Source organism: Ostrea edulis, chromosome 8, assembly GCF_947568905.1.
Source record: "Ostrea edulis chromosome 8, xbOstEdul1.1, whole genome shotgun sequence".
Lineage (NCBI taxonomy): Eukaryota > Metazoa > Mollusca > Bivalvia > Ostreida > Ostreidae > Ostrea > Ostrea edulis.
This window is the reverse complement of record NC_079171.1, coordinates 55,457,017-55,578,912: the sequence shown is the minus strand read 5'-3', so window position 1 is coordinate 55,578,912 and position 121,896 is coordinate 55,457,017. Positions and strand designations below refer to the sequence as shown.

The 121,896-nt window shown below is 35.4% G+C and overlaps 1 protein-coding gene, 1 long non-coding RNA gene and 1 pseudogene across 2 annotated transcripts; 1 reads left to right on the top strand and 2 right to left on the bottom strand.

Annotated features, from left to right (window-relative positions):
- Positions 1–8,232: 8,232 nt before the first annotated feature.
- Positions 8,233–48,903, top strand: LOC130049753 (beta-hexosaminidase-like; annotated as a pseudogene).
- On the bottom strand, positions 13,510–17,423 carry LOC125665204 (uncharacterized). The gene is made up of 3 exons (XR_008797712.1): positions 14,968–17,423; positions 14,488–14,668; positions 13,510–14,195 (listed from the first exon to the last, which is right to left on the bottom strand). It is a non-coding gene; the product is annotated as an uncharacterized LOC125665204 (long non-coding RNA).
- Positions 48,904–49,956: 1,053 nt separating the features above from the next.
- Positions 49,957–82,615, bottom strand: LOC130049215 (uncharacterized). Its single transcript, XM_056146502.1, has 4 exons — positions 82,325–82,615; positions 81,021–81,903; positions 55,479–56,345; positions 49,957–53,301 (listed from the first exon to the last, which is right to left on the bottom strand). The coding sequence occupies exons 1-4, from the start codon at positions 82,592–82,594 to the stop codon at positions 52,886–52,888; spliced, it is 2,436 nt and encodes an 811-aa protein (XP_056002477.1). The 5' UTR covers positions 82,595–82,615; the 3' UTR covers positions 49,957–52,885.
- Between the last annotated feature and the right edge of the window lie 39,281 nt (positions 82,616–121,896).

The following is a 121,896-nucleotide window of genomic DNA, read 5'->3' as shown; positions in this document are numbered from 1 at the left end:
TGGTACGACAATCTTTATTTGTACATTAGGGTAACATACTATATTTTGTATACGGGAGAGGCTTTCTAAGTTGCTAGACCTTGTAACCAATCCTTTTTTTTTTTTATATTTATGCAATAAAATATGTTCAAATCAAATCTACAGTGAAAAATGCGGGTTATGTACTAGTAAAATGTAACCACGCTACCAAGTTTCATCTCTATCAGGCAAAGAGTTCTAAAGATAATCAACAATAATTTTTATGCCCAAAGTGAGTTGACTAATGACCTTGTTAAAGTCGAAATGAAAATGAGCCACACTATCATAAGACATGTTGAAGAGTCACCAAAATATGTATTGCTTTATAAATGTGTATCATATTAGAACAAAATGACCGTCTCTAAAGATTCTATGTCCTTGCTTTACATAGTTTTACTATACACACATACCTATATGTACTGGTTATTGGCTTTGTAATCTAATATGACCATCGCTATGGTCCGAGCAGCATGTAGGATATGAGGATATGACAAATAATCAATGAAAGAAATGCTGCGGGTAACCAATCACTTGAATTATGAGCTTTGACCTAATGACTTGAAAAAACCAATAGGGGTAATCTACTCTTTATGGGTGACCTTTCAACTTTGGACCTCAAAATCAATAGGGACAATGAAAGGAGAAAATAACGAACAGTGATCAATCTCATAACTCCTATAAGCAATACAAAATAGAGAGTTGAGCAATCACGAACCCCCGGACACACCATCTGTCCTAAAATTGCACCAGTGTACCAAGGCTGATGTCAGTTTTCAAGACATTACGTGAACAATATCTTCCTATGTCCAGATAGTGTGTTCCTTGACCTTTCACCATGGTACCTCAAAATTAACAGGGTTCATCTACTCCTGAGGTGAAAATAGTATAACGAGCTTGATGTCTATCAAACAAAGGTGTTGTAGATATTGCGCAGACAATATCTTACTGTACTTAGTTTGACGTTTGACCACGTGACCCCAAAATCAATGGAGGAAAACTACGTATTAGGAGGGATCAGGATAATAACAAGTCTGATTTCTGTCAATCAAAGGGGTCTTAAAAAATCGACTGACTGACCGACATGTTGACCGACCGACAGGTCCAAACCAGACTAGAAAATGCTGTCATTTCAATTTGAAATTTTTTCATCAGCTTTGAGGGAAAACTCGAAAATTTCTGGTATAGTTGCGGGTACCTGTAAAGTGCGAAACGAAATCGAAACGAAACGAAATCTACAGAAAAGAAAGGAAACCCACAGAAACGAAACGAAACCTACCGAAGCGAAACGAAACGAAATCTACCGAAACAAAACGAAACAGATTTTATAACCGAACAGCTACCCTATCGTTACAGGGTTAAGGGGGTGTATCCCCCCGAATTGTGATTGCATGTACAGTGTATATCATTTATAATGTCTAAGATATTTCTATATAGCAAAGATCTTTGAATTCATTGGTGTTTTATTTCGTTTGCTCTTTTTGGCTAAACACCGATTGCGAAGGATCGATTTTGTTTACCTCAAGTTAAATCTTGTCACCAGTTTCCCAAAGTAATGTTTGTTACACTAGAAATACCTTACCACAATGAAGAGTTGTAAAATATTTCTTCAAAATGTAGAAAATCCCAATTAAGACATCGTTAGGTTGTTTTTAATCGATAAATCTCAAAATATTGAACATGTGCTTATATTCATCTAGTCGTAATCACTATGGGGCGAGATCAAAAGTTTAAAGTCTGATAAAAAATAAATTCACAGTTTTCAGTAAGACCCCCCCCCCCCCCCCCCCAACACACACTAAAACTAAATTGATTGAATTAAACTATATTGAGTGGTGATTAATACAGGTTTTTTTTCCACTTTCAACCATTGATATCGATAAGTCACATGAGGATGGAGTTACCTTAAATATCTTCATAATCTTGAAAAAAAAATGTTGAATTCTGTAAGGCTTGTTACAATGTAAAACTTATACGGCACCAATAGGGACCTATTTTAAGAGATCCATCAATGTATTTTATCCTCGAATTCGTTTACATGGTGGGTTTCTTTTTGACGCTGTGTAAATAGATAAAATTACGGGGGAAATTTAGCATTAGTCTTTGTCTGTTAAATATTACATGTTTTTTTTTAGGAGTATACTCGTATCAGTTGAATTTTGAAACGTGTCGTGAGCATATGCTTGGATTGTTTATTTCAACTGTCAGTAGAAAATAAATAATCTGAAATATCGATAATAGTCGTAACATGTACTCTGAAGTATCGACAACAGTCGTAATATGTACTCTGGGTGCAGTCAATTCATATAACTCACTTACAAAATAGATTATATTTAAGCACATACTACATCTGTAACTATGAGTCTTTATAGTGTTTGTAAGTCACGGGCAGATTGGTAATGGAGTTAGTCACAGGAAAATGGTCAATGTTTAAAATGAGCTCATAAAAAACGCTTTCTTTGATGCTAAAGAAAAAATTAAGAACAACAAACCTCACATATTAATCTTAAAAAAATAATCTTTAAACGAAAGACAGAAAATATTCCACACGCCATGACACTGTTTCAATTTTCTTTCCCTTTTCCATTTTATTTGCACCCAATTACTAAGTTTGGGTCACGGGGGCTAAGCCCGTTTTGGGACGAACTCAGTGATGCCATAAATAGTTATGGTATCGCTGAGTTCGGGCCTAAACCGGGCTTAGTCCCTGTGGTTTGAATGATAACATACTTTTTGATATTTCGAGCATCTTGAATACAAGTAGTTCACTTGCATTTTTTAATTGACTGAATACTCCACTGCTTTTTCGCCGGAGTGTAGCGACTGTTAAAGTATATCATCATCTTACAAAAAAATCTCTTTTCGCAGAACTACTTAGTATACATGTCTCCCGAGGCGCCGTCAATTGATTTTTAATCCTTTATATGGAAATCATTTTGATCGACTGTCATTGGAGATTTATGGAACATATAATATCATGTATATTCATAAGTTATCTAGAATGTATAAAAATACGACCATAAATCGTTACTCGCATATTTTAGCAAAACTATCTATACATGTAATTTCAAAAAAATTCAAAGCACCGGCGCTCGGAATTCATCGAGGGTTTTCTTTGTAACTGTACATGTTTATATTGTTGATTGTCTTTTACATTTGCTGGGAATTGGACCACGGGGAAGCGAATGATGAGTCTCGGTCTCGTAATCCTGATGGTGACCACAGGTCAGTCTCTTTCACCTCTTGTCTCGTAATGCTTCACTGTGTTTGTAAAACGTGGACATTTACACGCTGTCAAATATCAAAACAATGTCAAAATCAAATTATTTCTAATTTTTCCTCTCGTAAAGCATTCAGAAAGGTCAAATATATAGGATGTGCCTAGGTAAACGCATCATTTAATATAGTATAGATTTATAATATTATGTTAATGTCACGTTGCTTGGAATAAGAGCGTCTCTTCTGATTCAAACAGTATTTTATTATGATAATTCATGATAGTATTGGACAGCAGGCACTGCCTATATAAGTCCTCTCCGTAGACATCAGGCACTGCCTATATAAATCCTCTCCGTAGACAACAGGCACTGCCTATATAAGGCCTCTCCGTAGACAGCAGGCACTGTCTATATAAGTCCTTTCCGTAGATAACAGACACTGTCTATATAAGTCCTCTCCGTAGACAACAGGCACTGCCTATATAAGTCCTCTCCGTAGACAACAGGCACTGCCTATATAAGTCCTCTCCGTAGACAGCAGGCGATGCCTATATAAGTCCTCTCCGTAGATAACAGACACTGCCTATATAAGTCCTCTCCATAGACAGCAGGCACTGCCTATATAAGTCCTCTCCGTAGACAACAGGCACTGCCTATATAAGTCATTTTCGTAGACAACAGGCACTGTCTATATAAGTCCTCTCCGTAGACAGCAGGCATTGTCTATATAAATCCTCTCCATGGACAGCAGGCACTGTCTATATAAGTCCTCTCCGTACAAGGTCATATAAACATTAGAATATATAATAATATAAATAATATATAAATACAGTATTACACAAAGGATATGATGGTTTGAACATTACAAAAATATAGGTAATTCATAACAGGGCGGCTTGTAATCAATTCTAATATAATATCGTATGGAATTAATAAATAGTCAACACTTTAATTGTAGGTATAAATATTATAAACAGAAGATACAGAATAGGAAAAACAAACAGGAAACGCGAAAAGAAAGAAAATTGCGTCTTTGTATTTAGTATTTTAGACATTGCCAGGTTTAACAGGTGTTGATACAATTATTTACAAAATAAAAATTAATTCATGCTATTTCCCTTCCGCTGTTATGATGCAGCTTCCGGTATCATAAACACGTGATTAAAATGTACGATATGACGACATCTATCACCGTGCTACATGTAGTGTTGATTATTCAACTAACATTACATTCTAGAGATATAGATGTCCTGATTAATGTAAGCATTATGAATAAAGTATTAAATGCTTTGTCCCGAGATATAAAAAAAAGTTCGGAAATCATGACGCGCCCTTTCCGGGTGATTGCTTTATTCAGTTAAGTCAGTTTGTCACCAAAAATGAAAAAAAAAAAAAAAATGAAAATTGCTCTATATTATATATTTCAGTAATAACACCAGTATTGAATTATTTCACACACTTAATACCCAACGTAGTTTTATTAGGTTTCTCTTGTTTTTGGTACAAAATGAATGTTTATATTTGTCATTGATATAGATTTTTATGCAATTGATAGATTTTGAAATAAACTGGTTGCCGTAACTTTCACAGTTACTGCTTCTTTAAGGTCCTTGTTTGCCCAACTCTTAATTTTGTATTTTTTTATAGGTGTTAGGAAATTGATCACGGTTCGTTAGCAAAACACCTTTTCAAGGTCGAATGATCCCATCTTTCCGATAAAGTGCGAAGTCCTGGTTTATATGCTAATTTGTGACAAGAAAAAAAATAAATAGAATTACATTCTGTAAAAATTGGTGTATAAAGGTAAAGGAGCATTTTCCCCCTAATATTTCTAACGATAGTTCACGAAGAAAACAATAAAAGTACATTCTGTAACATAATGATCCCTGTGTATATCAATTATGGGATGTGCTTCCTTCGTCTTTTGTGACAATAATTTGTGTAATCAATAAATTAGTATTGATTGATTTAGGTATATTTTTGCAATTGAAGTCGAAATCATATTTTATTTGAGCATTTTTACCGTTTTACAAGATCTTGAAAAAACCCTCGTTGACAGGTATATGCGACTGTAAGGAACGATAACTCTATGTAGAGATTCATTCTCTCACCAGAGGGCACGATACGCACATTTCACATGCGAGTAGCACACGGAACTCTGGATAGAGAATGGCATTCTCTACCCAGAGTTTCGTGCATTACTCGCACTATAAGTAAGTGAAGTTTGCGGAACTCTGAGAGAATGAGAGAATGGGTAGAGATTGTGAGTGTAAGGAACGATAACTCTGGGTAGAAATTGTAAGTGAACGGCTCACGGACGAAAATTGAATCATTTAGTGTACAGATGTCAATCAATAATCTAAAAACTCTGCGTATATATGAGACTGATGTAACCTCAAGTTCACGTTATATGCAGATTTAACTCGGTGTTCCGTTCAGCAGTTTTCCCTGCTAATCTAAAGAGAATCTGTCAGTACTATACACGATGTCGGCGGTGATCCTATCTTTGTTTCGGTCAATGATTTTCCTGCTAATCTAAGATTGCACGTTGCCGGCGGTGATGGTATCTTTGATAATTTTGGGACTGCACGTTGTCGGCGGTGATGGTATCTTTGATAATTTTGGGACTGCACGTTGTCGGCGGTGATGGTATCTTTGATAATTTTGGGACTGCACGTTGTCGGCGGTGATGGTATCTTTGATAATTTTGGGACTGCACGATGTCGGCGGTGATGGTGTCTTTGATAATTTTGGGACTGCACGATGTCGGCGGTGATGGTGTCTTTGATAATTTTGGGACTGCACGATGTCGGCGGTGATGGTATCTTTGATAATTTTGGGACTGCACGATGTCGGCGGTGATGATATCTTTGATAATTTTGGGACTGCACGATGCCGGCGGTGATGGTGTCTTTGATAATTTTGGGACTGCACGATGTCGGCGGTGATGGTGTCTTTGATAATTTTGGGACTGCACGATGTCGGCGGTGATGGTGTCTTTGATAATTTTGGGACTGCACGTTGTCGGCGGTGATGGTATCTTTGATAATTTTGGGACTGCACGTTGTCGGCGGTGATGGTATCTTTGATAATTTTGGGACTGCACGATGTCGGCGGTGATGGTGTCTTTGATAATTTTGGGACTGCACGATGTCGGCGGTGATGGTGTCTTTGATAATTTTGGGACTGCACGATGTCGGCGGTGATGGTATCTTTGATAATTTTGGGACTGCACGATGTCGGCGGTGATGGTATCTTTGATAATTTTGGGACTGCACGATGTCGGCGGTGATGGTGTTTTTGATAATTTTGGGACTGCACGATGTCGGCGGTGATGGTATCTTTGATAATTTTGGGACTGCACGATGCCGGCGGTGATGGTGTCTTTGATAATTTTGGGAGTGCACGATGCAGGCGGTGATGGTGTCTTTGATAATTTTGGGACTGCACGATGTCGGCGGTGATGGTGTCTTTGATAATTTTGGGACTGCACGATGTCGGCGGTGATGGTATCTTTGATAATTTTGGGACTGCACGATGTCGGCGGTGATGATATCTTTGATAATTTTGGGACTGCACGATGCCGGCGGTGATGGTATCTTTGATAATTTTGGGACTGCACGATGTCGGCGGTGATGGTGTCTTTGATAATTTTGGGACTGCACGATGTCGGCGGTGATGGTATCTTTGATAATTTTGGGACTGCACGTTGTCGGCGGTGATGGTATCTTTGATAATTTTGGGACTGCACGATGTCGGCGGTGATGGTGTCTTTGATAATTTTGGGACTGCACGATGTCGGCGGTGATGGTGTCTTTGATAATTTTGGGACTGCACGATGTCGGCGGTGATGGTGTCTTTGATAATTTTGGGACTGCACGATGTCGGCGGTGATGGTATCTTTGATAATTTTGGGACTGCACGATGTCGGCGGTGATGGTATCTTTGATAATTTTGGGACTGCACGATGTCGGCGGTGATGGTGTTTTTGATAATTTTGGGACTGCACGATGTCGGCGGTGATGGTATCTTTGATAATTTTGGGACTGCACGATGCCGGCGGTGATGGTGTCTTTGATAATTTTGGGAGTGCACGATGCAGGCGGTGATGGTGTCTTTGATAATTTTGGGACTGCACGATGTCGGCGGTGATGGTGTCTTTGATAATTTTGGGACTGCACGATGTCGGCGGTGATGGTATCTTTGATAATTTTGGGACTGCACGATGTCGGCGGTGATGATATCTTTGATAATTTTGGGACTGCACGATGCCGGCGGTGATGGTATCTTTGATAATTTTGGGACTGCACGATGTCGGCGGTGATGGTGTCTTTGATAATTTTGGGACTGCACGATGTCGGCGGTGATGGTATCTTTGATAATTTTGGGACTGCACGTTGTCGGCGGTGATGGTATCTTTGATAATTTTGGGACTGCACGATGTCGGCGGTGATGGTGTCTTTGATAATTTTGGGACTGCACGATGTCGGCGGTGATGGTGTCTTTGATAATTTTGGGACTGCACGATGTCGGCGGTGATGGTATCTTTGATAATTTTGGGACTGCACGATGCCGGCGGTGATGGTGTCTTTGATAATTTTGGGACTGCACGATGCCGGCGGTGATGGTGTCTTTGATAATTTTGGGACTGCACGATGTCGGCGGTGATGGTGTCTTTGATAATTTTGGGACTGCACGATGTCGGCGGTGATGGTGTCTTTGATAATTTTGGGACTGCACGATGCCGGCGGTGATGGTGTCTTTGATAATTTTGGGACTGCACGATGTCGGCGGTGATGGTGTCTTTGATAATTTTGGGACTGCACGATGTCGGCGGTGATGGTATCTTTGATAATTTTGGGAATGCACGTTGTCGGCGGTGATGGTATCTTTGATAATTTTGGGACTGCACGATGTCGGCGGTGATGGTGTCTTTGATAATTTTGGGACTGCACGATGTCGGCGGTGATGGTATCTTTGATAATTTTGGGACTGCACGATGTCGGCGGTGATGGTGTCTTTGATAATTTTGGGACTGCACGATGTCGGCGGTGATGGTATCTTTGATAATTTTGGGACTGTTTTGCACCGTGTCCCAGATGTTACAGCTGTCTATTTAATGCCCGGGAGCTGTGACTGTCCTACAGGGAGGGGTACCAGTTTATAGAATCAATGCTGGACCAATGTTCGATATTTAAAGAAATGTGAGCATTGTACAGAATATACTGGTGAATTTAAGTCTCCGCCCACCACTACAAAAAAAAAAAGACCAAAGACGGAAGAACGACTTAAAAAAGCAATTGATAGGAAATCCCGTAAAGGGGGGGGGGTATTTTAGTGTGTGTGTGTGTGGGGTATTTGTAGTGACACCTTGTTGTTGTACTCGTATCGCTTTTCTATGTTTCAATTAGTCTCGCTATCACACATAAGTCGTACATAAATTAGTCTCGCTATCACACATAAATCGTACATAAATTAATTTCGCTATCACACATAAGTCGTACATAAATTAGTCTCGCTATCACTCATAAGTCGGGGTGGTTTAACGTTTTTAACAATGCTTCCCCCCAGTTTCCAAGTTTTTGCAATATGATAGTATCATGATATACTGGAAAATATTCATTTTTATATCATAAATATAGAAAACAAAGTCAACTGGTTCTGCTTCAATGTTTTATCTGATAATCAAATCCAAACAATGCCCAAATTCTCCAGAAAATTAATATCTTTTTTAATTATGCAGTGAGACACATACGGTGGCTGATTTAGAACAGGTGGGAGAGTGGTTTAGGACAGGTAGGAGATTGATTTAGGACAGGTGGGATACTGATTTAGGACAGGTGGGAGGTTGATTTAGGACAGGTAAGAGATTGATTTAGGACAGGTGGGAGGTTGATTTAGGACAGGTGGGAGACTGATTTAGGACAGGTGGGAGGTTGATTTAGGACAGGCAGGAGACTGATTTACGACAGGTGAAAAAATCGTTCCCGCGTAATAAAAATCGTTCTTACAAAATAAGATTTGCCCCACACAAAATAAAATTCGTACTCACAAAATAGAATCCGTTCCCTCAAAATAAAATTCGTTCTCTCGAAACAAAATTCATTCCCTCGAAATAAAATTCGTTCGACACAGACACTATGTTAAAACTCTTCTTCATACGTCAATGGATGTCAACCTTTTATTCATGGTGTGGATATGTGTTATAAGTAATAGAAGGGCCTATTCTAAACTATTTTAGCGTAGACAAACAGGGGATGCTTACTCCTGCTAGGCAACTGATCCCACCTCTAGTGTGTCCAGGAGTCCACGTATGCCCTACTCTCAATTTTGTATTCTTCATAGGATTTATGAAATTGATCACTGTTCGTTAACTTCTCCTTTTCATTCACTTTTTCAATGTTTTTACCTTTGACGCCTTAATACAACTATTGCTCATAATCATAATTGCCCCGCAGGTGCGCGTATGAATCTTGATAAGTATATTAACATTTGTACGTCTACTTAAATGGCTGGGGATTCCGACAAAAAAATAAGCGGAATGTAAGTACAAACAAAATGTGTTTGTGAAATACAAATGCCCCCGATATTGGCCAATTCCAAAGATGGTCAAGGTCACAAGGACAATTATCTTGGCACCAGAAGAAAGATCTTATCACAAGAAATGCTCATGTGCAATATGAAAGTTCTAATATTTTACCATTTAGAAGTTATGACCAATGTCTTTTTTTAAAAAGTAGGTCAAATGTCAAGGTCAGAAGGTTTAGTACCAACAGAAAGGTCTTGTCACAAGGAATACACGTGAAATATCAAAGCTCTAGCACTTACGGTTCCAAAGTTGATATTAAGGTTAATGTTTTTTTTAAAAAAGTAGGTCAAACTCAAAGGTCAAGGTCACAGGGTAAAAAATGTTGGTACACACGGGAAGGTCTTGTCCCAAGAAATACTTATGTGAAATATCAAAGCTCTAGCACTTAATGTTCAAAAGTTTTTAGCAAGGTTAAAGTTTCACACAGAATGACAGAATTTCAGAATGAGAGACATGACAAAAACCATGCTTCCCTCGCGATCTTTGATGTCGGGGGCATAAAAAGAAATTTCAGTTGTGAAAATACATGGGCGTATAAACTGGAACTCTTCACGCCGGTATACTACATATAAAGCTCTAAAAATTAAATTTATATGGCTTAGGTATACCATTTGATGTATGTCCTAGTTAAGTAGTTGGATTTCATTTACAACATAAGCATGTATGTACATGTGTATCAGGGCTCCATGAAAAACACTTTATTGAAATCAACTGTTGGTTTTTATCAGAAGATATGCTTGTTAACTCATTTTGATTTTTAATACCCTTTCAGCGGCGATCTATGCCTTGCAACAAACGGACTTGAATTATATCGGTCAAAATCTGGAAATAAAAATCAAAGTGAATGACAACACCAAGTATGATGGCAAGAAACACAGGTTTAGCCTCAATATGACGAACACCGGAAGTAAAACAATCAGACGAGACGATTGGTCAATTTACTTTTACAGCTTCTGGATGATAGAACCTGGCAATCTTCCATCAGCGGATGGATACATTTTACCCAATTACAAGGTAAAATTTACTCACATCAATGGAGGATTGTTTAGCATGACGCCGACAGCAGACTTTCCAGATATTTTGCCGAATGGTATTCATTTTATCGAATTTTATGGACAATGGTGGGCTGTGTCGAGATCCGACGTGCCCCCTAACTGGTATGTGACGGGGCAGAATCTGAATCCAGTGAACATTGAATCGACGGCGATGGGGAAGCGATTTGTGGTAGATTTTTCTTCCATTCCTCAGTGGAAGCGATACCGCGTGGACCAGTAAAACCCTTTCACAGCTCAGGATCGCTACAGGAGATATAACGTCAGAAACTTTAACACTCACAGCAACCGAATCATTCCTACACCAAAGAAAATGGAAATCCGGAGTTCTAAATACCTTAGCATCAGCGATAAAACTGCTATATGTACTTCCGATGTCTCCGAGAGCTGTTCACTTCTCAAAGGTAAGGATTATATTCTTAACCTAGATTTCTTCTACTGGTATTTCATTTGTACTTTCATTTTAATGGCCACATCCGGTGAAATAAAAACCGTATTTTATGAACCAACATATTTCATGCAGTGTCAGACATACACAGAGTTGACGATACTTCCACTATATCACTTTGTTTGAATTTAAAATCATACTTTTTTGCATTTTTTTTTTATATCCACCCCCTTCCGCGTTTGTGGTAGAAAAGGTAGACACTTGGAACACAGCCTATAACATTTTCTGGATCTGCCACCGATTGGAGCTCATTTGGTAAAGTAACCAATCGTCATGGGCGGGAGATCGGGGGTCAATTTCGTGACGCGATACACGTCATCAAGATTGACAGAGATGGGTCACTCGCCGAACGACCTATGTTAGAAATTGAAGTCGTGGGTTATTAATGGATGGACCATTAGTGTCCCATATCCCCTGCCGCAGTAGGTGATAATACAGCAAAGAAATACCACTTAATACACTTGACCTCACTCAGTTCTTGGGGCGCTTTCTCAAAGTTGGCAACGTCTCTCATTAAAAAGCGTAAGTTTTTCAAACGTACGTGTCATCCCAATCAATTAATCAGGCAATCAATCAATTGATTCAGATAACAATAAAAAAGAACATAGCTCATTATCATGAATTGGACATCTTTCCAGTTGGATAAGTAATTCAATTCGAGACCCATATCTTTATCGGTAAGACCTTTTAACCACTAAGCCCCTCGGTCTACTGAACAACTCTTGAAGAGTCATTGCATACAGGAGTGAATCGAAGTCTTTTTTTAATAATAAGGGCTGCGACCGAAGGTGATATATCCTCCGCCCTAGACAGACATTATAGACCTCAATATTGCATGCATTGACCATCTGCATAAAATGGTCAATCAAAGTGGGAGGGGTGGAGTAGTCACCCCCGTAACTCACCATCCAGTCCGCCACTGGAATACCAACTTTCCCGATTCCGATGCAATATATATATTTTTTCGAACTGACAATAAATTTTCCAACATGCCACGATATGTCACTGTCTTGGAATCAAGTTGTGTCTCATGATCTGGTAGATTATTGTTGTACGAACGAACAACACCGTTACATAGAATTGTATTAGACAACATACCCGATCACCCACAGGGAGTGGTGTAAACGACTTATGATGAAATGTTAATTTCAGTTTGTATATTATTAAGATTTTTACCATTTTAGAAAAACTAGGGATAGCAGTAAGTGTGAATGAAAATGCAGAAACTAACAAACAAAAGAAGAAGATTCGACTATGGACAAACTCCGCCTTAGGAAAAAATCTTAGTCTTTACCACCTCTACACCAATTTGGATGAAGAAACAATCACGTTGATCGGTCGTTCACCTGCCGCTGTGCATTACGCCGTCCAATATCTCCTCAGTTTAGTGGCTGGTTCTCCTGATCATAAAAGTATACCAGATGTCACAATGGAAGACGAGCCTCGTTTTGAACATCGAGGTATGCATGTGGATGTGTCAAGGAATTTTCGGACAAAAACGAATATAATAAGATTGATGGATGGAATGTCGATGTACAAACTGAACAAGTTACACATACATCTGACGGACGACGAAGGGTGGAGGTTGGAGATCCCCGGTATTCCGGAATTAACAGAGGTAAAATCTAGAACCAAACGTTTCCCTTCCTAAGCTAATTTTATGAATAACAAATTTTATCACTTTCTATCGCACAATAGTACTATTTCTGGGTTCATAACGCGGGTTCGGAAAAACGATACGAACTCGTAGCACAGGTTAATATGTAATATTACAAATCGCATTTTCCTCTATGAACCAACGAATTTCAGCACGAGGCACAATCCGTTCGATTTGATTATGAACTAGTTTAACCCTTTCTCTACCAGCACATTTTAGAGGTTTTTAGAGACTAAATGACAGTATTTTAAAATCGATTTAAATCTGCATGGATCACGATTTGGGGTAGGCATATGACATGTAATTTTGTTAGGAATTGGACAGGGAACAATTTCTTATAAAATTTGTCAATGTATCCCATGACCTCATATAGGTCTACGGGATCAAAGGTCATATAAGTGCACATTTTTGCAATCTTTTTTCTCTGAAATATATATATTACGACCCCTCTCACTAGATTAGAGTCAAAAATAGGAAATTCTAAATGTATGAGCTAATGTGCCTTTTAATATACTACAAAAAGAACAAAATCAAACTAATCAATTTTATTGACAAACAAATATTTTTGGTTGCTAAGTAACAACACTCATAGTACAATTTTGACCATAATTTGCCTTTCTGCATCCATTCGACACAATTTAAACGTAATTACAATCCATGATGATTAGTAAATGTCACTTTATTTTAAAAATATAATCTTTAAATAGATCTTAATCATTTTAAAAGGTTTTTAAAAAAAAATGTAATGAAGAGAATTAAGGTCAAAGGTCATCAAATGGAAACTTCGTACTTTATATACTTGTCCATCATTTTCTAATAATATGACGTTTTGCCATTATGTTCCATTAAATAGAATAAGTATTGCAACATTAAAACAAAAATCTTTCAATTATTGTTAATCTAAAATAATCTATTTTTTATTCAGTTATATTTGGTTGCTAAGCAACAACACCTTATCAAATGTTATCAAAAAGTACTAACCATTTTTCCTCTCCAAGTTCAACATAAGCGAATGTTCAAGTACTTACTTTCAATCACTAGATTTAAATGTACTTGCATCATATTTAACAAAAATGTTCTTATATTCAACCTCTTGAAACCTATTTCTAGACATAATTCTTGATAACGAGTTGTTCCGACAGGGGCATGCCTTGACCAATATCTGTCTATCGACTGGAACTTCACAGCAGGCGTGTATAAGATAATGCACAAAAATCTGGAAAAAAAAGTATTTCTTAATACTTAGTCCTAAATACTAATGTATTGTCAAAGCTTTTGAATACTCAAATTGGCTCTGTAAATGTTTTCGATAATCAAGGCCCTCTGAAAAGTATGCCTCTAATTACTTATGAAATTTTATCTGAGGTAATTGTAGTACACATTTAATAAATGAGTTACATTCACAGCCAGATTAATTTTGGTAAAGGTAATCTTTTTACTATGCATCTTATTATTCTTTTGAAACTGGAAATCACTGCCACAATATCGGTTTTTAAAACTAGTAATACCTGTACAGTTCCTCTTCAGTGAGAGGGTGCAAACTTCCTTGGGAAGTATATGGCAACCCTTCCCCCTAGATATGACCATCTCAGCATAATGGTTGGTGGCAACACAGATGGAGAAAACCAAATCTTCTGTCAAAGACAGCTTCATAAAATTTGCAGTTCTCCGAATAATAGGGTCCCATATCTGAAAGAAAATTGCAAATAAAATCAGTATTGGCCACCATACCTTAAAACGTGTCATATCTTATAATTAGAAACTAATTAGAAATTGTTTTGTCTCATTTTGTATGTATACGATCCCTAGTTATGCAGCAAAAAAAAAAAAAAAAAAAACACACACAAAAAACCCCCAGTAAAATGGTACACACATATCAGTGTACCATAATGCCATGATTCCAGTTGTGAATGTATTATCTGGATTTATTTGAATGTTAATCAAATTTACACTGATTTAACCCTATATTCAACCTCAAAGAGTCATACCAACTGAAAGCCAGGTTGTCACCCCGAATGAAATGCCACAGTTCTGGGATCAGGTGTTCCTGTGTCCTCCATATCAGCATCCTTCCAATGCATGTCTGGATTTGTCAGTAGACTGTCGCTAGCGGATGATACCTGGGAACTTCCCACTAAATATTGGGATGTCAATACCCTTTTTAAAGAAGAAAAGAAATCACAATTAAGAATTGTTGGTTTATGTTTAAAAAGCAAAATCTAAGTTTCACGGTAGCATGGAACAGTTTCGCACTTAAATTTATTTACTCAAATTTATTTAAAGATATGGTAAGGGATTGCATACATGTGTTAGAAATGAATCGAATATTTTATTATACATTGCGAGAGTAGCAGAGTGGGTAATGAAAAAAAATGTATCATGTAGGTATCTGCATTATGCCTAGCATATATTATACACGAGGGCAAATACTGAAGAAATTCAGGTTAAAACCTACAGGGTCCAGCGAAAATACTGAAACTCTGAGGGAAAGTGAATGACCCCAGATATAAAAGTTGAATTGAATTGCTTCTTAATGGTACCCAGTGTCTAAATCCCCTTGTATGGTACTCTGATGGGCTGTGGATTTAGTCGAAATTAGAGAAAATCTAGGCAAGAAGGGGATTGATTGATTGATGTTTTCTGCCAAACTCAGCAATTTTTCAGTTATCTGGTGGCACCCAGTTTTTTTTTATTGGTGGAAGAGAGAACCCAGATACCTGGGGAGAGACCACTGATCTTTCGAAAGTAAATTGGGAAAACTTTCTCACTTACCGGCGCGAATGGGATTCGAACTCGCGCCGACAGAGATGAGAGGCCGTGTGATTTTGAGCGCAATGCTCTAACCACTCGGTCACGGAGGAGACCGCCAAGAACACAGGGGCTCGGTTGTCAGTTATTGAAGTTTTGTATTATTTGTTCCCGAATAATAAATTGAAGTTTTGCATGATTTGTGTCCGAATAATAAATTATATAAATAAAATCCACCACCAAAATCCGCTTTTTTAGAGGTTTTCAAAAAGGTGTATCATGTGTACATTAAAGTACTTGGCACACTGATTTGACTGCGGATAACTCCGTTTACCTGATCATGATATGGGGCTCACGGCGGGTGTGACCGGTCAACAGGAGATGCTTACTCCTCCTAGGCACCTGATCCCACCTCTGGTGTGTCCAGGGGTCCGTGTTTGCCCAACTATCTATTTTGTATTGCTTGTAGGAGTTATGAGATTGATCACTGTTCGTTATCTTCACCTTGCATTTATATAATTTATCATTCGGACACAAATCATGCAAAACTTCAATCTATTATTTGGGAACAAATAATACAAAACTTCAATATCTGACAACCGAGCCCCTGTGGGCAAGAAGGGAACACATGCTCATCAGCTCATAGCATACAAGTACCAGCATGTATGGATCACATTTAATTTATGGTCATAAGCTACTAAGTGTATATAAAATACATGCATTTGGATAAAAGAGAAATCACTATTATTTTTCATTAGCCTGTCATAATCAGACTTTGATTGATGTTAACCCACCCCCATTTTGGCCCAAACACACATTTTGTTTTTATTTCTGTTACAGAATAAAGAAAATAATTCAAATTATGATAATAAATTCTATCATAAGTGTGTTTTCCTAACAGATTGTGTTTTCTTTTCATAGAAAGATAATTTCTTTTATAAACATGGAAAAAACTTGGAAAATAGCCTTCTCACCAGCGGTCGTGAATGCCCAGTCTTATTAAAACCACCCCATCCCATTATACACTAAATACACCCCCTTCTTACACTCGCGCGTCACGTAAGGAGATAATTCTGGGAAAAAGGGGGGGGGGTGTTAATCAAACTGCCGGACCCGGACAGGGTGTTATTCACTTGTTTTAGATATCATAAAATATAAATATTTGCTTTCATGAAACGACAAACCATGGCATCAAATTGCGGTTAATTAATCGTGAATTTTTCATAACATGACAAAACCACATTTTTGTTTTCTTTTTAGTCGGCCTATGTGGCTACATCAACTTACATGTACGTATTTATACTGTATGCATGATCGTTTGGGTCATCCTGCAACAGGCGATCCAGGGCATCTTCTTCTGACATCAGGTCGTTTTAAAGATGTAAAATACAAGCGTTGGTTGTGACAGTCACGGTGAAGCTGATGTTGTTTTCGTTGAAACGGAAACACGTGTGTTCTCCGTGCACACTTTCAGAAAAGCCCGCGAGGCCCGCGATCCGGATCACGGAAAAATAAAAGTATACAGGCTATATATAGGCGAACTTCTTTTTTGTTTTCTTTCTTTGGCAGAGAAAAAAATTTATTACTATTCCGAACAAATATAACGTTTATATCTGAATTTGAAGTACTTTATTTATCTTTTTTTAAATTCAATCTGCCGAAGTAATATTCTCAATAGGTGTTTTATGAAGTTACATGTAGGTTGTGTAACTGTTGTAAACCAATATTGGTTTTATGCTTTAAAAAAAAAAGCAGAGATACCTGGCTGATTATTTCATGCATGTATGCATGTTGTTTTAGTGTATCAACAGGTACTGAATTTACTAAAAGAGGACAATACAAATAGTTTTCACCACTTTATTGTGCGACGCGCGTCGATTGCTTTTAGCGACGTCGATTTGTTGCTAATTTTTAAGACAACCGCGCAGCATGTCCCAATTTCATTTTATCGTAATATAAAAACTACCGAGAATTATAATATGAATAAGGGTCCATCAAAAAGAACATTTCTTCTACTTTTACAAGATGTATTTACTTTTCCCTATTTCCATATATAAATATAGATAAAACGCCGATCTGTTTAAACATTGCGAAATAAAATCGTAAAACAACGTATATGTGCAAAAAATTGCTATATTCTTATAACTTTGCCAGCCATTAAAAATAATTTTTATATGTACTGAAAGCAGGGAATATATGCTTCTCAAATATATAAAAAATATTGCAGTCATAGGGAAAATAAAAAAAATCATAGCGAGGGGGGAAATGGCCTTCCGACAAAGCGTTGCGTCATATTTAGACGAAGTCATCCTTCATTGTAAATGCTTTTTTTAATTTAATGGCTTTATTTATTCAATTGATTTTTGCATAGTTAAAAAATATAGAAAATTTCCAAAAATATGATATATAAAACATATGTATTACGTCCGTAGTTTCAAAGATTTATAGACACTCCTTTTGCGTAGCCCTGTTTTTACGCGCTATCGGTCATATTGACCGATACGGTAGAGAAAGGGTTAAAGCACGCGACTGAGAAAGCGTAATGATTTGAAAAAGTACATGGGTTCCAAAGATCACGCAAAGTCACATCTCGGGTTAAGATTGTGAACTTACGTGGATTATCACCCCAATTTTTCGATATACTAGCTCCAAAATGCAGTGCACCGTGCAATGATGACAAAGGGCAGGGTAAGACGAAGTGTATCGTCATGGTTATCTTTTGACGTACGTCACAATACGACTGTGACATAAGTGGATCTTAGGAGTTCATTTTATGCAACAAAATATTTCCTAACTTATACAAGCAATGTAAACAAACGGTGATTTAATAAATGAATACAAATATAAGAAATGAACAGCACTTTTGAGCTGTTCATGGTCAATATGAAGGATTTTTTAAATTTGATGCAAATTCTCCGTGAATCACAGATTTACCTCAAATCCAAATCCGTTCATATTGATCATGAACAGCTCAAAAGTGCTGTTCATTTCTTAAATAACTGTGCAAATCATGTAGGACAATCACATGTATTCATGCACCACATAAACAAAACAACATGACATCCGTTGAAGTTGGCGATTATGTTAAAATTTACGGTAAAGGGCATGAGATTGTAGCCAAAGCTGTTCCAAGAGGAGTTTGTCTTTTATGAAGTGAAAATAAGCGGCCTTGACTTTGAAACAGGATTTTCAAGCGACAGTCTAATTCTAATTCCCCAACCCGTGACGGATTAGATGGCGTCAAACAATAACAACGTGAAAAACGCAAAATTGCGCGTGCTGACATAAATACAAAAATTTCAAGTTTCTACGTTTACTACAAACGTTCTTCAAGTCTATCATAAGTATTCCTGTTTTATTTGTTGTTGTAGCATAATGACATCACTTCATATTAAGATTAAAATTCTAGCGTACCTATCTGAGAGAATCAGGTTGCCCTTTTGATCTTTAGATCTTTGTTCTTGCACTCAAGGACATATTTCTCAGACGAAGCATAGAGGCCAGGATAACCTCGAAATGACAACAGTCACATGAAATGGAAAGTAATTAAGATATGCGTTTATTAATAGTTGTGTGATGAATAAAATCTTACACTCATCAAGGTTCGGAAAATATTAAACCGTTTCATAAATTTCATCAGCCATAATCACTCGTTCAAGATCATCTAATTCATGTATTAATAAGAATGACATGATAAATTCATTATGATGTCAGCTTTCGATTTCGTAGATAAATAGTTTTATGACTGCATATCATCTTTTTTATATATTGTATAAAGATCGGAGGTAAGAGATGTCATGACATTGACGAGAAAACTTGCATCATACCACAACTTGGATCAGGGGGAGATTCCTCAACTTCCGGTTCCGGGTTTTTCACAGTAGCGGGTTTCCAGGACATATTAAGGGAAGCCACTAAACGTCACATCGACGTCATTCTGGAAATAGACATGCCTGCACATTCTCACGCTGCGATCAAAGCAATGGAGGAGAGGTATTCTCAATACAAGATTTCCAACCCAACACTGGCAAATCAATATAGACTACTGGACCCGACGGATACAATCGAGTATGTATCTGTTCAGATGTTCAAAAACAATGCAATTAACCCTTGTATTGATTCCACGTACGCATTTATCAAGAAAGTCGTGTCAGAAATCAAACAGATGTACCAAGGAATCCAACCACTGAGGTATTTTCACTATGGAGGAGACGAAACTCCCGCCGACGCCTGGGTGGAATCTTCAACATGCAAACAATTGATAAAGAGCAATCCCGAATGCAAGACACCCAGGCAGCTAAAGGAATATTTTGTCCGACAAGTTACCGACATCACCAACCAGCTGGGACTCAACTTAGCTGGCTGGGAGGATGGACTGTTGAGGGCTGATGGAGTGCCTTTTCCAAGAGAGTCTCTACCCAATTTCGAAGTATACGGAAACGCTTGGCAGAATATTTGGGAATGGGGAGTAGGGCGTAGAGCATATGACCTCGCTAATAGTGGATATAAGGTATGCGCTGTATTTGTAAAACTGATGATTAGTACCTGTTTGTAATATATAGCTGGAATAGGAGATATGTCAATCCGTTTTGTGTAATGTACATGAAGAGAGAGAGAGAGAGAGAGAGAGAGAGAGAGAGAGAGAGATAGATAGAGAGACAGAGAGACACAAAATTAAAAAACCCTGCGATTAAAGGACAGATGCACAATGAGGACAAGTTTTCTGTCCTTGGGGATTATGACAGTAGAATGTGAAACGTCTAGATACAATGTATCAGATCAGTATGGACAAGGGATGTCTTCCTAAGGATAGTCTCTCTCATACATATTTATTTTAAAATTCGAAAGAGATTATTGGATGAATTTTATAGATGTCCCTAAAATTACTAAAGAAAGTTTGCTCTTTGTCTATACAATAACATATGTGTTCGTCATCTCCTAAACATTGTGAGGGCGTCCTCGCATATTTCGTCGGAGAGAGCATTCAAAATGTTGCAATTCGTTCAAGGTGGTATTGTCCCATGCAACACATCTCTTCTTTGACCAACCCCAAGAACCAGACCCCGAGGAAACTGGGTTGTACTGGGAACGCGGTTCACAGACGCTAAGAAGACTTTCTACTTCAGGCCAGACAGACTTTACGACAACATTGCCGTCAAACGTTCTGGTGAGAGCATCACTAAAACGAAAGTGTGTGGAAAGAAGAACGAAAACTGCCCTCCATTGCAAAACAAAGATAACATTATTGGTAAGATACATTCGTTCAATGAGAACATTGAATTAAAATAGAAACGAGAGAAATTACATTCCAGCAGGCAAGTGAAGTAACTTTCACACCAGAACCTTGCGTTGAAATACCTTTCCAAGATAGTTCCAAATGTTTGTTTTTTAATATCGTCTTAAACCATGCCAATTATTGTACTTGTTTACCACTAACAGGCTTGCAAGGCCAATCTTGGGGCGAAACGTTCATGACACCAGAAATATTTGACTACATGGTCTTCCCAAGGCTTCTCTCATTGGCCGAACGATCTTGGCACAAAGCATCCTGGGAAGACAGGGATAGCCCAGAACGAGATAGTACCGCAGTATAAGACTGGGAGTCATTCGCTAACACAGTTGGTCACAAAGAGTTGGAGAGACTTGGAAAGCTTGGGATTGATTACCGAATAGCGCCACCTGGTGTCATGTAATTAATAGTTCACGTTTCTAATGCAAAACTTTGATTTCAATGAATAACGAGTTTTAACTCAAAATCTTCATACACGAATTACGTATGTCTTTTGAATAAAGCTGGGTGTTGGATTTGCTCTTTACAATAGTTTCATTTAATGTAGATCTATACCGTGCATTTCTTGTTAAATGGGGAGGGTTGTTAATTCGTTGGTTTGATCGAATCCTAAAAAGAACGATAGTAGCTATTTCATCGAATATGCTAATCAATATCTCTTCTACCAAAAAGGTTTTTAGCAATAAATCATCTTTTGCAGAGTAGAAAATGGTTATTTGAAGGTGGAGTCGGAATTTCCTGTGTCTTCGGTACAGTACAGCAGGGATAACGAGGTTTCGTGGCACGATGTCCCCACCGAGTGGTTCCTGAAGGAAAAACATACATTACATTTGAGATCAAGGTCTCTCTCTCTCTCTCTCTCTCTCTCTCTCTCCATTCATTTATCGTTGATTTTTTAAGAAGTTACAGATTATTGAACAATTTGTACTCTACATTACACAGAGAGCTCTTGGTTTGTCTATTTACCTCCTATAAAGTTCTCAAGCTGCGGCCTTTTAATCATTCGATGCAAAAGACAGTATATCGCAGCTTGATGATGGCTTATAAAAATTCTACAACTCATGACATTAGAAAAAACACTCTATAAGCTTGTGACGGGTTGTATCATGTACTGTGTCCCTTACTCGAGCGTTATCAAGGAAGAACGGTGATTCTACAAAGTGGAGCACATAGACTGACCCCCCACAACAACAACAATATTTAAGGGAAAGCACTTAACAATAAATGATACGAATCACGTGAGTGGGATGTAATGACTGCCAGAACTGTAAGAGGCATTACAAAATTAAACAACCTATAAAAACTCAATTACCAAAAATATATACAAACTCCCTCCAGATCCACACAAGTATTACAAGTATTACATAAAGTGTATACAAAATTGTTTTGCAATTTTACACTAAGAAAAGAGTTCAACCACTAATCAACATTTGACTTACACAAAATAACAAACGTCAATTTCATATTGTTCGATTGATGCACTTACCCGTCACCAGAGGAAACCTTTTCTGAAATCACTGATAAGAAAGAAAAAAATAAGAGAAGGAGGGAATTTTGAGTATGAAAGGTAAAGATAAGAAACAGTGATGAATCTCATAACTCCTATAAGCAACACGAAATGGATAGTTGAGCAAACACAGACCCTTGGACACACCAGAGGTGGGTTCAGGTGCCTAGGAGGAGTAAGTATCCCCTGTCGACCGGTCACACCCACCGTGAGCCCTATATCCTGATCAAAATCAGTGTCCCAAGAACAGCCTCACAATCAAGATGAAACACGTCAGACAGCATTTGACCCAATGATAGGTTGTATTGACGAACTAGATCGTTATAACGTTATAAGAATTGATGAAGTTGTAAGAATTTGTGAAATGCTGACTTCAATCGAGATTGTTGAAACCCCTGTACCATCAACTTGTTTGTCAGCAACTTGCTTCGATTTAGAAACTGACTATACGCAGAACAAGCTCCTGCGTATCGAATAAATTGAGAGATATAAACACCATATGCAGGTGATAATGGAATATTACTACATAAATAATGATTTTGTGACGTCATGTGTATAAACTATATGCATTTTAGAGAAATATTTATTTAATACGCATTTCGTAGTCCTTGTGCTTTTAAGGATTTATTTGTTCTTGGACCAAATATAGTCAGTGATTTTTTGAACTGCCGAAAAATAACTTCTGGCTCTAAATCTTTTTCTATGCTGATTATAATATTATGGAATACACATTATAGCTAATGATAGAATGCATGATTTTTTTTCAAACTCTAGAGCAAAGGACAGAACAAGGTTTAGCAGAACGGTGCTGTTTTATCCAGGTACGTGCTACTTTTGCATACCACTATATGTTCTTGGCTGCAAAGACAGATAATCGTTTCATTTTGGCCATTCTCCTGTAGAGGAACCATTACCAACAGCCAACCAACTCTTGGTGGACTACATAGCTGAGAGCCTCGATGTCAAATATGACACCATCAGCAATATCGTGAACGACTGGTAGGATTTTACCGCCAACATTACGTTTAGAAATACTGGTACTGGGGACCTGATTTCAGGAAACTGGGAGCTATATTTTTACTCCATAAGACTAATTCAACCAAAGGATTTTCCGTATGCAAATGGTTTCCTTATAAATGATTGTAACATGAAGGTATATCACGTGGGCATAAGTCTATTCAAATTTACCCCCCACGCCAGTTTTCGTAAAGAGACCGGAACAGTACCGCCGGTACCCAGAAGACGCTTGGAGTCCATACACCCCGCACGAGAGATTTGGCATCAATGCTCGTATGACAGTTTCCGGTGTAAAGATAAAACCGATAATACCCTCTCCTGTTGAAATGACTTTACAGAACAATCAGGTGGCCATCGATTCTTCTTAGGTTGTTTTGCGTTCTTCAACATATACCAAGGAGATCCAATTATTAGCAGGTGATACTGGTTATTATAACGATATGTTTGACTTGTATTTGAAATACAGTCAATGATGTCGGACAAAGCACGCTACCTTCACCAAATATTTAAAAAGATTCGGGAAAAAATCACCGTGTTTTTTTTTCATTTTTGATAGAACTTTTTCATCGATTGTTTTGTAGATTTATTTGGCATCGTTACACAAAACAACAAGACATCATCAAATTACATAGAAATCACCAATGCCGTCGACATCAATGTTTTGAACAATGACGTCACATATGATGAGGCCTATTGGATCGATGTTGCTAAATTTTCCATCAGTATTTCTGTTAAAAGCACATCCGGGGCATTCCATGCCTATCAGTCCCTGCGGAGCTTGAGTAATGGAAGGAAAATGCTTCCGGTCGGTATGATCAAAGATCAGCCTAGGTTCCAATATCGGGGGATGCACGTGGACGTAAGTCGTAACTTTCACACTAAGGAAGAAATAAGGAAAATTATCGACGCCATGGCTATGTACAAACTAAACAAACTGCATTTCCTCTTGACCGAGGATGAAGGTTGGCGGTTAGAAATCCCGGCCTCCCAGAGCTGACAGAGGTATTCAGTTAATGTTGGGTGTATATCATTTAATGTCGCTCTCGAATTTTTTTTCACTCATGGAGACGTCACTTTTGCCGGAGAAGGACTGCATAAGTTAGGCCTATCTTCGGCGCTTATGGCCTTTGAACAGGGAGGGATCTTTATCGTGGCACACCTGCAGTGACACGGGTCCTCCGGTTTTTTTTGTGGTCTCATCCGAGGGACCGTCCTATAGCGGTATCCAGTTAAGGTAGTACTCTACATCGTCATAATGGGTGACTTCCTTTAAAAAGATGGATGAAAATATCGATATCAGCAATATTTGACTTTTCCTTTTCCATTTAAATACCTAGCCGAGTAGCTCAGTAGGTTAGAATACCGACTGCTGAACTGTAGGTCGCAGGTTGGAGTCCAGCAGGGGTTTTAATTTTTTTTCAGATTACCTTCTACTAAAACTTTATTTTTTGACAAAAGAAAGTAAATTTGAAAATTTTAAGCCATGCATAAAGATATACAACCGCTCCAGACATATCATTTCGGAGGTAAGGTCAACATGTTTCACAAGGTTAAACAACGAAAATTCTCTGACATAAATATTCCTCCGCGTCTCAATTATTAAGAACTGTTTTTCTGCACGAATTATGGTCGATAAATCGGCTGTACTGTATGATTATGTGCATCTTTACAACAGATGTAATTTTTCATAACCAAATGGTATTTGCATACATGTAAGGTTGATTCTACCGAACTTTAAGAAAATATCATAAACCTTACCAAATTACACGACAGATCTTGCAGAGAAAGGTTGAAGTAATTATTTCACTGATAGAGAATCTACAGGAAAATACTTTATAGCCCCCTCTCCAATCACTATCACCACCCAAAGGGAGGTTGGAGACCCCCAAAACGACAAATGACTATCTTAAAAGCGTGGCTTTAAAATATACAACCAAAAAGAAAGGGGTGGTGGTGGTGTTGTAACCGCCGTACCCCCTTTAGATCCGCCACGTGACATGATCATTATTACCGCTTGGTTTAATTAACGGGGCATGATCTAATTAATAGCAGAAACTTATCTTGAGAAAAAGAATTAAACAAAACTAAGAATACAACTACATTTTAATCCAATCATCTTGATTGAAAATATGAAGGAACTGACTTTGAATGCTGCAGGGGCGTGTAACACAGAAGCGAAGTGTTTGTCGTCCCAAATTCTAATAACATGCAGTCGTCAGAAAAGGTGAGTAATCGGATCAATAAAATGACCTTCTTCACATATCTAGGAGACGAAACGGCAGGAGCATGGAAGGACTCTACCGATGCCGGAAGTTCTTAGCAAGTTTCGGACTCAAGGACGTGGGCGAACTAAAGAAATACTTTGCTCACCTTATGTCTAGGATCACTGACGAGGAAGGTCTTCACCTGAAGGAGGGGCCCACGCCCTATGACATTTCTAAATTTCCCGGGGAAAAGTAAGTTCTCGTTACGGGGTCAGTATTATTCTTAATTTATTCACAATGAAAGCGATATCGTGAAACCAAGTATTCCTAGTATCGAAACTATTCATATCGTGTTGAGTATTTCTCAATCTACAAATACTATCTTTGAATTAAAATAAAAACCCCTTTCCTTTTGTTCTTCAGAACTCAAGAGCATTAAACGTTTAAAAGAAATTGATTCAGTTTATCAGATATCGGAAAATACAATTTTATTAGCATCAGATAACTATAATATCAATACCGTTGATTATCCATATTAGCACAGATTCAATATAACCATACTTAAAGGAATATCGTCATTTTTGGTTGTGCAAAACTGGAACCCAGGGAGTAGTCTTAACCGTGCTGTCTTTTATAGTGACACATGATATTGACTTTTAAAGTCCTGTCTAAAAGACCCGCGACTCTCATTTCCGTTTAGCAAAGGGCCAGTCACTAAGTATGCTTACGTCTTATGTTTGACGCGAGAAGAGGACGTGTAGGATTGGAACCCACCATCTTATATCATGCAACTAATGCTCTTAAGACGCGACCGGAAAAAAGTAAAATAAAATAACGACAGTATTTTACTGTGTGTTGCTTAAATAATTAGATTGCTTTCTTTATTTTTTCATCGGGTGTTGAATGTAGCTAGCATTGCAGAAAATATTCATAACCAGCGTAAGCGGGTTACATGTATGCATTTTTTCTGCAATGACTGCTACCTTCATCACCCGATGAAACAACAACAACAAACAACAACAACAAAAGACATCTTATTGTTTATATTTATAGTTTTGCGTATTGTTTTAAAATATAAACTAGATTTAAGTACTAAAATATCGTGATTGACTCATTCGTTACGTTAAACGGAACAGCCAATGCAGACTTTGACCTTGATGACGCTCCATATTTGGTGTTACAGGGACATAACTCTGACTTATTATTATAGGGACATAACTCTGACTTTTTATTACAGGGACATAACTCTGACTTATTATTACAGGGACGTAACTCTGACTTATTATTACAGGGACATAACTCTGACCTGTTATTACACGGACATAACTCTGACTTATTATTACACGGACATAACTGCATATAACTGTGAGAACGTCTGGGAATGGGGTCAAGGTGACAAAGCTTACAAACTCGCCAACGCTGGATACAAGGTATGTAACAGTGTATATTTGTATTTATCACCTGTGTTATACGTACAGTTCATCATACTGTTTATCTTACCTGTGATTTTACGTACAGTTCATCATACTATTTCACTTACCTGTGATTGTGCGTACAGTTCATCATACTATTTCACTTACCTGTGATTGTATGTACAGTTCATCATACTATTTCACTTACCTGTGGTTGTACGTACAGTTCATCATACTGTTTAGCTTACCTGTGATTGTACGTGCAGTTCATCATACTGTTTCACTTACCTGTTATTGTACGTACAGTTCATCATACTGTTTCACTTACCTGTGATTGTACGTACAGTTCATCATACTATTTCACTTACCTGTGGTTGTACGTACAGTTTATCATACTGTTTCACTTACCTGTGATTGTACGTACAGTTCATCAAAATATTTCACTTACCTGTGATTTTACGTACAGTTCATCATACTGTTTATCTTACCTGTGATTGTACGTACAGTTCATCAAAATATTTCACTTACCTGTGATTTTTCGTACAGTTCATTATACTGTTTAGCTTACAGTGTACCTGTGATAGAGGTATGTTTGCTGTTTGTTATTTTTTTCTTCTTATCAAAAATCTTGGAAACAATTTCATTCAGTCGTAGCATCTTGTTATGTACTCAGCTACTGAAAGCCAAACTTGAATAATCATTTTTTACGTAATGTCATTCTGTAGTACTCAGCCCTGAAGTCACGTGAGTAGGGAAGTGCTATAATTGGGGTAATACGTATTGTATATAGATATAGTTGATAATTTTCTTAGTATTCTTCCCCCATCATAATGATTTGTCTGATTAGATTATTAGATCGCAAAGATCGTCATATGTTGCGATTGTTTGCTTATTTGATTAACGAACATAAAATATTTAATCACTTATATGGAGACACCATCAGCTTAGGTGAATTGCTTTAATTCTAGACCCATGCATGGCGCCCAAGAAGGTCTAGATTTGGTCAAATAAATGACCTAGAGTTCAGAGCGGTGCCACAAGAAATATTTCCAAATCTTATGTTTGTTCCTTCTTAATTATCGAACTGGGTATACTTGTATTTGGGAGTATTCTAATGCGATTTAACGTGTAAAAAAAAAATGGGATTCCTTTCCATATGTTGAATATTCTCTAAACCCCTGTTTGGATCTGTTGAAGAGAAGCCTATTACTGTTAGAATTAACAGGTTTACATGGTGTAGTAAACTTACGAATATTCATCGCGGTATGAGAAAGTTCACTAACATTAACGTTTTTGCTCATATAGGTCAATAGAAATTTATTGCATCAACACCACCACGACTACCACCACCACAAACACTACAACCACCAACACCACCACAACCACCACCACAACAAACACCACAGATACCACTACTACCACTACCACAACCACTACCACTACAACCACCACAACCAGTACAAACACCACAAACACCACCACTACTACCACCACCACGACTACCACCACCACAAACACTACAACCACCACAACCACCATAACAATCACCACCACGAGTAGCACCTCCTTTAACACCACCACTAGCACCTCCACCACCACAAACACAGCCACAAACACCAACACAAATACCACCATCACTACCACTCTTACAACCAGGAAAATATTAAATATGTTGAGAATTTAATCATTTGGTTTCGAATGACCAATATTGTACCAGAATTATGAAATATTTTAGGTTGTGCTTGGACGTCCGACACATCTTTATTTTGATCATCCGCAAGAACCGGATCCCGAAGAGAGAGGATTTTACTGGGCTACATGATTTACCGACACTCGAAAGACCTTTGGTTTCGTCCCTTCTAACATCTACCATAATGCTGACAAAGATGGAAATGGGAAACCACTGACTAACGATCAAATCTGTACTAGTAATGGAGTTTGTCTCAACTAGAAAAACCAGAAAATATCATCGGTGTGTTATGCTTATAATCATTACAAATAGGCATTTTTACTCGGTCATATAAATGACTTATTGATTTCATTTGGTTATAATTAATGCTTTCATTAATCTAAACTGAAAAATATTCAGGTATGCATGGCCAAGTTTGGACGGAGACCATTCGGACTAAATATCAACTTCAAGAAATGGTGTTTCCCCGTTTATTAGCCTTAGGGGAAAGGTCGTGGCACAAATCGTCATGGGAAGATGCCGCGAATAAGGAGGAGCGGATCAAAGAGACAGACGGCTATAAGTACTTTGTGGAACGGAACCGATTGTGGGGTACCCTAAGGGGGAATCCACTGTGAAAAAAAAATTTGGTTGTAAAAAGAAAATACTGGACTTTAATCTTCTAGTTATATACATAATTGTGTCCACTGATGCTGGCCTAAGAGAAGTAGAGAGTTGTAAAAGAGAATACCAGGATTTAAAGTTGTATTTTTTAAATATACAATTGTATTCAATCATCTGACCTTTACTTCTGCGTTGATATCTGTAGTTAATGTATAAACTATGCTTAATTTTCGATTTGCATTTATTACTGATATAAAATGGATATTTTCTGCGCTGGTTCCGTTCCGTTTCGCTAAATACCAATAGCCGTGTGGATATTAGTATTTAACGGAACGGAACGAAACATCGAAATTCAAGAGTTATTCTACATCTACAATTAGACACTTGCTATTTAATTATGCTCATTCTTTTTAATCGTACAGAATCTTAAGACAACGAATTATCTTTTTTCCGATGGGGGTGGGGGTGGAAATAACTGCTTTCGCACACATGCATGTGTTTTTGAACATGTCTGAAATTTTTGATTGCAATTTGTTTCGGTTTTGAAGGCGCATTTTCACACGTGTTCAATCGTATCTTAAGACACCGAATTCTCTCTTTTCTTTTTCTTGTTGTGGGTTTTTTGGGGGGGGGGGGTGGGGGGTGGGATTGTAAATTAATGCCACGTTATTTTCTCCTGTTTTTGTTGAAGCTTTCATTTTCATCGGTTTATTTGATCACTCTGAAAGTCAGAGGAATTGTTAATTTCAAAAATCAATATACATATAGATATATATATGATTCCGTTCCGTTCCGCTAAATACCAATAGCCGTGTGGATATTAGTACTTAACGGAACGGAACGAAACATCGAAATGGAAGTGTTATTCTACACCTACAATTAGTCTTTTGTTATTCAAATATGCTCATTCTTTTTAATCGTACAGAATCTTAAGACAACGAATTATCTTTTTTCCTATGGGGGTGGGGGTGGAAATAACTGCTTTCACACACATGCATGTGTTTTTGAACATGTCTGAAATTTTTGATTGCAATTTACTTTGCTTTTGAAGATGCATTTAACACGTGTTCAATCGCATCTTAAGACACCGAATTCCCTCTTTTCTTTTTCTTGTGTTTTTTTTTTTTGGGGGGGGGGGTTTATTTGGGTAAATTAATGCCAGGTTATTTTCTCCTGTTTTTGTAGAAGCTTTAATTTTCATCAGTTTATTATTTGATCACTCTGAAAGTCAGAGGAATTGTTAATTTCAAAAATCAATATACATATAGATATATATAGGATTCCGTTCCGTTCCGCTAAATACCAATAGCCGTGTGGATATTAGTACTTAACGGAACGGAACGAAACATCGAATTTCAAGTGTTACTCTACAAGTCCAAGTAGTCTGTTATTAAGTGTTCTCATTCTTTGTAATCGCATGTTAAGACACCGAATTCTCTCTTTTCTTTTTATTTTGTGGGTTTCTTTTCCAGGAGGTGTTTTTTTTTTTTTTTTTTTTTTTTTTGTAAATTAATGCCACGTTATTTTCTATTGTTTTTGCTGAAGCTTTCTTTTTCATCGGTTTATTTGATCACTCTGAAAGTCAGGAATTGTTAATTTCAAAAATCAATATACATATAGATATATATAGGATTCTGTTCCGTTCCGCTAAATACCAATAGCCGTGTGGATATTAGTACTTAACGGAACGGAACGAAACATCGAAATGGAAGTGTTATTCTACACCCACAATTAGTCTCTTGTTATTCAATTATGCTCATTCTTTTTAATCGTATGTTTGTTTTGATTTCACTTAAATATTCTCCATAGGGACTTAAACAATATTCAATTATAATTCAAGTGAAAATGTATATTCCAAATACGAATAACGGTGTAGATATTTGGATTGTGTGAAACAGAATAAGATGTAATCATGATTAATTAGGATTATGTGAAACAGAATAAGATGTAATCATGATTAATTTCCTTCCGCTGTTTTGTGTCCCTTCAACTAAAGTTGTGGCATCAGCGCATTTCTTTATCCTGTCTGCCTGTCCCAACTTTCGAATGATGCGGATAGGGCTCTCATAATTCATTGTGACAAGACTTTTCTTTGGCACCGAAGTTGTGTATCTTAACTTTTCAGAAAACACAATATATCTTGACCAATGCGTAATATGAATCGAAAATTAATATTCCTTGTAATATGATCCTTTGTTGTCATCAGAGTATGTTTACAAACACATCTTGTTGATTATGTGTCCCCTCTTCCAGGAGGAGACATTGTTTTTGTACTTTGTGTCCATTCGTCCGTCACAAAATTTTGTGAACGCTTTTCCTCCTACATGGTTTATCAGATAGACTTGAAACTTTGTACAAGGCTTCATTGCAATTTCTAGATGTGCATGTTGTTGGGACTGGAGGATCCAATGATTTTCCTAAAAATTATAGTGGATCCAAGAGGGATGATAGATGTTAAATTAAGTTGTGAGTGTGTCTCCTCCTCTATGGCCAAGGTTTATCCAATATACTTGGAAACTGTTTACAATACTTTAAATGATATTTGTATATTGTCGGCACAGGAGGATCCTTAAAGTTATAGTGGATCTGAGGGATGGAGAGTGTAAAATAGGTTGTGAACACTTGTCCTATGTGGCTTATGGGAGTTCATAATGTCTATGTTTCTGCTCATGCTTTCTCCTCCAAAAGAAATGCAATGTAATGACAGCCTCTTTTTTTCACAACACGATTTTACAAATCCTCCAGTCCCACAAGACACAAAAGTAATTTATGTTCCGCAATTTTGAAATAGAAAAAGCCATATATGAACAAAAACCTTTGGCATTCCGTAGCTCAGTTTTTGTGATTGGATAATCATTGAAATGTGTAATGAATAACACACATGTTAATTAAGTGAACATGTCATTTATTATCATGATCAAACAAATGACGTAATAAACCAAGTTCAAACAAAATGACGTTAAAGACCAAAATATACAAAATTAATTGGCTGGGACAAACAACCGTTTGCTAATGACTAGGTTTGCAAATGAGCTAATAAACATGTAAATTACAAGAATTGATCCAAGCCAATATACATATAAAAAACACTAATAATATCATATAGGTGGCGCACAAAAAAGGCAAGACCGCACCATATAAATGCAAAAGGATACATAAAATACCACAATACTACAAGTATATATATGCTAATTAAACATTAAAATCATAAAACCATTAACAAAGGCAGTGGAGGGGTTGTGGAGGTCGCTGACAAAATTTTGCTTATTTTCAAACAAATGGCGAAAGCTTCAAGTGGCCGTATTACTGCTTTCTAATTGGTTAAGAATTGAGGGGCACTTAAAAGAAAAATTTGTATCACATTGATATGGAGGTACTTGAAGGAAATGCTAACTAATGTACAAAATGTAGAATATACAACAATTTAATGTTCCATTAAATATGTATCTATATTCTGCAATTATGAAATAGAAAAACCCATATATGAGCAAAAAACTCTGGCATTCCGTAGCTTAGTTTTTGTGTTTGCATAAATCATTGAAATGCGTTTTAAGTGAACATGTCATTTATTACCATGATCAAACAAATGACGTAATAAACCAAGTTCAAACAAAATGACGCAATAGACCAAAACATACAAAATTAATTGACTGGGACAAACAACCGTTTGCTAATGACTAGGTTTGCAAATGAGCTAATAAACATGTAAATTACAAGAATTGATCCAAGCCAATATACATATAAAAAACACTAACAATATCATATAGGTGGCCACAAAGCAATGAAACATGCGAACAAGTTGCATGTAAATTGCTGAGCCACCCAAGGAATGCCAGTTAAATCATCCGAATCCAAGATGACATTGTAAAGGAAATATTGAAGATATGATACAAGTTAAATAAATAATGAACAAGACAAAAACAGACTAGAATACACATATGAAGGACTGAGTCGGGGAAAAATCAAATTTACTCATAAGGCATATGTAAGCAATGTAGCAGTAAAACTCTTCAGCAGCAAATAGATTCTGTCATGCTCAGAATAATAAAAACAACAATTTCTACAGTATCTGGAGACTTGAGCAGCAGTTAAATACTGGCCTGCTCAATATTAAATAAACTATACAAGTCTAGATTTAACAATAACTAAAACACTTTTTGAGCAGCAGTCAACTACTGGCCTGCTCAAAAAGTAAGTAAGGCAGACAGTAAACACAGATCTAGTTTCTACAAATAACTGAAACAATTTTTAACTGCTCAGATGTATCAAGTATCTGATTTGTCTACAATAATATACAACTTAGCCAACTGATAACTATGACTTTAAAGAGAGAAAGAATTAATGCGAATACAGTATTATCGTGTCTCTTATGAACACTTGTTGTCTCGTTGCACAAATAACCCAAAATGTGTGTGGATATTATTATTTTTGCAAAACAGAACGGAACAATGTACACTGAATTATACGTGTTCATACTAAATTTTCAGGTCATGTTCATAAAATGAAGTAATGGAAATAGGATAGAAAATGGATTCTCTAATATTTCTTCCATAAATGTTATGATTGTGCTTTACTTTTAAAAATTATTCTTATCACAATTATCTAAGAGTTACAATCACAACAAATATTTCAAGTCTACAAGTAAACAATACCAAGATATTTTGAGAGTGACAAACTTTTTTCACTATTTACCACTTGTAGTCTTCCTTACAAGGGTCTATACTCTATTAAAATTTACACCAAAATGAGTAAATACTGTAGTGCCATCGTTGGTCTAACAAAATTGACATCATAGTGCTAAAGTTGACCAACCTGTGTCATGTCATTTGGGTAGTCTATCTAAATTTACAACACAAAGCGTAAATATTGTAGCTATTCGAATAAAGAAACACTCCATAAATATCTCTTAATAATTTGATCAGTGAAACTACATCTGTTGGTCTATCCAACGTAAAAATGAAAAACAATCTCTCCATTTTCTTTGAAGAATATGGAACTTTTCACTACTCATAATCATTTAAAAATTATTTTTTAAAAAAATAGTCGAGTTACAGGTATTTACCAATTAAGAGTAACATGGTGAAACCAACATGTTTTCTTTGCAAGGATGGAAAAATCATGGAAGTTTGTCACACAATAAATCCCCCCCCCCCAAAAAAAACCCCTTTAATTCAAAAAAGCATAAAAAGGGTAAAAATACACATCTTGAAAATACACAACTTATCCAACAGTATAATAAAAGAAACAAGAGTACTGCAAACATTACAACATACGCCCGTTAGAAGTTCTGTGCAATATCTGTATTCATCATGAGAAAAAATCCAGAAAACTATTTGACCTATTTTTAACCTTAAAGTAGGTCACAATGCAAGAATCAAGTTGAAATGTACAAAGATTATGTATTTCTCTGAAGGGGGGGGGGGTGATAAAAATTTCTGAGCAATATCAGATTCATATCCAAAAAATTCTAGAAAACTGTTTGACCTACTTTTACCCCTTAAGTAAGTCTTAGTGTACCTCCCATTCCAGCAAACTGAACCTACATTCCTCCAAGGAGAGCTTGTGACCAAAATTCAGACCAATATCTGTACTCATGATGAAAAAAAAAAAGATTTTCTACTAAGTGATACTACAACCTTAGTCTTTGACCTTGAGAAACAATAGGCATCCTCTTCTTGGCATAAGGTGTATGTGTACCAAGTTTAACAGTCCTAGCCTCTATGATTCGGTCTGTATCCTGCCTACAAGGTTTTCCTACTAGCTAGAAGGTGATACTATGACCTTCACTTTTGACCTTGAAGAACAAAAGATGTTCTTCACTTGGCATTAGATGTATGTGTACCAAGTTTGACAGTCCTAGCCCCAAAGGTTGGTCTGTATTCTGTTTAAAAGTTTTTCCTAATAAATTATACAACGACCTTGACTTTTGACCTTGAAGAGCAATAGGTGTCCTCCATTTGGCATGTAGAGTATGTCTACCAAGTTTGACGATCCTCTCCGCAATCGTTATGGTCTGTATTAACATCACAAAAAAATATTCTTTCAACAACAAACTTTGGACATTTAATCAATAATTGAATCTCATCACCTAATGAACCAGAGTTGCATTTGTTATAGATTAATCTCAGCGAGATTCGTCGAGGCTGGATATATGGACTGACACCTCTTCCGAATCTCAGACCACTGTCACCAGTGTCACATAAAGTGATTCGGGAAATCTTGCCTGAGCTCCGGCCGCTTGTTGCGATTAAAATGGGTTAAATTGAATTTCTTGTCCGCTTCAACACTGTAATTGGGATAGACCAAATTGTATACGCCGATTTTCTAGGTTTAAAGCAATAGAGTGATCCCAAAAGTCGACGTCTGATAAACATTATAATGAAAGGATTACATTGTTATGGAAAGAAAATATGCTTTTGAAGTACATTAGAAGTAAATAACAATGTTTTGAATTTGTGTTATTTTCTTTTCAATGTTGCGTATAGGGCCTAGATCTATGCCAATATTCGATGAGGTCGATGTCATTTTGTTTTGGCATAGACCCCTGGTCTTTTTTTAACACTGTGATCACTGTTCGGTACAATTCAAATATAAGATTTACACCCCCCCCCCTTTAAGTGACACAGCTAAAAATCCAAAACTTACCACTTCAGGCCACTGTGAGAATCCAAGGTCTAGGCATATATGGGTTCCCTCCACAAAAAGGCGGCCAAGGGACATAACTTTCAGGTTTTCACCTATACATCATAGTGCTCCGTTACATTAATAAGTATATATTTATCTCGCGATTCTTGTTACATTCAATTCTATCCCTTGCTCAACATTTTAAAAAAACCATAGGCTAGAGAAAACGTAAAAATCACACAAGATAGAGAGCTCTGTAATAACATCATTGGTCTCGTGGTTGTCTGCTATCCTGCACTATCGTTGTTTCTATTTGTGAAGAGCTTCAACAAAGGACATAATTTCAATTTACAGCCATGAGCAATCATTCTCAAACAGGCCTATATATACATATACAGTGACGGATTTAAGAGAGGGGCAATCAGTGGCGAATTTAAGGGAGTAATCACAAAATCTTTTTATTCATTGAATTATTTTTGTTGGGAGAACTTACATTTTTTTTTTATCAAAAAAACCCTTGAAATTTGCATCATTTTATTAATTTCGCTATATTTGAAATGACATAAAATAGTAAAAATGACTACATAAGAGACATATTTCAAGCCCTATAAAATCTGTAAAATCCAGGAGCTTCCAGGGGGCTCCTGTCTCATAAAGTTGCACCCCACCTCAATTCCTGGATCCGCCCTGGTACTAATATATAAAATTCAGTAACAGAAATAAAGGAGAGGTGAACATAATGATGAAGAAGCATTGTTACCAATTAAAACACTCTTTAAAAACGGAATTAAAAATGACAAACGAATTTAAAAGGATTATTGCTATAAGGGTTTAATGCCTGACAAAAAATATCACATAGTTTTCATCAACAACCCCCCCCCCCAACTCTATTTGATGAATGTTTAAAATAATGATAATCAATGTATGAACATTAATGTCGTTTCAAGGGTTTTTGAACACCTTCTCACCCTACCTATTTGAATTTAGATTTTTACCTGACATTGATCATCTTCACCTCTACCCAAAAAGAGTTAAACCATTCTCTCTCTCTCTCTCTTTCTCTCTCTCTCTCTATATATATCACATAAAAAGCAAGGAGGGAGTTGCAACCCCTTTCTAGCCCCATCAATACAGACCCGATCTCGTTAACAGTAACTAAAACGTATTCCATCTGATTGTGAAATGATTTGAAAAGTTCCCTACCTTATGCCAAATAAATCACTAGTTATGTAACCAATCGTTAGATGGTGGTACCATACTTTTGATCCCTCGTTGTCCCTTATTTAAAGGGGCATCGACACGATTTGAACTAACAATTTCGAAATTGTATTTTTTCCATTTTATTGTTTACAATGCCTAACTGAAGTATTTCTAAAGGTCATCCAAAATGTTATTATCAGTTGTTGAGTTACAAGTGAGATACAGCACTAACAATTCTTCGTTATGTAAACAAGGCCTGTGCCATGTTTCTTTTTACAATATGTATTAATAGAAAATAGCATGTTTAAAACAAAATGATTTGTGCCAAACACTGGAAACTATCTAATTGTATTCATAATTATCTTGCAAATTGAAAAAAAAATGCTTTAAACGAACTTTTACTGGTATATATAGCTTAAATGTAAACAGGGCACGAACCTTTTTATACATAACAAAGAATTGTGAGCTCTGTATCTCACATGTACCTCGACAACTAACATTAAAAATTTGCTGACTATTACAAATACCTTAGTTAGACATTCTAAACATTAAAAATGGGGGGGGGGGGAAGATTTGAAAATGTTCATCTCAAATCATGTCCATGGCCCTTTAAATAAGGGAGTGACCCTTAAAACATGATCTTGTTGAATTGGTTTCTTATTATCATCCACAACTGTTGTTCTACGGGCAACGTTTAATATATATATATATATATATATACTTTATGTATATATAAAAAAAATAAGAACGACGAAAATAACTCAACCGGTTTCATTTTCAAGAGTTATGATATTATTGCTTAGTTACACATTATAGAATATATATCAAACATGACGGATTGTATTGACGCTTTAACAAAGATCATTATGACGTCATGATACAATGTTATGAAATATTACATGAGAAGAAAAAAAAGAAATAAAAACAAAGCCGACTTTTGGTCTGTGCAAGAAAAAAAATATACAATATGTACAATAATAAATGACAGGTTTGTTTACATAGCAGTTGACTTCACAATCAAATAAAACAGATTTATAATGCGTGAAAATATACTCATGGACAAAAGAAACGTTACACCAAAATGTATAACTGTAATTTTATTTCATGAAAATATAATATAATTTGGGAATAAAAAAATAAAATTTGAATGTTCAAACACAACAAATATCTAAGGTTTCCCGAATCTGAACATACACAAATTACGGAGTCAAAGCCGGAAAGTGTTAACTTCGGATATTCAATTCACAATGTCAATAACGAGTGAAAGAACCAATGTTATCGATAACAGCTTGACAACGACGACGCATAGAAGCAATGAGACGATTGATGGAGACCTGAGGGATTCTTTGCCATTCTTCCTGCAAAGCAGTTCTAAGCTGTTCAAGCGTTTCCGGTTGATTGCGGCGTTGTCTTACTCGACGGTCTAATTGGTCCCAGAGGTGCTCGATTGGCGATAAATCGGGCGAAAGTGCTGGCCATGGCAAGATGTCGATGTGATTGTTGGCAAGAAAGTCTCTGTTGGCTCTTGCAACGTGGGGGCGCGCATTATCCTGTTGGAAAATTCCGCCATTTGCAGCGATAAAGGGACGGACATGTTGTGCAAGGATTTCATTACGGTATCGTTGTGCATTTAATGTCCCAATGATCGGTACAAGATCTGTTCGTCGATTACCACTTATTCCGCCCCACATCATTACACTTCCGCCTCCAAAGCGGTCATGGCGTAGCACACATCCATCAGAGAAGCGTTCACCGCGTCTACGGTACACGCGTGTTCTGCCATCCACTCGGCGCAGCATGAAACGTGATTCATCACTAAACAGAACGTGATTCCAGTCTGCAAGCCTCCATCTCAAGTGACGTCGAGCCCATTGAAGTCGTTCTCGGCAGTGTCTTTGGGTCAGCATAGGTCCTTTGTATGGGCGTCGTGCACGTAGACCTGCAGCCGACAAACGTCGTTGAACTGTTCGGCGACTGATTCGCCGCAATCCAGGAATTCCAACAGCAGTGTTTGCTGGATTTTCCGTTCTGTTCCGTAGATGACGTAATCGTATCATGCGGTCCTGCCTGGGCGTTGTTACCCTAGGTCTTCCAGATCGGGGGCGGTCTGCTGTTGAATTTGTTGTGTTGAAACGGTGCAATAATCGAGAAATCGTGATCCTTGCAACCCCAAATCGCCGTGCAACGTCGGCTTGCGACGCTCCAAGTTCCAACATGCCAATTGCTCTTTCGCGACTGGAACTGTCGAGCCGGGGCATTGCAATACGCGAAGATGTTGGAAAATTTTGATGTTTTTCTTACTGCCTGAATCACCTTGAGTAGTATTTGATAAAAATGAAAATGATTTTCTTTGCACGTGCAATGCGATATCCACGAAACCATGTTTACGGGTATCAACGATAAATTCACGCATGACTAGGTTTTAACATTTGTTGTGTTTGCCAGTGTAATCAGTAAAGCATGAAGTGTTGTTAAACAAGTTTTTATTTATTTATACGAAAAAATATTGTTTTACTATAATTTTTTCATGTGTAACGTTTCTTTTGTCCATGAGTATATTTATAAATCATATAAAGTTTTGCATTGTATGAAACGTTTAATGGGTACCTGTAAAGTGCGAAACGAAATCGACACGAAACGAAATCTACCGAAACGAAACAAAACCTACCGAAACGAAACGAAACAGATTGTACAACCGAACTCTTTTAATTGTAATTATTAAAAATGGTATCTTAGGCCCCTATGAAAGTTACCACATATAAATAAAATTCGCCTCCCCTTTGATGTAGGTTTTGGACTTGACTTATACAATTTTTTTAAAATTTGGAATGGGGGGGGGGGGTAAGCCCATAGTACATATCCGATTAAATACCATGTGCAATTAGTTTCAGATTCATAAATTTCAGAACGGAGGGTTACAGTCTCACAGGTCAGAGGTATGGGGAAACACACTTAATAGACGTTGGATCCGCGTTTGGGCATAAATACATGTTTCAGTGTTTTTGCTCTAAAGACAAATCTATGTATACATGTGGATATTGTGTATTTGTATGTAGTATATCAAACGGTGGATTCTAAGTATGTCCTCCCATTCTCTTTGTAATCTCGGCTTCCCTTGTTCATAAGCCTTTTGATTTTACAAAATGCTGACCACTTCCTGATATTATTGCATAAAACAAACTTTCTCGGACACCAGCTTCTTCAAACAATGTATATATACCCAAAGGCGGATCCTTGCCTCAGTAATATTATACGGGTTTTCATTTTCAATAATAAAAAAGAATGAAAATAATTGAATAACAACTTATTCGCATATGTAGCAAAACACTTCAATTTCGATGCGTTTTATTCCGTTCTGCTAAAACTAATATCCACACGGATATTGGTATTTAGCGGAATGAAACGGAACCAGATATAGTTACTTAGTTAAGATGTTTTTAACACAAATAAATCTACAGTTAGACCCCCTCGCAACACATTCTATAAAATGGTGTTCAAGTTACTACTTCCGATAACGCAGAGAAAGTTGATTTATTGAATGATTATCTTCCTTCAGTTTCAAATGTTGATGACAGTCGCAGAAGTCAACCTAAATTTTTCTCTTTATACAGTGATGTTCCGCAATTAATACATATTACAGAACAAGATGTTTTATATAATAACCTTTTTACCCGTTAACAAACAAAAGGTCCTGACTATCAAAAAATGTTAAAGAGTACTACATATTCAAGACTTGTTATCTAATAAATTCTTGGATCATCGTACAATTCCAAACTGTTGGAAAATTGATCACTTTTTGTACAAAACAGATGATCCATCAGTTATGTCAGGAGAAAATAATGTGGCCTTAATTTACAAAAAGCCCCACCCCCGAAAAAAAAGAGAGAATTCGCTGTCTCAAATACTTGAACACATGTGAAAATGCGAATACTATATATATATATATATATATATATATATATATATATATATATATATATATATATGTGTGTGTGTGTGTGTGTGTGTACAGTGGAGCCTCGATAATCCGGACACTTTGGTTCCCAGCAAAATCGTCCGGATAAATGAAGCGTCCGGATAATTGAATCGCATATTTTCTAGCTTTGCATAAGTAGCCAATATGTGCCTACTTTATTGATGCATAGTGAATTAAACACATTCTATCATTGGATTTAATCATTTGCATTAGTAAATAAATTATAATAATGTTAACATTTACATGTCTTTCAAAGCACTAAAATTTAATGTACGTGTCATTGTATTTGCCTGTGCTTACATTGTACATACATATGATCCTTACAAAAAATATACAAAACTGTGTACCGTATGCACTAAAACAAATAATGAAGCACTTTATATAACTATAAGTAATTAAATCATTAGTAACTAACATAATCATTTACACCTCAAACATTTCATCACACTTTTACTTCTTAAAGAGGCCGGCAATTTTCATCTGTCACGATTCACGGGTTCGGCGGTCTGTTAAAACAATCTTCATCGTCCAAAGTTGATATAAGAATTTCGTGATTATCATGTCAGTTGACAACATTCTTTAACCAAAATTCAATCTGCCAGACTTTATATTTCTTATTCTATAATTATCCAAGACAATATCAGGAGAACAAAATCATTTAAGCTCGTAATATCAAGACCTACTACTGCTTTGATCTAGTCACGCACACCTATTATTTTCATGATGCGCAATAAAGCTCTACAACATCGTAACAAGAATCAATCGTACACAGGTACATCTACATTCTACATGCGCGACATTCTAAACGTTAAAACTTATACTATATATACATGTGCATTAAAATACATGTATATTTCACGCCAATCAACAGAATAAAATCCAGAATCTAGAAGTATAATCTACACTCTTTAGATTTGAATAAGCCGATATCAATTTACGAATCAGTACAAATGATACGTGTAGCAGTTAAAAAAATTATCATTACGGCATGATGTTTAATTTATTAATACTATTAGGGGGTATTGATCAAGACTATAAAAAAATATGCTACAGATTTATTTACAAAATTCAACACTACACGCAATAAAGATCTTATGTGCGAAAATTGGCGATACAATGTCTCGATCGGCACGTGCTATCTAACGGACTTATCATTACACACCACCTAATTGGAGGGAGGTGTTGACAGGGTACATGTAATCGATTCAATAAGACAGTTTGGCTTGTTTTCTTTATAATTTACACCTTGCTAAAATTGTCCGACACAGACCTTCCCTAAACAAAATTACCGTCTGGATTAACGGTACAATTTTCAATGCATTATAACGTTTTGTAGTAAAAAGTGACCGTCCGGATCCGGGACGCGAATTTCCGGATTAATGATACAAAATAATGGATAAAAATTCCGTTCCCTAGAAAAATCGTCCGGAAGGTGAAGCGTCCGGATTAATGGCGTCCGGATTACCGAGGCTCCACTGTATATTGATTTTTGATATTAACAATCCCTCTGACTTTCAGAGTGATCAAATAATAAACCGATGAAAAAGAAAGCTTCAACAAAAACAGGGGAAAATCATGTGGCATTAATTTACACAAAAAAAAAAAAAAAAAACTGGAAAAAAACCCCACAAAACATCAAGAAAAGAGAGAATTCGGTGTCTTAAGATGCGATTGAACACGTGTGAAAATGCGTCTTCAAAACCAACACAAATTGCAATCAAAAATTTCACGCATGTTCAAAAACACATGCATGTGTGTGAAAGCAGTTCTTTCCACCCCCACCCCTACCCCCCATAGGAAAAAAGAGATAATGCGGTGTCTTACGATTCTGTACGATTAAAAAGAATGAGCATAATTGAATAACAAGAGACTAATTGTAGGTGTAGAATAACACTTCCATTTCGATGTTTCGTTCCGTTCCGTTAAGTACTAATATCCACACGGCTATTGGTATTTAGCGGAACGGAACGGAATGCTATATATATCTATATGCATATTGATTTTTGAAATTAACAATTCCTCTGACTTTCAGAGTGATCAAATAATAAACCGATGAAAATGAAAGCTTCAACAAACACAAGAGAAAATAACCTGGCATTAATTTACCAAAAAAAAAAAAAAAAAAAGAAAAAGAAAACAGAATTCCGTGTCTGAAGATGCGATTGAACACGTGTGAAAATGTGTCTTCAATACCGAAACAAACTGCAATCAAAAATTTCACGCATGTTCAAAAACACATGCATGTGTGTGAAAGCAGTTATTTCCACCCCCACCGCCATAGGGAAAAAAGATAATGCGGTGTCTTATGATTCTGTACGATTAAAAAGAATGAGCATATTTGAATAACAAGAGACTAATTGTAGGTGTAGAATAACACTTCCATTTCGATGTTTCGTTCCGTTCCGTTAAGTACTAATATCCACACGGCTATTGGTATTTAGCGGAACGGAACGGAATCCTATATATATCTATATGTATATTGATTTTTGAAATTAACAATTCCTCTGACTTTCAGAGTGATCAAATAATAAACTGATGAAAATTAAAGCTTCTACAAAAACAGGAGAAAATAACCTGGCATTAATTTACCCCAAAAAAATCACCCCCCCAAAAAAAACAACAAAAGAAAAAGAAAAGAGGGAATTCGGTGTCTTAAGATGCGATTGAACACGTGTTAAATGCATCTTCAAAAGCAAAGTAAATTGCAATCAAAAATTTCAGACATGTTCAAAAACACATGCATGTGTGTGAAAGCAGTTATTTCCACCCCCACCCCCATAGGAAAAAAGATAATTCGTTGTCTTAAGATTCTGTACGATTAAAAAGAATGAGCATATTTGAATAACAAAAGACTAATTGTAGGTGTAGAATAACACTTCCATTTCGATGTTTCGTTCCGTTTCGTTAAGTACTAATATCCACACGGCTATTGGTATTTAGCGGAACGGAACAGAATCCTATATATATCTATATGTATATTGATTTTCGAAATTAACAATTCCTGACTTTCAGAGTGATCAAATAAACCGATGAAAAAGAAAGCTTCAGCAAAAACAATAGAAAATAACCTGGCAATAATTTACAAAAAACCCCCACAAAAACCACCTCCTGAAAAAAAATCCCACAAAATAAAAAGAAAAGAGAGAATTCGGTGTCTTAAGATGCGATTACAAAGAATGAGAACACTTAATAAGAGACTACTTGGACTTGTAGAGTAACACTTGAAATTCGATGTTTCGTTCCGTTCCGTTAAGTACTAATATCCACACGGCTATTGGTATTTAGCGGAACGGAACGGAATCCTATATATATCTATATGTATATTGATTTTTGAAATTAACAATTCCTCTGACTTTCAGAGTGATCAAATAATAAACTGATGAAAATTAAAGCTTCTACAAAAACAGGAGAAAATAACCTGGCATTAATTTACAAAAAAAAAAAAAATCACACACCCCCCTCCAAAAGAAAAACAACACAAGAAAAAGAAAAGAGGGAATTTGGTGTCTTAAGATGCGATTGAACACGTGTTAAATGCATCTTCAAAACCGAAGTAAATTGCAATAAAACAATTCAGACATGTTCAAAAACACATGCATGTGTGTGAAAGCAGTTATTTCCACCCCCACCCCATAGTGAAAAAGATAATTCGTTGTCTTAAGATTCTGTACGATTAAAAAGAATGAGCATATTTGAATAACAAAAGACTAATTGTAGGTGTAGAATAACACTTCCATTTCGATGTTTCGTTCCGTTCCGTTAAGTACTAATATCCACACGGCTATTGGTATTTAGCGGAACGGAACTTAATCCTATATATATCTATATGTATATTGATTTTTGAAATTAACAATTCCTCTGACTTTCAGAGTGATCAAATAAACCGATGAAAATGAAAGCTTCAACAAAAACAGGAGAAAATAACCTGGCATTAATTTACAATCCCATCCCCCCCCCCCAAAAAAAAAACCCACAACAAGAAAAAGAAAAGAGAGAAATCGGTGTCTTAAGATGCGATTGAACACATGTGAAAATGCGCCTTCAAAACCGAAACAAATTGCAATCAAAAATTTCAGACATGTTCAAAAACACATGCATGTGTGCGAAAGCAGTTATTTCCACCCCCACTCCCATCGGAAAAAAAGATAATTCGTTGTCTTAAGATTCTGTACAATTAAAAAGAATGAGCATAATTGAATAGCAAGTGTCTAATTGTAGATGTAGAATAACTCTTGAATTTCGATGTTTCGTTCCGTTCCGTTAAATACTAATATCCACACGGCTATTGGTATTTAGCGAAACGGAACGGAACCAGCGCAGAAAATATCCATTTTATATCAGTAATAAATGCAAATCGAAAATTAAGCATAGTTTATACATTAACTACAGATATCAACGCAGAAGTAAAGGTCAGATGATTGAACACAATTGTATATTTAAAAAATACAACTTTAAATCCTGGTATTCTCTTTTACAACTCTCTACTTCTCTTAGGCCAGCATCAGTGGACACAATTATGTATATAACTAGAAGATTAAAGTCCAGTATTTTAATTTTACAACCAAATTTTTTTTTCACAGTGGATTCCCCCTTAGGGTACCCCACAATCGGTTCCGTTCAGTTCCGCAAAGTACCAATAGCCAGACAGACGTAGAATGGACATCCTTTGCCAAATCTTTAGTAGAAAAGGAGCTCGCACGATTAGAAAAGCTAGGAATTAAGTATCGAGTTCCTGTACCAGGGGCAAGGTAATCCATACATCTTCTCTAACCCATCCACTCCCTATCTCTTGTTTTTCAATAAGGAATGCTAAAATCATTATTCTGTAATCATAACCATATAAAGAGATAACTGATTGTATGACAAGATGTACAGAAAAACAAGATGTGTTTGCGAAACTCTGAAGCCCGGGTATGGTAGTAAAGTAATTCTGGCACCAAAAGAAAGGTCTTGTCATAAGAAATTGACATGTGGAATACGAAAGTACTATTACTAAGCGTTCAAAAGTTAAGGTTGGAGTAGTTGCCGTCAAACAGACAGATACACAGATAGACGGGCAGATAAAAACATATACCCCGGTTATCCAACTACGGAGATATAAAAGCATTGTAAATTTTGTCATGAGTAAAATTGATTGGCATACGAAATAATGATTTTTTTTTTAAAATTTAAATTTTACAGAATGACAAGAAGGAAGTTACATGTAAACACAGCACTTCCGGGTCTGAGAGTTCAATACAGCGTGGACAACAGGCAGACATGGCAGGATGTTACCTCTAAAACAAAGATCCTTCCGGGGAGAAAAGTATTCTTGAGAACAGAGTATGTCACAAAAAAACGACCCTACAATTCTATACCAACACAACGTAAATCTGCGAAAGCTTTAATTATGAAACTGAAGAAATGTGTTCAACATATGTTGTGCTTGTGGACACTTTCATCTGATGGTTTTTTCTTCATTTTTGGCGTAGGTCTGTAGACAAAACACGGTACAGTAGGATTGTTTCCATGACAACAGAGGTAATATCCGCATCGCATCATTCTCGAGTTTTAAAGGGGTCTAGATTGAAAACAAATGCTTGTTTTAAATAATCTTTTTCAATTTTGTATAGGTCCGTCTGTTAATGTTTTTGTTTGTGTGTGCGTGGTGTGTTTTGTTTGTGTTGTGTGACTTTCGTAATGTATAAGAATCGTTGACATAAATCATTTTCAAAACGAACACAGCATACATTAGGGCATCCAATGTTAATCAAACATTTTCCAATCTATTGTTTATATATCATACACTGTACTTTTTATGTCAAAATTTTAATATTATACATTTAGTGTTTTTAAATTAATTGTCTGTAGAATACTGAGTCGTAAAACTCATACTTATCTTATTATTGTAAGGCGCATTCCATTTACATTGTATCATAATAATTACAAGTAATCGGTACAATTAAGGAGCTATAGCAATTTGAAGTTGAAATAGTTAGCATCCACACTTATCTATCTGGCCTTTTGGTGTTTTGCTCTTTGAAAGTTATCTCACTTGCATTGTAGTGACTCTAAATTAAGGTATTTTTGTGTGTATTTAAACCTTGAAACCTAATCTACCTGAAAGTAGAGAGCACTACATTCGCCGAAATACCCCCACAAGAAAATGAAATACCACCAATCTCCGCGGATATACAAAAACATTAACCGTCTATGTATGACGTCACTCTAATATAACGAGATTGATCTGATTAAAGCAAGGCCACTTAAAGATCGCATATTCCTAACCGGGACATATATCCCTGAAATGTCTGATCAAGCATTCCGATCCCGAAACTGTCTTAGGACTTTGAGGTCCGTCGCAAAATGTAATAAATCTTTCGCCTATCCATAACTTTTGTTGATTTTGTCCTTATCTTTTTATAGAGAAAATATAAGAAGAAGTACGGAAATCCTAATGGATAAAATCATGGGAAGCTTGCAGAAGTATGTAGATTTTATGATCACTGTTCGTTATCGTCAGTTTTCCATCTATATGAATGAGATGATTTGACCGTGGAGTTAACGAGGACATGTTTAACATACAATATACTTTCTTTGCTTTCAGAACATCTGCGTGCGTGGAGTAAGTGTTGCCATATATCTATACAGCCAATAGAATACTGAAATATGTAGTGTTAAGCCAATAAATTTGTTGTCTTGTTTGTTTTTGTTTTGGCTTTTGATTTTGGCACATGCTGATCCTTCTCTGAATGAAACGACCTTAGTATAACGAATAACTAAACCAAACATATTTAAATAAACAGTGACGTCATTCATTGTCTTTAGTCATTGGATAGTTAGACTTTTATAATCAATATGGATTAGTCCATACATGTTTATATTATGTATATAGTTTTGATTATATTAAATCTACATGAAATATATCTCATGTGGGAACTACTTTATCCCATCCATCCCTCTTTCTGCTCTCCCCACCTCTCCCCGTTTCTCTCTTCCTCAACAGAAGAGGTATATATTTTGTATCAAGGTAAGGTTCCAAATTATATTAAGTGGACAGCACTAGGTCTACCAACTGACCGACAGACAGGTGCAAATCATCTTGTTGGGGGATGATATGCATACGTATTTTTGCATTTTCCTGTATTCCTAGCAGAAACACATCACAAATGGTCTAAAATTCAGTGATTTATCTACCTTACAGTTACATGTAAATGCATAAAGCAACAAATCTGACGATTCCCACGGAAGCAACATTATTTTTCGTAATGAAACTCGGGACAACAATAACTCGTATATGATGAGAGATCGCTGAAGTGTTTTTTTTTTATTTTTCAAGAATTACGTACTTCCCAATGCCTCACGGATTAATTATATATTGTTAACTGACACAAGTGGTTATGAAACCGAGATGTTCATATAAAAGTGTTCATCAGATTGTTTTAATTACTTAAAGCTCGCTGACGACTGACTCTTTTTATTCATAACCGTCAAGATTTGCACACGCTAACTTTCAATAACATGGCAACATACAAACACAAAGTTAGATCGCTAACTTATGTGAATTTGTGCTATCGTAAAATCCCCGAAAACAAGTGTTGTACGCATGATTATATCAACTTTAGATATGATGTTGACTCCAATGACTCAAGCGGAAAGATGCACCAGAAATAGGTGTCACAGAAATGACTGTTAGCATTCTCATGTTTATCTTTCATAAAGGTACTGGTATTTTCTATTTTGAACTGATTTAAAACTCCGTTTGAATCCATTACCAATTTTTCAACAGATATATCAATATAAACTTCAGGTAAAAGTTTTCTGAACGCGATGATTCTAAATACCAAAATATTACTTATCGGTATCCTCACCGTAGTTGACTTCTTTATATTAAAATTGAGGAAAGAAACATTTCATCAGCTGAATCCATGTCCTTTCTTTCATGAAATGAATAGATAATTTGTGTAAGAGACTTTATATAGACAGTGTTATTGTTGAATAGATTAATGGTTCTATGCAAAAGACAAAGCAAATCAATTCTTTTGAATTATTAATGAGAACTATCAGTCATCAGATTGTACTTGTACTCGTATCACACGAATGGTGTTGAAAATGAGGTGTGGCTTGCGTAAATATTGACGCAAAGGTTTATGAAAAAAACATCGCTGGCAGAAACTGACAGCTTGAAATTGATTGGCTTAACGAAAGGTCATACGACCTAACCCTCTGGAAGGTTACGTCAGATCCTAGTAAAGCGATCTAGGTGCACGTATGAAAGGATATGATTTTAATCAGATTGATATCTGTTCAGAGCGCTCTCGTTTAATCTTCGGGGGAGGGGGTGGGGGTCAAGGGATTTAAAAAAGTAAGATAAATAACTTGATGAGCTGAAGGCCCGAGGTGGGAATGTTTTTCTGAACTATTCAGTATACCATCTTGTTACTTATCCATTATTGAAACTTCACCAGCTTGAAGTAAAATACAAATTTAAACCTATGTTTCGTGCTTATGGTCGTAGCAATGAGGTTCTTTAAAGTGTCAACGCCTGCTGTGACAAGGACCTCCGTTTTTAAGGTTATATATCTAAAAGAATGTGGAGTGTTTGACAAAGACGCAATCATTACCAATTCTAGTCTTATCTTTAACACGAGCATGAGCTGGGATCAAAGTCATGAACTATCGTGTTCGTTGAAGGATTTTCTAAAGCTGAATAACGTAAAAAGCCAGTGTTTGTAGACGAGGCTTTATTCAGTATAGTGAACACACAACATCTAATGAAAATCTGAAAGTGATATCAAACAACAGGTATTAACATTCTGATAGAATACAATTCTATAAAAGCATGACAGTAAACGTTTTCCATCCATACAAAAATGAATCTGATTTATGACCATGATATTAAATTTCAAACGTAAGTTTTATCTATTTCTGAAATTCGATTATCAAATTTAAAAAATGATTAGATATACACCAAGCTATAGATAATTATACTGCATCATCAAATATGTTAATGTTCGATATTAAATATCAACATGTACATGTAACCTGGCCTTAAACTGCTGTAACCGATAAACTTTAAAACATTACAGACATCAATCATGAAAATCACCTGTGAACCATCGATTGTCTATACATAAAGATATGAAAAATATCAATAAACTTGCACTGTGATAGGCAAAACAAAACAACAGTTTGAACGGCGTGTACGTAAGCATGTAGTTTGGACAACAGAAATTGTCATTCTCTACCCAGATTTCTGTGCGCTACTCGCACTATACCTCTTTCAACCGTTAATTTACAGAAATCTTGTAAAACTGTCGAATATCCTACATTTATGTTTTGGAATAAATATTTAGTCATATCAAGAAATACGTTTTGTGCAATTAAATTGAGGCTTACTGTAAATTGTTTAAAATTGTTGTTTTCTGATCCTAAATTCGGACATAGTTCGTAATATGCGTATGGATGTAGGACATCACGTGGTGGGGATTTAAAGTAAACATGGAATCAAAAGTAAGAAAGGCTGTAAAAATACGATAAAATCTGTAAAATAAGAGGTAAAATAAAAGATAAACAGCCAGTGGGCCATGAAAAGAGTGTGATGTATCACTTGTAGCCAGAACCTTTCAGGGAAACGAGAATGACTGTCTATATCATGTGATTATTTTGTCACGTGATTCCAAGTGTAGTGCGTCCTCTGTTAAAAATACATGTAATGCAAAAATTGTATGTATTAACACAAACGAAGAAAAAGAGAAATAACCTCAATCTCTCCAAAACAAAATCCAAATCAAAGAATAATTAAAAAAAAACACAAACAAACGAACACACAATAAAAAACAAACAAACAAACAATAGCAACAAATAAATGTATTAATCAGTATAATTTAAAGATTAATTGATTAAAGTATTTAATGTCCCTCTCAAGAGTTTTTTCCCCTAATTTAGAGACGTCACCATTGCCGGTAAGTGTAGCAAAACTTACAGCCTTTGAGCAGGGAGGGATCTTTACCGTGCCACTTGCTGTGAGATAGAGCCTCGACTTTTGCGATTTTATCCGGAGGAAAGCCATATTTAGATTTTCTGTTGGAATAACATGTACAATATAGGAATCTCCTGATATTATATCATTATTTTGATCGGAGAGTGAGACAAAACAAATTACGCACGATATGATAAAAAGTCTCCATCTTTGGCAAGGATGGCTGAGTCCACCTTTTGAGTAAAGAACAACTTTGGTAATTATTGTCAGGTGTTTAAAGATCAGATATTATTAATATGTGCATTATTAATATCTGCATTCATACAACATTTAAAAAAAATCATATAAGAAAACGACAACGAAAAAGTTGCAAGTTCGAATGTCCTTTGAACACGATGTATACATGTCACAGTGACATGCATCTAAAACCACAACTTTAGTAGATGCCTGTACCCACCTTGTAAACTATCATCAACTATTTAAATAAGTTAGCGCATAATTTAATTTCTTTTCATTATAAGTAGCATAAATAGTTTTTTTAATATCAGAATTTGGTGTAACAGGTAGATGTAAAAGTTACTACTATGGCTGCATTTTAGTACATATCAAATCACAAAACTTTCCAAAATCAACAGAATCAATACCCAACAATAGTCTAGTCCGGCCACTACAATCTGAATGCAGCCATAGCAGCAACTTTTACATCTAGCTGTTACATCAAATTCTGTACGTTAGCGCGTATGTTGCGGTACAATACGTCTAAAGTTTCTAATTCAAAGTAGTTAATATTTTTGTGAGAAGTAAAGATTGCGGTTTAGTAGAACATTTACTGGATCCAGCAATGTATCTCTGTTTGCAAGGATGTTGGTATAGGTACGGTAGCTCCCATTGATTGGGATATCAAATTTGTTTAACACTGAAGCGTGTTTTTGAAGACTTTCGTTTTTAAAAGAAGGAGCTTGGAGTATGAGTTAGAATACTAGATGTGAAATATTGATCATGAGATTAGTATTTTAGGTGCCTTGGGCTTCCATGACCTTCCAACCTCAACCGTCACATAAAAAAATCGACATTCAGGGTCCATCTCAACATTTCAGTCGAGAAATGTTATCATATGATCTTGTTTTTTAAAAAGAAAATACACTTTAAATTATTGATGAAAGGTATGTAAATGGGGCTATTGAACTAGTGAAAATTCATTATTACATTTCAATGTTACATTCAACATGCTGAAGGAAAAGATAATGATCATGTATTGCTTTGTGTAGCCTCACGTTCTTTGGATTCTTATATATATGTCCGACACATTTTGCATATTTTCTACTTCATCACAACAATACCGTTCCATTAAGATACAACTTGGTTAATTATGAAAAAAAGTAGTCTTTAAATTTGCCCCAATAATGACTAATATAATTCTTTGTGTCTTTACTGGTTGACATTGTAAAGAGTTACCATAAATACAATGATGATTAGAAGATATACAAAACATAATAAACATTTCGAATAATATGTACTACATGTTTACAGTCCAGGAAATAACGTATTCTAAATATTCCATCAATTGGTAAAAATTAAACATGGAAGCTGACAAGATAAAGCGAATGTAATCCTTCGAATTCAACTGATACTTGCTTTAGATTTGGTAAAATGCAAATCAGAAATCCATATCATTTAACGATAATAGAAGGGCCAAGATGTGGCCATGTGTTCCACCCCTTTTTCAATCACGGATATGTTAAATTCCTGAAGAATTTTATCAATTTTGCACACAAATGTTCCTGACTCAATTTTCCTTTTAGCAAATGCGATTCCAAGAGGCTTTAATTTGTCTTCGGTTCTGTCTTTTAAAAACACGCCAGATCCAGAATCTCCCTCGTCGAAAAAAATGCCGTTCTCTTTATCACCAATAACGTAACAGTTTTCGAATGTTTGGTAGACATTATACTTCTTTGACGTTACACGGACAGATTCTCCTACACTCATTAAAATTCCTACAGTTTCGTTAGTTGTTCGGCCTCTTTTGTGAACCTCCTCGCTGCCATCATACCGTAAAGAGGTTTCATGGGCAATCTCTAGAACAGTGTGTTCTGAAAGTATAGAAATAAAGATATAGTACTTTACATTATATATTGTTGGCCAATACAAGTTATCTGCTTGATGGTATTTTTACATATTATGAATGGAGATAGAAAAACCTTTTTTATTTGTGGATTGAGCAAGCTGTTTCAACTGCTAAAACAGAAACGTCATTGATATTCTTTAGTGATGTTTATTAGATAAATATATAGTGACATTAATAAACAGACGCCAAAATTAATAAAGGAAAATATAAATGTTTGTTTTGTACATATTGGTTACATATACTTAGATGACAATGTGATATCATTTATCATTACAATGAATCTTATAAAATATATATATAGAGAGGTGAAGATAACAACAGTGATCAATTTCATACACATGTAATTCCTATAAGGAATACAAAACAAAGAGTTGGGCAAACACGGACCCCTGGACATACCAGAAGTGGGATCAGGTGTCTAGGAAGAGTAAGCATTCCCCTGTCAACCGCTCATACCCGCCGTGTCTCGATCAGGTAAACGGAGTAATCCGTAGGTAAAATCAGAGTGCCAAGAATGGCCTAACATTCGGTATGAAACACGTCAGAGAACATTTAACCCAATGATAAATTGTATTGGCAAACTAGATCGTTATAACGACGATAGAATTTGTAAAATGCTGATTTTAAACTAGACTGTACCATCAACTTGTTTATCAGTAGCCTGCCTCAATTTAAAAACTGCTTATACGCAGATCAATCTCGTGAGTATTAAATAAGTTGAGCGATATAAACGTCATATGCAGGTTAAGAGAAGCCGTGGGGGAAGAAATTCATAAACATGTCTTGTTTTAAAAATATCTAAATCAATATTTACATAATACAAAGATTTGTTGTGTACAGGCTTACTTTTTACCATTATGTGCTCTAAGAAATTTGTTAATAAAACACTTATTTGGCTATATATATATAATCTACTTCGAGATCATCAGCTAATATGAAATTAAGGGGACATACTATGGAACATGGATGATAAGATTCCTCATGCATAGCTCTTATCCTTACACGAATTTGACTCTACTTTTTTTGGCACTCTGTTTTTCCCTAAAATAACTCTTAGGGTCTACAAGTTTGCTGTTATTTCGGATTTAAAAAAAATTGGTTGAGCATCACTGAAGAGATATTTGTCGAAATGCGCACCTGGTGCATTAGAATTGGTACCGTATAATTTTAATATTCACCTTTCATCAGAAGATAGGAGGTCAAAAGTGCGTAGTTTGAAAAAAAAGCAGTAGTAATCCATAAGTATTTGTAAGGGAAAGCCTTGCATCAACAAGGAAGGGTCTATGTTAAAGGAGAAAAATATTACTTAGCAGTATCCAATGGGGGGCTTTCAAGACAGTCCACAAACATGTGGACCCCCACCTCACCAATTTCTTGTATCTGCCCAACTATTGACTGGTTTAAAATAATAAGAAAAAAACCTTGATGGTATTTGTCAAGTATATTCCAAAATGCATCAAATTGTTCGAAATGGAAATTGATTTTTACTTGATGATTTTGTTTGAATTTGTGAGCTTTCCAAAGATAGATGTTTGATGTTATTGAGTATTATTTTGCTATTTCATTAATTTCATCATCTCGATCATCTCCCTCGATCCATCTTTGCATTGCTGTTCTTTGTTGTTTTATTGAATTGACCACTGTGTCATTTCATTGTTTATTTTTTTGTCCTTTGTAGTACTACGTCTGTTGATGACTTTACCATTTGCCGAAACTGAGCTTCATTTCATAAGTTGTAGGATTATCCCTACCTTGCAATTTGATATTTGATGATTTTTGATATACTAATGTGCAATTTCCGTTATATTACATAATTCACCTGTTATTTTTTAAAATCTTTTTTCATTGCATATAAGATATAAAAGGGGGATGAAGGGTCCTAACCCACATCCCATGTCATAGGTATAAGTTGTAAAATAGCACATGCTAGTCCATAGTTTCAATTGGACGTCTAAAAATGCATATTGTGGATTTACTCTTATACATGTTACTGCGCTTTCTCTAACTAAAGGTTCGTCAACATAATAAGGAAATATTTGCATGTTTCAAAATTAAAAAAAAATATTCAAGGATATCTGAATGACATAGATTCTTAAGATCGAAGTATTGGATTCATTTCATAAACTTTTTAATATTTCTTACTTTTAAATCTGGGTTGGTTCAGCTTAACAAAAGCCGCATCCATTCCAACGGACTCACGATTTCCACAAAATGATTCAACGACGTTACCAACGATTTTAGAATTCCAACTGTCTAACCGTGAAGGATGTACTACATCATACGGATAGCCCAAAAGGACACATTCAGAAAGTCGTTCCTTTTTTCTATATAATTCTTCAAACTCTGAAACTGCAACATGAGCAGCGGTAAGGAAACCAATTTTTGGAGAAGCAATTTGATCATTTGACTTCACCAAAAATCCGGCAGAACCAGTGGAGAGTCCCGAAGGTAATCCAATACTGCAACCTAGATCTAAAACGTCACAGTTATGGCCACACCCAAGTTGAACATAATCTTCTCTGATATCACAAGGATAGCCTTGAATGGAATCAGGAAGAGGTTTTTCACCATATGGTATCAAATATTTATCCAAGCAATACAAAGTGATGCATGGTGTGTTGGTACCGTCGGAGAGGACGGGACTCATTCCGATCGAAATGACGTTGGAATATTTTGCATAAATACCTGTACCATTTTCAGTTATTAATTTACACAAATGTTCTCTTGTAGGCCTGTCGATTGCAGGTGCTTGTTTCACAAGTTTTTGTATTCTTTTGTTGCCCTCTTTCGATCTTTCAGTGACGTTAACAAATTCAAAAACTGTTCCGTCTGGGATGTCTCTGTTTGTTTCGAGGAACATTTCTGCTTTCTTGTCATTTTTTGATACAAATACTTTTACAACCGGTTTTGACAATTTTCGTCCGACAATGAAATTCAAAACTGATGGATATTTATTCAGATCGGTAACTGCGCTTTGCACAATTTCGCGTCTCCTCCACTCCTTTGCAACTGCAATAATAATATCAATATTAACAATAATAAAACCATTAACAGAGCGTCTTGAATAAAAAAAAAATGTAAAGATAAAGAACAGAGATCAATTTCATAACTCGTACGTCAAAAGTTTCCCGAGAAAAAAGTTATTTATGTTATTTGTGATACAAATTCGACTGTTCAGGCAAGTCATGACACCCGAAGGCCTATTTTTGATATCATTAGATAAATCTTGCAAAACTGAACAACTTTTACTCTACATGTCTTATTAAAAGATTCGTAAGAAAAAAGTTAATCATTGTAACAGAAAATCAATCGTTCAGGCAAGCCATGAGGCCCATGGGCCCATTTCTTGATGCAGCACGAAAAATCTCAATAAACTTTACAACTTTTATATATGTCTCAACAAAATATTTAAGAGTAAAGAGTTCTGATTTAAGACGTGGAAAAAAAATGGGCACTTTTTAAAATTCCATTTTCGACTCCTACCGAGCTTCCATACTAGACACTTTCAGAAATTTTGAAAAACCAGGTGCACAGCTACAACATGTCGTCTAACATCACTGAAAATTTCAGCACTCTAGCTTTTGTCGTTTTTGAGTTTTTTTCCGGACAAAATGGTCATCTGAAAATCGATAAAAGGGGATAACTTCCAACCGGAAGTGATTTGTCGAAAATTGAAACGGTGCTACAAACTATAAATGACAACGCATCAACCCTAAAAATTTGAAGCAATTTGATCCAGCCATCTCCGACAAATCTTCTGCACAAAATCGGTAAGGAGAAAAGAAGAATAATAATAACGAGCTATAAATGTGTTGGGATACCAACACAAATGTCTCCGAACAGCTCCCTATGTCAAAAATGTTTTTTGATGCTAAATATGCACTTAAGATCCTCAAAAAAAAAACACTGGAAACTAAATTTGGTTGAAATCCAAGGGACTTGATTTTTGGCCGCCATTTTCTTCAATGTCGGCCATTTTGAAAAAATTGAAAATTGATGGGAAGGAAATAATGATGCTAGAAATGAATTGTGGACCCTCAATTTACCCCAGAACCCAAATGTTGTAGAGATTTTAACACTTTCAAATATTTCGGTATACGGTAGCCATTTTGAAAATGGCGGCTCAAAAAAAAATTAATGGTAGAAATGGACTCGGGGTCACTATATTAGCCCAGTTGCTAAGTACTTCGTTACTAGCTTGAAAATATGGATGTATATTTAATTGCTGTTATAAAATTTAGAAATTCATTTCAAAATTAAGGATTATATCCCTCATGCATAGCTCTTATCCTTGGACGAATTTGGCTCCACTTGTTTGGCACGCTGTTTTTGGCTATATTTAGATCTAAAACTTCATAGTTATTTCGGATTTCAAACATTTCGGTTGAGCATCACTGAAGAGACATTATTTGTTGAAATGCGCATCTGGTGCATCAAAATTGGTACCGTATAAGTTTTACATTATGACACCTGGGTCGAGGCCTCTGCTGGTGGACTGTTAGTCTCTGAGGGTCTCTACAGCCCAGTAGCTAAGTACTTCGTTACTAGCTTGAAAATACGGATGTATATTTAATTGCTGTTATAAAATTTAGAAATTCTTTCAAAATTAAGGATTATCTCCCTCATGCATAGCTCTTATCCTTGGACGAATTTGGCTCCACTTGTTTGGCACGCTGTTTTTTGGCTATATTTTGATCTAAAACTTCAGTTATTTCGGATTTCAAACATTTCGGTTGAGCATCACTGAAGAGACATTATTTGTCGAAATGCACATCTGGTGCATCAAAATTGGTACCGTATAAGTTTTACATATTACCCTAGAAATAGAATTTGATTGAAATCCGACAACCTTGAGTTTTTGACGTTTTTTGCCGCCATCTTGAAAAGCGGCCATTTTGAAAATTTGAAAAGTTGATTGCACCCCTCCTAATGACCCCCTATCAGCTCACAAAGTTTGAAGTGGATCTGTCGAAGCACTTTCAGATAATCGGTCGGCCAAATTTCTCACTAAAGAAGAGAAAAAATAAGGAGAAAATAAGAATAAGAATAACGAGCTATAACTGTGTTGGGATGCCAACACAAATGTCTCGGAACTCCTCCCCCATGTAAGAAATGGTTCTTGATGCCAGATATGCACTCAGGATCCTCAAAGAACTCTAGAAACTGAATTTGGTTCAAATCCGACGGACTTGATTTTTGGCCACCATTTTCTTCAATGGCGGCCAATTTGAAACATTTGAAAATTTATTGGAAGGAAATACTGATGCTAGAAATGAATTGTGGACCCTCAATTTACCCCAGAACCAAAATGTTGTAGAGAATGAAACACTTTAAAATATTTCGGTATATGGCGGCCATTTTGAAAATGGCGGCTCAAAAAATTTTTGATGGTGGAAATGGATTTGGGGTCACTAAATTACCCTAGAAATAGAATTTGGTTGAAATCCGACAACCTTGAGTTTTTGACGTTTTTTGGCCGCCATCTTGATACGGCGGCCATTTTGAAAATTTGAAAGGTTGAATGCACCCCTCCTGGTGACCCTTTATCAGCTCACAAAGTTTGAAGTGGATCTGTCGAAGCACTTTCACAAAATCGGTCGAACAAATTTCTCACTAAAGAAGAGGAATAATAAGAATAAGAAGAAAATTATAACGAGCTATAACTGTGTTGGGATGCCAACACAAATGTCTCCGAACACCTCCCCATGTCAGAAATGGTTTTTGATGCCGGATTTGCACCCAGGATCCTCAAAAATCCCTAAAACTAAATTTGGTTGAAATCCGAGGAACCTGATTTTTGGCCGCCATTTTCTTCAATGGCGGCCATTTTGAAACATTTGAGAATAGATTGGAAGGAAATACTGATGCTAGAAATGAATTGTAGACCCTCCAATTACCCCAGAAACCAAATTTTGGAGAGATTTTAGCATATTCAAATATTTTGGTATATGGCGGCCATTTTGAAAATGGTGACTCAATTTTTTTTTGATGGTGGGAATGAACTCGGGGTCACTAAATTACCCTAAAAATAAAATTTGGATGAAATCCGACAACCTTGACTTTTTGACGTTTTTGGCCGCCATTTTGAAACGGCGGCCATTTTGAAAATTTCGAAGGTTGATTGCACCCCTGCTCATGACCCCCTATCAGCTAACAACGTTTGAAGTGGATCTGTCGAAGCACTTTCATAAAATCGCACGGACAAATTTCTCTGGAAAGAAGAGGAACAAGAAGAAGAAGAAGAAGAAGAAAATAAGAATAATAAGAAACGGAGCAAAAACAATATGTCTCCGACACTTTGTGTTCGGAGACATAGTAAGAAACGGAGAAAAATCAATATGTCTCCGACACTTTGTGTTCGGAGACATAATAATAATAAGAAAATAATAATAAGTAGAAACTTGTTGCCATGGCATCAAGAAGGTCTTCCGTTCTTTCCGTGTCCAGTAGATAACCTTAAATTCTTCATTTGTTATAAAGTGGGAAAAAATATTCGAGTAATCTGGGGATTGAACCCCGCATGAAAATCCACTACACTAATCATTAGGCTAGCGAGGACCATCGCTTCAAAATGAAATTTACGAATATCTAGAGTTTGGTTTGATCAATTTAAAAACAAATATCACATTTAACATTCTATAAAGAGTCTCTATTTATCTTACATTTATCAAAGAAAAACATTAAAAAACAAAAAAAGTTGAAAAAAAACCCGATTTTTTAAATTCGCTTCCGGTAGCGACCGGAAGTGATGACGACGTACGAAATAGTGATTCTGGTAATCTATAAGTCATGTTCTATCATCTCTAATAAGTCTTCAGTTCATATCTTTAGCCGTTCCTGTAGATCCCTCGCGGACAAAGTTCAATTTGAAAATCAGAAAATTGTCCATAACTTGGAACCGAAATGGAATTTTCCCAATTGTTTTTGTGATAAACAAAGTTCATAATATAATGCATTTTTCCTGAAATTTTCACTGAAAACCACTGTATAGTTTTCGAGAAAACTCCTGCACAAAATTCTGTCAAAAATATTAATGATAATAATAATAAAGAAAGTTGTTGCCATGGCAACAAGAAGGTCTTCCGTTCTTTCCGTGTCCAGTAGATAACCTTAAATTCTTCATTTGTTATAATGTGGGAAAAAATATTCGAGTAATCTGGGGATTGAACCCGGGTCGCCCGCATGAAAATCCACTACGCTAACCATTAGGCTAGCGAGGACCAGAATTAAGCGCACGTGCATGCGCGCGCAGGGAAGTGATTTTGACACAATTAATAAATGAAGAGGACCAAAACATATCTGCAAACTAAATTTCAAACCTATTCATTGCAATATAAAAATGTTTTAGACGAATACTTGAATTTAGACATCAAAAATTACAATGCACGCGCATTCACGCGCACGAGATTTTGAAAAGGGAATATTTGATAACACCATTTAATAGGCATTCATATGATAGATCTTCAGGGTAAATTTGAATTAATTTCCGTTTTTAATTCAATAATTGTGGCCATTTTAGTACCCAAAAAATGAACGAAAAGCTATCCACGTGCATACACGCGCACGTGGGTATGACTCAGCATCAATGTTGATGTCATTCGATAGACATTGATAGGTGTACTTACAGCATAAATTTCATATTGTTTCTATCATTTATAAGAAAGTTATGGCGATTTGAAAATCGTCCAATCAGAATTTAGCACACGTCCATGCACGTGCCGGATAGTAATTATGACTGTACCCATTTGTTAACAATATCAAGATACATATACAAGCCATGTTTCAAAAGTTTTTGACAAACAACAAAAAAGTTTTGGCCATTGAAAAAATTGAACCTTCAAAAGACAGTGCACGTACGTGCGCATGCGCGTTTGCAATTTTTATTACAACAATTTGTAGATATTTGTCTACTTATCCTGTAAATATCATTAAATATCCTTATTTGATATGATAGTTATAAACTGTTTTGTATCATCCAATCAAATTAAAGCACACGTGGATGTGCGTGCAAAATTGAAATTTTGACAATAACCAAACAGTTATGGGTTTCAAGTTATACCTACGATATGAATATCAAACGATTTCATTGAAAAATAAAGAAGTTAAACTGATTCCAAATTTTGTAAACAAAAACTCCAGTGCACGTGTATGTACATGCATGCATTTTCAGACAAAATTACATTCGTTCCGCACATGTACATATGATATACTATCATCCTAAAAAGGTTTCATCTTGATCCCTGCAGTAGTTTCTGAGAACACTCGTGGACAAAACAGTCACAAGAAGAAAGAATAATAATAACTAGTTCTAATTGTAACGGGGACCGTTACATATGTTCCCCAAACCTCCCCCAATTAAAAATTGATGTCATTGTAAACCTATAGCAAAAATTCATTTTATTTTAGTCTTTAATTACACCTAGTGCGTTTAATATGGTCATTTCAGTACCAAGAAATGAAAGAAAATAATGCAAGTGCATACACGCGCACGCGTGTATGATTCTGCACTTTTGTTGATGTCATTCAACAGGCATTTGTATCATATACCCACAGTATGAATTTCATAACGTTTCCATCAAATATAAGGAAGTTATAGTGATTTTAAAATCGTTCAATCAGAATTCAGAACACGTGGATGCATGTGCTGAGCAGTAGTTTTAACCGCAAGCAATTTGGAAGGAATACCAAAGCACATCTAGATCTTAAAAATCAAAAGAATTTGATTAAAAAACAAAAACGTTATCATTCTTTAAAAATTAAGTTTTGAAAGACGATGCACGGGCATGCGCGTGTGTGTTGGCATTTTTCATTACACCAATATATTGATACACATATTATCTACCTATGCTGTGAATATCAACTCATTTGCTTTATTCATAAGAGAGTTACAGACGTTTTAGAATAATCCAATCAAAATGAAGCGCACGTGCATGCGCGTTCAAATTGGTAATTTTGACCATGCAGATCAGTTAAGGATCTCAATACCTACCTATGATATGAATATCAAACTATTTCAATGAACAACAAAGAAGTTAGACTGATTACAAAGTTAGTATATGAACAAATGTGATGCTCGTGCATGCGCATGCACGCGTACAGACAAAATGAATATCATTTTTCACATCTACAGATGATATACTATCATCCTATGAAGGTTTTATGTCGATCCCGTGATTTCTTAAATTTTGTACCAAAATGCAATGCACGTGCTCACGCGTGCATGCACATGCGGACAAAATGACTATCGTTCTGCACATCTACAAACGCTATACTATCATCCTTGAAAGTTTCATATTGATCCCTTTTGTACTTTCTGAGAACGCTCCCGGACAAAAATTTGTTTAAAAAAATAATGATAATAGCTAGAAACTTGTTGCCATGGCAACAAGAAGGTCTTCCGTTCTTTCCATATCCAGTATATAACCTTAAATTCTTCATTTGTTATAAAGTGGGAAAAAAATATTCGAGTAATCTGGGGATTGAACCCGCATGAAAATCCACTACGCTAACCATTAGGCTAGCGAGGTCCGTTGCTTCAAGAAGAAAATGACAGTATTAATAATATCGATATTAATTTGAATGCATGTAGAAGTACATATGTATGCGCCACGTATAAAGTATATAAATAAAGAAATAGGGAAAAAATGTATTGATATCACAATATATATAACCGTTATACAATCTCAGTTATTCCTTTGTCCCGAGGAAATAAAATATGAGAAAATTAATGGTTTGTAGTATTAAACAGATTGAATGTGAATGGTAGATCAATGTTTTCGGAATACTAAGTTCTTCTCTGTTATCAGAAAAGTTTTTTTCTTGACTCATAACAAATGTACATGTATTACATGTACGTTGTGCATTCCCTGTACATACTTTTGCATACATGAAGAATTATAAAATGTTCATATTGAGAAAATATCGAAATGACGCACGGAACAAATACAAGACATTATTTCAAGAATGAAATCTCATTTTAAAGCTGGAAAAATATTCGAGTAATCTGGGGATTGAACCTGCGTCGTCCGCATGAACATCCACTACGCTAACCAATTTGCTAGCGAGGACCTCGCTTCAGAATTAAAATTACGAATATCATAGAGTTTGGTTTGATCAATTTAAAAACAAATATCATATTCAGCATTCTATAAAGAGTTTCTATTTATCTTACCTTTATCAAAGAAAAACAGTAAAGAACAAAAAAGTTGAAAAAATCCATTTTTTAAATTCGCTTCCGGTAGCGACCGGAAGTGATGACGACGTACGAAATAGTGCTCACGCAGATTTATAAGTCATGTTCTATCATCTCTAATAAGTCTCCAGTTCATATCTTTAGCCATTCCTGAGATCATTCGCGGACAAAGTTCCATTTCAAAATCAGAAAATTGTCCATAACTTGGAACCGAAATAGAATTTTCCCAATTGTTTTTGTGATAAACAAAGTTCATAATAAAACGCATTTTTCCTGAAAGTGTCACTGAAAACCACTGTATAGTTTTTGAGAAAACTCCTGCACAAAATTAGGTCAAAATAATAAGAATAATAACTAGACACTCATTACTAGTAATGAGTAGGTCTTCCGTTAGACCACTTCCGGTAAAGAGCTTTCTATTCCTACGAAAACCATTTAAATGTATCAGAAAATGTGCCTTAACAATCAATGAGAAATGTATTATCGAATTGTTTACTCCTTTGTCGTAACTTCCGGTGACGACCGGGAGTACTATTCAGATGTGTTTTCCTATAAATGACAGCGACTCTTTACTGTCTATATTCCCTGAAAATTTCATGTCTCTATCTGAAAGAGTTCTCAACAAAAAGAAGTATACTAAAGAAAGAAAAATTACTAGGTTACTACCGACCGGAAGTCAATTTTGAAAAACAAAATAGTCAAAACTCTAGAAGTTGATACTATTCTTAAGACATGTGAAAATCATATGAAACACTTCAAATATAAGCGAGATTTATGGGGACAAAGAGACGAAAAGTAAAAAGGTATTTTATCAAGAAACCGGAAGTAGTCGTTTTGACTACCGACAGAGTCAATATTCTTTTGACACATTGAAAGACACTTAATAAACTAGTATAGGTTTCAATTTAAAAGAAAAAGTTTGAAATTTGCAATTCTTTCCATCACTTCCGGTGACGACAGGAAGTGACGTTCGACATGTTCAACCCCCTACTGCACGCCTACAAACGAAGATTGATCATCCCTGAATATTTGATGAACCTATATTTTACCTTTTCCAAGAAAAATGCTGGACAAAATTCCTTTTGAGAAACAGAAAATCGGCCATATTTTCTGACCAGAAGTGAATTTTGTAAAAACAAAAATAATTATAGGAAGGTCATTTCATAAGACATTATTCCTGAAAATTTCAAGAAAATATATCCAGTCATCTCTGAGAAATCACTCGAAGAAATCGGAAAATCGACATCTTTTTAAATACTTCCGGTATAGAGCGGAAGTGACGGACGACAAAATTGAATGTATGTGTACAATGGACTAATGCTAGTTGATCAACTCTACAAGTTTCAAGCGTCAATCTATATTCATTATTGAGAAACTGAAAAAACAAGGTTTGAATATGTCCACCCCATATCTCACGACCGGAAGTAAATTTTACAAAAATATTTAAAGTTACTCTAGACATTTATAGTGTCTATAACATATGTAAAATTCAAATTATTAACTTGTTTTATGACCGAGATTTACGGTACTGAAAAATGAAAGAATGAATAGTCTTTCTTTGATATAACCGGAAGTTGGAGATTTAACTTCCGGTGGGGTCAACATTTTTTGAGAATTAGAACGAAACCTAGTAAACCGATACAGGTTTCAATTTGAAAGAAAAAAGTTTGAAATTTATGATTCATTTAATCACTTCCGGTGACGACCGGAAGTGACCGCCGACATTCTTAACCCCCTACTGCACGACTACAAAGTGGGATCTATTAACTCTGAAAATTTGGTGACTCTATCTTTTACCGTTTCTGAAAAAAACGTTGGACAACGAAAACACCCAAATAAGCCGTATTTGCCGACCGGAAGTGAATTTTACAAAAATATATGAGGTTACTCTACACATCTATAGTGACTATAATATATGTAAAACTCAACTCATTAACTAGTTTTATGACCGAGATTTATGGCACTGAAAAATGAAAGAATGAATAGTCTTTCTTTGATATAACCGAAAGTTGGAGATTGAACTTCCGGTGGGATCAACATTTTTTGAGAATTAGAACGAGACCTAGTAAACTGATATAGGTTTCAATTTGATAGAAAAAAGTTTGATATTGATGATTTATTTAATCACTTCCGGTGACGACCGGAAGTGACGGCGACAAAAATATCACGTGTATGCACCATAGAGAAAATAGATCTATCATCCCTAAAAGTTTCATTCGATTATCTTTAGTGGTTTTCAAGTTTACCCCCGGACAATGTTTCTTACAAAAACCGGAAAATCGGACGTATCTCACGAACAGAAGTGAATTTTGAAAAAATTTAAAAAATGCCTCGAGGTACCATCGTTCTCCATAATCTGTGAAAGTTTTATGAAAATCCATCCAACCGTCTCGGAGACGAAAGGGAAAAAAATAATAATAACTAGATGCGATCTCGTTGCGAGCAACGAGTGGGTCTTCCGTCCAATTTTAGATGTGATGAGATAAGAATTTGACTGAGATTTTCGTTCATAAATAATGATACAAATATATTGTCTAAACGTACAATTTAGCTTCAGTAATGTTTTACAAATATTAATCATTTAAGTGTTATAAATTAAAGACTTTCTGCCCCTCTCGGCCACTAATTAAAGAGGTCAGCCTTTTTTCGAGAAAGAAGTTAATAATGTTATTTACTGCGATACAAATTCGACTGATCAGGCGAGTCATGTCGCCCGGAGGCCTTTTTAAAAATATATATATCATTCTAGATATATCTCGCAAAACTGAACAAATTTTGCTCTACATGTCCTATCAAAATTTTGTTGAGAAAAAAGTTATTGATTGCGACATTTATCACATTGTTAAGGCGAGTCATAAGGCCCGTGGGCCTTTTTCTTGATGTCTCATTAAAAGTTTCTTGACTAAAATGTTATAGATTGCAACAATAACCCAACTGTTCAGGTGAGCTATGATACCCGCAGGCCTATTTCTTAACATCGTTAGTTAACGCTTGCGAAACTGAACAACTTTTGTTCTACATGTCTTGTCAAAAGTTTGTCGAGAAAAAAGTTATTAATGTTATTAATTGTGATACAAATTCCACTGTTCAGGCGAGCCATGACGCACGGAGGCCTTTTTTAAAATATCATTAGATAGAACTTGCAAAACTGAACAACTTTTATTCTCCATGTTTTATCAAAGTTTCGTGAGGAAAAAGTTAATCATTGTAACAGAAATTCAATGGTTCAGGCGAGCCATGAGGCCCATTGGCCCATTTCTGGATACGGCACGAAAGACCTCAATAAACTGTACAACTTTTGTTATATATCTCTAAACAAAATATTTACGAGTATACAGTTATGCGACATTTATCAGACTGTTAAGGCGAGTCATAAGGCCCGTGGGCCTTTTTCTTGATATCGTTTGAAAGATCTTGCAAAACTGAACAACTTTTGTTCCACATGTCTTATCAAAAGATTCTCAAGAAAAAAGTTAGTAATTGTGACACTAACAAACTGTTCAGGCGAGCCATGAGGTCCGTTGGCCTTTTTCATGATGTTGTTGGAAAGATCTTGCAAAACTGAACAACCTTTGTTCTAGATGTCTTATTAAAAGTTTCTTGACAAAAATGTTATAGATTGCAACAATAACCCAACTGTTCAGGTGAGCCATGAGACCCACAGGCCTATTTCTTAACATTGTTAGTTAACGTTTGCGAAACTGAACAACTTTTGTTCTACATGTCTTATCAAAAGTTTCTCCAGAAAAAAGTTATTGATTGTGACACTAATCAAACTCTTCAGGCGAGCTATGAGGCCCGTTGGCCTTTTTCATAATGTTGTTCGAAAGATCTTGCAAATCTGAACAACTTTTGTTATAGATGTCTTATTAAAAGTTTCTTGACAAAAATGTTATAGATTGCAACAATAACCCAACTGTTCAGGTGAGCCATGAGACCCGCAGGCCTATTTCTTAACATCGTTAGTTAACGCTTGCGAAACTGAACAACTTTTGTTCTACATGTCTTGTCAAAAGTTTCTCGAGGAAAAAGTTATTAATGTTATTAATTGCGATACAAATTCGACTGTTCAGGCGAGCCATGACGCCCGGAGGCGTATTTTTAGATATCATTAGATAGAACTTGCAAAACTGAACAACTTTTATTCTACATGTCTTATCAAAAGTTTCGTGAGAAAAAAGTTAATCATTGTAACAGAAATTCAATGGTTCAGGCGAGCCATGAGGCCCATGGGCCCATTTTTTGATATGGCACTAAAGATCTCAATAAACTGTACAAGTTTTGTTATATATGTGTAAACAAAATATTTACGAGTAAAAAGTTCTGATTCAAAACGTGGAAAAAAATTGGACACTTTTTAAAACTCCATTTTCGACCCCTACCGAGCTTCCATACTAGGCACTTCCGGAAATTTTTAAAACCCAGGTGCACAACTACAACATGTCGTCTAACATCACTGAACATTTCAGCTCTCTAGCTTTTATCGTTTTTGAGTTTTTGTCTGGACAAAATGGTCATCTGAAAATCGATAAAAGGGGGATAACTTGCAACCGGAAGTGATTTTTCAAAAATTGAAACGGCGGTACAAACTTCAAATGGCAACGCATCAATCCTGAAAATTTAAAGCAAATCGATCCAGCCATCTCCGAGAAATCTTCTGCACAAAAATCGGTAAGGAGAAAAAAAAGAATAATAACTAGATGCGATCTCGTTGCGAGGAACGAGTGGGTCTTCTGTCCAAATTTAGATGTGATTAGATAAGAATTTGACTGACATTTTCGTTCATAAATAATGATACAAATATATTGTCTAGACGTACAATTTAGCTTTGGTAATGTTTTACAAATATTGATCATTTAAATGTTATAAATTAAAGACTCTCTCTACCTCTCGTCAACTAATTAAAGGGGTCAGCTTTTTTTCGAGAAAAAAGTTAATAATCTTATTTACTGCGATACAGATTCAACTGATCAGGTGAGTCATGCCGCCCGGAGGCCTATTTTTTTTTTATATCATTCTAGATATATCTCGCAAAACTGAACAAATTTTTTTCTACATGTCCTATGGAAATTTTCTTAAGAAAAAAGTTATTGATTGCGACATTTATCAGACTGTTAAGGCGAGTGATAAGGCCCGTGGGCCTTTTTCTTGATATCGTTTGAAAGATCTTGCAAACCTGAACAACTTTTGGTCTACATGTTTTATCAAAAGTTTCTCCAGAAAAAAGCTATTGATTGTGACACTAATCAAACTCTTCAGGCGAGCCATGAGGCCTGTTCGCCTTTTTCATGATGTTGTTTGAAACATCTTGCAAAACTGAACAACTTTTGCTCTAGATGTCTCATTAAAAGTTTCTTGACTAAAATGTTATAGATTACAACAATAACCCAACTGTTCAGGTGAGCCATGAGACCCGCAGGCCTTATTCTTAACATCGTTAGTAACGCTTGCGAATCTGAACAATTTTTGTTCTACATATCTTATCAAAAGTTTCTCGAGAAAAAAGTTATTAATGTTATTAATTGTGATACAAATTCGACTGTTCAGGCGAGCCATGACGCCCGTAGGCCTATTTTTGATATCATTAGATAGATCTTGCAAAACTGAACAACTTTTATTCTACATGTTTTATCAAAGTTTCGTGAGGAAAAAGTTAATCATTGTAACAGAAATTCAATGGTTCAGGCGAGCCATGAGGCCCATGGGCCCATTTTTTGATACGGCACGAAAGATCTCAATAAAGTGTACAACTTTTGTTATATATGTCTAAAAAAAATATTTACGAGTATAACGTTATGCGACATTTATCACTGTTAAGGCGAGTCATAAGGCCCGTGGGCCTTTTTCTTGATATCGTTTGAAAGATCTTGCAAAACTGAACAACTTTTGTTCTACATGTCTTATCAAAAGATTCTCGATAAAAAAGTTAGTAATTGTGACACTGATCAAATTGTTCAGGCGAGCCATGAGGCCCGTTGGCCTTTTTCATGATGTTGTTCGAAAGATCTTGCAAAACTGAACAACTTTTGTTCAAGATGTCTTATTAAAAGTTTCCTGACAAAAATGTTATAGATTGCAACAATAACCCAACTGTTCAGGTGAGCCATGAGACCCGCAGGCCTAGTTATTAACATCGTTAGTTAACCCTTGCGAAACTGAACAACTTTTGTTCTACATGTCTTGTCAAAAGTTTCTCGAGAAAAAAGTTATTAATGTTATTAATTGTGATACAAATTCGACTGTTCAGGCGAGCCATGACGCCCTGAGGCCTAGTTTTTTATATCATTAGATAGATCTTGCAAACCTGAACAACTTTTATTCTACATGTCTTATCAAAAGTTTCGTGAGAAAAAAGTTAATCATTGTAACAGAAATTCAATGGTTCAGGCGAGCCATGAGGCCTATGGGCTCATTTCTTGATATGACACGAAAGATCTCAATAAACTGTACAACTTTTGTTATATATGTCTAAGCAAAATATTTACGAGTAAATAGTTATGATTTAAAACGTGGAGAAAAATGAGACACTTTTTTAAACTCCATTTTCGACCCCTACCGAGCTTCCATACCAGGCGCTTCCGGAAATTTTGAAAACCCAGGTGCACAACTACAACATGTCGTCTAACATCACTGAAAATTTCAGCACTCTAACTTTTATCGTTTTTGAGTTTTTGTCTGGACAAAATGGTCATCTGAAAATCGATAAAAGGGGGATAACTTCCAACCGGAAGTGATTTTTCGAAAATTGAAACGGCGGTGCAAACTTCAAATGGCAACGCATCAATCCTGAAAATTTGAAGCAAATTGATCCAGCCATCTCCGAGAAATCTTCTGCACAAAAATCGGTAAGGGAAAAAAAAAAGAATAATAATAATAATAATAAGAAAAGTGAAAAATCAACAATAGAATAATAGAAGGGTCTTCCGCTGAAGACGGAAGACCCTAATAATAATAAGAAAAGTGAAAAATCAACAATAGAATAATAGAAGGGTCTTCCGCTGAAGACGGAAGACCCTAACTAGATACGATCTCGTTGCGAGCAACGAGTAGGTCTTCCGTCCGATTTGTTGATGCACTCGGAGTTAAAAAAAAAAAAAGACAAATGAGTCCCAATTTAGTTTCCGACTTTAAGACACTTTAGATATAATCAATTTTTCATATCATAAGCTTCTGAAGCAAAATTGCGGTGAAATTCGTTTGAAATTCGACTCTCCAGGCGAGCCATAAGGCCCGCGGACCTATTTCTTGATGTCATTTGTTAGCCCTCTATAGACTCAACAACTTTAGTTCTATATGTCTTTACAAAATATTTACCTGTCAAAAGTTATTGAGATCGACCGATATCGACAAAAAATCGACTCTACAGGCGAGCCATTAGGACCATAGGCCTATTTCTTGATATCAATCGATAGATCTCGATAAACTGAACAACTTTTGTTCAATATGTCCTTACAAAATATTTACCAGTTACAAGTTTTTGAAATCGACTGATATCGACAAAAATCGACTCTACAGGCGAGCCATGATGCCCACAGACCCATTTTTTGATATTGATCGATAGGTTATGACACATTGAACAACTTTTGTTCAATAATGCTTTTCAAAAAATATGTCGTTTTCAAGATATGAGGCGTCAAATATTTACGATTTTGGCCCTTAAAATCCCTTATTACGTACCATATGTCCTACTTTTTGATTTGATAAGAACAAGCTCGTTTAGATGATCATTTCCGCTTCAATGACTTATTACAAAATATTAATAGTTTCTGAGATATTCTCAAAAACATTTGGACCCTTCTGAACCCCTAATTTAAAGGGCCAGCCCGTTTTGCTTGACATCGTAAGAAAGGTCATGACATTTCAAACATTTTTTGTTCAACAAGTATTTAGAAATTCTTTACCGTTCTCGAGTTATCTCTACAAGAAATATTTAGGGGCCAAACTGTAGCTCCCTAACGGGGCCACATAGGGAAAAAACGAAATGTACATATTGTTTAGATTATCATTCTGAACAACTTTTGTTCAATAATGCTTTTCAAAATATTTGTCGTTTTCAAGATATGAGGCGTCAATTATTTATGATTTTGGCCCTTAAAATCCCTTATTACGTAACATATGACCTACTTTTTGATTTGATAAGAACAAGCTCGTTTAGATGAACATTTCCGCTTCAATGACTTATTACAAAATGTTAATAGTTTCTGAGATATTCTCATAAACCTTTGGACCCTTTTGGGCCCCTAATTTAAAGGGTCAGCCCCTTTTGCTTGATATCGTAAGAAAGGTCATGACATTTCAAACATTTTTTGTTCAACAAGTATTTAGAAATTCTTTACCGTTCTCGAGTTATTTCTAGAATTAATTTTTAGGGGCCAAACTGTAGCTCCCTAACGGGGCCACATAGGGTAAAAACGAAATATGCATATTGTTCAGATCATCATTCTGAACAACTTTTGTTCTTTATTGCTTTTCAAAATATTCGTCGTTTTCGAGATACAAGGGGTAAAAAATTTACGGTTTTGGCCCTTAAAATCCCTTATTACGTAACATATGACCTAAATTTTTATATGAATAGATTTGGATTGTTGACATGAACATTTTTTGTTCTTTGACTTATACCAAAATATTAACGATTTTTGAGATATTTGATCTAGACTTTGAGCCCTTCTAGATCCCTAATTTAAGGCGCTAGCCCCTAAATCTTGATATTTTCGAAAAGATCTCGTAAATGTGCACAACTTTTGTTCTACATATCTTAACAAAATATTTGCAAGAAAAAAGATATTGGAGATCAAAGGTGAAAAATCGCCGAAATCGGCGAAAAATTTTGGCATCCATTTTTTCAGGTCCAGGCGAGCGTTTAGGCAAATCGCCTCCGGTAAAATCGAATCCCCCACAAATCTTCTAAAATGTTTACTCTATCTTGTGTAGAAATTTCAAGACTCTAGCTTCAAAACTAACGGAGGAGATGTGTGGACAACAAGGCCCTTCAAAAAGTCACTAAAAGAGAGATAACTCCTGACCGGAAGTGACGTCAAGCACGAAAATTTTGCAAGCAAAGTCTCGTCACCAAAAGACATCTTTCCTGAAAATTTCGTGAAAATCGATCGAGAAATGGCTGACAAAAACGCGTGTACTACCAAGGAAAATAATAATAATAATAATAATAATAATAATGAAGAAGAAGAACGCGAACAATAATAGTAAGGTCTTCCGCAGGAGACGGAAGACCTTAATAATAATGAAGAAGAAGAACGCGAACAATAATAGTAAGGTCTTCCGCAGGAGACGGAAGACCTTAATAACTAGATGCGATCTCGTTGTGAGCAACGAGTTGGTCTTCCGTCCAATTTTAGATGTGATGAGATAAGAATTTGACTGAGATTTTCGTTCATAAATAATGATACAAATATATTATCTAGACGTACAATTTAGCTTTGGTAATGTTTTACAAATATTGATCATTTAAGTGTTATAAATTAAAGACTCTCTGCCCCTCTCGGCCACTAATTAAAGGGGTTAACCTTTTTTCGAGAAAAAAGTTAATAATGTTATTTACTGCGATACAAATTCGACTGATCAGGCGAGTCATGTTGCCCAGAGGCCTATTTTTTGATATCACTCTAGATATATCTCGCAAAAGTGAACAAATTTTATTCTACATGTCTTATCAAAATTTTCTTGAGAAAAAAATTATTGATTGCGACATTTATCAGACTGTTAAGGCGAGTCATAAGGCCCGTGGGCCTTTTTCTTGATATCGTTTGAAAGATCTTGCAAAACTGAACAACTTTTGTTCTACATGTCTTATCAAAAGATTCTCTAGAAAAAAGCTATTGATTGTGACACTAATCAAACTCTAAAGGCGAGCCATGAGGCCCGTTCGCCTTTTTGATGATGTTGTTCGAAAGATCTTGTAAAACTGAACAATTTTTGTTCTAGATGTCTTATTAAAAGTTTCTTGACAAAAATGTTATAGATTGCAACAATAACCCAACTGTTCAGGTGAGCCATGAAACTCGCAGGCCTATTTCTTAAGATCGTTAGTTAACGCTTGCGAAACTGAACAACTTTTGTTCTACATGTCTTATCAAATGTTTCTCGAGAAAAAAATTATTGATTGTGAAACTAATCAAACTCTCCAGGCGAGGCATGAGGCCCGTTCGCCTTTTTCATGATGTTGTCCGAAAAATCGTGCAAAACTGAACAACTTTTGTTCTAGATGTCTTATTAAAAGTTTTTTGACAAAAATGTTATAGACTGCAACAATAACCCAACTGTTCAGGTGAGCCATGAGACCCGCAGGCCTATTTCTTAACATCGTTAATTAAAGCTTACGAAACTGAACAACTTTTGTTCTACATGTCTTGTCAAAAGTTTCTCGAGAAAAAAGTTATTAATGTTATTAATTGTGATACAAATTCGACTGTTCATGCGAGCCATGACGCCTGGAGGCCTATTTTTTTTTATATCATTAGATAGATCTTGCAAAACTGAAAAACTTTTATTCTACATGTCTTATCAAAAGTTTCGTGTGAAAAAAGTTAATCATTGTAACAGAAATTCAATGGTTCAGGCGAGCCATGAGGCTCATGGGCCCATTTCTTGATATGACACGAAAGATCTCAATAAACTGTACAACTTTTGTTATATATGTCTAAACAAAATATTTACGAGTAAAAAGTTCTGATGGAAAACGTGGAAAAAAATTGGGCACTTTTCTAAACTCCATTTTCGACCCCTACCGAGCTTCCATACTAAGCACTTCCGGAAATTTTTAAAACCCTGGTGCACAACTACAACATCTCGTCTAACATCACTGAAAATTTCAGCACTCTAGCTTATGTCGTTTTTGAGTTTTTGTCCGGACAAAATGGTTATCTGAAAATCGATAAAAGGGGATAACTTCTAACCGGAAGTGATTTTTCAAAAATTGAAACGGCGATACAAACTTCAAATAGCAGCGCATTAACCCTGAAAATTTGTAGCAAATCGATCCAGCCATCTCCGAGAAATCTTCTGCACAAAATCGGTAAGGAGAAAAAAATGAATAATAATAATAACTAGATGCGATCTCGTTGCGAGCAACGAGTGGGTCTTCCGTCCAATTTTAGATGTGATGAGATAAGAATTCGAATGAGATTTTCGTTCATGAATAATGATACAAATATATTGTCTAGACGTACAATTTAGCTTCGGTAATGTTTTACAAATATTGATCATTTAAGTGCTATGAATTAAAGACTCTCTGTCGCTCTCGGCCACTAATTGAAGGGGTCAGACTTTTCTTCGACAAACAAGTTAATAATGTTATATATACTGCGATACAAATTCGACTGATCAGGCGAGTCATGTCGCCCGGAGGCCTATTTTTTTTATATATCATTCTAGATATATCTCGTGAAACGGAACTAATTTTGTTCTACATGTCCTATCAAAATTTTCTTGAGAAAAAAGTTATTGATTGCAACATTTATCAGATTGTTAAGGCGAGTCATAAGGCCCGTGGGCCTTTTTCTTGATATCATTTGAAAGATCTTGCAAAACTGAACAACTTTTGTTCTACATGTCTTATCAAAAGTTTCTCCAGAAAAAAGTTATTGATTGTGACACAAATCAAACTGTTCAAGCGAACCATGAGGCCCGTTCGCCTTTTTCATGATGTTGTTCGAAAGATCTTTCAAAACTGAAGAATTTTTGTTCTAGATGTCTTATTAAAAGTTTATTGACAAAAATGTTATAGCTTGCAACAATAACCCAACTGTTCAGGTGAGCCATGATACCCACAGGCCTATTTCTTAACATCGTTAGTTAACGCTTGCGAAACTGAACAACATTTGTTCTACATGTCTTATCAAAAGTTTCTCCAGAAAAAAGTTATTAATTGTGACACTAATCAAACTGTTCAGGCGAGCCATGAGGCCCGTTGGCCTTTTTCATGATGTTGTTCGAAAGATCTTGCAAAACTGAACAACTTTTGCTCTAGATGTCTCATTAAAAGTTTCTTGACGAAAATGTTATAGATTGGAACAATAACCCAACTGTTCAGGTGAGCCATGAGACCCGCAGGCCTATTTCTTAACATCGTTAGTTAACGCTTGCGAAACTGAACAACATTTGTTCTACATGTCTTATCAAAAGATTCTCGAGAAAAAATTAGTAATTGTGACACTGATCAATCTGTTCAGGCGAGCCATGAGGCCCGTTGGCCTTTTTCATGATGTTGTTCGAAAGATCTTGCAAAACTGAACAACTTTTGCTCTAGATGTCTCATTAAAAGTTTCTTGACGAAAATGTTATAGATTGGAACAATAACCCAACTGTTCAGGTGAGCCATGAGACCCGCAGGCCTATTTCTTAACATCGTTAGTTAACGCTTGCGAAACTGAACAACATTTGTTCTACATGTCTTATCAAAAGATTCTCGAGAAAAAATTAGTAATTGTGACACTGATCAATCTGTTCAGGCGAGCCATGAGGCCCGTTGGCCTTTTTCATGATGTTGTTCGAAAGATCTTGCAAAACTGAACAACTTTTGTTCTAGATGTCTTATTAAAAGTTTCTTGACAAAAATGTTATAGATTGCAACAATAACCCAACTGTTCAGGTGAGCGATGAGACCCGCGGGCCTATTTCTTAACATCGTTAGTTAACGCTTGCGAAACTGAACAACTTTTATTCTACATGTCTTGTCAAAAGTTTCTCGAGAAAAAAGTTATCAATGTTATTAATTGCGATACAAATTCGACTGTTCAGGCGAGCCATGAAGCCCGGGAGCCTTTTTTAAGATATCATGAAATAGACCTTGCAAAACTGAACAACTTTTCTTCTACATGTCTTACCAAAAGTTTCGTGAGAAAAAAGTTAATCATTGTAACAGAAATTCAATGGTTCAGGCGAGCCATGAGGCCCATGGGCCTATTTCTTGATATGACACGAAAGATCTCAATAAACTGTACAACTTTTGTTATATATATCTAAACAAAATATTTACGAGTAAAAAGTTCTGATTTAAAACGTGGAAAAAAATTGGACACTTTTTAAAACTCCATTTTCGACCCATACCGAGCTTCCATACTAGGCACTTCCGGAAATTTTGAAAACCCAGGTGCACAACTACAACATGTCGTCTAACATCACTGAAAATTTCAGCACTCTAGCTTTTACCGTTTTCGAGTTTTTGTCTGGACAAAATGGTCATCTGAAAATCGATAAAAGGGGGATAACTTCCAAGCGGATGTGATTTTTCAAAAATTGAAACGGCGGTACAAACTTCAAATGGCAACGCATCAATCCTGAAAATTTGAAGCAAATCGATCCAGCCATCTCCGAGAAATCTTCTGCACAAAAATCGGTAAGGAGAAAAAAAAAGAATAATAATAATAACTAGTGATCCTAATTGTTCGCGAACAATTAGAGGGCTTTCCACCTGCAAGGATTTAAAAAAAGACATTTAAGAATATTTAAGATGATGTACGAAACTCGAAATGACCAAGAAAATTTCATTAATTATTTTCACGATGACCTTGACCTTTGACCTTCACCTCATTTTGAAGGTCAAAGGTCATCGGTCTTAATGCAAGTGATCCCATGTCTCTATCTATATTAATGTAAAAGCTATAAGCTTAAAAAAATGTTAATCAAGATATTCAGGGGCAATAATTTGTTTAGGGGTTTTCGGTTACTTTCGGTTAGCATATCAATGATAAAAATACTTTAAAAGACCTTGAAAATGGAAAAAAAATAATTTTGATGATGACCTTGACCTATGACCTTGACCTCATTTTGAAGGTCAAAGGTCATCGGTCTGAATGCAAGTGGTCTCATGTCTCTATCTATATTAATATAAAAGTTATAGGCTTAGATAATGATATTGGAGACTTTCAGGGGCAATAACTATGCTTAAGGGTTTTCGTATCCCTTTGATTATTTTTTCTTTGCAAGAGGGTTTTACTGTGAATTCATTAGCGAAGGTTTCGTGTCTCTATGACTTTCCGTTAAGTAGGAGTAGCGATAACAAGGTTTTTGACGCGAGTCTCCGAAATTCACAGAAGGGTCAAAGTTCAAAGTTGTAATGCATACTATCAAATCCAATCAAGAAGTCAATACTTACCCATATAATATTTAAACGCTATCTTAAGCAGGAAAAAGAGTATAAAAAGTGCTATTTTTTCCTCTTTTCTGATGACCTTGACCTTTGACCTTGACCTAATTTTCAAGGTCAAAGGTCACCGATCCTATTCCAGTTGGTCCCATGTCTCTACGACAAACCGTGCTCAAGCTCGACATGTTTTACGAATAAATCGCAAAACATAAAGAGGCATTAACTCCCCTTAGGGGACACCGAACCCCTTCATTTGAAATTCTTCGCTTCTACTAATTACCCTCTATGTTTTAGAAAAGGTTTCATCCTCCTATCATTTACGGTTACAAAGTAGAAGTGCTAACAATGATTTCTGCGAAAGGTCAAATAACTCCGTAAGGGGTCAAAGTTCAATTACGCAGGGTGAACTGTATTCGTTTCTCAAGAAGTACTATATGATGGACTATAAAGTTTTTCGATAAGTCTTAAGACGAAGATTTTTTTTGACGGCAGGAAAATAATAATAAACAGAACAATAACAATAGGACTTTCCACTGAAAGGTGGAAAGCCCTAATAACTAGATTCGATCTCGTTGCGAGCAACGAGTGGGTCTTCCGTCCAAATTTAGATGTGATTAGATAAGAATTTGACTGACATTTTCGTTCATAAATAATGATACAAATATATTGTCTAGACGTACAATTTAGCTTTGGTAATGTTTTACAAATATTGATCATTTAAATGTTATAAATTAAAGACTCTCTCTACCTCTCGGCAACTAATTAAAGGGGTCAGCTTTTTTTCAAGAAAAAAGTCAATAATGTTATTTACTGTGATACAGATTCAACTGATCAGGCGAGTCATGCCGCCTGGAGGCCTATTTTTTTTTTATATCATTCTAGATATATCTCGCAAAACTGAACAAATTTTGTTCTACATGTCCTATGGAAATTTTCTTAAGAAAAAAGTTATTGATTGCGACATTTATCAGACTGTTAAGGCGAGTGATAAGGCCCGTGGGCCTTTTTCTTGATATCGTTTGAAAGATCTTGCAAACCTGAACAACTTTTGGTCTACATGTTTTATCAAAAGTTTCTCCAGAAAAAAGCTATTGATTGTGACACTAATCAAACTCTTCAGGCGAGCCATGAGGCTCGTTCGCCTTTTTCATGATGTTGTTTGAAACATCTTGCAAAACTGAACAACTTTTGCTCTAGATGTCTCATTAAAAGTTTCTTGACTAAAATGTTATAGATTACAACAATAACCCAACTGTTCAGGTGAGCCATGAGACCCGCAGGCCTTATTCTTAACATCGTTAGTAACGCTTGCGAATCTGAACAACTTTTGTTCTACATGTCTTATCAAAAGTTTCTCGAGAAAAAAGTTATTAATGTTATTAATTGTGATACAAATTCGACTGTTCAGGCGAGCCATGACCCCCGCAGGCCTATTTTTTGATATCATTAGATAGATCTTGCAAAACTGAACAACTTTTATTCTACATGTTTCATCAAAGTTTCGTGAGGAAAAAGTTAATCATTGTAACAGAAATTCAATGGTTCAGGCGAGCCATGAAGCCCATGGGCCCATTTCTTGATACGGCACGAAAGATCTCAATAAACTGTACAACTTTTGTTATATATGTCTAAAGAAAATATTTACGAGTATAACGTTATGCGACATTTATCACTGTTAAGGCGAGTCATAAGGCCCGTGGGCCTTTTTCTTGATATCGTTTGAAAGATCTTGCAAAACTGAACAACTTTTGTTCTACATGTCTTATCAAAAGATTCTCGAGAAAAAAGTTAGTAATTGTGACACTGATCAAACTGTTCAGGCGAGCCATGAGGCCCGTTGACCTTTTTCATGATGTTGTTCGAAAGATCTTGCAAAACTGAACAACTTTTGTTCAAGATGTCTTATTAAAAGTTTCTTGACAAAAATGTTATAGATTGCAACAATAACCCAACTGTTCAGGTGAGCCATGAGTCCCACAGGCCTATTTCTTAACATCGTTAGTTAACCCTTGCGAAACTGAACAACTTTTGTTCTACATGTCTTGTCAAAAGTTTCTCGAGGAAAAAGTTATTAATGTTATTAATTGTGATACAAATTCGATTGTTCAGGCGAGCCATGACGCCCTGAGGCCTAGTTTTTTATATCATTAGATAGATCTTGCAAACCTGAATAACTTTTATTCTACATGTCTTATCAAAAGTTTCGTGAGAAAAAAGTTAATCATTGTAACAGAAATTCAATGGTTCAGGCGAGCCATGAGGCCTATGGGCTCATTTCTTGATATGTCACGAAAGATCTCAATAAACTGTACAACTTTTGTTATATATGTCTAAGCAAAATATTTACGAGTAAATAGTTATGATTTAAAACGTGGAGAAAAATGAGACACTTTTAAAAACTCCATTTTCGACCCCTACCGAGCTTCCATACTAGGCACTTCCGGAAATTTTGAAAACCCAGGTGCACAACTACAACATGTCGTCTAACAACACTGAAAATTTCAGCACTCTAGCTTTTATCGTTTTTGAGTTTTTGTCTGGACAAAATGGTCATCTGAAAATCGATAAAAGGGGGATAACTTCCAACCGGAAGTGATTTTTCAAAAATTGAAACGGCGGTACAAACTTCAAATGGCAACGCATCAATCTTGAAAATTTGAAGCAAATTGATCCTGCCATCTCCGAGAAATCTTCTGCACAAAAATCGGTAAGGAGAAAAAAAAAGAATAATAATAATAATAATAAGAAAAGTGAAAAATCAACAATAGAATAATAGAAGGGTCTTCCGCTGAAGACGGAAGACCCTAATAAGAAAAGTGAAAAATCAACAATAGAATAATAGAAGGGTCTTCCGCTGAAGACGGAAGACCCTAATATACAGTAGAATCACTAGAAGGTCTTCCGTTGGTAACGGAAGACCTTAATAAACAGTAGAATCACTAGAAGGTCTTCCGTTGGAAATGGAAGACCTTAATAATAATAATAAACAGTAGAATCACTATAAGGTCTTCCGTTGGAAACGGAAGACCTTAATAATAAGAAAAGTGAAAAATCAACAATAGAATAATAGAAGGTTCTTCCGCTGAAGACGGAAGACCCTAATAATAATAAACAGTAGAATCACTAGAAGGTCTTCCGTTGGAAACGGAAGACCTTAATAAGAAACAAAGTAAAAACAATATGTTCTCAAACTTTGTTTGGGGAACATAATAATAATAATAATAAACAGTAGAATTACCAACGGATGACCTTAATAACAATAATAATAATAATAATAAGAAGAAGAAGAAGAAGAAGAAATAGAAGGAGAAGAAAAAGAAACTACAATAAAAACAATATGTTCCCAAACTTTGTTTGGGGAACATAAATATGAATTAGGTCTACTTACGCTCACTTTGGGAAACCAAGATTATTTCGCCTTTTTGATCTTTGATTATTTTGTGAGCTTTCTCTAATTCCGCGATTGCTTTTCTGCATATTTCTTCCATCTCACGTATGACATTCTTCAAAAGTTCATCTCTTTTGTTGCAAATTGTTTGATAAATTTCATCTGCCACTTTGTTACGCCATGACAATGAATTGATATCCACGGAAGCAAATATTGTATATATGAATGTGAAGGCAGCAATAATTATTCCAAAGAGGGGTAAGAATAATGAAACAATGATTGTTCCTATAACAACAACAACTCCCTTCAAATTTTCTTCGGCTATCGAAATTTTGAGGTTTTCAATGTTGTGTTGTAAATTTTGCTGAACTTTGGATTGAATATGTTTTAGAAGGCCTTTGCATATTTCTGAACTCAAATCCTGTCCTACACTTTTCAAAGTTTCTTTAACTAACACTTTTTTCAGACCGTTTACTGTTGGTGAGAAATGGCTTATGTAGCTCGGGCTTCCTACATTACCAACAGTTTCTCTCTCGCTTTTGATCACAGTTTCTCTACATATGTCTCTGATGTTTTCTTTTGCTAAAGACTTCCAAGCAGCATCATGGACAATTGAAGAAATGTCATTCACTGGAACAGCCTCTGTGATAGATTTTAGTTTTTCAGTAAAAGACGAAATCGCATGAACTGCACACACTTTAGCTACTTCTTCGTAATCCTCACATGTATGCTGTAGACAAATGTTGTCCGAATCTATTTGAAATTGGAATTCTTTGTACACTGCCCACTTGGCATCAGCAACATATATGGAATCACTGTCTATTAGGAACGCCCTAGGGAAGGTTTTTCGCGGTGATAAAAATTCATGCCTTCGTAAGGAATCCTATAAAAGTTAAAATAATTATAAATTTTTCACACTCAGACGCCAATCCCCCTCCTATCCCTCCTATCTCTCTATGTATATATTGTCAAACCTCATTATCTCGAACTCGATATGACTGAGGAAAGGTTCCAATATAACCGATGATTTGAGATATCTCGAAGGTAAAACACTTAAAGAATAACTGTTTGGGATTTTCGAAACACTTCGACATAACCGTGGTGTGAAGGAGATATCGACCTTCGACACACTGACATTTAACTATATATATTGTAACCCTAACCTATCTATCTATAATATCATATATATATATATATATATATATATATATATATATATATATATATATATGTGTGTGTGTGTGTGTGCGTGTATTGCCAGAACTCTACATACTTTACATGCTGAAGAATCAGTTATTTAATACCTTCTCGATAACTTTAAAGTTGTTCCCTTTCTGAATTCCAACTTCAACTTCGAAAGCACACACAGTTCCAGAATGTTCCTTGAATTGATCTATGGGAATGATTTCTACACTGCGGGAAAGATTTTCTAACTCCTTAATGAAATCATTAAATGCTATGGCATGCAGTAACCCGTCTGCAAAAGATTCTGGCACCGTTGGACGAATTCTACTGATAGATTCAAGAACTTTGTCTAAATCTAGTGAATGGGTAGACGATCTTGCATGGTCCATATTGGTATCCAACTATTCTTCTGATTTCTGTTAGAAAAAATATCTGATATGATATATTTCCATTTACCATGCATATGTGTTATAAAAACGAATGGAATGGAATACATTACTGTAAACTGTATTCTATTAATGATTAAACAACATCGTGACCAAAACTGTGTGACATTTCATCCTCGTTTAAATTTATGTTACATAATAGTATAATTCATTTCAGTAAACAAGGTCGGAATGGTATATTTATATGTGCTATCAATATGATATATATTTTCTATCTCACGGCGGATGTGATTGGTCGTCAGATGATGTAGACTCCTCCATATGCAAGGTGAAGATAACGAACAGTGATATATCTGAATTATTTGACATCGTACCAAGAACAGTATTTAAGCATCTACTTATTCATTTCTAAGTGAAATTATTATGACATGGAGGACTGTTATGCTTAATAGTGAACGGATGCAAGGTGAAGATAACGACCAGTGATCAATCTCATAACTCCTACAAGCAATACAAAACATATAGTTGGGCAAACACGGACCCCTGGACACACCAGAGTTGGGATCAGGTGCCTATAAGGACTAAGCATCCCCTGTTGATCGGTCACACCCGCCGTGAGCCCTATATCCTGATCAGGTAAACGGAGTTATCTGCAGTCAAAATCAATGTGCCAAGAACGGCTTAACATTCGGTATGAAACACGTCAGACAGCATTTGACCCAATGCGAGGTTGTATTGGCGAACTAGATCGTTATAACGACCATAGCATTTGCGAAATGCTGACTTCAATCGAGACTGTTGAAATCCCTGTACCATCAATTTGTTTGTCAGTAGCTTACCTCGATTTAAGAACTGACTATACCCAGAACAAGCTCTTGCATATCGAATCAGTTGATATTTATAAACACCATACACTGTCCCACATGCAGCTTTATATTGAGCGGTACACTCTGCATGTCCTTTGTATCATACATTCTGTTATTGAAATGACATTTGAAATGTTCGAGAATTTTCACAAAAGGCTTATTTATATCAATATGAAATTTACATTTTCGTTTCTTATACAACGTTAAATGTCACGAGAAGAAACAGAAATATTGCAGAAATTGCAAGTAAATTCATCCTTGTTGAACTCTTATTTGTGTTAAATGTATATTTCTCGTTATTTTTCATTTTACGATAAATTGAAGTTTAGTCTTGCTCTGCAGTTTGCTTCAAAGTTGCAAAGTAAAAGTTGTAAAAAGTATGTGTATTGATCCCTACTGGTGACACTGCTTTTTGATACATATGTATAAAATGATCAGCCTGATGTTATCTGCTTTGTAAAACAAAACATATTGTATACATCATCGTATAATTACGTATACACGTAAATTCATAAAATGCATGCCGGGAATGTTACATCGCTAGACGTGATTAAAAAACATGAAATACTTCAACCTAAAATATAAACATTATGCTCCTTATTTAGTTCCCATGATCACCTAGTTCACCTATTGCAATTGGTCTGCGTCTGTCGCCGTGTGTCGTCCGTCATGCGTTAACAACTGAACATTTTTAACTTTATGATAAATACCTTCTAATTCTGCTATAAAGCATCATTGGGACAAGGAGGACATCAATTGTAAATTTCAGGACTCCTAAGGCATTAGGGACAGGGCAAAAACTGACAAAAACTGACCAATTTGTAAATATTCTCTAGAACATCATATCTTTAAGGAAAACCTAAATGCATAATGATATAGCCCAGAAAGGCCTCTACCAAAATTGTAAATATCATGATCCCCGTGGTAGTGGTTCTAATTGCAAGGGGGGGGGGGGTCAAACTTGGTATATATACTGCTTAGATGCAAAACATGTAAATGATATTTGCTTTAATGCTATTGATACCATAAATTAAACTAAATGAATATTCAAAGGAATAGGTAGTTCTCTACCAGAATTGTAAATTTCATTATCCTAGAGGGTAAGGGTTTGGTTTCAGGATGGAGTCAAAATTATTATCGTAGTGATTATTGTCCTAATCATTTGAAAGACTTTTTAAAGTTTACTGATACAGCAACCCCAGGGTTTTGACTTTAGCGTGGGTCCAAAATAGTGATATCGTATATACCATATCATGTAAAGCCTTTTATCTGTACTTTTAAGGGTGTTGGCGTTTTAACACAACTTGTTTTATGGTGTTGTTGAATATTAGAATTTAGCTTAGATGTTCAGAATAAGAAATATTTTCTAGATGTTTAGCCCTTGGGACTAGTGATGGTTTAAACTAGTAAGGCTTGTGGGACCCTTGTTTGAAATATCAATTATATTTTCTGCATATGTATATGTTTGTCCTGCAATACGGATCGGAAGGTTGTCCTGACTTGTACAAGGGCAACAAGTGTTTCATGTCTCAATGAAAACGATGCAGCGACCACTGATATCGTCAGATGAAGATGATGACGAGGACCTCATGTTGTAGGATGCATGTCCATTTGAAAATGACTGAAGTAATCCTGATATGCAAGGTGATATAATGTAGCCACATATGCCGTCTAGATAAAATATCTACCCCAAAAACCAATTGTGATTTTGTTATGTTCTGAAAAACACTAATACTATGCAAGTGATGAATGTATGCATAAAGACGTATAATAAAAAAGAAGAAAAAAAATAACACGGTACACACATGTATCCAAATGATCTAATTGTAAACAAAATGAAATTGAAAAGATTCGATGATTTGAAAATATGACATGTAGCTTGTCTATATGCAAATATAGCCATAAAAAACACTAGGTTCACAATTGTGGAATAAACTGCCACTGGAACTTCGAAAGCTTGAAGCACATGGAGCATTTCGCAAGAACCCAAAACACTCTTGTTCAAGCGTGAATATGACCTATGAATGTAAAATTCAGTGTAATCTCAAGGATTCCATGTACAAGCTCTTGCATTCTGAATTTTGATCCAGCATACGAATACCTGTATGCCAATTGTATCTTGTCAAGTCAAAACCGACCATTTTGTCATTTTACTACGATGCTTTATTTAAATTCTTTCTATTGTTTTATCATTACCTTTATAGCTCTTGTATGTTTTTTTAGTGTGTTATCAATGATTATTAAAACAAACATTGCACAGCTCATAGAAACTATTTGTAATTTTGCGCTTTATAAATGAATAAAATAATAATAATACTAATAATAATAAAATAATAGACATACATTACGAAACTTATCGGAAGACGATCCATGTATGCATAAGCCAATCTACTGTTCTACGTGTATTGAGAAAACACAATACAATATCCGTTTTTATGATTATAGTCGCACCTTCATTGTGTTATGATAGCATATGCTAAGCTACGCAAAAGGAAATAACATCATATTAAATCAATTACCCTTATGTTTTTAAATCCTCTTTCCAATTTCCCTGGTAACTACACTCTTTTATAGCCTTACTTGAAACATTAAATTGAACATTAATTAACCATTTCTATTTACCAATTAAAGTTTCTAAAACGGCTTAGCATGACCGTGCTCAAATTCACCTGTAACAACTTTCATCTTAACATTGGTATATAATATAGACCTGCCTTAAACCACTGATCAGTAAGCAATGAATTTGGTTGGGTGTTTGTATGAAATGTGAAGATAACGAACAGTGATCAATCTCATAACTCCTACAAGCAATACAAAATATATAGTTAGGCAAACACGGACCCTTAGACACACAAATGGTGGGATCAGGTGCCTAGGAGGAGTAAGCATCCCCTGTTGACCGATCACACCCGCCGTGAGCCCTATCTCCTGATCGATCAGGTATATTATTTAATGTCCCGCTCGGGAAATTTTCATTCATATGCTGACATCATCATTGTTGGTTAGGGGCAGCACAATTTAGGCCTTTCTTCGTCACTTACGGCCTTTGTGCAGGGAAGAAACTTAATCGTGCCGTACCTGTTGTGATACGGGGCTTTGAGTTCGTTAGATCTCATCTAAAGGACCATCCCATTTAGTCTCCCTTGACAACAAATAGGGGATATTGATGACTTATTCTAACCCAGATCCCCGTGGGTTCAGTCAATTTGATTCTAAATGTGTATTGGTTATGCCATTCAATATATTTCAAAACACATTATGTATGGTGGTTGCTTTTAAAGTTACACATATATTGCATTGATCAGTTGAGATTTTTTCTATTAAAACAGTAGTGTCTCATTGTCTTTTAAGCTTTTAAGTTATCGTATTTCAATGGGTCCACGGATATCAATGCGGATAATATTGTCCTACGTGATCTCTTAGGCTGAATACAAATGCCTCCAAGGTACATATCGGAATATACACGAAAACAATCTTCAATGAAATAACAAATGTCAAACAGATAGGTGATTTGGAAATTGATATTGCATTTAAATTGGTCTGAATCAAGATAAAGGACATTTACGACGATATATATTTAAATGGTATTTTATGAAGCCCAAGTAAGCATGTAACAGTCCTTTGTAAAGAGATCAATTTCTTATGGACATTCGGAATGCACAACATAATATACACCTAAGTAATTAGAATCGTATTGTAATAACGGACGGGAAATTGATTTTATGGTTGCCAGATGTTTTAGCAATTTAACAATGATGGAGCATGTTTAGCTAAGCACAAATCTTGTCATCGCAAATGAATTATGACTAGTTTCTCATCGCTGCGTTTTAACTTGACATCATACAGTACCCGCAACATTATTCTTGACATTCCTATCGTGTTATATCGTGCGTGTATCCTATCGTATCGTGCGTGTATCCTATCGTATCGTGTTTTGCGTTTATCAGATTTTCCGTTTTTTATCGTGTTTTGCGTTTATAGAGTCTATCGTGTATCATATTTTGCGTGTATCAGGTTTTCCGTTTATCGTGTAGCTTCGGAAACTATCGGGATTGTATATTAAATCTAATGAAAAAGTACGATACTTTTCGAAAGCTTTATTCGTTTTGTTAAATAAGCTATTTCTAGGAATCAAGAAAAGAAAAAGAGCCTTTACTAAAGTATATTTGAAAGAGAATATAAAGCTGTAGATTTTAAGGCTAAGGAGGAGCTATTTTTTGTCTAGAGAGGGTGAAAATTTATCACAATTTCATTCTAAGTAGTATGAAAAGTAGGCAATGGTTTGCCAAGCAAACCGGGGACAGTAAATCTGAAAGCTCCTTCATCTGAAGTTCATAAACATTTGTTTATCTAGAAACGATTATTTGTAATTAACAATACCAGAGAAATAGGAAGTTCTGATTTTAAAGGAAAAATCAGTAAATTACATTGTTTATTACATATATGTTAATAAAGGCTCCTTATCTTCCGATTTTTTCTACCTGTATTCTATTTATACACCAACTACTGAACTTGTGCGCGTCTGTGTATCACCTGTGTTTTGACTGCAAACATTCTCAGGGACGTTGTATTTCATACATTTAGACGATTAAGGTTTAAAAGGGTGCAATGGTGTTGCATATCTCAAAAGTTGTTTTTTTTTTTACTTGTACATACACCAATAATCGTACGGATAGATACTAAAAAGCGATGCCGGTTTTGATGATTATATGAATTTTTTTACATACTAAACCCATTTGTTTATGTGCTTAAAATTGTGAATTTAAAAAAAGCCGGGTTTTGTTTTTTTTTCCTTAGTTTATTATTTTTTTTTTTATTAAGATATCAATTCAAATACATATGTTCTCTAACGTATAAAGATTTGATGTAGTACAGTGGGTTGTTTTTAAAACGGTCATGATGAAAATCATTGTAATTGTTGAATGACCGGTGAACTTAGAGTTTGATGCAAAATCACCCCTACGCGCTACACAAAAAATATTACTTGTTTTTTTTTTCACATTCAAGATAATATACATTAGAATAAGAGAGCTACTGAAGCATGATATCACTACATTATATTACATTTAGTTAATTCCCCTTCTAATTTATATATCAAACATTAGGTGATAATATAATTTTAGAATCATTGGCTGGGAAAATTCATATAGATATTCATATAGGATACAGCCCAGTAGCTAAGTACTTCGTTATTAGCTTGAAAATACGGATGTATATTTAATTGCTGTTATAAAATTTAGAAATTCATTTCACAATTAAGGATTATCTCCCCCATGCATAGCTCTTATCCTTGGACGAATTTGGCTCCACTTTTTTTGGCACGCTGTTTTTGGCTATATTTAGCTCTAAAACTTCACAGTTATTTCGGATTTCAAACATTTCGGTTGAGCATCACTGAAGAGACATTATTTGTCAAAATGCGCATCTGGTGCATCAAAATTGGTACCGTATAAGTTTTACATATCAAATAATGAATTAAAAATCGTACATAGTTTAGTTTTTCTTGTAGCTGTGATGACGTAAAAAATGAATTAAACATATTTTTAAAAAGTACGACCGTGTATTAAAGAAATTATACGTTTTAGGTGTATAATGAATATTGAAATCCTTCAGTATTATTATCAACATAATGTAATTATGTTGTAGGTATCAAAATTTCGTTCTGTCTAAAAATTGATGACTTATTCTTACCCCCAGAGTATTTGCATTTTCATTCCAAATATCTATGGTAGCTGCATTCTCTGATATCCTAAATTGAAACATTAAATTGGATATCAAACATTTCTACTTACCTATTGAGGTTTTTAAGCACGACCGTGCGGGTGATCCATTCAACAACTATCATCACAACATTGGTATATATTATTGTCCTGTGTCATACCAGGTGAACAATAATCAATGGATTTGGTTGTTTAGTTCTTAACGTCCTGCTCGAAATGGGTTCACTGAAATGGAGACATCGTCAATGCTGGTAAAGGGTTGTACAATTTAGGGCTATGATCGATGCTTATGAGATTTGTGCTACAATTGCAGTGAAACGGGGCGTTATTTTCGCACAGTCTCATCCCCGAAAGACGGCCCTAGTTAGTCACTTCTTACGACAAGGAAGAAAAATTGATGACTTATTCTAACCCGGATCCCGAGAGGTTCAATAAATTTGATATTGATGTTTAGAAATTGAAGATCCAACTTCCATGTAATTAGTGGTTATTTCGTTCAGTAAAATTCGTAAAACAATATGTTTGGCAATTGTGTTTAACGATACACAAATATTGAATTGATCAGTCGAGGTTATTCTAATGGAACAGTAGTATCTCATCGTTTTGAAGCTTTTAAGACTGATTCTATGTAACTATCAAAATTCAGTGGCCACGGTATGACACAGATTTTTATGAAACTTTGTGTGTAACAATATTATGATAGATATAAAACAAAAAGGACATGTAAAGGTTTGACTTAGCAACGGTTTCCATGGAAACCGATCATCTAACAACAGCTGGACAAGATATGTACATGTATGTTATATTTTGAATAATCAAAAATTAAACTATATTGTTTATAAAAACAACAATTGTAAAAATTATTTTGAGCTAGGTTTTAGCTTTTAGAATTTTTTTGGATTTATTTAATCTTTGAAAACAATAGAAATAATTATTTTTATGATGTATAAGGGTTTGATATATGTAATGTTTAGAGAGGGATAAAATATATTTGCCCAGTCATTTGGTGTAAACTCACATGCTAGTAAAATGTATTGAATCTTACTTTAAAAAAGTACAGAAACACATTTGTGGAGAAACCAAAAATAAACACACAAACCAGTAGTTTCCTCTGGTGCACAAACCAAAATACACCAGAAAGAGTTATTGCCCTTTGTAACACTCTCTTGTATTGGATATATGAACAGCCTTCATTTGTTTTCAGTATGACAGGAGGTGTTTTTATTCAATTTGTTCTTCAGAAGTTTTGCAATATCAGATGCTCTTTGTTCACTTAATTCACTACCACGATCTTTATCTTCAATTGTGCTAAAGGATTCCGGTTTATTTCGTGGAATACAAATCCGTTTGATCTTTGCCATAGTCACCGGACTCTAGCATCCAATCGTCTACGTATTCGTAGAAAAAGTAAATGTTGTGGAATTTAATGGTTTATTGCATCACATCCGACTAAAAAAATGACCATGGAAACAGAAGGCTGACAGACATATTCATAGAAAATATGAAAAATCCCTGCCTGTTGCCGTGTTGGAACTTGTATTGACGTAAGTATTCTATTTGATATAGAATCTAAATTCTAAAGCAAAGGCTGAATAAAATGTATCAGAAAATTTGGCTTTTAGTAAACATATGAGAACCCCAATTTATTTTAAACTGCCAGCCAGGCTAGACATCTATACTGGTATATATGTAGTCTGAACATTGTAAGTAGTCCTGTTATGACTGCATGGGTGTACAATTTAGAATACTAGTTAAGTATGTCCCCTACCTAACATTCACTCAGGGAGTTTCCTATCATATTTACACAGAGTTCATGATCTGTAAAAATTGGGGAATACTTATAAAATCATGTTTCATGTGGACATTTTCAAAAGGACTAGGCTTAATTTATGTAATCCTAAGTGATGACCTCTCTCTCTCTCTCTCTCTCTCTCTCTCTCTCTCTCTCTCTCTCTCTGACTGTCAAGTTTACAATAAAAACAAACATGTGAATGTCCTGTGTGCATTCTAGACAAAGATCGAATGTTAAAATAATATATATTGGTGAGCCAGGCTACCTTCAAGTTTGTTTACCTGTGGTAACCCCCGCTAATATGTGATGGTTCTAATCTACAGAAGAAATCACACAAATACTATTATGATTTAAAGTTTTCTCATCTCTGTAATGATGAACTTTAGGACACTTGATTTGGAAAAATTAAATGATGAAACATTGAGGATTTTGAATTGGGTCCTGTAACTGGGCCCTCAAATATAATGCATGTAGGTCCTGTCAACTGAAGTAAATCAAAAAATATTAAATGTAAATTGTAAATATTCAAATACTTTTGAATTCTTACTTTTTCATCCAATAATCACATATTTTGGCCAAAGTACATGACCACTATTTTATGTAATTAATGTGTGCTTTCCTGTGTTTCAGCTTCATGAGCATCATACTGTGCAAATCACCTAAAGATGGAGTTGACCAAGTTGCTGAATTTGAGGAGGTAAATATTCAGCATTAATACATACACATTGAATACATAATTTGAAATTCAAATTTGAATCCCAGTATTATAAATCCTAAAACAAATTAATAGATGTGGGGAATGTGGTACATTGGGTTTAATTTCTTGGATATAGAGCCTGCATGGAAACTGAATTCTTTAGAATAAGCACATGATACCATCCATTTTTATGCAACATGATGACTTGAAACATTTTCATCACAACTTCCTATAAAATTTTATTTCTTCACTTAATTAGCATACTCAAAAAGACTAGTTGTTTTGTTGCCAATGACGAACATATATATGTACACATGTGTATGAGCTCAGCATCATTTGTAAAAATGATTAATTCTAATTAGGTCAATGTTGAGAATCACTCAAGTGACCTACATGTTGCTATTTGTCTGCGTCAGTCATCATAAGACGCTAATAATTGAACATTAATATTTTTTCTTGATAACCACCCTTCCAATTCTTTTCAAATTTCTTTTAAGCATCTTTGGGACAAGGTGAATTAACATAGATTGTAAATCTAAGGACTCTGGATTGACGATACTTTTAAAAATGCTTAATACCAAAATTGAGAATTTTGTTTTAGAACCATAGTTTGATTTCTTCAATTTTATGGGGAAAACTTTTTAAGATATGTACTTTGTCAAATTGTTGGGGAGGGGGGATGGTTATAAGTGCATTTGACATTTATTTGTGTCCAAATTATGCAATCAAAACTGAGGATTTCAGTAGTAGTATGTTTTTAAAACAACAGACACCTAGAATTAAGAGCACAATGAAAGCATACATGTGATAAGGAGGGGGGGGGGGGGGGGGGGGGGGGGGGGGGGGGGGGGAGTGACTTCATAATATTGCCTGAAAATTCTTGACAAGTAATTTGTTTTTAAAATCCAAAGTTGAAGAAGGAAGGTGGCAAGGGTTGATCTTTCAGTTCTATTCATCTGTTAACTTTTAACATTCACGACAATGCTTTTTTTTTTAAAGATGGGGGGAACAGCCTATCTATAGAACTGTATGTAACCAACTTTGTAATAATAAAAGGGGGCAGATCCATTATTCAAATGTTGTTATGTGTCTGCTGATTGTTTTTGTGCTCATTTGAGTAATTTAAGTACAAGAAGAGGTGTAAGTTGATGTACACAAAATTTAAGTTTCAAAACATTGAATCGCATGCAAAACAGATATTTTAACAAAACAAATTACACTAGAGATGCCAATTCGAGATAATTAACATGCTTTGTTAGTTGGCATCTGGTGTACATTTAGCAACAAGTAGTGTTGTTCATTGTGAAACGATAAATTGATAATGTACATGTATGCGTTGGTTGTACATGTATGTGTTTTAGGCATATTTTATTGCATGTTTTGTTGTCGAAAATATTGATAGAAATTAATAATGAAGAATTATTGATATACTAAGGACATTATGATTCTGATCTAAAGAAATTGAGGACTAGTTAATATTTACATACTTTGTTACATCATGACCATAGATTGCTTGCAAGAAAAACACACTAGGGTCACATACATGTAATCAGTGACTAAGACATTTTGTTCAGTTATACTGTTTTCAAGTCATTACACTTAATTCTTAGAAAAATTCCTTAACTGGCAATTGATTGCAATCAGAAATTGCAAATTTTCTATTTATTCCTTACTTGACACCATCGAATGACAGTAATGTGCTGCGCGCTCCCTGTAATCAAGGGGAAATAACTCGTATAGCATTGTGAAAAATGTAGCTCATTGATTATTCATATGCGTTTGAAATACTTAAATGGTTATACAAGATTTTTTACAATAACTATTGGAAAAGACTCGAACACAATTTATGTTCATGTTATGCATAAATCGTATAAAATCATTGACTCCGCAAAATCTTATGACGTCACAGGAGGGTGGAACTACCTTAAATAAAGCTTATTTAGTCAAATTATCATCCAGGGTCACCAAAAAGTATAGGGCAGACTGTAGGAAGATTTTATTTTTTAATTTTTAGCTCTTCTGAGCCGAAGGCTCAAAGAGCTAATGCTATGGGCATTTGTGCGGTGTGCGGTGTGCGTAAACTCTTTAGAAAAAGGGTTATAACTCAAGAACCCCTTGACCAATTTCTTTCAAATTTGTTACAGGGTATCATTGGCCCAAGGGCTTTCATACATACTAAATAGAGGGATGTGACCCTTTAACAAGGGGAGATAATCAGGAAAATACAAACAAAAGTAGTGGTTGCTAAAAAATCTTCTTCTCAAGAACCACTGGGCAGATTATCACCAAACTTACACATAAGGATGAGGATATGTTCTAGATTAAAAATTGTTCAAGGCATTACCCTGGGGCAAAGGGCGTGGTCTCAAAGTCGCTTCAAAGTTGACCTAAATTTATATTTCCTTAAATCTTTGATATTTTAGTCATTATGAGGACTAGGATCATCAAATTTTGACAGTTGATGCATCTTAGGACCTTGTGTCAAGTTGTCTCAAAAGTAGGTCACGGTGACCTACTTTTTGAATTTTGCAGGTATTTATTTTAAAATTAATTTTGATGCATATCTTGGACACTTTGAAACCTATGATCATCAAAACTTGTCAGTTGGTGGATCATGGGACCTTGAAATACGTCAACTGAAAAATAGGTCACCGTGACCTACTTTCTGAATTTTATGGCTTATCATTTATAGATATATTTTAAGTTGTTATTTCAAATACCGAGAGGTTTAGAATCATCAAATCTTGTAAGTTGATGCATCTTGAGGCCTTGAAACATATTTATAAAAAAGTAGGTCACAGTGACCTACTTTTTAAATTTTGCAGATATTCAAATTTCACATTTTCAATTTTAGATGCATATTTTGGGCACTGTAAAACCTAGGATCATCAAAATTTTTCAGTTGATGCGTCTTCAATCTTCGGTTTGTGTCGACCAAAAAGTAGGTCACCGTGACCTACTTTTGGTATTTGACAGCTAAATTACTATATTTCAGACACTATTTGACCTACAATCATCAAACTTTGTCAGTTGATGCATCTTGAGTCTTCGGAGTGTATCGACCAAAAAGTAGGTCACTGTGACCTACTTTTGGCATTTGACAGTTATATTTATATATTTCAGTCACTAATTGACCTACAATCATCAAACTTTGACAGTTGATGTATCTTGAGTCTACGGAGTGTGTTGACCAAAAAGTAGGTCACATTGACCAACTTTTGGAATTTGACGGCTATATTTATATATTTCAGATACTATTTGACCTACAGTCATCAAACTTTGTCAGTTGATGGGTCTTGCATGTTCGAAGGGTTTCGACCAAAAAGTAGGTCACCTTGACCTACTTTTGGAATTGGACGGCTATATTTATATATTTCAGATACTATTTGACCTACAGTCATCAAACTTTGTCAGTTGTTGGGTCTTGCATGTTCGAAGGGTTTCGACCAAAAAGTAGGTCAACTTGACCTACTTTTGGAATTGGACGGCTATATTTATATATTTCAGATACTATTTGACCTACAGTCATCAAACTTTGTCAGTTGATGGGTCTTGCATGTTCGGAGTCCGCTGACCAAAAAGTAGGTCACCATGACCTACGATTGGAATTTGACAGCTATATTTCAATATTCAGATACTAATTGGCTTAAAATCATCAAACTTTGTCAGTTAATATTTCTTGGGTTTTCAAAATTTGTAAACCAAAAAGTAGGTCACATTAACGTACTTTTTTTGAATTCTTAGGATTTAACTAAAGATTTAGAATACTAAGAGGCTAAGAATAGAAATGGTGGGGTTGTACAATTTATCAGAAGAGCGATTCTAGGCCCTTGGGCCTCTTGTTATTTTCTGATAAATATATTAATGACAAACGAGTTTTTTTTTTTTTTCAACAGAAGTGCATAATTTAATGCCAGATATATAAATCTATGCTTATTTTACAGATGATTTTTGAGGGGCGGGCGGGTATGATAATCTATCAATTAAGTAATTAATTAAGTGGTAAAATTGCTATTCTAGCACCATGAATGATCTTGTACATGTAAATTTAGTTTAATCAAATTGAATTAGTTGTGTACTGTATGAAAATGTGAAAAATAAGATGAACTTTTCAATATTTATTCAACGCATTTTTTAAAACTTGAAGAGCAGAAGATGCATTCCATGACTCTTATATGATATAGAAGACAAAGAAGAGCTCTTGAGAATGGAAAAAAAAACCTGTGAGTTTTACAGTCAATGAACACACCTCACGACACAAGTCCATCCTGATTCAGTAAACTGGTAATATATTCTTCTAAGGAAACACCATGACTTAGTTAAGATCAAGTTTTGGTGTCAGAAGACTAATGTAACTAAAACATTGCAAAATGAACCTGCAAGTGTCTTATGTGAGCCTACTGAATAAGGATTCATTACTGAACAATGGAAAGAAAATCACTATATAATGATTTTTAAAAAAAAGATTATTGTGTTGTTTGGATAACATTGTGATCCTTGTTTGTTGAATAAACAACTTTGCAAAAATGAGTTGTTCTGTGTTAATATTATAAATTTACTAATTACTGGTATATCAACATAGATTACAGTAACACTGATCAAACTTCGATAAATTTTAAAGTTTCATGCAGTTTCTGCAGTAGAAAATTTATTCTTATCTACCCAATATCTTGAGAAGACTTTTTAGCTCACCTGAACCGAAGGTTCAAGTGAGCTTTTCTGATCGCTTTTTGTCCGTCGTCTGTCTGTCCGTCTGGGCCAATTTCAACCAAACATGACAAAAAGCATCCTTGGGTGAAGGGCTTTCAGGTTTGTTCAAATGAAGGGCCATGTCCCCTTCAAAGGGGAGATAATCACAAAAATGCAAAAATAGGGTGGGGTCATTTAAAAATCTTCTTCTCAAGAACCCCTAGGCCAAAAGAGCTGACATTTACCTGAAAGCTTCCTGACATATTGCAAATTCAAGTTTGTTCAAATCATGGCCCCCGGTGGTAGGATGGGGCCACAAGTGGGGGGATCAAAGTTTTACATACAAATATATAGAGAAAAACTTTAAAAATCTTCTTCTCAAGAACCACTGAGTCAGAAAAGCTGATTTTTACATGAACAGTTTCTGACATAGTGCAGATTCAAGTTTGTTCAAATCATGGGCTCCGGGGGTTGGATGGGGCCACAATAGGGGATCAAAGTTTTACATACAAATATCTAGGAAAAATCTTCTTCTCAAGAACTACCGAGTCAGAAAAGCTGATTTTTACATGAAAACTTTCTGACATAGTGCAGATTCAAGTGTGTTCAAATCATGGCCCCCGGGGGGTAGGATGTGGCCACAAGGGGGGATCAAAGTTTTACATACAAATATATAGTTAAAATCTTTTTCTCAATAACCACTGAGTCAGAAAAGCTGATATTTACAAGAAAACGTTCTGACATAGTGCAGATTGAAGTTTGTTCAAATCACGGCCCCCGGGGAATAGGATGGGGCCACAAGTGGGGGGGGGGGGTTCAAAGTTCTACATACAAATATAGGAAAAAGCTTTAAAAATATTCTTCTCAAGAACCATTGGACCAAAGAAGTTGACATTTACATGAAAGCTTTCTGACACAATGTAGATTCAAGTTTGCAAAGGGTAGTTTGGGCCATAATAGGGACTAAGGTTTTACATGCAAATATATATGGAAAGTCTTCAGATATAGGCCAAGGTGACTCAGGTGAGCGATCTGGCCCATGGGCCTCTTGTTTATAGTTATCGATAATAGTTTACATGGCAATACAGTACATGTAATATAGCTCGTTTATGGAAATGATTGCAAAATCTACTTGGTGTTTGGGGAGGGGGGGGGGGGGTACTACTGGATTACAGTTTATGTGTACATGGTTTTTTTTAATCACTTTAACTAATTTTTATTAATATGTTAAACTTCTGGATGTTTATTTTTGAAATATCAATTGCTCATATTGTTCATTTTAACTGAAAATGGTGTAGATTGTACTATTTGTCATTAGTATGAATTTTTGGCAAAATGCCCAAATCTAAAGTTTTAGTGCTACAATAGATCTATTACACTACGTTTCACCATTCATCTTTTTATATACATTAAGAGTCTTTGATATGGACATCCTTTGATGACAGTTGATTACGCTGTATGTAGTTTCCAAATTATCTAAATTCATCAACGAAATCCAACAAAAAATCCCTTTTTGGCAAAATGCCCAAATCTACAGTTTTCGTGCTACAATAGATCTATTGCATTACGTTTCACCATTAATCTTTTTATATATATCAAGAGTATTTGATATTGACATCCTTTGATGACAGTTGATTATGTTGTATGTATTTTCCAAATTATCTAAATTCATCAACGAAATCCAAAAAAAATCCCTTTTTGGCAAAATGTCCAAATCTACAGGTTTCATGCTAAGAGAGATCAATTGCACTAAGTTTCACCATTAATCTTTTTATATATATGAAGAGTCTTTGATATGGACATCCTTTGATGGTAGTTGATTATGCTGTATGTATTTTCCAAATTATCTAAATTCATCAATGAAATCCAACAAAAAATCACTTTTTGGTAAAGTGCCAAATTATAATACATTGGTACAGCGGTCAGTAACACACTCTTTACCATAGGTGGATATAGATATCATAAATAAGGAGGAAATTTTATGGGGAATCGAGATTTATGGAGAAAATTAGTTGTCTTTTTTAATTTTTTATATACCACAAGGACAAAACGGGGCTGAATTTTGCAGTTCAATTAGCCCTCATAGACTGCTGTCGGTTTCCATGGCAACGGATGGTAGAAATTTGGTGGTACGGTTGAAATTATGTATGATGGTGGAAGTAAACTTAATACTGTGAAAATCAAAGAAATCTGTGACATTGAATGGCCAGACCCTATCTGATTTCTTTGATTTTTACATAGAATTGATCTTAAGCTCTTGCATTGCATGTGATCAACTGATTTCAATGTGGATACTATTGTCAAACAGGATCTCTTAGGTTGAATACAAATGTCTCCAAGGAACATACCAAACACGCACGAAAATGATCTTCAATGAATTAATAAATGTCAAAAAGACTGACGATTCGGATATATATATATATATTGCATTTAAATTGGTTAAAATCAAGATAAAGCACTGTCGCGACGACATATCTTTGAACTGGCCTTTTAGAAAGACCACGTAAGCATGCAACATTCCCTTTAAAGATATTATCAATTTTGTAAAGACACTCGGAATACATAATAGAACATACAACAATTAGAATTGTATATTAATGATATTATGACGGGGCATGTTTAGCTAAATACAAAACCTGTTATCGCATATGAATTGTGATTAATTTTCCATCCTTGCGTTTTGACCAAGCATCATATTACTTATACACTTGTCTTATGAGGACAACAATAGCTCAGTATTAAAACGTTCGCTTCGTTATCGGAAGATCCTGAATTCGAGTCCTACTCACGCCATGACCACGTCAAACTTAAGCCATTAACATAGTTAGTGCTTGCACCTTCTTCAAACGCTCAGCATTCAGAAGTAAAACTTAAACGGTACCAATTTTGATGCATCAGATGCGCATTTCGACAAATAATGTCTTTTCAGTGATGCTCAACCGAAATGTTTGAAATCCGAAATAACAATGAAGTTTTAGAGCTAAATATAGCCAAATATATGTTCAAATTTGTGATACTTCACCTACAGCTGGTGTCATCTGAATATGAAAAATAAGTAAAAAAAAAATATTAACGGAAGCAAAGAATAAAAATCACTGAATCTGATAATGATATTTGTTTAACCAGAATAAATACAGTAAGTCATCTTCCTTTGTCCCATTGCGTGGGGGATGCAAATTGGTTTTAAAGCTGAAGCATGGATTTGAAGAATTTCACCCTTTGAAAGGAAACTTGAATTTCAAGTATGACTACCAAATGAGCAATTCAAGCAAAGCAAAGGATTTAGCAGGCGATATATTTTGTGGGAGAAGGATTGATTAATAAAAAGTTCTAACTCTACATGATATTACAATTTCTGTTTCATACAATATATCTTCTACATTCATAATCCTATTCGTGTGTTTCAGTTTTATAATTTATCATACAAATAGTTAATTTATCAAGTTTGTTTTCGTACGTCTCCGAAGGACGATCCTAAGTTGTAACTTCTTACGAGAAGAAAAAGGAGATGACTTATTCTAACCCGGATCCCCATCGGTTCAATGAATTTAATATTGATGATTAGAAATTGAAGATCGAACTTCCATGTATTTAGTGGTTATTTCGTTCAGTAAAACTCGTAACAAATTATGTTTTGGTAATTGTTTTTAAAGATACGCAAATACTAAATTGATCAGTCGAGGTTAATCTATTGGAACAGAAGTATCTCATTGTGTTTAAGCTTTTAAGTTCTTGCATTGCATGTGATCAACTGATGTCAATGTGGATACTATTGTCAAACGGGATATCTTAGGTTGAATACAAATGTCTCCAAGGAACATACCAGAACGCGCACGAAAATGATCTTCATTGAAATAATAAATGTCAAAAAGATTGACGATTTGGATATATCTATTGCATTTAAATTGGTTAAAATCAAGATAAAGCACCGTCGCGACGACATATCTTTGAACTGGTCATTTTATGAAGACCATGTAAGCATGCAACAGTCCGTGTAAAGATATTATCAGTTTCGTAAGGACACTCGGAATACATAATAGAACATACAATACATAATAGAATATACAACAATTAGAATTCCATTTTAATGATTTTATGTGGGGCATGTATAACAAAGTACAAAACCTGTTATCGCATATGAATTGTGATTATTTTTCCATCCTTGCGTTTTGACCAAGCATCATATTACTTATACACTTGTCTTATGAGGACAACAATAGCTCAGTATTAAAACGTTCGCTTCGTTATCGGAAGATCCTGAATTCGAGTCCTACTCACGCCATGGCCACGTCGAACCTAAGTCATTGATATAGCTAGTGCTTGCTCTTTCTCCAAACGCTCGACATTCAGAATTGAGAGTCTTGAGTCTTTCGGATATGACCTTAAATGGAGGTCCCGTGTCGCGGCAGACATTAACACGTTAAAAAGCCCCCACTGCTTGGGCTTCGAGTGTTAAGTATATGGCTAAATTTGTGATATTTCACCTACAGCTGGTGTCATCTGAATATGAAATATAAGTAAAAAAATATCGACCGAAACAAGGAATTAAACTCAATGAATTTGATAATGATATTTGTTTAGCCAGGATAAATAAAGTAAATAATTTTCATTTGTTCCATTGCGTGGGAGATGCAAATTGTTTTTAAAGTTGAAGCATGAATTTGAAGAATTTCACCTTTTGAAAGGGAACTTGAATTTCAAGTACGACTACCAAATGAGGAATTCAAGCAAAGTTCATATAAAATACAGTTGTAATCGTGAGCCTTGCAAAGACAATGTTGATATAAGCGTTGTCAAGTGGAATCAAAACCCATTTCTGCAGTACTATGTAGTAAAATAGAAGATAAAATATGTGATGGAAATAAATATACCTCCTGAGGTTTCGAGCACAACTGTGCAGGATGCGATATTTAAGTATTTACTGGTTAAATGTTAATACCATTGGTGCAGATCCCATGATGATTGGGGTTTTAATAGCACCTCAGTACCGCTTGCTTGTCGTAAGAGGTGACTATATGGGACGAACCTTCGGATGAGACCGCAAAACCGAAAGCCCCGTGTCACAGTAGGTATGGCACAATAGAGATCCAACTCTGGTTAAAGGCATTAAACGCCAAGCATAGACCTATATTTTGCAGCCCTTCATCGGCAATGGTGACGTTTCTATATTCTAATTCTACATGATATTAGAGTTTCTGTTTCATACAATATATCTTCTACATTCATAATCCTATACGTGTGTTTCAGTTTTATAATGTATCATACAAATAGTTCAGGTTTGAAACGAGTTCAAATATTATAATTTATCAAGTTTGTTTTCGTACGGTCTCATTTCCGAAGGGCGGCCCTAGATTGTAACTTCTTACGACAAGGAAGAAAAATTGATGACTTATTCTAACCCGAATCCCCATAAAGTACATGACATGAGTTTTATACACCCCACCGTGAAAATCCACGGAGATACACCGTGTCCTCCGTGTTCCACGGCATGTGTTATTTGCGAATACACACAGCTGCTAAGAGCTTTGTTCTGGCCACGGGCGACTTGCAGGAGATGTGAAAATGTGCGGCAGGCCAAATAATCAAGAATGCATTTTAAGAAAAGAAAAAAATGTCAATAAGTTCCCCTCTGATACTTATATTGTTTTTCAGCATATTGGACCGATTCCAACGATACCAAACACTACATATTATGTTTTTAAGAAAAGCTGGTTTTGATTTTTTTCTTTTAATCTTCTTTCTTCATTAAAATATTCTTAAATTCTATGTTTAAATAATGCGTACTTGCAAGCAATTCCTGTTTTGAATGCGAATTAGTATATTCAGTAAATGAAAAACATACATGTACAACATGTGATAGGGATATTTAATAATTACCGATGTGCTCTCTCTCTCTCTCTCTCTCTCTCTCTCTCTCTCTCTGACAAATGCACTGTTTAACATAATTACCTCCATCATATTGTGTTGATATGCATCTTGACAAATATAACTTGATCCAATATAGAAATTAGAGCATTGTCGATGATTAACAAATTGGAATTAATTTATAACGTAATTATTAGAAGCAAAAATATAAACCATCGAATGATTTATTTTTAAAATCCCGAGTTAATTACATTTGACCGAGACTTATGTTCCATGTACTTTGATAGAGGTTTTCATTAAAAAAAAATGTTCATCGGGAGTGTCTGGATAATACAATGATTTTTGTATAATAAGTATATACCATGCAAATTCCTAGGGTCTTGTCACAGTATAACTAAATTACGGTTAACTAGTTTGGGTTTTGGCTTCTCATGAAAATTGTGAAATATATTGGGTCGGCGTGATATCAGTTCTAGTCTAAGATCACGGGTATCTTGCGCCGGCCCAATATATTTCACACTTTCCGCAAGAAGCTAAGCACTTCTGTTGATTTCAAATACACGGATTAGCTGACCCCCATTGTTCTACTGAGGCGAAAACCCCTTCGAATTTGCAAGGAATGTACAAGTTCTAAACAGGTCATTGTTATAGTCAAACATCATAGTACCGCTAACCCGACAAACATTTTTTTTTATTTTGAATAAGTTATTGAATGACGAAGTATGACCAAACTGCAGATTGGACTTTATAGAGCCCCGTGCTAACATTACTTATATTCTTCAATGTATCATATCAGAAGGAGTATGTTGCCGGTTAAGTTGTATAAATTTCTTGATAACCAATAAAATAACAACAAAAATGGTGCTTAAATTGTCTGATTACGAAAACCCTTCAAGTTTTCAAAGTACACCCTCTCCGATTCTACGTGCTTGTAATCAATATTTAAGGATGTAAATCCTCGGTGTCAAATGCAACTAAAAAACTAATATACATATAAACAGAAATGACTTAACGATTATTTGCTTTTGTTCATATACGCTATCGATTATTAAAATCTTTAATTTAATCTTTAGATGCATTAGATAATGAGAGAGAGAGAGAGAGAGAGAGAGAGAGAGAGAGAGAGAGAGAGAGAAAGAGAGAGAGAGAGAGAGAGAGAGCATTGGTAATCATTGATTATAATATTCATGAATGTATGCAGATACGGTAAGTTTAATACGTTCAGTATAAATCTTGAAAGTACAATTTCTTTCTGATTAATTATCCATTCGCTTTCATTCTGATATTTGTTTTATTTCCCATTTTTTTTTCTTTACATGTTAAATTTTTCGGCTGGTCCGGGTTAGGACTAATGAATGAGTCCCCCCCCCCCCTTCTAAAACTATGTTACGTGCTTAGCTGTCTATCTCCCTCTCAGTCAAAAATGAAATAAATACATGCTATATATACTGCAACATCATTGGATTTACTTGATAATTCTTCGATTGCACCTTCATAATACATGTTAATGCAAGCGGACTATCTAGGCTTTTTTACCCCATTCGCTATCCGAGATTATTCGTCCACGAAGGCACAGTTGACTCAAAACCCATTGCTAGCGGAGATTAGATGAATTTTACCCCCGTATTATGTTATAACTGACCAAAACCTAGTACGTTTGTTTTACGACTTTCATTCAGGAGACGCGAAAGTTATTGAGTTACTGAATAAACGAGAAAACGTCTGCATTTTTATTTCAATCGTTGTCAACTCTTTACTTTGTGATATTTCAAGACTACATGTACTCAATTCAATTTATTGGATCTCATCACCATTATGCAATGGTATACAAAAATATAAAGACAAAAAAGCTGTTATATATAGTAAATAATACATGCGTGTAATAAAGTATTTATCAAGTTAGAAAAAAAAACCTAAAAAAAACCGTGTTATTATTAATGTGAAGTATGGGTATTCTAGGTAGGGTAGCACATTTTATTTTATTATTTTCTTAATGAAAGTACGGAGTTTTCTAAAGGTTTGTTTAAAAGTAAAGATGTTTTTAATATTTATTTGTTTAGGTGATAAAAAATTGATTCTTTGCTCACATTGCTTCACAGTTGAGTACATACTGAAATTCATCTCCAATGTAAACATGTACTTGTATATAGCTGACCTTAATCACATATTCCTAATTACAGTGAAAAATTTACGTAAAAATAAACTATTGTTTATGGTACACATTTATTTGAACTGCTGTTTATCAGATTGAAATTACTGGCATGTGATTGTCGTTGTTCATGACCCTTCTTTTATTTGGTGAAATTGTGCTGCATTTGCCGTGAAACAATGTACCGACGAGTGGTAGGAATAACACAGGTGTTTATATACAGGATGTCGATAATTTGGGCGTTTCATAAAAAGGTGTGAACGTCCGCAGGGAAGTCTACATACGGATATGTACCGAAAGCACCAACGCATCATTATTCAACAATGACAAGAATTGAATGATTTATAGCTAATTTCTAAATAAGTAATGGGGTGGGGGCATGCATGCTGGCCAAGCGAAAAGGTTTTTTGGGTGAATCATTTCGGAAATTATTTCTTTGTTTTATCACACGGAGGTACACGGTGGCATCGACGGAGGTACAGGTGACATCCACGGAGATGCGCGGTGGCACCCACGGAGATCCTCCGTGGACTTCAATGTCTAGCTCGCGCGGATAAATAGTACTTCAAAGGTGCCGACAATTTTAAAGGTCCACCGTGTTTGAAGCAAATTTGTTCCACCGCGTTGCGTGGAACACGCATAAAACTCGTGTCGTGTACTATAGGTTCAATGAATTTCATATTGATGATTAGAAATTGAAGATCCAACTTCCATGTATTTAGTGGTTATTTCGTTCAGTAAAACTCGTAACAAATTATGTTTTGGTAATTGTTTTTAAAGATACGCAAATACTAAATTGATCAGTCGAGGTTAATCTATTGGAACAGAAGTATCTCATTGTGTTTAAGCTTTTAAGTTCTTGCATTGCATGTGATCAACTGATGTCAATGTGGATACTATTGTCAAACGGGATATCTTAGGTTGAATACAAATGTCTCCAAGGAACATACCAGAACGCGCACGAAAATGATCTTCATTGAAATAATAAATGTCAAAAAGATTGACGATTTGGATATATCTATTGCATTTAAATTGGTTAAAATCAAGATAAAGCACCGTCGCGACGACATATCTTTGAACTGGTCTTTTTATGAAGACCATGTAAGCATGCAACAGTCCGTGTAAAGATATTATCAGTTTCGTAAGGACACTCGGAATACATAATAGAACATACAATACATAATAGAATATACAACAATTAGAATTCCATTTTAATGATTTTATGTGGGGCATGTATAACAAAGTACAAAACCTGTTATCGCATATGAATTGTGATTATTTTTCCATCCTTGCGTTTTGACCAAGCATCATATTACTTATACACTTGTCTTATGAGGACAACAATAGCTCAGTATTAAAACGTTCGCTTCGTTATCGGAAGATCCTGAATTCGAGTCCTACTCACGCCATGGCCACGTCGAACCTAAGTCATTGATATAGCTAGTGCTTGCTCTTTCTCCAAACGCTCGACATTCAGAATTGAGAGTCTTGAGTCTTTCGGATATGACCTTAAATGGAGGTCCCGTGTCGCGGCAGACATTAACACGTTAAAAAGCCCCCACTGCTTGGGCTTCGAGTGTTAAGTATATGGCTAAATTTGTGATATTTCACCTACAGCTGGTGTCATCTGAATATGAAATATAAGTAAAAAAATATCGACCGAAACAAGGAATTAAACTCAATGAATTTGATAATGATATTTGTTTAGCCAGGATAAATAAAGTAAATAATTTTCATTTGTTCCATTGCGTGGGAGATGCAAATTGTTTTTAAAGCTGAAGCATGAATTTGAAGAATTTCACCTTTTGAAAGGGAACTTGAATTTCAAGTACGACTACCAAATGAGGAATTCAAGCAAAGTTCATATAAAATACAGTTGTAATCGTGAGCCTTGCAAAGACAATGTTGATATAAGCGTTGTCAAGTGGAATCAAAACCCATTTCTGCAGTACTATGTAGTAAAATAGAAGATAAAATATGTGATGGAAATAAATATACCTCCTGAGGTTTCGAGCACAACTGTGCAGGATGCGATATTTAAGTATTTACTGGTTAAATGTTAATACCATTGGTGCAGATCCCATGATGATTGGGGTTTTAATAGCACCTCAGTATCGCTTGCTTGTCGGAAGATGTGACTAAATGGGGCGGTCTTTCAAATAAGACCACGAAACCGAATGTCCCGTGTCACAGCAGGTGCGACAGGCTAAATATCCATCCCTGCTTAAAGGCACTAAGCGCCGAGCATAGACCTATATTTTACAGCCCTTCATCGGCAATGGTGACGTTTCTATGTGAGTGCAATATTCTTGAGAGAGATGTTAAACAATATACAATCAATCAATGAGACAATCGTGCAAACATACTACACATCCATTACTGAACTGTATCCAGGCAGTTGAAAAAAAAGTCAATTCAAATGTTGAAATGATTTGGCAGGCGCTATATTTTGTGGGAGAAGGATTGATTAATAAACAAGTTCTAACTCTACATGATATTACAGTTTCTCTTTCATACAATATATATTCTATTTTTATAATCTTAAACGTGTGTTTTAGTTTTATAATTTATGATTTCTTTATAATTTACAAGTACTTCGTTACCAGCTTGAAAATACGGATGTATATTTAATTGCTGGGATAAAATTTAGAAATTAATTTCAAAATTAAGGATGATATCTCCCTCATGCATAGCTCTGATCCTTGGACGAATTTTGGCTCAAGTTTCCTCCAGTTTTGGCACTCTAGTTTTCCTTTTAGCTCCTACAACTTTATTGTTATTTCGAATTTCCGTAATTTCAGCTTAAGCATTTGGACAAATAATGTCTCTTCAGTGATGCCCGAGCCGAAATTTTGGAAATTCGATATAGCAATAAACTTGTAAGAACTAAAAGGAAAACTAGAGTGCCAAAACTGGACCAAAAATCCTCCAAGGATGAGAGCTATGCATGAGGGAGATAACTCTATTTTAAGTGAAAAAGGTCATGCTTAAAATTTGTAGCTCAATATCAAGCATTGCAACCCCAGTTTTCTTTTTAATTTCCTAATTCTCTTTCAATGTAGAGATCAAAAATACACTTCCACAAATTTGAAATTACACTAAATCTTTCACGCAAACTAGGACATATCCAGGAATTTTCGTCAGGGGGCACACCTTTATGACTTATGTGGTATGGGACCGCATTTAGGCTCCAAGTGGATCAAGGACGAAATCCTGGTGGGTGTCCAGGGTGGGAACCCCCGGAAGCCCCTTGATTTTACAGATTTTATAGGACTTGAAATATGTCTCCTATGTAGTCATTTTTACTATTTTCTGTCACTTTTGAGTAAGTAAAATTCAATAAAATGACGCAAATTTTAAGGCGTTTTGGAAAAAAAAACCGTTTTCCCAATAGAAGTAAGTAAAAAAAAATCCAGTATAATTATGTTTTCTGTTAGGTCTTCGAGAGTGGAAGAAATGACTTCTTCGTTGATCGTTTACATTTTTTAGACCGCGATTTATCTTAGGGTTAAAAATTTTAGGTGAGAGCACTGGCCCCCACCCTTAAATCCGCCTTTGCGAACCTTTTTGATTTGCATATGAATGAAAGATGAAGATAAGGGACAGTGATGAATCTCATAACAATAGAAAATAGAGAGTTAGGCAAATACGGACCCCTGGATATACCAAAGGTTGGGTCAGGTGCTTAAGAGGAGTAAGCATCACCTGCTGACCGGTCATACCTGTCGTGAGCCATATATCTTGATCAGGTAAACGGAGTTACCTGTGGTCAAAATCAGTGTCCCAAGAACGGTCTAACAATCGGTATGAAGCATGTCAGACAGTATTTTACCCAATGGCAGTTTGTATTGGCAAATTAAATCGTTATATTGACCATAGAATTTGTGAAATGCCGACTTTAAACGATTCGTGTAAATATCATACTTGATAAACGCGCAAAAAAAGATACAACGTTGATATACTGTTTAAATGTAAGACTATCTAAACATGTTAAATAAAGGTGCTGAAATTCACAGATCGGATAACTTTGTGATAAAGATACCAACAATGAAATGTTGGAGATATAGATTGATTAAAGCAAATGAATGTGAAACAGCATACCAATCTGAGCTGATAAATGTTTTCGTATAAGTTTGGTTAGATAATGAGAATTTAATAGACCGTTTATGAAAAATAATTGAGAAGAAAACATTTTCAACATATCGAAAATCGAGAGCTGTTTTAAAAACTAACCTGGTTATTATGTATCTTCATAAAAAGCTGGATAGTGTAATGATATGTGGATTTACAAATAGCTTTATATGGTACGAATCATTCCGCATGCCTACCTTGAAAATGACCTCTGAAGTATTAAAGACTTTTCACAAAAGATTCATTCAGATCAATGGATCTTTGTTTGTTACGAGTATAACACGTTAAATGGTATGGTTTGAACATATATTACAAAAAGCTTATTCATATAGATTTAGAATTTAAATATTCTTTTGTTATACAATGCTAAAAGGCAGAAATATCCAATCAAATGATGAATTAGTTTGACATATCAGTAATCTATGTTATGGACTACATTCGGTAGATCTGATCGTTTCTACTTTGTACAGACAAATCTGACTGCAACTGTATTTTAAATCTACAGTTCTTCCCTCGGCTAATATGTTTTATATATATGTAGAGGTTAAATACTCTATTAAACGCAAGCGAACGAGAAATTGTTGTCAAGGAAGCAGAAAAAAACTTGTTCAGGAATTTTTTAAGACATGGTAGATGAAGATAACGAACAGTGATCAGTCTCATGCCTCCTAAAATAATACAAAATAAAAAGCTGAGCAAACAAAGGCCCCCTGACCATACCAGAATATGTTTGTTATCTTCAACTTTCATTACTTGAAATTTTCCTGAACAAAATTGGAGTCAAATGTGTCTAAAGATAAGAGCTATGCGTGAGGGAGATAATCCTTAATTTTGAAATGAATTTCTAAATTTTATAACAGCAATTAAATATACATCCGTATTGTCAAGCTAGTAACGAAGTACTTAGCAACTGGTCTGTAGAGACCCTCGGGGACTAACAGTCCACCAGCAGAGGCCTCGACCCAGGGGTCATAATGTAAAACTATTTGTGAGGGAAATAATCCTTAATTTTGAAATAAATTTCTAAATTTTGTAATGATTTAAATGATCCCACCCTATTTGTGCATTTTCTTGATTTTCTCCCCTTTCCTTCATTTAACCAACTTGAATCCCTTTTACCAGATGATATTTTATGGAAAGTTGATTGAAATTGGCCCATTTGTTATAGAGAAGAAGTCGAAAATATTTAAAGTGTACGGACATACAGACGCACGGAGGACAAAATGTGATCAATTCCTTCGGCGTATGAAGAATTTCACCAGTTCGGTACACAAGACTATCTCCAGAAATGGATCAGGTGAGAGACAACCACTCTCTGTTTTCACAAGGTAGGGAATGCTCCGTCGGTGAAGGTCAAACCATCTCTTGAGGCCCGGGGAGCCGAAAAACCAAAATGATATTAAGTGAAAGTGATGGACTCATCAGAAATCAGATAGGAAGTCCCTCGACTTTGACCATTTGACAATAAGGTTCTTCCACTCTTGATAACAAAGTTACAAGTGGAGTATGAAATCAGTGGAACAAAACAAAGTGGTCAATGGAGTGTCTACAAGATACACATATATATTTTGAGATTGATTGCTGTTCGTTATCTTCACAGTTCGTACATATACAATCGCATACACAGCCGGTTAGTATATTACCAATGAATTTCGAGGGGATAACGGTCACCTGAGTATTAGTTAATGGTAAAAGTAACACTGAATTACGAAATAAAGAATAACTTTCCTGTTTTGGTTCTTCACTGAAATCTGATCCATCTGAGGGTCATGCATTTTTTTTTAAAGTAGATGGCTTATAATACTTCATAATAAAGCATTCGGTTGGTTGGTGGACCCTATCCTGCTTCTCCTAACTTTTCGTTTTAATTTTATCTAATTATAATAGATTATTACATGTGCTGGGCATAAAGGGTCAGGGGCTATATTGACCCCTCATTGCCTTATAACCTCTAACCCTTTTTGGTACAGCCTTTTATGGTTTCATTTAGCTTTACATAATATCATAAAAATGAAAGAAAAAAAATCTAGCAAATGTTAATGTCGTATGCATAATTTCTCAATAAAAATAGGAGTTATGAAATCGATCACTGTTCATTATCTTTACCATGTTTATGAAAGACATATCACTAGTCATTCGATGTTCTAACAAAGTTTTTTTTTCAAAAGTAGGTTTAAATTCAAGGTCAATATAATGAGATAAAATATTTTGCTACTTAACATAGTCCTACCTCTAAATATTCAAACGATAAAAGGTTTTTAAAAGTAGGTAGGTAAAACTCCCAAGATCAAACATTTTTGTTTAGAATCCATATGAGATACAGACCACTTCTGGCATTTGTTGTGGTACAGTACGTTTGAAGCATTTCCTTCACAGCTGTTCATATTCTTATGACGAACAAAGATAGGGGCTTGGTAGAGTATTTACTATATCTAGCATCTTTGTCTAGTATCTTTGTTTGCAAGGGTTTAATGAAGTTTATGAATCCAGTATAGGTACGGTAATTCATACTCATCCGACCTATTGACTGGGATATTAAATGGCGGTTGGAATATAAGTGCGATTACCAAACACTGATTAAATGCCAAGTTAGTTTACAATACAGTTGTAATAATGAGCCTTACAAATAAAGACAATGTTGTTACAAGCTCTGTAGCTAGAACCAAAGATATTCCACATAAAACCTATCAAATTCTTTAATAACTTCTGGTTTACTAATTGAAGAAAGATATATGGTATGTACCTTATTTTGATATGTCTAAAGTGGGGTTTTAATATTCCTCTTATACTTTAAATCCATTCTGACAATTTATCCAGTTCTTTTTCATATTTAGCCCTTCGCCCGGCATGATCTGTATCATAATTTGTAATAGATATGTTTTGTTGTCAATTGAAAGACCGAGGTTCTCTGTATTTAGGATTCTTTAAATTATGCGATTTGAGGTCCTCATTTTCCACAATATCAACATCACCAGTAATGACATGTTCAGTGGACTATAGTTGAGAGAAGATGAAGAACAAGAATACTAAAGTGGATTTAGTTTAAGATGGTCTATATCTAGGTACTGCGAAGTTTGTTTATAATCACAAAGTTCGGATGCAATAGTATATGTATATCACCATGACCCCCCTGTTCTTAACAATAATCTTTTCCCATATGCCCCCATGTAAAACTTTAATCCCCTATTGTGGTGTCACCTTACCGCCAAGGAACCTGAATTTACTCTCTACCAGAAAGCCTATTTGCAAATTTCAACTTTTCTGGCCCAATGTTTCATGAGGAGAAGATTAGTAAATGACCACACCTTATTTTTATCTTTTCTTGATTATTTGTCCTTTCATGTGGTCAGTTTTTTCTTCATTTTAACAAAATTAATCCAATTTAATTGAAATTGACCAAGCAGTTCTGGAGAAGTTGACAATGTTAAAATTTTGCAGACAGTGAACGGACAAAATATTATCAGAAAACCTCACTTGAACCTTTACTTTAGATGAACTAAAATCGTTTGACGTCACCCTAGTACAGAAACTCCTATCCATGGAATCATAACATTTTCAATTTTCGTAATGGGCTACCTGCTTCTTCTAGATATTCATTTAGTTTCATTTCAATATTAACAACATTAAAGATGTTATTTAAACGTTTAACACATAGATATTACACATGCTAAGCTTTTCCTCACCTTGAAATCAGAACCTCTACACTGGTGATCATGATTTTGGCATAGGTGTTCCTGTTCTTCATGGTTATGCATTTAGGGTTTCTCACAGATGTGCAGCTGTAGAATTTTTTTTAAAACTGATAAAACTAAGTTTTTGTCCTGTGCCTAAGGACCCGGGAGTGCAAAAGTTCTGAAGATAAGGATTGATGCACCCCTGTCCCAAAGATACTTCATATACAATTCGAAAAGAATGGGAAAGTCCGTTATCAAAAAGTGGTTAAAGCACTCAACAGACGATGCATGATAATAATGTACATGAAATATACCGTTAAATGAACAAGTGAAGATAACGAACAATGATCAACCTCATAAATTCCATACAGAATATAAAATTAAGAGATGTAATCATGTGAATATAAGTGTTGTAAACTGAGGCAATGCATGTAGTTCTGACTCATTCCTTTTATCTATTGAACTCATTCAAACAACGGTACTGTCTTATGATTCATTTAGTCTAAGGGAGATAACTGTAATATCTGCCTTCATGCTCTCTACAATCCGAAATTATGCGCAAACTCGAATAGTTCACCAACTCTTTTTTGGGTATACGAAAGATCCCACTGATTGCTATATCTCAGCAAGATCAAAGTGTTATTCAATAAGTGTTCTACCACCACCAGCATGCGATGGTTATCGATGAGAAAAATTATTCTATCCATTAACACTCCTCCTCTTTCACACAAGTCCCTGAAAGAATCCAATAATAATTGAGAATATAAATGTTATCAACTGATGGTCATCAACATTCTCAGGAGAAACGAGTCTACGCATGCCGTTCTCAGTTAAAGAGATGACATGTACGAATTATAACACTTTATAAATTATATATAGCTTTTATTAGACCATAACTTGAATATGTAGTTCAACTCTGGTCTGATTGTGCTATGGAAGATGCTATAAAATAGAGCAGTGCAAATTAACAGCTCTAAGAATTATTACGGGATTTTCCATTTCTCAATAATAGCTCCAAGAAATTCTTTATACGTAAAAACAGGATATGAATCACTAAGTAAAAGGCGTGTTATGACTAATCTTGTAATCATATATAAGATTTAAAACAATTTAGCTCCAGTTTACCTAAAAAAAAACTATTTTAAAAATGCCACGTCTAATCATGACACATGTTCATCACTGTTCGTTATATTCGCATTTCATGCAATTCTTGAGATTGCAATTTACGTTTTTGCAAATTAAAATCATACCACAAGCTGGTCGATAAGTAGTGTAGTAATAGATAAAACATCACTTAGTATTTGAAGAAAAAGCTTTTCATATTACCAAGCATAACTTTGCTGTGGGGAGGCAACTACCTAACATAATCCATACGAAATTAAGGCGTAAATGTAATTTCAATTATGAATTATATTATTTATGAAAATGCGAATGTATATTTAATTGTTGTTATAAAATCTAGAAATTCATTTCTAAATTAAGGATTATCTCCCTCATGCATAGTTCTTATCCTTGGACGAATTTGGCTCCACTTTTTTTGGCACGCTGCTTTTGGCTATATTTAGCTCTAAAACTTCATAGTTATTTCGGATATCAAAGATTTCGGTTGAGCATCACCGAAGAGACATTATTTGTCGAAATGCGCATCTGGTGCATCAAAATTGGTACCGTATAAGTTTTACATTATGACCCCTGGATCGAGGCCTCTGCTGGTGGACTGTTAGTCCCCGAGGGTCTCTACAGCCCAGTAGCTAAGTACATCCTTACTAGCTTAAAAATACGGATGTATATTAAATTGCTGTTATAAAATTTAGAAATTCATTTCAAAATTAAGGAATATCTCCCTCACACATAGCTCTTATCCTTAGATGGATATGACCCTTTTTTGGCACGCTGTTTTTGGCTATAATAGCTCTAAAACTTCATTGTTATTTCGGATTTCAAACATTTCGGTTGAACATCACTGAAGAGACATTATTTGTTGAAATGGACATCTGGTGCATCAGAATTGGTACCATATAAGTTTTATATTATGACCCCTGGGTCGAGGCCTCTGCTGGTGGTCTGTTAGTCTCCGAGGGTCTCTACAACCTAGTAACTAAGTACTTCGTTGCTAGCTTGAAAATACGGATGTATATTTAATTGCTGTTATAAAATTTAGAAATTCATTTCAAAATTAAGGATTATCTCCCTCATGTAGAGCTCTTATCCTTGGACGAATTTGGCTCCAATTTTTTGGCACGCTCCTTTTGGCTATATTTAACTCTAAAACGTCATAGTTATTTCGGATTTAAAACATTTCGGTTGAGCATCACTGAAGATACATTATATGTCGAAATGCGCATCTGGTGCATCAAAATTGGTACCGTATATGTTTTGCATATGTATCCAAAATAAGTCCTTGTCCACACTGTGAATGAGGACATAAAGAGAAGACGACATCTATCGAGTTGATATGCAAGTATTGGATTGTAACAATGGAGGTAATAGATATTATGCTCGTATCATGCTTTTATCGGTATTTTGTCACACTTATGGATATTTAAATGGTTACTTATGTATTGTACGGTACAGATGTATATGTGATTGTATTCTATTTAAAGGGGAACATTGTCAAAATTTTTGAACTTGTATCCAATCCTTTTGTCTTATTGTCAATAACATATGTTCAAATCATTCAATCGGGGAATTGAATTGATAGGTGAAAGAAGAACATTTATGGTAATCAATAGAATATAACGCAAAAGTAGCGTTCACTATAAAAGCAAATCTAGATTACAAAACACAAATATTTCATTGAAAAGAAAATAATTCTGCAGCCAATATTAAATCATTTTGAAATTCTCGCATATATTTGTTTCGCATTATAATGAAACTAAATGCAAATCATTACAAAACATAACTCGCAACTTTCAGGATGGACTTTTGTCATCAGTTAGATAAATAAAAAGATGTGAAATAAATGATCAAAAACTCTAATATGTAGTAGAAGTATCGACAACAAACTCGGTCAATATGCAAATAATTTATATCATCAGAGGGAATACGTTCTATTGAGTTTTCCAGTGTGTGTTGAATGTAAAACTTATACGGTACCAATTTCGATGCACCAGATGCGCATTTCGACAAATAATGTTTCTTCAGTGATGCTCAACAGGAATGCGTTTCTCAAAAAGACATGAATATGTTCCTGTGTAAGTTTATACTGAAAATTAGGATGAAATTTGTAATAAAGCACTGATTTACAATTTATGCTAGCTTTAATGGAATTACAAGGACATGTGGTATGACGAAATCAAGACCACGAAGTCCATTTTTCTGTGTTTGCTAAAAGAAATTACACATTTAACAGTGTTCCAAGCAAAGGAAAAAGTCAGATTTCATTGCATTCAATAAATACAAATATCATTTTATTAAATGTCTTATTTGACTCCAGATTATTTTTCTAAAGATTAAAACAAGATAACAACGCAACAGTACGATACTAACTGAATAAGAAATGGTCCAATATAGTTTATCTAAAAGGTTCCCTATCAACTGTGTATTTAAGTATAATGGTTTAACTTTTTTTTAAAATTTGAATATGTATTTATTTGTCGAATAGTAAACCTGTATCATGAATACATGAGAAAGTGCACGAATAAGAACAGCAATTTTTCATTTTATTTTTAAATGCCTTAAACCTCATTTGGTCACCTTTAAAATCCTTTGTTTTTCCTATCTCAATTCTTTATCAACAATTTGGGCGGGTAGTTAGAGATAAAATTTCATTTTTCTTAAAGACGACAGAAAATATTTCAAGTACAATTAATTAATTGTCCGGTATCTAAATGAGATCTTAAAAGGCTGAAATGAACCGAAATGAACAAAATTAAATATGGCTTTATGCGTACTCATTCATTCAAGTATAGACATGCTGTATTTTTTTCTCACAATGAACAACAAACTTCAGGTACACATGGACGTAGTTGCAGTTCTCAAGGCTAAATAAGGTAAGATGTGATACGATCTATGTTCTGTTTTGTGACATAGTTCAAGATTATCTCAAATTTCTAGATACATTTCAGTTGAGCATCACTGAAGAGACATCATTTGTTGAAATGCGCTTCTGGTGCATCAAAATTGGTACCGTTGGTTGAAAATACGGATGCATATTTAATAACTGTTCTAAAATGTAGAAACACATTTCAAAATTAAGGATTATATTCCGTAGCTCTTATCCTTTAACGAATTTGACTCCACTTTTTTTGGCACACGGTTTTTGCCTACAATAGCTCTAAAACTTCATTGTTATTTCAGATTTCAAACATTTCGGTTGAGTATCACTGAAGAGACATTATTTGTCGAAATGCACATCTGGTGCATCAAAATTGGTTCCGTATAAGTTTTACAATATGTAAAATAACGCACCGTATATTCAAACAAAGGCGATCTTTCTAGACCAATTTATAGCTATTTGGTATGCTATGGTATGATGTATCAAAATGTTTATTGCTTTGTTTTTGTTCACGGGTAATCTGATTAAATTCTAAATGACATTTTAAACACCGCTCATTGGGTGCTTTAATAACTCCTTCAACATCAACACCTATATTGAGGGCGCTGTCTGCTTTTGGTATCAGTTTTTTGTGTATGCTTTGTGTATAACACAAACGAAACAGGCCCTTACACCAAACGCACATTTTGTTTTGCGTTACATGTCTCTTAGTTTCTGTGTAGCTGGGTCGTTATGTGAACTAATATTGATACACTTCATTCCTTATTGCCTCGATACAAACTGAAATGGCGACATGAAGGTTCACAGCGTTAGAATACATGCACACGTTTATATTTAAACGATTAGGAGGTTTGAAATCCCGGTATTAGGTTTTATACCAACCTGAGGTTGAAATGGCACATGTTTAAGTAACAGTATTTTCAATATTTTGATTTAGTCTATATCGACAGCTCTCAGAACTAGAAATAAAAAAAATACATAGGTGCTGAACCTAGTAGAGGGAGTGGGGGTTACATTGTATGGGGATGTTTGTTTCTAAATGAGTGAGTAAAATAGTTTATTTCATTTTGTAGGCAACAACCTGTTTTTTGTTATCGAAAAAGAACCATCTGATATCGCACTGAAATGGCAACAGCCACCCCTGTCACAAGCTTATCAGCAGTGTTTTTTTTTTAAATTCAATACTTCGTGTCTTTGATTATTAAAATGCAGAAGGTGTAAATTGAATATTTAAAAAAATGATCCACCACATGTATGTGTGTGCTTCAATATTTATTTTTACCACTTCCTGTTTGGTTAGCCCAGGGAAGACTTGTAGAAATAAAATTATTTATTGCAAAATGTATATTAGAAATATACATATTATTTACCGGATGTAACAATACGTTTGGATATGGTATGTACATTCATTGTCCGAGGTAATTAAGATATTGGCGGATAAATATTTGTAATATTAAAATGAATTAACCTCTAGACGAGACTTTAAAATTAGCATACCAATATAACCTAATTAAAGGTTCGTCTAAACAAATAATGGATTGATTTCTTCCACAATGGTCAGTCCCAGTTTTCCACTCGCTGAAACATATCAGAAACATGTTAATCCTTGAAATGTTTTGGATTTCATGAACACAAAATCAACGGTTGGCTGACTCGACTCAAAAGATAAGAATTGTAATTTGACTCCTTTTGATGATGACATGTAAACGACACTTTCTTTTTTGCCGTCTACCTGTCACGACATCATCATTAGCAGTCATGTTTTAGATTTTTCATTTATTATTTATTCATTATTATTTATTTTATCCTTACTTAGTGCCCTTTATTATTTTTTCCACATTTTTACTATACTCCAATGTCAGATTGAATTGATTTATTTCTCGATTTAATCTTTCCATATTATTTTATAATGTTTATACTTTATTTTCTATCACAGTTCAACACTAGTAATATAGCTTTACTACAAGTCCAGGTAGGAAATAGTCATTGTAAGCCGTCATTAGAACGAGTTAACATACCGCTTAAGAATGCTGATTAGTTAACTCGTTTTTTGTTTTGACTTGATCAAGCGTAGGACCGATTTGTTCAGATTTGTTTTGACGCTCTATTAGAACAGACTTTTCTACTGCCATATATTACTCCCGATAATATTTAATATGTAGCTATCGTCCTGGATAAGGGGCAGGTCATACCGAAAATTTGACAATTTAATGTTGTTCGTATCGTTGGGGATTTTTAGATGCTTTGTCAAGTTGACAGTTCTGTGATTTTTTCAAGATGAAATGTAAAATTTATACGGTACCAATTTTGATACACCAGGTGGGCATTTAGACAAATAATGTATCTTCAGTGATGCTCAACCGAAATTTTTGAAATTCAAAATAACAATAAACTTGTAAGAGCTAAATGGAAAACCAGAGTTCCAAAAACTGGAGCCAAATTCGCCCATGGATCAGAACTATGCACGAGAGAGATAATCCTTAATTTTGAAATGAATTTATAAATCTTATTTCAGTAATTAAATATACATCCGTATTTACAAGCTAGTAACGAAGTACGTAGCTACTGGGCTGTAGAGACCCTCGGGGACTAGCAGTCCACCAGCAGAGGCCTCGACCCAGGGATCGTAATGTAAAACTTATACAGTACCAATTGTGATGCACCAGATGCGCATTTTGACAAATAATGTCTCTTCAGTGATGCGTTTGGATATGGTATACACACCCATTGTCTGAGGTAATTAAGATACTGACAGTATTGCGATGCAAATTGGAATAGTTTTACCTCATTAGTTTGTTCTAATTTTACCGTGTTCTTTTGTCATTACCCTCACAGAGTTGCGTGGGCTATTTCTCTGAGTACAAATATTTTTAATAGCCAGCTCGCGTTTTCTTGCTCTAGATCAAATTTTCCGATATTTGCTGTGCTTCTCCACCAACAGTACTACAACTTATGTTAGAAACGAAAATCGACCAAGATTCTCCACATTCGGAAGATTTTATCTCAACGTTTGACGTAAGGTTGAAGCGTAGAATAGCACACATGTTGGGTAATGTACGGAGAGGAGCTTGTTGGGAGCATATTATTGACATTCATGTTGTTCACTGTTTAATTAAGGCTATCAGAGAAAAATCACAGTACTATTATCGATGTACATGTACCTCTGTTCACTTCGCACCATATGACGTCACAATGAAAAAGTACGTCACAACGTACAGTTTCTTATAGATGTATCATGGGGAAAATGTAAAAAAAAATTGTCGTTATTTCTTACCGTTATCAAGTAATAAACTGTGTACGTGAACACCTTATATACAGTACGGCCAGCGCGGATCCCGTATTTTCCGTGCCCCTCCCCCCCCCCCCCCCGCGGAATAGAGCTACCGTGGTATATCTCAGATAACCCTGCAAATCCCACGCTCCCCCCGCGGTCCCGCTGTCCTTGCCGCGGTCTCACCTGTAGATGATTAATACCATTAACAAACGCGAGTTATCTCCCGTTAACGTGAATAGATAGATAGATACATGTATACTGATCATAAGCTGAAAACAGATCTCTGTTCATCAATACTATAAATATATGAAGTACCACAGCCATGTGCTTACAGCACTTGTATAAACACATTTTACAAAAACTGTTTGTGTTAGCTTTATTGAACCATGCATTCACTGTGCTCCTTTGCTAGCTGGCCTGTTTCTATACGCATATGAAGCAGAATTTATTCAAAAACTTCTACGCGAGAAGAAAAAATCTCTCGCTGTGGCCTTCAATTCGACATTTAGATATATCGATGACGTTTTGTCTATTAACAATAATATCTTTCATTCATATGTCGATTTGATATATCCCTGTGAGCTAATAAAGGACACCACAAAGTCGTCAACTTCTGCTTCATACTTAGATATTTTACTGAAAGTAGACAAAACGGCAAACTGACAACTCAACTGTATGACAAACGGGATGATTTCAGCTTCTCCATCGTTAACTTCCCATATTTATGTAGCAATATTCCATTATCACCTGCATATGGTGTTTATATATCTCAACTGATTCGATATGCAAGAGCTTGTTCTGCGTATAGTCAGTTTTTAAATCGAGGTAAGCTACTGACAAACCAGTTGATGGTACAAGGGTTTCAATAGTCTCGATTGATGTCAGCATTTCGCAAATTCTATGGTCGTTATAATGATCTAGTTCATCAATACAACCTCGCATTGGGTCAAATGCTGTCTGACGTGTTTCATACCATTATTAAGCCGTTCTTAAGACACTGATTTTGACTGTGAATAACTCCGTTTACCTGATCAATATATAGGGTTCACGGCGGGTGTGACCGGTCAACAGGGGATGCTTACTCCTCCTAGGCACCTGATACCACCTCTGGTGTATCCAGGGGTCCGTGTTTGCCCAACTATCTATCTTGTATTGCTTATGAGAGTTATGAGATTGATCACTGTTCGTTATCTTCACCTTGCACATGTATAAACGTTCTACCCGTGAAACTTCACGAAAACTGATTAGGCCCCCCTATCCCTGTCAGTATCAATCACATATTGGTTTCATAAATTAGTTTTCAGAAATTAAATTCTATATATAGGCCTATATTTGTACAATAATATAATGTCTAGAGAACGCTCTCGGGCATGTGTATATCTGTTACATAACACTTCCTGTCTGCTTCAATGCCCCAGACCTCGATCAGCGCACGCTCTACCCGTGAAACTGCTAAGACATTATTTTGACATCCTGTATTCGATGCGTTGAACATATACACACAGGGTCTTCTCCCCCGTATGTTGTTTTAAGAACACGTGCAGCAGGGACCCAACAGGTATATACATACATATAAACGATGTTCGATTGAAATGGGAAAACAAAAACCTCTCTTTTAGCATAATATAAAATTTACATTTTTTTTTATTCTTAAAACATAAAAAATAATATTTTGTTATTACTTTTTCCCCCAATACTTCCTCATTTCTTTTTTTTTTTGTAACATTGATGATTTCTGTAAATAATTTGCAACAGAAAAGCAAAAAGCTCCAGCTGTATTTTAAATCTGATTTTCCTCTTAGAATAAGAAATGGTAAAATTGCAAAATATTAGCACATGCATACAGTGTATATCTATGAAAACAGAAACCTGTTCAGCAGAGTGGGCGCCTGCGAACATTTCTAATATTCAGGTACGCGTATATCTAGGTACTAGGTATGTGTATACCTGTTACATAACGCTTCCTGTCTGCTTCAACGCCCCAGACAACGATCACATCACGCTTGTCAAATTGTTCAATTTAATTTACATTGTTGAGGCTTTAATATGAGAGAGAGAGAGAGAGAGAGAGAGAGAGAGAGAGAGAGAGAGAATGAGATATTGCATATTTTAAGGGTTGGAATATAAGAAGACAATTATATCATATAATATAATAACACAAAGTTGATAACAAGTAAAACGCACTTTTGGGGGTATACGCCACCCGCCTTATGCATGTGCAATTAGTCTACAAAATATGTTGGATTTTGATTAAACATACATGTATGCAATTAGAGAGTATGTTTTGATGTTGCTCACATTCGTACCGTAATCAAAAGAATTATGAAGAAAGCAGACTGCATATCCTTGGGCTGAGACATTACAATTTTCACGTCCTTTATGCGAGGCGTTGAACATATACACACCGGATTTTTTATCATGTCCACTTCTCCCCCGTGTGTTGTTTTAAGA

Excerpts from the sequence above, each read along its gene's own strand:
- LOC130049215 (XM_056146502.1), bottom strand. The coding sequence starts at position 82,594 with ATGGACCATGCAAGATCGTCTACCCATTCACTAGATTTAGACAAAGTT. Across the intron at positions 56,346-81,020 it reads CTTGGTTTCCCAAAGTGAGC|TTGCAAAGGAGTGGAGGAGA; the intron begins GTAAGTAGACCT and ends TTATTATTGCAG. Across the intron at positions 53,302-55,478 it reads GAACCAACCCAGATTTAAAA|AACACACTGTTCTAGAGATT; the intron begins GTAAGAAATATT and ends CTATACTTTCAG.